Here is a 144,179-nt window from a genome sequence, read left to right as displayed (position 1 = left end):
CTAGCAGGGCAGAAATTTGACGAACTGACTTGTTGGAAAGGTGGCATCCTCTGACGGTGCCACGTTGAAAGTCACTGAGCTCTTCAGTAAGGGCCATTCTACCACCACTGTTTGTCTATGGAGATTGCATGGCTGTGCGCTCAATTTTATTTACCTGTCAGCCATGGGTGTGGTTGAAATAGCCGAATCTACTAATTTGAATGGGTGTCCACATACTTTGTATATATAGTGTATCTGTACACAAGATGATGTGACAGCAAACATTACTGATCTACACAGCAACACAACCAGCGTGACAACTAGTGTAACAATCAGAGTGATAACCGGTGTGATAAGTGGTGTGATAACCGGTGTGATAAGTGGTGTGATAACCGGTGTGACAAGCGGTGTGATAAGTGGTGTGATAACCGGTGTGATAACCGGTGTGACAAGTGGTGTGACAAGCGGTGTGACAAGTGGTGTGATAACCGGTGTGACAAGCGGTGTGATAACCGGTGTGAAAAGTGGTGTGATAACCGGTGTGACAAGTGGTGTGATAACCGGTGTGACAAGTGGTGTGACAAGCGGTGTGACAAGTGGTGTGACAAGCGGTGTGACAACCGGTGTGACAAGTGGTGTGATAACCGGTGTGATAACCGGTGTGATAACCGGTGTGACAAGTGGTGTGATAACCGGTGTGACAAGTGGTGTGATAACCGGTGTGATAACCGGTGTGATAACCGGTGTGATAAGTGGTGTGATAACCGGTGTGACAAGTGGTGTGATAACCGGTGTGATAACCGGTGTGATAAGTGGTGTGATAACTGGTGTGATAACCGGAGTGACAAGTGGTGTGACAACCGGTGTGACAAGTGGTGTGATAACCGGTGTGACAAGCGGTGTGATAACCGGTGTGACAAGTGGTGTGATAACCGGTGTGATAACCGGTGTGACAAGCGGTGTGATAACCGGTGTGACAAGCGGTGTGATAACCGGTGTGACAAGTGGTGTGATAACCGGTGTGATAACCGGTGTGACAAGCGGTGTGATAACCGGTGTGATAACCGGTGTGATAACCGGTGTGATAACCGGTGTGACAAGCGGTGTGATAACCCTAACATACCCTGTTAAACAACCAGACTGGCTTTAATTAATCTGAAATGCAACAACCTTCTGGGCACAGATGTCAGTTCATCATCTAGCTTTGATTTACATTTGGTTGAGTTGTCAACTAACGTGAATTCAACAACAAAGGTCACTGTGTTGTTGGATTGAGGTTAAAAGTTGGGTGAGAAAAAGGCAACATTCCCTTGTGTTGATGACTTGTTGCAAATCCAACCAGTTTTCCACGTTGATTCAACGTCATCACATTACTTTTTTTATTTTTTATTACGTAGAAACAACGTTGATTTAACCAGTTTTTGGACAGTGGGAAGTGAAGGGAGGATTACACTAACTCCCTCACAGAGACCCATTGGAAGGATTACACTAACTCCCTCACAGAGACCCATTGGAAGGATTACACTAACTCCCTCACAGAGACCCATTGGAAGGGAGGATTACACTAACTCCCTCACAGAGACCCATTGGAAGGATTACACTAACTCCCTCACAGAGACCCATTGGAGGGAGGATTACACTAACTCCCTCACAGAGACCCATTGGAGGGAGGATAACTCCCTCACAGAGACCCATTGGAGGGGGATTATTTGTCTGTGACTCCATCAATAGTGAGATTCTTTCCCGATTACAATAACTCCCTCACAGAGACCCATTGGAAGGGAGGATTACACTAACTCCCTCACAGAGACCCATTGGAGAGAAGATTACACTAACTCCCACAGAGACCCATTGGATGGGAAGATTACACTAACTCCCTCACAGAGACCCATTGGAAGGGAGGATTACACTAACTCCCTCAGAGAGACCCATTGGAAGGGAGGATTACACTAACTCCCTCACAGAGACCCATTGGAAAGGAGGATTAAAATTAAAAGTATTATTCGTGAGTCTGTTGATCTAGATTTTACTGTAAAATTTGTGAGTTTGTTGATCTAGATTTTACTGTAAAATGTGTGTCTGGTGATCAAGGTTTTTGTTGATGCTCGTTTGAACCCTTTAATGTGCATCTGTGTGGTGCTTCCTAGGGAGACAGCCAGTTGGGTTCTGTCCCTACTCTCTAACACATCCTCTCAGTCCCAAAGGCTGAATCCTAACCCTAAAACTCATTAGCTGGAGTCACCAGATAAACACACTGAGTCCTGTCCACTATCCACTCACTAACTCACCCCTGGCCTGTCTGCTGCCAGGTACTGCTGTCCTGTTCTGGAGCATCCTGTTCTTCTGGGTGGGTGTATTTGAGGTGACGAGAGATTTATGTGAACAGGGGCCTCTCCCCTTGTGTTCTTGTCTCTCTGCATACACACATCCTGACAGATGAAAACCTCATTAGGCACACTCACGCTACTCAGCCAGTGCTTTTTGCTCAACCACTTCCAGACAGAATTTGATCTATTCTGGACCAGCCACTCTTAAATAGTACCCGGGCCAGTACAGGTGAAACACCTTCACACTGTCGAGATGGCAACCTGCACAGGTGTAACACATACTGACTAACGAGGTGACGCAGACCGGTGCACCCTACGTGCTAACGAGCTATTCAAAACATAAATGGAAAAACCAAAACCTGTAACATTATTGATGTGTATATGAATGTGTATGGTGCATATTGATGTATAGTGATGCGTATATTGATGTGTATATATTGATGTGTATATAGTGATGTATATAGTGATGTGTATATAGTGATGTGTATAGTGATGTATATAGTGATGTATATAGTGATGTGTATATAGTGATGTGTATATAGTGATGTGTATATAGTGATGTGTATAGTGATGTGTATATAGTGATGTGTATATAGTGATGTATATAGTGATGTGTATATAGTGATGTGTATAGTGATGTGTATATAGTGATGTGTATATAGTGATGTGTATATAGTGATGTGTATATAGTGATGAATATAGTGATGTATATAGTGATGTGTATATAGTGATGTGTATATAGTGATGTATATAGTGATGTATATAGTGATGTGTATATAGTGATGTGTATATAGTGATGTGTATATAGTGATGTGTATATAGTGATGTGTATATAGTGATGTGTATATAGTGATGTGTATATAGTGATGTGTATAGTGATGTGTATATAGTGATGTATATAGTGATGTGTATATAGTGATGTGTATATAGTGATGTGTATATAGTGATGTGTATATAGTGATGAATATAGTGATGTATATAGTGATGTGTATATAGTGATGTGTATATAGTGATGTATATAGTGATGTGTATATAGTGATGAATATAGTGATGAATATAGTGATGTGTATATAGTGATGTGTATATAGTGATGAATATAGTGATGAATATAGTGATGTGTATATAGTGATGTGTATATAGTGATGTGTATATAGTGATGTATATAGTGATGTGTATATAGTGATGTATATATAGTGATGTATATAGTGATGTGTGTATAGTGATGTGTATATAGTGATGTGTATATAGTGATGTGTATATAGTGATGTGTATATAGTGCTGTATATAGTGATGAATATAGTGATGTGTATATAGTGATGTGTATATAGTGATGTGTATATAGTGATGAATATAGTGATGTGTATATGTATAGTGAGTGATGTGATATAGTGATGAATATAGTGATGTGTATATAGTGATGTATATAGTGATGTGTATATAGTGATGTATATAGTGATGTATATAGTGATGAGTATATAGTGATGTATATAGTGATGTATATAGTGATGTATATAGTGATGTGTATATAGTGATGTATATAGTGATGTGTATATAGTGATGTGTATATAGTGATGTATATAGTGATGTATATAGTGATGTATATAGTGATGAATATAGTGATGAATATAGTGATGTATATAGTGATGTATATAGTGATGTGTATATAGTGATGTGTATATAGTGATGTGTATATAGTGATGTGTATATAGTGATGTGTATATAGTGATGTGTATATAGTGATGAATATAGTGATGAATATAGTGATGAATTTAGTGATGTATATAGTGATGTATATAGTGATGTGTATATAGTGATGTGTATATAGTGATGAATATAGTGATGTATATAGTGATGTATATAGTGATGAATATAGTGATGTGTATATAGTGATGTGTATATAGTGATGAATATAGTGATGTGTATATAGTGATGTATATATAGTGATGTATATAGTGATGAATATAGTGATGTATATAGTGATGTATATAGTGATGTATATAGTGATGTGTATATAGTGATGTGTATATAGTGATGTGTATATAGTGATGTGTATATAGTGATGTATATAGTGATGAATATAGTGATGTGTATATAGTGATGTGTATATAGTGATGAATATAGTGATGTGTATATAGTGATGTGTATATAGTGATGTGTATAGTGATGAATATAGTGATGTATATAGTGATGTATATAGTGATGTGTATATAGTGATGAATATAGTGATGTATATAGTGATGTATATAGTGATGAATATAGTGATGAATATAATAATAAATAATATATGCCATTTAGCAGACGCTTTTATCCAAAGCGACTTACAGTCATGTGTGCATACATTCTACGTATGGGTGGTCCCGGGGATCGAACCCACTACCCTGGCGTTATAAGCGCCATGCTCTACCAACTGAGCTACAGTGATGTGTATATAGTGATGTGTATATAGTGATGTGTATATAGTGATGTGTATATAGTGATGTATATAGTGATGTATATAGTGATGAATATAGTGATGTGTATATAGTGATGTGTATATAGTGATGAATATAGTGATGTGTATATAGTGATGTGTATATAGTGATGTGTATAGTGATGAATATAGTGATGTATATAGTGATGTATATAGTGATGTGTATATAGTGATGAATATAGTGATGTATATAGTGATGTATATAGTGATGAATATAGTGATGTGTATATAGTGATGTATATAGTGATGTGTATATAGTGATGTGTATATAGTGATGTGTATATAGTGATGTGTATATAGTGATGTGTATAGTGATGTGTATATAGTGATGTGTATATAGTGATGTATATAGTGATGTGTATATAGTGATGTGTATAGTGATGTGTATATAGTGATGTATATAGTGATGTGTATATAGTGATGTGTATATAGTGATGTGTATATAGTGATGTGTATATAGTGATGAATATAGTGATGTATATAGTGATGTGTATATAGTGATGTGTACATAGTGATGTATATAGTGATGTGTATATAGTGATGAATATAGTGATGAATATAGTGATGTGTATATAGTGATGTGTATATAGTGATGAATATAGTGATGAATATAGTGATGTGTATATAGTGATGTGTATATAGTGATGTGTATATAGTGATGTATATAGTGATGTGTATATAGTGATGTATATATAGTGATGTATATAGTGATGTGTATATAGTGATGTGTATATAGTGATGTGTATATAGTGATGAATATAGTGATGTATATAGTGATGTGTATATAGTGATGTGTATATAGTGATGTATATAGTGATGTGTATATAGTGATGAATATAGTGATGAATATAGTGATGAATATAGTGATGTGTATATAGTGATGTGTATATAGTGATGAATATAGTGATGAATATAGTGATGTGTATATAGTGATGTGTATATAGTGATGTGTATATAGTGATGTATATAGTGATGTGTATATAGTGATGTATATATAGTGATGTATATAGTGATGTGTGTATAGTGATGTGTATATAGTGATGTGTATATAGTGATGTGTATATAGTGATGTGTATATAGTGCTGTATATAGTGATGAATATAGTGATGTGTATATAGTGATGAATATAGTGATGTATATAGTGATGTGTATATAGTGATGTATATAGTGATGTGTATATAGTGATGTGTATATAGTGATGTGTATATAGTGATGTATATAGTGATGTGTATATAGTGATGTGTATATAGTGATGTGTATATAGTGATGTGTATATAGTGCTGTATATAGTGATGAATATAGTGATGTGTATATAGTGATGAATATAGTGATGTATATATAGTGATGTATATAGTGATGTGTATATAGTGATGTGTATATAGTGATGTATATAGTGATGTGTATATAGTGATGTGTATATAGTGATGTGTATATAGTGATGAATATAGTGATGTGTATATAGTGATGTATATAGTGATGAATATAGTGATGTGTATATAGTGATGTATATAGTGATGTGTATATAGTGATGTATATAGTGATGTATATAGTGATGAGTATATAGTGATGTATATAGTGATGTATATAGTGATGTATATAGTGATGTGTATATAGTGATGTATATAGTGATGTGTATATAGTGATGTGTATATAGTGATGTATATAGTGATGTATATAGTGATGAATATAGTGATGAATATAGTGATGTATATAGTGATGTATATAGTGATGTGTATATAGTGATGTGTATATAGTGATGTGTATATAGTGATGTGTATATAGTGATGTGTATATAGTGATGTTTATAATAATATAATAATAATATGCCATTTAGCAGACGCTTTTATCCAAAGCGACTTACAGTCATGTGTGCATACATTCTACGTATAGTGATGAATATAGTGATGAATATAGTGATGTATATAGTGATGTATATAGTGATGTGTATATAGTGATGTGTATATAGTGATGAATATAGTGATGTATATAGTGATGTATATAGTGATGAATATAGTGATGTGTATATAGTGATGTGTATATAGTGATGTGTATATAGTGATGTATATAGTGATGTGTATATAGTAATGTATATAGTGATGTGTATATAGTGATGTGTATATAGTGATGTATATAGTGATGTGTATATAGTGATGTATATATAGTGATGTATATAGTGATGTATATAGTGATGTGTATATAGTGATGTATATAGTGATGTGTATATAGTGATGTGTATATAGTGATGTGTATATAGTGATGTATATAGTGATGTGTATATAGTGATGTGTATATAGTGATGAATATAGTGATGTATATATAGTGATGTGTATATAGTGATGTGTATATAGTGATGTATATAGTGATGTATATAGTGATGAATATAGTGATGTGTATATAGTGATGTGTATATAGTGATGAATATAGTGATGTGTATATAGTGATGTGTATATAGTGATGTGTATAGTGATGAATATAGTGATGTATATAGTGATGTATATAGTGATGTGTATATAGTGATGAATATAGTGATGTATATAGTGATGTATATAGTGATGAATATAGTGATGAATATAGTGATGTGTATATAGTGATGTGTATATAGTGATGTGTATATAGTGATGTGTATAGTGATGAATATAGTGATGAATATAGTGATGTGTATATAGTGATGTGTATAGTGATGTGTATATAGTGATGTATATAGTGATGTGTATAGTGATGTGTATATAGTGATGTGTATAGTGATGAATATAGTGATGAATATAGTGATGTGTATATAGTGATGTGTATAGTGATGTGTATAGTGATGTGTATAGTGATGTGTATATAGTGATGTATATAGTGATGTATATAGTGATGTATATAGTGATGTGTATATAGTGATGTATATAGTGATGTATATAGTGATGTGTATATAGTGGTGTGTATATAGTGATGAATATAGTGATGTATATAGTGATGTGTATAGTGATGTGTATATAGTGATGTATATAGTGATGTGTATATAGTGATGTATATAGTGATGTATATAGTGATGTGTATAGTGATGAATATAGTGATGAATATAGTGATGTGTATATAGTGATGTATATAGTGATGTGTATATAGTGATGTATATAGTGATGTATATAGTGATGTATATAGTGATGTATATAGTGATGAATATAGTGATGTGTATATAGTGATGTATATATAGTGATGTATATAGTGATGTATATAGTGATGTATATAGTGATGAATATAGTGATGTGTATATAGTGATGTGTATATAGTGATGTATATAGTGATGTGTATATAGTGATGAATATAGTGATGTGTATATAGTGATGTGTATATAGTGATGAATATAGTGATGTATATAGTGATGTGTATATAGTGATGTATATAGTGATGTATATAGTGATGAATATAGTGATGAATATAGTGATGTGTATATAGTGATGTGTATATAGTGATGTGTATATAGTGATGTGTATATATGTGTATATAGTGATGTATATAGTGATGTGTATATAGTGATGTGTATATAGTGATGTATATAGTGATGTGTATATAGTAATGTATATAGTGATGTGTATATAGTGATGTGTATATAGTGATGTATATATAGTGATGTATATATAGTGATGTATATAGTGATGTATATAGTGATGTGTATATAGTGATGTATATAGTGATGTGTATATAGTGATGTGTATATAGTGATGTATATAGTGATGTGTATATAGTGATGTGTATATAGTGATGAATATAGTGATGTATATATAGTGATGTGTATATAGTGATGTGTATATAGTGATGTGTATAGTGATGAATATAGTGATGTATATAGTGATGTGTATATAGTGATGTGTATATAGTGATGTGTATATAGTGATGTATATAGTGATGTATATAGTGATGAATATAGTGATGTGTATATAGTGATGTGTATATAGTGATGTATATAGTGATGTGTATATAGTGATGTATATAGTGATGTATATAGTGATGTGTATATAGTGATGTGTATATAGTGATGTATATAGTGATGTGTATATAGTGATGTGTATATAGTGATGTGTATATAGTGATGTGTATATAGTGATGTGTATATAGTGATGTATATAGTGATGTATATATAGTGATGTGTATATAGTGATGTGTATATAGTGATGTATATAGTGATGTGTATATAGTGATGTATATAGTGATGTATATAGTGATGTATATAGTGATGTATATAGTGATGTGTATATAGTGATGTATATAGTGATGTGTATATAGTGATGTATATAGTGATGTGTATATAGTGATGTGTATATAGTGATGTATATAGTGATGTGTATATAGTGATGTGTATATAGTGATGTATATAGTGATGTATATATAGTGATGTATATAGTGATGTATATAGTGATGTGTATATAGTGATGTATATAGTGATGTGTATATAGTGATGTGTATATAGTGATGTGTATATAGTGATGTATATAGTGATGTGTATATAGTGATGTGTATATAGTGATGTATATAGTGATGTATATAGTGATGAATATAGTGATGAATATAGTGATGTGTATATAGTGATGTGTATATAGTGATGTATATAGTGATGTGTATATAGTGATGTGTATATAGTGATGTGTATATAGTGATGTATATAGTGATGTATATAGTGATGTATATAGTGATGTATATAGTGATGAATATAGTGATGTGTATAGTGATGTATATAGTGATGTATATAGTGATGAATATAGTGATGTGTATATAGTGATGTATATAGTGATGTATATAGTGATGTATATAGTGATGTATATAGTGATGAATATAGTGATGTGTATATAGTGATGTATATAGTGATGTATATAGTGATGTATATAGTGATGTGTATATAGTGATGTATATAGTGATGTATATAGTGATGTGTATATAGTGATGTATATAGTGATGTATATAGTGATGTGTATATAGTGATGTGTATATAGTGATGTGTATATAGTGATGTGTATATAGTGATGTATATAGTGATGTATATAGTGATGAATATAGTGATGTGTATATAGTGATGTATATAGTGATGTATATAGTGATGTGTATATAGTGATGTGTATATAGTGATGAATATAGTGATGTGTATATAGTGATGTATATAGTGATGTGTATATAGTGATGTGTATATAGTGATGTGTATATAGTGATGTATATAGTGATGTATATAGTGATGTGTATAGTGATGTATATAGTGATGTATATAGTGATGAATATAGTGATGTGTATATAGTGATGTGTATATAGTGATGTATATAGTGATGTGTATATAGTGATGTATATAGTGATGTATATAGTGATGTGTATATGGTGATGTGTATATAGTGATGTGTATAGTGATGTATATAGTGATGTGTATATAGTGATGTGTATATAGTGATGTGTATATATTGATGTGTATATAGTGATGTGTATATAGTGATGTGTATATAGTGATGTGTATATAGTGATGTATATAGTGATGTGTATATAGTGATGTGTATATAGTGATGTGTATATAGTGATGTATATAGTGATGTATATAGTGATGTATATAGTGATGTGTATATAGTGATGTGTATATAGTGATGTGTATATAGTGATGTATATAGTGATGTGTATATATTGATGTGTATATATTGATGTGTATATAGTGATGTATATAGTGATGTGTATATAGTGATGTGTATATAGTGATGTGTATATAGTGATGTATATAGTGATGTATATAGTGATGTATATAGTGATGTGTATATAGTGATGTGTATATAGTGATGTGTATATAGTGATGTGTATATAGTGATGTGTATAGTGATGTATATAGTGATGTATATAGTGATGTATATAGTGATGTGTATATAGTGATGTGTATATAGTGATTAGAGGTCGACCGATTAATCGGAATGGCCGATTAATTAGGGCCAATTTCAAGTTTTCATAACAATCGGAAATCGGTATTTTTGGGCGCCGATTTGACGATTTTTAAAATGTTACACCTTTATTTAACTAGGCAAGTCAGTTAAGAACACATTCTTATTTTCAATAACGGCCTAGAAACGGTGGGTTAACTACCTTGTTCAGGGGCAGAACGACATGTTTCACCTTGTCAGCTCAGGGGATCCAATCTTGCAACCTTACTCTTGACTCTCTGTCTAAATAAAGAGACCCTGGTCTCAGCATTGACTCTCTGTCTAAATAAAGAGACCCTGGTCTCAGCATTGACTCTCTGTCTAAATAAAGAGACCCTGGTCTCAGCATTGACTCCCTGTCTAAATAAAGAGACCCTGGTCTCAGCATTGACTCTCTGTCTAAATAAAGAGACCCTGGTCTCAGCATTGACTCCCTGTCTAAATAAAGAGACCCTGGTCTCAGCATTGACTCTCTGTCTAAATAAAGAGACCCTGGTCTCAGCATTGACTATCTGTCTAAATAAAGAGACCCTGGTCTCAGCATTGACTCTCTGTCTAAATAAAGAGACCCTGGTCTCAGCATTGACTCTCTGTCTAAATAAAGAGACCCTGGTCTCAGCATTGACTCTCTGTCTAAATAAAGAGACCCTGGTCTCAGCATTGACTCTCTGTCTAAATAAAGAGACCCTGGTCTCAGCATTGACTCCCTGTTATAAAAATGGTTCAATAAAATAGGTGTTGATTGTCGCCCCGGTGCTTTCATCACGCAGGGCAGGACATGGGGTGAAAGGTTAGAGGGGATGCTAAGTGCTGACACTGGGCCACGGGGAGCAAGGGTAAGGGGTAGAGGGGTGGGGTGGTAGACAAGAATGGGACAACGAGTGAGAAGGGAGGAGTTTAACAATAGCGCCCTCATGATGACATCACAGGGGTCGTGAGTGTGTACTTAGACATGACACATCACACCCTGGCAGGAAATGCATCGGGGAAAGAGGTCAGGACTCTGGTTTTTGTCAGGGTTCAAAGGGTAGACTTCAGATACATTCTCTCTGTGTTTCCCATGTCGGGCTGGGTGGGCTCCTTTCATGCCTTATGACATAGGTAGGCTTATGCCTCTACGAGTTATTGGTAACAATGTATACCATTAGAAGGTTGATGGACCATGGGGAAGGTGATGTCATCATTCACCATGAGATAGACTGCCTGGTCTATGTGCTGATGAGATCAACAGGGCTGGACTTAAGATAGGAGGCTCCTCCTTGTGCGTTAAACAACAGACATTTAGAAGTGTGTAACGTGGAAATGTAGTAAACTTGTTTTAAATGGTCCTTTCCCAAGGACAGGCAGTCCAGCTGCATCCTGCAATTGAGCTATCCCAGCCCAAGCAGAGCTCAGCAGTCTAGCTATCCCAGCCCAGAGCAGAACTCATCAGTCTAGCTATCCCAGCCCAAGCAGAGCTCAGCAGTCTAGCTATCCCAGCCCAGAGCTCAGCGGTCTAGCTATCCCAGCCCAGAGCAGAGCTCAGCAGCCGAGCTATCCCAGCCCAGAGCTCAGCAGTCTAGCTATCCCAGCCCAGAGCAGAACTCAGCAGTCTAGCTATCCCAGCCCAGAGCTCAGCAGTCGAGCTATCCCAGCCCAGAGCAGAGCTCAGCAGTCGAGCTATCCCAGCCCAGCCCAGAGCTCAGCAGTCGAGCTATCCCAGCCCAGAGCAGAGCTCAGCAGTCGAGCTATCCCAGCCCAGAGCAGAGCTCAGCAGCCGAGCTATCCCAGCCCAGAGCTCAGCAGTCTAGCTATCCCAGCCCAGAGCAGAACTCAGCAGTCTAGCTATCCCAGCCCAGAGCTCAGCAGTCGAGCTATCCTAGCCCAGAGCTCAGCAGTCGAGCTATCCCAGTCCAGAGCTCAGCAGTCGAGCTATCCCAACCCAGAGCTCAACAGTCGAGCTATCCCAGCCCAGAGCTCAGCAGTCGTGCTATCCCAGCCCAGAGCTCAGCAGTCGAGCTATCCCAGCCCAGAGCTCAGCAGTCGAGCTATCCCAGCCCAAGCAGAGCTCAGCAGCCGAGCTATCCCAGCCCAGAGCTCAGCCGTCCAGCTATCTCAGCCCAGAGCTCAGGAGTCGAGCTATCCCAGCCCAGTGCTCAGCCGTCCAGCTATCCCAGCCCAGAGCTCAGCCGTCCAGCAATCTCAGCCCAGAGCTCAGCCATCCAGCTATCCCAGCCCAGAGCAGACCTCAGCCGTCCAGCTATCCCAGCCCAGAGCAGAGCTCAGCCGTCCAGCTATCCAAGCCCAAGCAGAGCTCAGCCGTCCAGCTATCCCAGCCCAAGCAGAGCTCAGCCGTCCAGCTATCCCAGCCCAGAGCTCAGCCGTTCAGCTATCCCAGCCCAGCCCAGAGCTCAGCCGTCTAGCTATCCCAGCCCAGAGCAGAGCTCAGCAGTCTAGCTATCCAGCCCAAGCAGAGCTCAGCCGTTCAGCTATCCCAGCCCAGAGCTCAGCCATCCAGCTATCCAAGCCCAAGCAGAGCTCAGCCGTTCAGCTATCCCAGCCGTCCAGCTATCCCAGCCCAGAGCAGAGCTCAGCCGTCCAGCTATCCCAGCCCAGAGCAGAGCTCAGCAGTCCAGCTATCCAAGCCCAAGCAGAGCTCAGCCGTCCAGCTATCCCAGCCCAGAGCTCAGCAGTCTAGCTATCCCAGCCCAGAGCTCAACCGTCCAGCTATCCCAGCCCAGTCCAGAGCTCAGCCGTTCAGCTTTCCCAGCCCAAGCAGAGCTCAGAATGCCTATTGTGTCTGGTTGTGTCCCATTGCTGCTACTGCTATTACTTACTACTAGGCTATAACACATATCCTGCTGCATAAAGTACTGTAAACCATATGCTAGCGTCTCACCCTTTACGAGCGAAATAACCCATTATTGTTTGTTTTTAATTTGCAGCAGGAGAGGACCGCTGTAAACACAATACAAAACCTACGCGACATAAAAAGTGCTCACTGCTCGTAAAGATGTAACAAAGACGCTCCCGGTTCATGCAGTCACTTTGAAATGAAACAACGTTTCGGAGCTGCTACAATGCCTCAAAATACTTTGTTTAGACTTTTATCTTACCTTTACGAAGAAAGAATCCATTTAAAAATAAATTATCCTCCACAAAACTCTTCTAATCTTAGATTCCAGGTACCACAGTAGCGCTGAGGCGGAATATGTAATTCCAGATGACTTCCACTCCCGAGCTGACGTCAAGATGAGATAAGTTCCATCCGCACTCTTTCTTCTCAAAACGGGAATCCAGACCAGGTAAACCACGAATTCCTATTAACGTCCCAGTAAAAAAAGCAGTTGTTAACTGGATTTAAAAGACGTCAAAACAAACCAACAGCCCGTCCGTCTGGGATAGGGCGCAGCCGCGTCCCGTGTAAACCGTGTCTGTGTATTCTAACCGGTATGAATGAGGACGGCGTATTGAGCTCTGTCATTGGAGGCGGAGCTTGAAGCGGTAGACCCCATGGAGCACGCCCTTATTGGAACAATGTAACAGCACTATCTGCTGATGATGAATTTGTTATCATCATTTTAATTTATATTATTAGTAGTTTAGTAGGTTGTAGTTATATACAGTAGTAGCTCTTATGTTAGCAATCACATCACACTGAGATACATGTAAAAAAAAAACATTTTTAAAAAGGGTCCTGATTGCTGAAGCATATGTTGTTCAAGAGTCAGGGATATCCAGGGTCAGGGTTATCCAGGGTCAGGGTTATCCAGGGTCAGGGTTATTCAGGGTCAGGGTTATTCAGGGTCAGGGATATCCAGGGTCAGGGATATCCAGGGCCAGGGTTATCCAGGGTCAGGGTTATCCTGAGGGTTATCCAGGGTCAGGGTTATCCAGGGTCGGGAATATCGAGGGTCAGGGTTATCCAGGGTCAGGGTTATTCAGGGTCAGGGTTATCCAGGGTCAGGGTTATCCAGGGTCAGGGTTATTCAGGGTCAGGGTTATCCAGGGTCAGGGATATCCAGGGTCAGGGATATCCAGGGTCAGGGTTATCCAGGGTCAGGGTTATCCTGAGGGTTATCCAGGGTCAGGGTTATCCAGGGTCGGGAATATCGAGGGTCAGGGTTATTCAATCAGGGTTATCCAGGGTCAGAGTTATTCAGGGTCAGAGTTATTCAGGGTCAGAGTTAACCAGGGTCAGAGTTATTCAGGGTCAGAGTTATCCAGGGTCAGAGTTATTCAATCAGGGTTATTCAGGGTCAGAGTTATCCAGGGTCAAGGTTATTCAATCAGGGTTATCCAGGGTCAGAGTTATTCAGGGTCAGGGTTATCCAGGGTCAGGGTTATCCAGGGTCAGGGTTATCCAGGGTCAGAGTTATCCAGGGTCAGGTTTATCCAGGGTCAGGGTTATTCAACCAGGGTTATCCAGGGTCAGGGTTATCCAGGGTCAGGGTTATCCAGGGTCAGGGTTATCCAGGGTCAGAGTTATCCAGGGTCCGGGTTATTCAGGGTCAGAGTTATCCAGGGTCAGGGTTATTCAATCAGGGTTATCCAGGGTCAGGGTTATCCAGGGTCAGGGTTATCCAGGGTCAGGGTTATCCAGGATCAGGGTTATCCGGGGTCAGGGTTATCCAGGGTCAAGGTTATCCAAGGTCAGGGTTATTCAACCAGAGTTATCCAGGGTCAGGGTTATCCAGGGTCAGGGTTATTCAATCAGGGTTATCCAGGGTCAGGGTTATCCAAGGTCAGGGTTATCCAGGGTCAGGGATATCCAGAGTCAGGGTTATCCAGGGTCAGGGTTATCCAGGGTCAGGGTTATCCAGGGTCAGGGATATCGAGGGTCAGGGTTATTCAGGGTCAGAGTTAACCAGGGTCAGAGTTATCCAGGGTCAGAGTTATTCAATCAGGTTTATTCAACCAGGGTTATCCAGGGTCAGAGTTATCCAGGGTCAAGGTTATTCAATCAGGGTTATCCAGGGTCAGAGTTATTCAGGGTCAGGGTTATCCAGGGTCAGGGTTATCCAGGGTCAGGGTTATTCAACCAGGGTTATCCAGGGTCAGGGTTATCCAGGGTCAGAGTTATCCAGGGTCAGGGTTATTCAGGGTCAGAGTTATCCAGGGTCAGGGTTATTCAATCAGGGTTATCCAGGGGCAGGGTTATCCAGGGTCAGGGTTATCCAGGGTCAGGGTTATCCAGGGTCAGGTTTATCCAGGGTCAGTTATCAGGGGTCAGGGTTATCCAGGGTCAGAGTTATCCAGGGTCAGGGTTATCCAGGGTCAAGGCTATTCAGTCAGGGTTATCCACGGTCAAGGTTATTCAGACAGGGTTATCCAGGGTCAGGTTAATCCAGGGTCAGTTATCAGGGGTCAGGGTTATCCAGGGTCAGAGTTATCCAGGGTCAAGGTTATTCAGACAGGGTTATCCAGGGTCAGGTTCACCCAGGGTCAGTTATCAGGGGTCAGGGTTATCCAGGGTCAGGGTTATCCAGGGTCAAGGCTATTCAGTCAGGGTTATCCAGGGTCAAGGTTATTCAGACAGGGTTATCCAGGGTCAGGTTAATCCAGGGTCAGTTATCAGGGGTCAGGGTTATCCAGGGTCAGAGTTATCCAGGGTCAGGGATATCCAGGGTCAACGTTATTCAGTCAGGGTTATCCAGGGTCAAGGTTATTCAGTCAAGGTGTGATAATCTCCCCTTTCCACAGTGGGGTCACATTAGTTTGTACCCCAAATGGTTTGGATAATACAGGTGTCATACAGGTGTCACATCTACGGTACTGATTTCAGACGAGTCTCAAGGAGCTTGTGGGGGTCGTAGGTCAAAACGAAGACCACCATCGTGTTCGTGAGAGTCTCCCCTTTTAATTTAATCAGCCACCACCTGAGGTGCTGCCACTAGTCCCGGGTGGCTTGTGGGGGTCGTAGGTCAAAACGAAGACCACCATCGTGTTCGTGAGAGTCTCCCCTTTTAATTTAATCAGCCACCACCTGAGGTGCTGCCACTAGTCCCGGGTGGCTTGTGGGGGTCGTAGGTCAAAACGAAGACCACCATCGTGTTCGTGAGAGTCTCCCCTTTTAATAGTTTGTAGGCCAAACCGTTCGAACGCTACAGACAATTTTGTGGGAAGACCGATTTTCAGGATGTCTCATGGTCTGACAAACAACGCTGTAGCTCGGCCACCTTCCACCGCAGATGCAGAAGTGCGACAGGGGTGGATGCAGTGGACTGATATCTCTAGCTTTAACTAACGAATGGTAATGTGGATGGTTTATTATTATGTTACTTAGATAGACTCTTAAGGATTAATTGCGTAGGCCAAGTTCCTCACTGCAGCCTCCCCTTCACAAAGTGTTTAAAATGCATAGAACAAATTCCCCATCATGTCTGTGCTTATCCACACCTAGATCAGACTCTGGAGGCTCCAGCACATTACTTCAGTAATCTGTATGGATCCACGGGCATCGTACTAATGTCTCTATCTCTGTGACCCAGACTCCTGGGTCTCTGTGGGCCTAGTCTTACCATTACGCTGCAGCTCACACACCACGGTTGGTTCATTGGGAACAATCAGTAGCGATAACGATAAAAGGAAAATGAAACTATGATATCTTGGTGGTCAGCGCAGTACTGGTGGTTTTGATATTACTTTTGGATAAGCAATATAAACAAAAAGGAAATAATGAATATCAGGAAAAGGCTTAGTGTAGTTTCAGTCAAGTCTGAGCAGCAGCAGTTTGATCAAGTTGTTACCAGACGCCAAGACGTTATCCAGGTTTAATCTGTTATCCTCACGTTAACCAGGTTTAATCTGTTATCCTCACGTTAACCAGGTTTAATCTGCTATCCTCACGTTAACCAGGTTTAATCTGCTATCCTCACGTTAACCAGGTTTAATCTGCTATCCTCACGTTAACCAGGTTTAATCTGTTATCCTCACGTTAACCAGGCTTAATCTGCTATCCTCACGTTAACCAGGTTTAATCTGTTATCCTCACGTTAACCAGGTTTAATCTGCTATCCTCACGTTAACCAGGTTTAATCTGTTATCCTCACGTTAACCAGGTTTAATCTGCTATCCTCACGTTAACCAGGTTTAATCTGTTATCCTCACGTTACCCCGGTTTAATCTGCTATCCTCACGTTAACCAGGCTTAATCTGCTATCCTCACGTTAACCAGGTTTAATCTGCTATCCTCACGTTACCCAGGTTTAATCTGCTATCCTCACGTTAACCAGGTTTAATCTGCTATCCTCACGTTAACCAGGCTTAATCTGCTATCCTCACGTTAACCAGGTTTAATCTGCTATCCTCACGTTACCCAGGTTTAATCTGCTATCCTCACGTTAACCAGGCTTAATGTGCTATCCTCACGTTAACCAGGTTTAATCTGCTATCCTCACGTTACCCAGGTTTAATCTGCTATCCTCACGTTAACCAGGTTTAATCTGCTATCCTCACGTTAACCAGGTTTAATCTGCTATCCTCACGTTAACCAGGTTTAATCTGCTATCCTCACGTTTACCAGGCTTAATCTGCTATCCTCACGTTAACCAGGTTTAATCTGCTATCCTCACGTTAACCAGGTTTAATCTGCTATCCTCACGTTAACCAGGTTGAATCTGCTATCCTCACGTTAACCAGGTTGAATCTGCTATCCTCACGTTAACCAGGTTTAATCTGCTATCCTCACGTTAACCAGGCTTAATCTGCTATCCTCACGTTAACCAGGCTTAATCTGCTATCCTCACGTTAACCAGGTTGAATCTGCTATCCTCACGTTAACCAGGTTTAATCTGCTATCCTCACGTTAACCAGGCTTAATCTGCTATCCTCACGTTAACCAGGCTTAATCTGCTATCCTCACATTAACCAGGTTTAATCTGTTATCCTCACGTTAACCAGGTTTAATCTGCTATCCTCACGTTAACCAGGTTTAATCTGTTATCCTCACGTTACCAGGCTTAATCTGCTATCCTCACGTTAACCAGGCTTAATCTGCTATCCTCACGTTAACCAGGCTTAATCTGCTATCCTCACGTTAACCAGGCTTAATCTGCTATCCTCACGTTAACCAGGCTTAATCTGTTATCCTCACGTTAACCAGGTTTAATCTGCTATCCTCACGTTAACCAGGCTTAATCTGCTATCCTCACGTTAACCAGGTTTAATCTGCTATCCTCACGTTAACCAGGTTTAATCTGTTATCCTCACGTTAACCAGGTTTAATCTGCTATCCTCACGTTAACCAGGTTTAATCTGCTATCCTCACGTTAACCAGGTTTAATCTGCTATCCTCACGTTAACCAGGTTTAATCTGCTATCCTCACGTTAACCAGGTTTAATCTGCTATCCTCACGTTAACCAGGTTTAATCTGCTATCCTCACGTTAACCAGGTTTAATCTGCTATCCTCACGTTAACCAGGTTTAATCTGCTATCCTCACGTTAACCAGGTTTAATCTGCTATCCTCACGTTAACCAGGTTTAATCTGCTATCCTCACGTTAACCAGGTTTAATCTGCTATCCTCACGTTAACCAGGTTTAATCTGCTATCCTCACGTTAACCAGGTTTAATCTGCTATCCTCACGTTAACCAGGTTTAATCTGCTATCCTCACGTTAACCAGGTTTAATCTGCTATCCTCACGTTAACCAGGTTTAATCTGCTATTCTCACGTTAACCAGGTTTAATCTGCTATCCTCACGTTACCCAGGTTTAATCTGCTATCCTCACGTTAACCAGGTTTAATCTGCTATCCTCACGTTACCCAGGTTTAATCTGCTATCCTCACGTTAACCAGGCTTAATCTGCTATCCTCACGTTAACCAGGTTTAATCTGCTATCCTCACGTTACCCAGGTTTAATCTGCTATCCTCACGTTAACCAGGCTTAATCTGCTATCCTCACGTTAACCAGGTTTAATCTGCTATCCTCACGTTACCCAGGTTTAATCTGCTATCCTCACGTTAACCAGGTTTAATCTGCTATCCTCACGTTAACCAGGCTTAATCTGCTATCCTCACGTTAACCAGGTTTAATCTGCTATCCTCACGTTAACCAGGTTTAATCTGCTATCCTCACGTTAACCACGCGTAATCTGCTATCCTCACGTTAACCAGGTTTAATCTGCTATCCTCACGTTACCCAGGTTTAATCTGCTATCCTCACGTTAACCAGGTTTAATCTGCTATCCTCACGTTAACCAGGTTTAATCTGCTATCCTCACGTTAACCAGGCTTAATCTGCTATCCTCACGTTAACCAGGCTTAATCTGCTATCCTCACGTTAACCAGGCTTAATCTGCTATCCTCACGTTAACCAGGTTTAATCTGTTATCCTCACGTTAACCAGGTTTAATCTGCTATCCTCACGTTAACCAGGTTTAATCTGTTATCCTCACGTTAACCAGGCTTAATCTGCTATCCTCACGTTAACCAGGCTTAATCTGCTATCCTCACGTTAACCAGGTTTAATCTGTTATCCTCACGTTAACCAGGCTTAATCTGTTATCCTCACGTTAACCAGGTGTAATCTGCTATCCTCACGTTAACCAGGTTTAATCTGCTATCCTCACGTTAACCGGGTTGAATCTGTTATCCTCACGTTAACCAGGTTTAATCTGTTATCCTCACGTTAACCAGGTTTAATCTGTTATCCTCACGTTAACCAGGTTTAATCTGCTATCCTCACGTTAACCAGGTTTAATCTGCTATCCTCATGTTAACCAGGTTTAATCTGCTATCCTCACGTTAACCAGGTTTAATCTGCTATCCTCACATTACCCAGGTTTAATCTGTTATCCTCACATTACCCAGGTTTAATCTGCTATCCTCAGGGTAGTACATTGGTGGTTTGAAGATATCCCTCTAGTGGTGTGTGGGGCAGTGCTTTGGCAAAGTGGGTGGGGTTATATCGTTCCTGTTTGGCACTGTCCGGGGGTATCATCTGATGGGGCCACAGTGTCTCCTGACCCCTCCTGTCTCAGACTCCAGTATTTATGCTGCAGTAGTTTGTGTCAGGGGGCTAGGGTCAGTTTGTTATATCTGGAGTATTTCTCCTGTCTTATCCGGTGTCCTGTGTGAATTTAAGTATGCTCCCTTTAATTCTCTCCCTCTCCCTCTCCCTCTCCCTCTCCCTCTCCCTCCCCTTCTGAAGGACCTGAAACCTAGGACCATGCCTCAGGACTACCTGGCCTGATGACTCCTTGCTGTCCCCAGTCCACCTGGTTCTGCTGCTGCTCCAGTTTCAACTGTTTTGCCTGTGGCTATGGAATCCTGACCTGTTCACCGGACGTGCTACCCTGTCCCAGTCCTGCAGTTTTCGACTCTCTCTCTACCGCATCTGCTGTTTCTAACTCTGAATGATCGGCTATGAAAAGCCAACTGACATTTACTCCTGAGGTGCTGACCTTTGCATCCTCTAAAACCACTGTGATTATTATTATTTGACCCTGCTGGTCATCTATGAACGTTTGAACATCTTGGCAAGGTACTGTTATAATGTCAACCCGGCACAGCCAGAAGAGGACTGGCCACCCCTCAGTGTCACGATCGTTTGTAGAAACGGACCAAGGAGCAGCGTACATAGATTTCAGCATGTTTAATCAAATTAAATCACAAAAACAATAACCGATACCTGACGCTCAAGCAGTGCTCACAGGCACCTAAACACAGAATACAATATCCCATAAACACAGCTGGGAACAAACACTACTTAAATATAATCCACAATTAGAGACAACGAATACCAACTGCCTCTAATTGGGAATCATACAAATCACCAACATAGAAACATGAAAACTAGAACACCCACATAGAAATGATAAACTAGAATAACCCCCCAGTCACACCCTGACCGACTCCGCCGTAGAAAGTAAGGACTCTCTATGGTCAGGACGTGACACTCAGAGCCTGGTTCCTCTCTAGGTTTCTTCCTAGATTTTGGCCTTTCTAGGGGGTTTTCCTAGCCACCGTGCTTCTACACCTGCATTTCTTGCTGTTTGGGGTTTTAGGTTGGGTTTCTGTATAGCACTTTGTGACATTGGCTGATGTAAACAGGGCTTTATAAATACATTTGATTGATTGAGTGACGTTAATCAGGTGTCATGACGTTGGCCTGTTGGGGGAGGTTTATGATACCTTTCCCCTTTTCTCTCTCTCTACTCTATAGAGTTGTAAAGCCTTTTGTAACATAGAGAGTTTAACATCGAAAGGTGGGAAATGGAGCCATACTTCGGTACTTAATGAATATGATCTCAGATCAGCTGGTGTCTGAGACATTACTACTAATGTGCATTGGTACTTAATGAATATGATCTCAGATCAGCTGGTGTCTGAGACATTACTACTAATGACAGGATGACATAAACTGTATCTTGGAAAGGCGACACTGTAACGGCAGATTTCCTCCTCTTCGTCTGAAGAGGAGTAAGGATCGGACCAAGATGCGGCGTGGTAAGTGTTCATGGCGAATTTTAATAAGAGAAGCCTGAACACTATGAAATACAAAACAATAAACGATAACATGAAATAAACCAAACCGAAACAGTACCATGTGGTGACAAGCACAGACACTGAAACAAACACCCACAAACCAACAGTGCTACCTCTCTCTCTCTCTAAGTATGATTCTCAATCAGAGACTACTAACGACACCTGCCTCTGATTGAGAACCGTACCAGGCCGAAACAGAAACCAAACATAGAAACACAAAACATAGACTGCCCACCCCAACTCACGCCCTGACCATACTAAATAAAGACAAAACAAAGGAAAATAAAAGGTCAGAATGTGACAGACACATTCTGTGGGGACTGTGGTGTGGGGGCTGTGCTTTGGCAAAGTGGGTGGGGTTATATCCTTCCTGTTTGGCCCTGCCCGGGGGTGTCATCGGATGGGGCCACAGTGTCTCCTGACCCCTCCTGTCTCAGCCTCCAGTATTTATGCTGCAGTAGTTTGTGTTGGGGGGCTATGGTCAGTTTGTTATATCTGGAGTACTTCTCCTGTCATATTTGGTGTTCTGTGTGAATCTAAGTGCTCTCTCTCTCTCTCTCTCTCTCTCTCTCTCTCTCTCTCTCTCTCTCTCTCTCTCTCTCTCTCTCTCTCTCTCTCTCTCTCTCTCTCTCTCTCTCTCTCTCTCTCTCTCTCTCTCTCTCTCTCTCTCTCTCTCTCTCTCTCTCTCTCTCTCTCTCTCTCTCTCTCTCTCTCTCTCTCTCTCTCTCTCTCTCTCCGACCTGAGCCCTAGGACCATGCCTCAGGACTACCTGACATGATGACTCCTTGTTGTCTCCAGTCCACCTGGCCGTGCTGCTGCTCCAGTTTCAACTGTTCTGCCTTATTATTATTCGACCATGCTGGTCATTTATGAACATTTGAATATCTTGGCCATGTTCTGTTATAATCTCTACCCGGCACAGCCAGAAGAGGACTGGCCACCCCACATAGCCCGGTTCCTCTCTAGGTTTCTTCCTAGGTTTTGGCCTTTCTAGGGAGTTTTTCCTAGCCACCGTGCTTCTACCCCTGCATTGCTTGCTGTTTGGGGTTTTAGGCTGGGTTTCTGTACAGCACTTTGAGATATCAGCTGATGTACGAAGGGCTATATAAATACATTTGATTTGATTTGATTCTAGTTATCAGATTCACATGGAATTGTTGTGCAATTTAAATGTTTAAATATGAAACCATTTGTAATAATATTAAATGTAATTTTAGCTTTTAAATGAGAGAACAGTTTGTCATAGAGAAATAATTCATATTAATTACAGATAAAGTATTTTATAGAATAGCATGTCATATTACTTATTCCGGCAGAGCCAAAAACACAGGTTTAATCTGTTATTCTCACGTTAACCAGGTTTAATATGTTGCTTCCCAAAAGCCTTTGAGTTCATTTCCTCCTGAATCCAAGAAGATACGGGACACAAGTGTTTTAATCCTCTGAATCATTATGATACAGCAGTCAGTCTCACTGACCTGTCCTTCCCCTGGGATCAGAAATAGAGATAAATCCTCATAAAATAAATCAAATAATAACTTGAATGACTTCCAGGTGGCTCTGACAGATTGTGCCACGTGAGCAATGTGAATAAATGTCCTCTATTTGGAACACAATGATAGGTGGATGTTTTCCTTTTGACGACCTGTGTGTCTACAGGGAGGATGAAGACGACCTGTGTGTCTACAGGGAGGATGAAGACGACCTGTGTGTCTACAGGGAGGATGAAGACGACCTGTGTGTCTACAGGGGGGATGAAGACGACCTGTGTGTCTACAGGGGGGATGAAGACGACCTGTGTGTCTACAGGGAGGATGAAGACGACCTGTGTGTCTACAGGGGGGATGAAGACGACCTGTGTGTCTACAGGGGGGATGAAGACGACCTGTGTGTCTACAGGGGGGATGAAGACGACCTGTGTGTCTACAGGGAGGATGAAGACGACCTGTGTGTCTACAGGGAGGATGAAGACGACCTGTGTGTCTACAGGGAGGATGAAGACGACCTGTGTGTCTACAGGGAGGATGAAGACGACCTGTGTGTCTACAGGGGGGATGAAGACGACCTGTGTGTCTACAGGGAGGATGAAGACGACCTGTGTGTCTACAGGGAGGATGAAGACGACCTGTGTGTCTACAGGGAGGATGAAGACGACCTGTGTGTCTACAGTGGGGATGAAGACGACCTGTGTGTCTACAGGGGGGATGAAGACGACCTGTGTGTCTACAGTGAGGATGAAGACGACCTGTGTGTCTACAGGGGGGATGAAGACGACCTGTGTGTCTACAGTGGGGATGAAGACGACCTGTGTGTCTACAGGGAGGATGAAGACGACCTGTGTGTCTACAGTGGGGATGAAGACGACCTGTGTGTCTACAGTGGGGATGTTGTTAGCTGTATCAGAACACGAAGTCGTAGGATAAGCTGCTTTTCTGTTATAAAATAATCAAGATGGAGTCAGAGAGAAGCCTCTTTCTCATTTGACAACCTGAGTTGACCTGCGCTATGAATTCAACCTCTTTATCTCCCTGCGTTCTTTTTCACGAAACAGTTTGTCTTGAATTTAGCAGAATACAATTAATCTGATAAAACCAGATGCCACCAGATCAGAAGTAAATATAAAGACATATACTCCTCCTACTTGACCCGTTTCACATCCGATGGTCAAAGTCTGAGAAATAGACTGTGATTTCAAATCAAATCAAATTTTATTAGTCACAGACGCCGAATACAACAGGGGTAGCTTACAGTGAAATGCTTACTTGAGAGCACCTAACCAACAGGTGTAGAGCTTACAGTGAAATGCTTACTTGAGAGCACCTAACCAACAGGTGTAGAGCTTACAGTGAAATGCTTACTTGAGAGCACCTAACCAACAGGTGTAGAGCTTACAGTGAAATGCTTACTTGAGAGCACCTAACCAACAGGTGTAGAGCTTACAGTGAAATGCTTACTTGAGAGCACCTAACCAACAGGTGTAGAGCTTACAGTGAAATGCTTACTTGAGAGCACCTAACCAACAGGTGTAGAGCTTACAGTGAAATGCTTACTTGAGAGCACCTAACCAACAGGTGTAGAGCTTACAGTGAAATGCTTACTTACAAGCCCCTAACCAACAGGTGTAGAGCTTACAGTGAAATGCTTACTTGAGAGCACCTAACCAACAGGTGTAGCTTACAGTGAAATGCTTACTTGAGAGCACCTAACCAACAGGTGTAGAGCTTACAGTGAAATGCTTACTTGAGAGCACCTAACCAACAGGTGTAGAGCTTACAGTGAAATGCTTACTTACAAGCCCCTAACCAACAGGTGTAGAGCTTACAGTGAAATGCTTACTTGAGAGCACCTAACCAACAGTGCAATTAAAAAAAGAGATAAAAGTAACAAGTAATTAAAGAGCAGCAGTAAAATAACAATAGCTAGACTATATACAGGGAGATACCGGTACAGAGTCACTGTGCGGGGGGCACTGGTTAGTTGAGGTAGTATGTACATGTAGGTAGAGTTATTAAAGTGACTATGCATAGATGACAACAGAGAGTACACTACAAACAGAGAGGGCACTACAAACAGAGAGGGCACTACAAACAGAGAGGGCACTACAAACAGAGAGGGCACTACAAACAGAGAGGGCACTACAAACAGAGAGGGCACTACAAATAGTCTGGGTCGCCATTTGACTAGATGTTCAGGAGTCTTATGGATTGGGGGTAGAAGGTGTTTAGAAGCCTCTTGGACCTAGACTTGGCGCTCCGGTACCACTTGCCGTGCGGTAGCAGAGAGAACAGTCTATGACTAGGGTGGCTGGAGTCTTTGACAATTTTTAGGGCCTTCCTCTGACACTGCCTGGTATAGAGGTTCTGAATGGCAGGAAGCTTGGCCCTAGTGATGTACTGGGCCGTTCGCACTACCCTCTGTAGTGCCTTGCGGTCGGAGGCCGAGCATTTGCCATACCAGGCAGTGATGCAACCAGTCAGGATGCTCTCGATGGTGCAGCTGTAGAACCTTTTGAGGATCTGAGGACCCATGCCAAATCTTTTCAGTCTCCTGAGGAGGATTAGGTTTTTTTGTGCCCTCTTCACGACTGTCTTGGTGTGCTTGGACCATGTTAGTTTGTTGGTGATGTGGACACCAAGGAACTTGAAGCTCTCAACCTGCTCCACTGTAGCCCTGTCGATGAGAATGGGGGCGTGCTCGGTCCTCTTTTTCCTGTATTCCACAATTATCTCCTTTGTCTTGATCACATTGAGGGAGAGGTTGTTGTCCTAGCCCAACATGGCCGAGCTGTAGTCAATGAATTACATTCTCACATAGGTGTTCTTTTTGTCCAGGTGAGAAAGCGCAGTATGGAGTGCAATAGAGATTGCATCATCTGTTGGGTCGGTACGCAAATAGGAGTGGGTCTAGGGTTTCTGGGATGATGGTGTTTATGTGAGACATGACCAGCCTTTCAAAGCACTTCATGGCTACAGACGAGGGTTACGGGTCGGTAGTCGTTTAGGCAGGCTAGTGTTCTTGGGAACAGGCACTATGGTGGTCTGCTTGAAACATGTTGTTATTAAAGACTCGGACAGGGAGAGGTTGAACATGTCAGTGAAGACACTTACCAGTTGGTCAGCGCATGCACGCAGTACACGTCCTGGTAATCCGTCTGGCCCTGCAGCCTTGTGAATGTTGATCTGTATAAAGGTCTTACTCACATCGGCTGTGGAGAGCGTAATCACACAGTCTTCCAGAACAGCTGGTGCTCTCATGCATGCTTCAGTGTTACTTGCCTCAAAGAGAGCATAGAAGTAGTTTAGCTCGTCTGGTAGGCTTGTGTCACTGTGCAGCTCTCGACTGTGCTTCCCTTTGTAGTCTGTAATGGTTTTCAAGCCCTGCCACATCCGATGAGCATCTGAGCCGGTGTAGTACGATTCGATCTTAGTCCTGAATTGATTGAATTCATTTTTAAAACATTTATCTTACAAAGGAGTTGTTTAATCTAACTGCTTAACTATTTATCTGTACATGGAATTGTTTTTTTCCCTTTTTAAAAATCTTTACAAGAAAATACCACGGGAACTATCTGATGTGTGGAAGCATTTCACTGCAGCTAATGTAGAAGGACAATCTGTGTACACATTTGCAAATACTGTTCCAAATCATGTGAGGAATGCAACAAAGATGCAGAGTCATCTGGCCAAGTGCATAAAGTTCCCTCAGCGCTCACAACAAGCAACCCCTGACAAAAGTCCCTCTACTTATATTCAAGGTGAAAATGATGACTCCGACACCTTATTGATAGCAACGGCTCATGGTCCTCCTGGAATCAATTTTTTTTTGACTCCATGGAGGAATCAGAAAAATGCTGATGAATGTCTTGCTCGAGCTGTGTGTACAACTGGTCACCTCTGATGCTCACAGGCAATGTGCATTGGAAGAGATTTTTGATGTGTTCTTCACCCAGCATACACCCCCTCCAACCAGACATGCTTTATCTACTCATTTGCTGGATGCAGAGTTCAGAGTTCAAATGATGGTCAAGCAAATCATAGAGAAAGCAGACTGTATTGCAATCATCTCTGATGGGTGGTCGAATGTTTGTGGGCAAGGAATAATTAACTACATCATCTCCACCCCTCAACCAGTATTCTACAAGAGCACAGACCCCAGGGACAATAGACACACCAGGTTCTACATTGCAGATGAGCTGAAGGCAGTCATGAATGACCTTGGACCACAGAAGGTATTTGCACTTGTGACAGACAATGCTGTGAACATGAAGGCTGCTTGGTCTAAAGTGGAGGAGTCCTACCCTCACGTCACACCATTTGGCTGTGCTGCTCAAGCATTGAATCTGCTCCACAAGGACATCATGGCACTGATACAATGGATACACTCTACAAGAGAGCCAAGGAAATGGTTAGGTATGTTAAGGGTCATCAAGTTATAGCAGCAATCTACCTCACCAAGCAAAGTGAGAAGATTAAGAGCACCACATTGAAGCTGCCCAGCAACACCCGTTGGGGTGGTGTTGTCATCATGTTTGACAGTCTCCTGGAGGGGAAGGAGTCTCTCTGAGAAATGGCCATATCACAGTCTGCCGATATGGACAGCCCCATCAAGAGGATCCTCCTGGATGTTGTATTTTGGGAGAGAGTGGTAAGCAGCCTGAAACTCCTGAAACCTATAGCAGTAGCCATTGCACGGATTGAGGGAGATAATGCCATCCTGTCTGATGTTCAGACTCTGCTTGCAGATGTAAGAGAAGAAATCCGTACTGCCCTGCCCACTTCACTGTTGAGCCAAGCAGAGGAAACTGCAGTTCTGCAATACATCAAAAAGTGTGAAGACTTCTGCCTGAAGCCCATACACGCCGCAGCGTACATGTTGGACCCCCAGTATACTGGCAAGAGCATCCTGTCTGGTGCTGAGATCAACAAGGCCTATGGTGTCATCACTACCGTGTCTCGCCACCTTGGCCTGGAAGAGGGCAAGGTTCTTGGCAGTCTGGCGAAGTACACTTCCAAGCAAGGGCTTTGGGATGGAGACGCAATATCTCAGCCAACATATCCCATCAGCCACCTGGTGGAAGGGACTGTGTGGATCTGATGCTCTCACCTGTTGCCTCCATCATCCACCAAATCCCACCATCAGCCACCTCAGAGCGCAACTTGTTTGGGAGCACACACACCAAAGCCCGCAACAGGCTGACCAATACAAGGCTTGAAAAATGGGTGGCCATCCAGGCAAATTTCAGGCTTTTTGAGCCTGACAACGAGCCATCCTCAACAGTGAAGACGAGGCCTTTTTGAGCCTGACAACGAGCCATCCTCAACAGTGAAGATGAGGCCTCAGAGTCTGGTGTTCAAGAGGTGGACATTGAGGAGGTCCAGGGAAAAGACATGGAAGACAACATGAGTTTTTATAGCCTACTGTTATTTTACACAAAGACAAACCCAGTTGGTCAGATCATCAGTTCTCTCTGGATATTGCTAAGCACACATTCAATCTTCGCATTGAACACATTTAAAGATGCTTTCTGGAACCCATAGTTCTAAAGGTGGCGCTTCAAAGACTAAATCTGTCCTTCACAGTTGCACATTGTTCTCTCACTGTCTGTGCTTTGCCCCCTTCCCTGTAGCAAAGGGCTGGTAACAACACCTAACTCCATACTTCAGGCCACTGCCACAGATCCACAAAGATCGTCTTTCTGCTTTACACAACCCATACGTTTACCGCGGAAACACTGAGTCAACCTTGTTGCTTTAACTGAGAATTTCCCTCCTTTTTCTTTATTTCCTATTATGCAGAATCAAAATAACACCTCCCCCTAGTGGCTAAGACATAAACAGCAAGGCTCCATGAGATCACCACGTGGGATTAATAAAAAAGATGTAATATGAATTATAATAACTACAGTCGGTACATCAAACCTCCATCCAAAGTACATTAAACCTCCAAAAATATATTTTCCAGTATCAGTATTTCCTTTTTCCTGAGGTAATAGACTCAACTGTTCAACACTTACAGCCAAATGTTTAATAGCCCAGGTATTCCCAGAGCACATTCTGAAAAGTCTCTAGTCACAGTGGTCACTTTATTAGGTACAACCATCTATGCATCTGGAGCAGCGTGAATTCAGAACAACTGATGAAGCTGGGAAAGGAGATGGACTGTTTAAGTCCAGTTGGAGTTACAGTTAGTAAAAGATGAGGGTTGGAATTATAAAAAATGTAAAAACAGATATGAAACTTTTCTGAGTTACCAAACACCATCACACCATCAAAGTTCAAACAAACAGAATACCTGAATACTTCTCTGCATGCTTTTAGTGTCCAGCAAGCCAAGACCACGGGACTTGATGTATGTAGGAGCAGTTTAGTATCGCGAATAGGGTGGTGAACCTAATAAAGTGACAACTGAGTGTAGATATCACAAACAACTCCTTGTGAGCAGTGTCTGTCTGTTATACGTTTGATCAATGGGTATAATGGTCAATCTGATCCCCAAGGTCCTCAGACTCACTTGGAAAAATGAGTTGGAGATAAATGAGAAAATATGGAACCAGGACATTAAAACACTGGCAGAATTCTTTCATCCATTCACATAAAATGTATTTTAAAGTATAAATACCCTTCTAAGACCACTGTCTTTCTAGATGTTTTAGAAGGTTTGCAAATAGTTATTTCTACAAGGAATGTGAATTGAAAGGGATTTGGTAATACCTATGCAGGTGACCTAGTTTCTCCACTGGTATAATGTGTGGTAGTTGCACACCTCCCTGCTGAAATATGTAGAGCTGATTTGGGCCAGTTGACTTTTTTATTTTTAAATGATCTTTTGTGGAAAAACCACATTTTCAAGTAGGCTTTGTGCTAGCAGAGAGAGCAAATAGCATACGGACAGCCTGGTTGAAGTCCTAGTTTTTAATGGTTAGTGCCAGTAGATTGCAGAGGGGTTCACATACAGTTCAGAGGTAAATTATAATGTATACATCTAGGCCAAAAACAAAACATGTACCTTCCATTAAATGAGTGCTTTTTTTGTTATCCACCCTCTGGTATCTTTCACGACTAATATATATATATATATATATATATATATATATATATATATATATATATATAACACACAGAGTAAATACTATGTTATGGTTCACTCTTTTCCTTATCTCCACTCTGCATTTGTGGAATGTCCTTGTTGATCCTCTTGGTTATCTTGATCCATCCAACTGTCTTCCTTGTTCGTCAGTCCTGACCCCTTCATCACGTTGTTTTTCCTCTAATTTCATGACTGAAGAAGCAGACTTTTCTGCCAGGTCCCTTCTAGTAGGGTGCAACAGACTCGTTAAAACTTCGACCACACGCCCTCTAGACGGACTACATGCCCTCTATCGAATCAAAACGAAAGTTATAAAAGAATGCTAGACATTTTATAGAATATATCATACCTAGTTTGTGACAAACTGTGAATGAGTTATTAATTTTTACTTTTTAAATGGCTTTTGGATATCTGAATGTGTGAATATAAAGTCAATTTACCCTCGGTCGTTATCTCTGGGTGGAGGGCGGCTGCAACGCAGCTTCCAGCGTTTCTACGTGAATATAATACATCAGTGTCTCGTATATTAAAAGTTACTGACAAACAAGTTTCACTTTCTCTTAAATACTTACCGTGATCCAGTCGTGGTGGTTTCGCAAGCCAATTTAACCGTTTTCGATGTTACTGCTATACGATGTAAAACATTTAAAAATAAAGCGAAAGAGAACATGTATATTTTTTAAAACGTTCTCTGTCGCCGTCGGAGCATGTGCGCATGTGCCAGTGTATGAGCTTTCCCCAGTGATTGCCCTGATGCGCTCGACTATTTGGGAGAGCTCCGACGTGCCCCCCTCCCGGTGCCTTAATGCTGCGGTTATGTAGGGCCATTCGTTTCCTTTGAGGTTTAAGGTCTTTCTCACAGCAGCCACAGTTCTGTATTGCTGCCTCACCTCGTTCACTGCAGCTCCCACGCTACCTGTTGTGGTTTTGGAATGTCTGATGAATGGCTGTTGAATGTGTGAATGTAAAACCAACTTTACCTCGGTGGGATAAAGTGCGTGATGCTCCCAAATCAGCAGGTACCAGGAGTGAAGGGGAATGTTTGACCACAGGTATCGAGGGTCCATCCACATTTGTGTCCATGTCCTGTGTTGACCGCCTAAGTCCTGCAAACCCAGAACGAGTTGAACACATCGGTTGGGCAGATTGTGACTGAACTCGGAAGAATACGCAGGGCTTTGATTCATTTACATAATGCAATTGTTGAACGTTTGAGTAGTGGGTAGACCCTGGCCACATTGAGTAGTTGCATACGGGCATCGCAGATCTGAAAATTCAATGAATGGAAATCCTTCATGTTAACGTCCACATGTACATCTACATGCGGTGAGCGTAAGGCAATATGCGTGCAGGCAACAGCACCGATGACCCATGGGAAATTAAATGAGCGGACAAACTCGACTTTGACGCGCGCCTGTTCGTCGGCTGTAAATGGGAAACTAGTGTATGTAATGTATCTCATGGACAATATGTGTAGAATCGCCTCGATCACTTGTGGCAGGATGCGGCTGAATGATGGCTGTGATATACCCGACCTGTCACTAATTTCCCCCTGGAATGTCCCAGTAGCGAGGAATCCCAGAGTGGACAGTAGGGACAGAGTGGACAGTACTTGGACAGATACGGGTATGGTATGATTACAGGTGTCTTCCTTTCCAGATTAGGGGCTTAATCCGAACATTTCTTGGGAGTCTATAGCGATTTATAAACCATGGATCATAATGCGCAAATAAAGTGATTCCGGTCCCTGAAAACTCTCTTCCTTCTAAAAGCACGGTTTTCAATGTCTTCCACTAAAACAAGAACAGCCATGGTTATGTTTTCTAATTTGACACACTATTTATAGAACACCGCATCCTCTTTTTAATTCAACACACCTTGTGTCTGGCAATTAATTTCTCCCACTGATAATTCCTAACAAATTGTTCATGAGGCTAATACAAAGTTCACCACAGGCTTGGATGCATATGCTCCCAAACTGCAATACCCCTTACATAACCAGCAGGAAAATCACTTCAAGTCCAGACTTTGCTTAGAGATAAGATCATCCTTCTCACACCCCCCCCCCTTAAAAGATTTAGATGCACTATTGTAAAGTGGCTGTTCCACTGGATGTCATAAGGTGAATGCACCAATTTGTAAGTCGCTCTGGATAAGAGCGTCTGCTAAATGACTTAAATGTAAATGTAATTGTAATTTCCATGTCAAAGTAAGGTTTTATAAATGACTACTTATACAGTGGTTTTCTGCACAAGTCCGTTTTATAAATGAGGCCCCTGAAGTGCTGGTACTGCCTGATCTGTGGCAGTGGCCTGAAGTATGGAGTCAGGTGTTGGTACCAACCATAGCTTTCCACCAGCACCATACCATCCTCCAATCCAACCAGCTGTGAGATGTTGACCCTTGTCACAGTGCTGTCCTTCACAACACCGGCAATCTCAGACAAAGTGTTGACTCTGGTCTTTCTGAAGCGCTGCTTGATGAGGCCCGAAGCACCAGTCGGGGATAAACTTGGTGTGGCCTGTGATCAGGAATTTGATTGTATTTGTATTTATTTAACCTTTATTTAACTAGGAAAGTCAGTTAAGAACAAATTATTATTTACAATGACGGCCTACCAAAAGGCAAAAGGCCTCCTGCGGGGACGGGGGACTAAAAATAATCAAATCAAAATGTAGGACAAAACACATGGACAAGAGAGACAGCACTACATGAAGAGAAACCTAAGACAAAACATAGCATGGTAGCAACACCACATAACAACATGGTAGCAACACAACACGGCAACAGCACAAACATGGTACAAACCACGTGGTCTTAGACTGCCGATACCGACAGAATAAGAACAAGTCTTTGATATTAATTACTAGTCTGCAGCTAGGAATTCGGTATCATTGAACGCGAAGAATGACAACCGCCGAAACATCCATTCTATAACAAATGTCACTCTGAACTAACCCCTGTAACCACGACAGAGAGAGAGGGAGAGAGACGGACAATTCTACAAAAGAAATGAACTTTTCACCAGCGATCAAGACGACACACTGAGCGTAAACATATATATTGATTGCAATTGTTCCCGAATGAGAGTTCATTTCAGTTGTTATAATTATCACTTTGTCGTGACTTCTTAGTCGACCCCCATTTCCCATTTTGTCAAAAACAAGCCGCCATGCTGGTTTAGCCCTCTAGGGCACAATCTCATTTCATGTAACCACATTTACCTTGTTTGTTTTTTCTTTGTTTATGCATTTCTGTGAATTACTTAGTTAGTAATAAATAAATGATTTAAGACAATTGATGTATGGATGACTCATAGTGAAGACTGGGTTCGGGCAGATAACCAACAATTTACGACATTTGGAATGAGACTAACTTGAAGTAAAGTAAATAGTTCATTAATTCGAAGACTAATTGATCAGATAAAATATCTGAAAAGTTATTTTAGGAAATGATAACTTTATATTTTTCCTTGGTGCCCCGACGTCCTAGTAATTACGGTGACATGATTAATCAGTCTAATCGTGTAATAACTAATTACAGGGAATCTTTGATAAAAACTACTTTCCATGCCTCTTGTTGTCCCATCTAGTGGTGGTTCTGTCTCTTGTTGTCCCATCTAGTGGTGGTTCTGTCTCTTGTTGTCCCATCTAGTGGTGGTTCTCTCTTGTTGTCCCATCTAGTGGTGGTTCTGTCTCTTGTTGTCCCATCTAGTGGTGGTTCTGTCTCTTGTTGTCCCATCTAGTGGTGGTTCTGTCTCTTGTTGTCCCATCTAGTGGTGGTTCTGTCTCTTGTTGTCCCATCTAGTGGTGGTTCTGTCTCTTGTTGTCCCATCTAGTGGTGGTTCTGTCTCTTGTTGTCCCATCTAGTGGTGGTTCTGTCTCTTGTTGTCCCATCTAGTGGTGGTTCTGTCTCTTGTTGTCCCATCTAGTGGTGGTTCTGTCTCTTGTTGTCCCATCTAGTGGTGGTTCTGTCTCTTGTTGTCCCATCTAGTGGTGGTTCTGACTCTTGTTGTCCCATCTAGTGGTGGTTCTGTCTCTTGTTGTCCCATCTAGTGGTGGTTCTGTCTCTTGTTGTCCCATCTAGTGGTGGTTCTGTCTCTTGTTGTCCCATCTAGTGGTGGTTCTGTCTCTTGTTGTCCCATCTAGTGGTGGTTCTGTCTCTTGTTGTCCCATCTAGTGGTGGTTCTGTCTCTTGTTGTCCCATCTAGTGGTGGTTCTGTCTCTTGTTGTCCCATCTAGTGGTGGTTCTGTCTCTTGTCCCATCTAGTGGTGGTTCTGACTCTTGTTGTCCCATCTAGTGGTGGTTCTGTCTCTTGTTGTCCCATCTAGTGGTGGTTCTCTCTTGTTGTCCCATCTAGTGGTGGTTCTGTCCCATCTAGTGGTGGTTCTGTCTCTTGTTGTCCCATCTAGTGGTGGTTCTGTCTCTTGTTGTCCCATCTAGTGGTGGTTCTGTCTCTTGTTGTCCCATCTAGTGGTGGTTCTGTCTCTTGTTGTCCCATCTAGTGGTGGTTCTGTCTCTTGTTGTCCCATCTAGTGGTGGTTCTGTCTCTTGTTGTCCCATCTAGTGGTGGTTCTGTCTCTTGTTGTCCCATCTAGTGGTGGTTCTGTCTCTTGTTGTCCCATCTAGTGGTGGTTCTGTCTCTTGTTGTCCCATCTAGTGGTGGTTCTGTCTCTTGTTGTCCCATCTAGTGGTGGTTCTGACTCTTGTTGTCCCATCTAGTGGTGGTTCTGTCTCTTGTTGTCCCATCTAGTGGTGGTTCTGTCTCTTGTTGTCCCATCTAGTGGTGGTTCTGTCTCTTGTTGTCCCATCTAGTGGTGGTTCTGTCTCTTGTTGTCCCATCTAGTGGTGGTTCTGTCTCTTGTTGTCCCATCTAGTGGTGGTTCTGTCTCTTGTTGTCCCATCTAGTGGTGGTTCTGTCTCTTGTTGTCCCATCTAGTGGTGGTTCTGTCTCTTGTCCCATCTAGTGGTGGTAGGGGACGTGGCCTGAGCATGACCGCCAGACAGGAGAACCACAAATACATGCTAATCATCATCAGGATGACCTCCAGACAGGAAAACCACAAATACATGCTAATCATCATTAGCATGACCTCCAGACAGGAAAACCACAAATACATGCTAATCATCATTAGCATGACCGCCAGACAGGAAAACCACAAATACATGCTAATCATCATCAGGATGACCGCCAGACAGGAAAACCACAAATACATGCTAATCATCATTAGCATGACCGCCAGACAGGAAAACCACAAATACATGCTAATCATCATCAGCATGACCGCCAGACAGGAAAACCACAAATACATGCTAATCATCATTAGCATGACCGCCAGACAGGAAAACCACAAATACATGCTAATCATCATCAGCATGACCGCCAGACAGGAAAACCACAAATACATGCTAATCATCAGCATGACCGCCAGACAGGAAAACCACAAATACATGCTAATCAAATCAAATAAAATCAAATCAAATTTATTTATATAGCCCTTCGTACATCAGCTGATATCTCAAAGTGCTGTACAGAAACCCAGCCAGGAAAACCCCAAACAGCAAACAATGCAGGTGTAAAAGACGGTGGCTAGGAAAAACTCCCTAGAAAGGCCAAAACCTAGGAAGAAACCTCAGAGTGTGAACCTGGCTATGTGGGGTGGCCAGTCCTCTTCTGGCTGTGCCCTGGGTAGAGATTATAACAGAACATGACCAAGATGTTCAAATGTTCATAAATGACCAGCATGGTCAAATAGATAGGGTGTGCAGAACAGTTGAAACTGGAGCAGCAGCACAGTCAGGTGGACTGGGGACAGCAAGGAGCCATCATGTCAGGTAGTCCTGGGGCACGGTCCTAGGGCTCAGGTCCTCCGAGAGAGAGAAAGAAAGAAAGAGAGAATTAGAGAGAGCATATGTGGGGTGGCCAGTCCTCTTCTGGCTGTGCCGGGTGGAGATTATAACAGAACGTGGCCAAGATGTTCAAATGTTCATAAATGACCAGCATGGTTGAATAATAGTAAGGCAGAACAGTTGAAACTGGAGCAGGAGCATGGCCAGGTGGACTGGGGACAGTTTCAAGGAGTCCTCATGTCAGGTAGTCCTGAGACATGGTCCTATGTTTCCCAGGCCCAGTTTCAACTCTCCCAGCAGCATGGCCAGGTGGACTGGGGACAGCAAGGAGTCATCATGTCAGGTAGTCCTGGGGCATGGTCCTAGGGCTCAGGTCCTCCGAGAGAGAGAAAGAAAGAGAGAAGGATTCAATTATAGAACGCACACTTAGATTCACACAGGACACCTGAATAGGACAGGAGAAGTACTCCAGATAAACAAACTGACCCCAGCCCCCGACACATAAACTACTGCAGTATAAATACTGGAGGCTGAGACAGGAGGGGTCAGGAGACACTGTGGCCCCATCCGAGGAACCCCCGGACAGGGCCAAACAGGAATAACCCCACCCACTTTGCCAAAGCACAGCCCCCACACCACTAGAGGGAAATCTTCAACCACCAACTTACCATCCTGAGACAAGGCCGAGTATAGCCCACAAAGATCTCCAGACACGGTACAACCCAAGGGGGGGACCCACAGGCCGACCACAACAGTGAATCAACCCACCCAGGTGAAGTTTACCCCCAGGGACTTTTCACGAGAGAGCCCCAGCAAGCCAGTGACTCAGCCCCTAGTAACAGGGTTAGAGGCAAAGAATCCCAGTGAAAGAGGGGAACCGGCCAGGCAGAGACAGCAAGGGCATTCGTTGCTCCATCCCAGCCTTTCCGTTCACCTTCCCACTCCTGGGCCAGACTACACTCAATCATATGATCCACTGAAGAGATGAGTCTTCAGTAAAGACTCTAAAGGTTGAGACCGAGTTTGCGTCTCTGACATGGGTAGGCAGACCGTTCCATAAAAAAAATGGAGCTCTATAGGAGAAAGCCCTGCCTCCAGCTGTTTGCTTAGAAATTCTATACAATTAGGAGGCCTCGTCTTGTGACCGTTTCATGTTTCGTGTAGGTATGTACGGCAGGACCAAATCAGAGAGGTAGGTAGGAGCAAGCCCATGTTTATGCTTTGTAGGTTAATCAGTAAAACCTTGAAATCAGCCCTTGCTTTGACAGGAAGCCAGTGTATAGAGGCTAGCACTGGAGTAATATGATCAAATTTTTTTTCTAGTCAGGATTCTAGCCCAGCCGTTTTAGCACTAACTGAAGTTTATTTAGTGCTTTATCCGGGTAGTTATCCAAAATAGAGCATCAGCAGCATGACCGCCAGACAGGAAAACCACAAATACATAACAGGGGAAACAGATCAGGGTGTGACTCCTGGAGGGTGGTGGAGACAAGCACAAAGACAGGGGAAACAGATCAGGGTGTGACACCTGGAGGGGGGTGGAGACAAGCACAAAGACAGGGGAAACAGATCAGGGTGTGACACCTGGAGGGGTGGAGACAAGCACAAAGACAAGGGAAACAGATCAGGGTGTGACACCTGGAGGGGGTGGAGACAAGCACAAAGACAGGGGATAATGAGGAAGATGGGCCACACCTGGAGGGGGGTGGAGACAAGCACAAAGACAGGGGAAACAGATCAGGGTGTGACAATTTTAGTAATAAATGTTGTTTTCACAGATGGTTATTGAACATGTTTCATATATATTCTCTCCCATGTTTCATATATATCCTCTCCCATGTTTAATATATATTCTCTCCCATGTTTCACATTTACTCAGCAAACTGGATGCAGTTTATCACAGTGCCATCCGTTTTGTCACTAAAGCACCTTATACCACCCACCACTGCGACCTGTATGCTCTAGTCGGCTGGCCCTCGCTACATATTAGTCACCAGACCCACTGGCGCCAGGTCATCTACAAGTCCATGCTAGGTAAAGCTCCGCCTTATCTCAGTTCACTGGTCACGATGGCAACACCCACCCGTAGCACGCGCTCCAGCAGGTGTATCTCACTGATCATCCCTAAAGCCAACACCTCATTTGGCCGCCTTTCATTACAGTTCTCTGCTGCCTGTGACTGGAACGAATTGCAAAAATCGCTGAAGTTGGAGACTTTTATCTCCCTCACCAACTTCAAACATCTGCTATCTGAGCAGCTAACCGATCGCTGCAGCTGTACATAGTCTATCGGTAAATAGCCCACCCATTTTTACCTACCTCATCCCCATACTGTTTTTATTTATTTACTTTTCTGCTCTTTTGCACACCAATATCTCCACCTGTACATGACCATCTGATCATTTATCACTCCAGTGTTAATCTGAAAAAATGTAATTATTCGCCTACCTCCTCATGCCTTTTGCACACAATGTATATAGACTCCCTTTTTTTCTACTGTGTTATTGACTTGTTAATTGTTTACTCCATGTTTAACTCTGTGTTGTCTGTTCACACTGCTATGCTTTATCTTGGCCAGGTCGCAGTTCCAAATGAGAACTTGTTCTCAACTAGCCTACCTGGCTAAATAAAGGTGAAATAAAAAAATAAAAAAATATTCTCTCCCATGTTTCATATATATCCTCTCCCATGTTTCATATATATCCTCTCTCATTTAAAATGATTTAAAAAAATAAAATAAAAAAACCCATGTTTCAATATATACATTCTCTCCCATGTTTCATATATTCTCTCCCATGTTTCATATATAAAACTCTCCCATGTTTCATATATATTCTATCCCATGTTTCATATATATTCTCTCCCATGTTTCATATATATCCTCTCCCATGTTTCATATATATTTCTCCCATGTTTCATATATATTCTCTCCCATGTTTCATATATATTCCATATATCATTCTCTCCCATGTTTCATATATATTCTCTCCCATGTTTCATATATATCCTCTCCCATGTTTCATATATATTCTCTCCCATGTTTCATATATATTCTCTCCCATGTTTCATATATATTCTCTCCCATGTTTCATATATATTCTCTCCCATGTTTCATATATATTCTCTCCCATGTTTCATATATATTCTCTCCCATGTTTCATATATATTCTCTCCCATGTTTCATCCTTGGCAAAAGCCAGGGATGTTTTGGTACAGAGATTGTAGTTCAGCAGCTCCAATGTACAGTACATGTTTTAGTCTGCCAGTTACTAGTCTGCAATAAACAAACTGCTTCTTTAAACATCTTTGTCCTGTCATCAATACTTGTTTTTAAATTAAGATGAGAATATTAATGTCCTGTTATATTCCTTGATATGAGTACTGTGGTAATAAGTTCAGTTATTTAGGTGCTGAGCATGGTGTGCAATGGTACAAGAAATACAGTATATACCAGTAATTACTTTACATTATATTTTCAATCATTCTGAAATTCTGTAACATATATATTTTGTACTCGAGAGTCACTACTATGGATGCGTTATATCTACTCATTGGACAACATTAACATTCTCCTGTGTATTGCTTCCCCATACAGTACATGACAGCATGTGCAGTAGCATGCACAACAAGCTTGTTACTCTCAGGGAGTTGCTGTGCTTCCGATCCAGCCAACCAAGGCCTGCAATACCTTGCGTATAGGTGTTACAATGTTTCCACACATTGTGATAAAGATTAGCACAGTAATCATTAAATACAAGTAATCTAACTAATCAATATATCCAAAAAAATACATCGAGAGTACAACTGATCTTTAAAAACGATAAATCTAAAAAATAAAATAAAAAAAAACATCAGCATGTGACAGAGGGAGTGCTAATCAATATATCCCACATAAGGATATATGAATGAGTGATGGTACAGAGCAGGATACCATCTACTGTATGCTGCTCTGTACCATCACTCATTCAAATATCCAACTGATCATTTAAAAACGTTTAATATTCTAAATCCCCTTACACTATAAACAAAAAAACTTTATCAGCATAATGACAATGTAATCAATATATCCCATTACTTTATCACTGCATTGTCGGAACTAGAAGCACAACTGATCATTTAAAAACGACACTTTAACATCTGCTAACCATGTGTATGTGACAAATACCATTTGATTTGATTTGATGCTTTGATTCCATCATCATTTTCACCATTATGCTTTTTCTCTGAAATGATTGTAGAAATGGAAGAACAATCCAAAGGAATGAAACCTTTATCAGCATAATGACAGAGGGAGTGCTAATCAATATATCCCAATTTAAAAATACATCGTAGAGTACAACTGATCATTTAAAAACGATTTAAATCTAAAAAATAAAATAAAAAACCTTTATCAGCATAATGACAGAGGGAGTGCTAATCAATATATCCCAATTTAAAAATACATCGTAGAGTACAACTGATCATTTAAAAACGATTTAAATCTAAAAAATAAAATAAAAAAACTTTATCAGCATAATGACAGAGGGAGTGCTAATCAATATATCCCAATTTAAAAATACATCGTAGAGTACAACTGATCATTTAAAAACGATTTAAATCTAAAAAATAAAATAAAAAACCTTTATCAGCATAATGACAGAGGGAGTGCTAATCAATATATCCCAATTTAAAAATACATCGTAGAGTACAACTGATCATTTAAAAAACGATTTAAATCTAAAAAATAAAATAAAAAACCTTTATCAGCATAATGACAGAGGGAGTGCTAATCAATATATCCCAATTTAAAAATACATCGTAGAGTACAACTGATCATTTAAAAACGATTTAAATCTAAAAAATAAAATAAAAAAACTTTATCAGCATAATGACAGAGGGAGTGCTAATCAATATATCCCAATTTAAAAATACATCGTAGAGTACAACTGATCATTTAAAAACGATTTAAATCTAAAAAATAAAATAAAAAAAATAAAATAAAAAAACTTTATCAGCATAATGACAGAGGGAGTGCTAATCAATATATCCCAATTTAAAAATACATCGTAGAGTACAACTGATCATTTAAAAACGATTTAAATCTAAAAAATAAAATAAAAAAACTTTATCAGCATAATGACAGAGGGAGTGCTAATCAATATATCCCAATTTAAAAATACATCGTAGAGTACAACTGATCATTTAAAAACGATTTAAATCTAAAAAATAAAATAAAAAAACTTTATCAGCATAATGACAGAGGGAGTGCTAATCAATATATCCCAATTTAAAAATACATCGTAGAGTACAACTGATCATTTAAAAACGATTTAAATCTAAAAAAAAAAACTAAAATAAAAAACTTTATCAGCATAATGACAGCTAATCAATATATCAGCATAATGACAGAGGGAGTGCTAATCAATATATCCCAATTTAAAAATACATCGTAGAGTACAACTGATCATTTAAAAACCGTTTTAAATCTAAAAAATAAAATAAAATAAAAACTTTATCAGCATAATGACAGAGGGAGTGCTAATCAATATATCCCAATTTAAAAATACATCGCATAGAGTACAACTGATCATTTAAAAAACGATTTAAATCTAAAAAAAAAATAAAATAAAAAACTTTATCAGCATAATGACAGAGGGAGTGCTAATCAATATATCCCAATTTAAAAATACATCGTAGAGTACAACTGATCATTTAAAAACGATTTAAATCTAAAAAATAAAATAAAAAACTTTATCAGCATAATGACAGAGGGAGTGCTAATCAATATATCCCAATTTAAAAATACATCGTAGAGTACAACTGATCATTTAAAAACGATTTAAATCTAAAAAATAAAATAAAAAAACTTTATCAGCATAATGACAGAGGGAGTGCTAATCAATATATCCCAATTTAAAAATACATCGTAGAGTACAACTGATCATTTAAAAAACGTTTTAAATCTAAAAAATAAAATAAAAAACTTTATCAGCATAATGACAGAGGGAGTGCTAATCAATATATCCCAATTTAAAAATACATCGTAGAGTACAACTGATCATTTAAAAACGATTTAAATCTAAAAAATAAAATAAAAAAACTTTATCAGCATAATGACAGAGGGAGTGCTAATCAATATATCCCAATTTAAAAATACATCGTAGAGTACAACTGATCATTTAAAAACGATTTAAATCTAAAAAATAAAATAAAAAAAAATAAAATAAAAAAACTTTATCAGCATAATGACAGAGGGAGTGCTAATCAATATATCCCAATTTAAAAATACATCGTAGAGTACAACTGATCATTTAAAAACGATTTAAATCTAAAAAATAAAATAAAAAATATCTTTATCAGCATAATGACAGAGGGAGTGCTAATCAATATATCCCAATTTAAAAATACATCGTAGAGTACAACATTTAAAAAACGATTTAAATCTAAAAAAAATAAAATAAAAACCTTTATCAGCATAATGGAGGGATCATTTAAAAACGTTTTAAATCTAAAAATAAAATAAAAAAAAACTTTATCAGCATAATGACAGAGGGAGTGCTAATCAATATATCCCAATTTAAAAATACATCGTAGAGTACAACTGATCATTTAAAAACGATTTAAATCTAAAAATAAAATAAAAAACCTTTATCAGCATAATGACAGAGGGAGTGCTAATCAATATATCCCAATTTAAAAATACATCGTAGAGTACAACTGATCATTTAAAAACGATTTAAATCTAAAAAATAAAATAAAAAAACTTTATCAGCATAATGACAGAGGGAGTGCTAATCAATATATCCCAATTTAAAAATACATCGTAGAGTACAACTGATCATTTAAAAACGATTTAAATCTAAAAAACATAAAATAAAAAAACTTTATCAGCATAATGACAGAGGGAGTGCTAATCAATATATCCCAATTTAAAAATACATCGTAGAGTACAACTGATCATTTAAAAACAAAATCTGATCATTTAAAAACGATTTAAATCTAAAAATCTAAAATAAAAAAAAAAACTTTATCAGCAAAATAAAAAAACTTTATCAGCATAATGACAGAGGGAGTGCTAATCAATATATCCCAATTTAAAAATACATCGTAGAGTACAACTGATCATTTAAAAACGATTTAAATCTAAAAAATAAAATAAAAAAACTTTATCAGCATAATGACAGAGGGAGTGCTAATCAATATATCCCAATTTAAAAATACATCGTAGAGTACAACTGATCATTTAAAAACGATTTAAATCTAAAAAATAAAAATAAAAAACTTTATCAGCATAATGACAGAGGGAGTGCTAATCAATATATCCCAATTTAAAAATACATCGTAGAGTACAACTGATCATTTAAAAACGATTTAAATCTAAAAATAAAATAAAAAAACTTTATCAGCATAATGACAGAGGGAGTGCTAATCAATATATCCCAATTTAAAAATACATCATCGTAGAGTACAACTGATCATTTAAAAACGATTTAAATCTAAAAAATAAAAATAAAAAACTTTATCAGCATAATGACAGAGGGAGTGCTAATCAATATATCCCAATTTAAAAATACATCGTAGAGTACAACTGATCATTTAAAAACGATTTAAATCTAAAAAATAAAAATAAAAAACTTTATCAGCATAATGACAGAGGGAGTGCTAATCAATATATCCCAATTTAAAAATACATCGTAGAGTACAACTGATCATTTAAAAACGATTTAAATCTAAAAAATAAAATAAAAAACCTTTATCAGCATAATGACAGAGGGAGTGCTAATCAATATATCCCAATTTAAAAATACATCGTAGAGTACAACTGATCATTTAAAAACGATTTAAATCCAAAAAAAAAAAAATTAAAAAAAAAAAACTTAAGGCCTGAAACTGAAAGACTACAAAATCTTAAATTGTCCACCATGGCAGGTGTTCATTCAATTGAACTATAGGCCTACACAGAGCAGTGTTTGGGCCTAGTCTACATAATCCACCAGGACCTCTCAACTACTACCATAAACATGTCAGTGCTTTACCATGCGTGTGGGCGTGTTCCTCTGTAAAAGAGAGTCGCCCGTGACTGGCCTGCGAGATGTCAGTAAGGGCTAGGGGCAAACAGCTCCATCCCTTCTCCTGTGCCTTCATCAATAGAGCCGGTCTAACCAGGGGTTATTCATTTATGTATTGAATGGTCCAGATGATCCAACATCCAGCCAGGTGTGAACATTAATGCCAGCCATCTCCAGACAACATCCATCAGAGGAATACTTTCTGGGGGACACGTTTTGCAGTCAAACCCATATGTTTGTGATTGAAGTAATTTACCTTTTATTTCCCTCTGCTCCTCTCATGGGAGTCAGTGTCATAATGTGACGCATGTTATTCATCCAGGACTGATTGTTTTAGTAGCCTACCGTACCTGCCACGTTTCACTATAGCCCAGGCGTAGCAGTGGAGGGGGTTACAGTTCAGTATACCCCTCCAAGCGCTACTGATCCAACCCCATGGTTAACCTTCCACATGGTCCTGATGCCACCGTTATACCTGCCTGCTTGCCATGATGTGGAAGCGCTGATGCTCCGGTCTAACAAACATCTCCAAACAATTGTTTTTATATTTCAGTCAGATTGTATTTAGAGGCGGCGCTTGTTGGCTCTAGAGTGGCGTCGTAACGACACTTTTCAATCCCAGTAAAAAGAGTTTGACCAGAGCACATTTCGAGCTGGGGGTTGACTGCATCTGGGGGGGTGATTGCTTTTTTCTGCCAGATTTTTCTATTTTATTTTGTATTTTCTTATTTAAAAAAAATACTTTACAGTTGAATTTCATTTCCTTGTGATTTGATTCCATATCAAAGATTTGCCTTAAGATCATGAACAAACTATATGTGGGGAATTTGAGTCCTTTGGTCACTGTCGAAGATTTGAAGGAGCTCTTTGGCGAGAAGAAGCTTCCTGGGGCCGAGCAGGTTCTGCTCAAATCCGGCTATGCTTTTGTGGACTTCCCCGACCAAAACGGGGCCATAAAAGCTATTGAGACACTCTCCGGTAAGTGTCTATCTGCAGGGGCTGGTGCAGGAATATCTCCGCGACTGGGCTGAAACGCTCAAAACAACTAGTGGGAAAATAAACGATGAATAATTATTATTACCGAACCCGTTTTTGCTCGGGACTGTATTGGATACGCGCTGTTACATCAGTGCCAGAGTTGACTCACACTCATTCCGTCATGGTCAAACAAATATATCGCAAATTACAGATCATATACACTCACCAATGTCATCCCTGTATGCGTAACTAAAACAGGACTCATTGTAACGTAATTATCGCATAATAGTTATATTTGGTAAATTACAAAGGAGCGCTACTTTGTAATCAACCATTGGAATGTACGGGATGTTCTGATGTTCGGGAAGGCATTATTTTTTTCAGTATATTTTTCTTGATTTTATTGAAAAGAACCGACCAAAGTAACCGTAGAGAATGTGTCAAAGCCATGTTCCTATGATGCCTGGGTATGTTTTTACGAGGTGTCTTAAAGGTAGGTGATGGGGGTCTGGAGATAAGAGCGAATAAACAGGTAGCTGGGGGACGAGGTGAGAGGCTTATTCTGAGCTGCGCCAGGCCACTAAGACAACGCTGCTAGAAGAGGGAAACATGTCGGAGTTTAGTAGTTCTACACAGAAACAACAGATTTATGGACATAAAGAACACATAGGAAAGAGAGCAAGGCAAAGCAATTCCTCTCTCTCTCTCTCTCTCTCTCTCTCTCTCTCTCTCTCTCTCTCTCTCTCTCTCTCTCTCTCTCTCTCTCTCTCTCTCTCTCTCTCTCTCTCTCTCTCTCTCTCACCTCTAATCTTACATTCTTTACAAAGAAAAGCAGATCCGTATTGCCTACATTATCAGTCTTGTCAATGGCAACATGCGACAGTAGCCATATGCAAGATTACATTGTTAACAATGCCATATTCGTCTCATCCTTACAGGTAAAGTTGAATTACATGGGAAGGTGCTTGAGGTAGACTACTCTGTTCCTAAAAAGCTACGGTAATTATTTATTAATTAATGTTTCTTTATATCGGATCACCTCGTCTTATCTGTCTGTTGTCCCTGTCTGTTTTATTTGTTATTTTGTATTGAAACGTTATTTAACAAGTCAGTTCAGAACAAATTCTTATTTACAATGACGCCTACACAGGCCAAACCCTAACCAGGACGACTCTGGGACAACTGTCCTCAAACCTGTAGCATAGCAACGGTGTCACATGTTGTTTTGGTTGCTTTGTGTTGTTTCTAATGCAAATATGATCAAAGTATTTGTATCAGTCCAGAAGTTGTTTTAAATCTAAATGCAATGGAATAACACTTTATACATTTATTATATATAAAATGGGTGAAGTGTAGCACTTCCTGTTTCAATGGCCTCAGTGAATTATGTAATCCATGTTCAGAGCCTACTCCTGGTTTTAGGCCCATACAACTACTAGATAATAAACACATATGCATACATTTGTCAACACTTTGTAGTTCATTTTGTGTGCTGTTTTTTTGTAGTTGGCTTTGATTTATTGGCTCAGAAACACTTGATTGATTCATTGGCTCAGGATCACTGATTGATTAATCACATTTGAAGCAACAATTCCCTTCCTCATGCACCACCTCAGGGATTTCCAAAAGACTGCATTGTTTGACATGAAGGTAAATATTCAAACCCCTTGTTTGGGAAGTGACCTCTGCTTTATGTGTTTCCTCCCCCACCTCCCCCTCTCACCGATGCTGGTAGCCTCTCCTGCATGCAGAATACCCCTCTGACATGGCCAGGGCAGGGCCGTGCACAGACCTTTTAGGGAGCAGGTTAAAAATAAATAAAAGTAAAAAATAATTAAAGAGCAGCAGTAAAATAACAATAGTGAGGCTATATACAGGGGGTACCGGTACAGAGTCAATGTGGAGACTATATACAGGGTGTACCGGTGCAGAGTCAATGTGGAGGCTATATACAGGGTGTTACGGTACAGAGTCAATGTGGAGGCTATATACAGGGGGTACCGGTACAGAGTCAATGTGGAGTCTATATACAGGGGGTACCAGTACAGAGTCAATGTGGAGGCTATATACAGGGTATTACGGTACAGAGTCAATGTGGAGGCTATATACAGGGGGTACCAGTACAGAGTCAATGTGGAGGCTATATACAGGGGGTACTGGTACAGAGTCAATGTGGAGGCTATATACAGGGGGTACCAGTACAGAGTCAATGTGGAGGCTATATACAGGGGGTACTGGTACAGAGTCAATGTGGAGGCTATATACAGGGTGTTACGGTACAGAGTCAATGTGGAGGCTATATACAGGGGGTACTGGTACAGAGTCAATGTGGAGGCTATATACAGGGTGTTACGGTACAGAGTCAATGTGGAGGCTATATACAGGGGGTACCGGTACAGAGTCAATGTGCTGGGGAACTGGTTAGTTGAGGTAATTGAGGTAATATGTACATGTAGGTAGAGTTAAAGTGAATATGCATAGATAATAAGAGAGTAGCAGCAGAGGGGTCTGGGTAGCCATTTGATTAGCTGTTCATGTCAGAGTCTTATGGCTTGGGGGTAGAAGCTGTTGAGAAGCCGTTTGGACCAAGACTTGGCACTCTGGTACCGCTTGTCGTGTGGTAGCAGAGAGAACAGTCTATGACTAGGGTGTCTGGAGTCTTTGACCATTTCTAGGGAATTCCTCTGACACCGCCTGGTATAGAGGTCCTGGATGGCAGGAAGCTTGGCCCCAGTGATGTACTGGGCCGTATGCACTACCCTCTGGTATAGAGGTCCTGCATGACAGGAAGCTTGGCCCAGTGATGTACTGGGCCGTACGTACCACCCTCTATAGGGCCTTCCTCTGACACTGGTATAGAGGTCCTGCATGACAGGAAGCTTGGCCCCAGTGATGTACTGGGCCGTACGTACCACCCTCTATAGGGCCTTCCTCTGACACTGGTATAGAGGTCCTGCATGACAGGAAGCTTGGCCCCAGTGATGTACTGGGCCGTACGTACCACCCTCTATAGGTCCTTCCTCTGACACCGCCTGGTATAGAGGTCCTGCATGACAGGAAGCTTGGTCCCGGTGATGTACTGGCCGTATGCACTACCCTTTGTAGTGCCTTGTGGTCGGGGGCCGAGCAGTTGCCATACCAGGCAGTGATGCATCCAGTCAGGATGCTCTTGATAGTGCAGCTGTATAACTTTTTGAGGATCTGAGGTCAATAGTTTGGACACACCTACTCATTCAAGGGATTTTCTTTATTTGTACTATTTTCTACATTATAGAATAATAGTGAAGATGTCAACTATGAAATAACACATATGGAATCATGTAGTAACCCAAAACGTAGTAACTCTGCAGTCCAACTCATCCCAAACCATCTCAATTGGGTTGAGGTCGGGTGATTGTGGAGGCCAGGTCATCTGATGCAGCACTCCATCACTCTGTGGTCCAACTCATCCCAAACCATCTCAATTGGGTTGAGGTCGGGTGATTGTGGAGGCCAGGTCATCTGATGCAGCACTCCATCACTCTGTGGTCCAACTCATCCCAAACCATCTCAATTGGGTTGAGGTCGGGTGATTGTGGAGGCCAGGTCATCTGATGCAGCACTCCATCACTCTGTGGTCCAACTCATCCCAAACCATCTCAATTGGGTTGAGGTCGGGTGATTGTGGAGGTCAGGTGGTCTGATGCAGCACTACATCACTCTGTGGTCCAACTCATCCCAAACCATCTCAATTGGGTTGAGGTCGGGTGATTGTGGAGGCCAGGTCATCTGATGCAGCACTCCATCACTCTGTGGTCCAACTCATCCCAAACCATCTCAATTGGGTTGAGGTCGGGTGATTGTGGAGGTCAGGTGGTCTGATGCAGCACTACATCACTCTCCTTCCTGGTCAAATATGTTCCTTATATAGAAGTATATTTTGATTTGTTTAACACTTTTTTGTTTACTACATGATTCCATTATGTGTTATTTCATAGTTATTCTACAATGTAGAAAATAGTAAAAATAAAGAAAAACCCTTGAATGAGTAGGTGTGTCCAAACTTTTGACTGGTACTGTATATATATATATATCTTGTGTAGCCCTTTCAAAATCCTTCCTTTTGCACCAGTGCTTAGAGGACTGTCTCTATATGATTGGACGCATCAATGCTGCCTATGTTCTCTTCTATGCCTGGAATAAGCACATGGTATGGAACGCCAGACCATCTTCACATGTATTCACATCTATTTCTGTCTCACTGCTTTCACTCAGACTTGATCAAAATGTTAGAGAAAAGTGAGCGTCTGATTTTCAACTTTGATTTGGTAAAATAGGAAAACATTTGTATATTTTTGTATGTATTTTCAATACTGTTATGACAGTAATTATGGTGGATTTGTAGGGAACCTTTATTTCACCACATGCCGTTTCAATCCCTGCTTGTTGTAAAGAAAGGATTGTTACTTTCTCTGCCCATGTGAAGTGGGGAGGACAGAGTTAGTGCGATTCTCCACAATATGGGGAGGACAGAGTTAGTGGGATTCTCCACAATATGGGGAGGACAGAGTTAGTGGGATTCTCCACAATATGGGGAGGACAGAGTTAGTGGGATTCTCCACAATATGGGGAGGACAGAGTTAGTGGGATTCTCCACAATATGGGGAGGACAGAGTTAGTGGGATTCTCCACAATATGGGGAGGACAGAGTTAGTGGGATTCTCCACAATATGGGGAGGACAGAGTTAGTGGGATTCTCCACAATATGGGGAGGACAGAGTTAGTGGGATTCTTCCACAATATGGGGAGTACAGAGTTAGTGGGATTCTCCACAATATGGGGAGGACAGAGTTAGTGGGATTCTCCACATTATGGGGAGGACAGAGTTAGTGGGATTCTCCACAATATGGGGAGGACAGAGTTAGTGGGATTCTCCACAATATGGGGAGGACAGAGTTAGTGGGATTCTCCACAATATGGGGAGGACAGAGTTAGTGGGATTCTCCACAATATGGGGAGGACAGAGTTAGTGGGATTCTCCACAATATGGGGAGGACAGAGTTAGTGGGATTCTCCACAATATGGGGAGGACAGAGTTAGTGGGATTCTCCACAATATGGGGAGGACAGAGTTAGTGGGATTCTCCACAATATGGGGAGGACAGAGTTAGTGGGATTCTCCACAATATGGGGAAGACACCAACAATAGCGTATTCTCTATCCCTGTGCTGTACATTTGAATGAGGATGGCATCTTTGGCAATTGAATGATATTGTATTTCATTGTAATAAATATATGACTTCACATGCAATGCCTTTCTACATGTTAGTAAAGGACGGGGTTACTAACAAGTGGAGTTTTGAAACATTTCCCATAGTAAAGGACGGGGTTACTAACAAGTGGAGTTTTGAAACATTTCCCATAGTAAAGGACGGGGTTACTAACAAGTGGAGTTTTGAAACACTTCCCATAGTAAAGGACGGGGTTATTAACAAGTGGAGTTTTGAAACACTTCCCATAGTAAAGGACGGGGTTACTAACAAGTGGAGTTTTGAAACACTTCCCATAGTAAAGGACGGGGTTACTAACAAGTGGAGTTTTGAAACACTTCCCATAGTAAAGGACGGGGTTACTAACAAGTGGAGTTTTGAAACACTTCCCATAGTAAAGGACGGGGTTACTAACAAGTGGAGTTTTGAAACACTTCCCATAGTAAAGGACGGGGTTACTAACAAGTGGAGTTTTGAAACACTTCCCATAGTAAAGGACGGGGTTACTAACAAGTGGAGTTTTGAAACACTTCCCATAGTAAAGGACGGGGTTACTAACAAGTGGAGTTTTGAAACACTTCCCATAGTAAAGGACGGGGTTACTAACAAGTGGAGTTTTGAAACACTTCCCATAGTAAAGGACGGGGTTACTAACAAGTGGAGTTTTGAAACACTTCCCATAGTAAAGGACGGGGTTACTAACAAGTGGAGTTTTGAAACACTTCCCATAGTAAAGGACGGGGTTACTAACAAGTGGAGTTTTGAAACACTTCCCATAGTAAAGGACGGGGTTACTAACAAGTGGAGTTTTGAAACACTTCCCATATTAAATAGTTATTATTTAATGTTGCATTTATTCTTATTGTGAATTATGAACATTGACATTTGGATGGAAACTTACTTCTTCATGTGGAAAGATGAAAATGTATCTGAACAATCATTTTGTGTTTTCACTTAGACTTTTATACTAATTTGATATATTGTCATATTCTAACTTAAAGCATATTAAACATATTTAAACAGAGTACAGGGCAGTTTCTGAAAAGTATTAGTAGATATCTTAATATCCGTATAAATTAACATCCATTAATTTGCGACATTATATGTATAATTAGAAGGAAAAAAAAAGCAGATCATTTACATGTTCATAATTTTCTAATGGTATATATTTTCATATTAACTCATGTTAATTAACTAGATTTAAAGGGTATTGCAATAAAGTACTGTAGTGGGGTGGGGGGTGGGTGCTGAGGAGTATTTCTGTCTGTAACAAAGCCCTTGTGCGGGGAAAAACTCATTCTGATTGGCTGGGCCTGGCTCCCAAGTGGTTAGGCCAATGCCCTCCCAGGCTCAGCCATTGCTGTGCCACTGCCCAGTCATGTGAAATCCATAGATTAGGACCTAATGAATGAATTTAAATTGACTGATGTGTAGAGTCCTGTCGTTAGTGTGTAGAGTCCTGTCGTTAGTGTGTAGAGTCCTGTCGTCAGTGTGTAGAGTCCTGTCGTTAGTGTGTAGAGTCCTGTCAGTGTGTAGAGTCATGTTGTCAGTGTGTAGAGTCCTGTTGTCAGTGTGTAGAGACCTGTCAGTGTGTAGAGTCCTGTCAGTGTGTAGAGTCATGTTGTCAGTGTGTAGAGTCCTGTTGTCAGTGTGTAGAGTCCTGTTGTCAGTGTGTAGAGTCCTGTCAGTGTGTAGAGTCATGTTGTCAGTGTGTAGAGTCATGTTGTCAGTGTGTAGAGTCCTGTTGTCAGTGTGTAGAGTCCTGTTGTCAGTGTGTAGAGTCCTGTCATCAGTGTGTAGAGTCCTGTCAGTGTGTAGAGTCATGTCAGTTTGTAGAGTCCTGTCAGTTTGTAGAGTCCTGTCAGCGTGTAGAGTCCTGTTAGTGTGTAGAGTCATGTCAGTTTGTACAGTCATGTCAGTTTGTAGAGTCCTGTCAGTTTGTAGAGTCCTGTTGTCAGTGTGTAGAGTCCTGTCAGCATGTAGAGTCCTGTCATCAGTGTGTAGAGTCCTGTCAGTGTGTAGAGTCCTGTTGTCAGTGTGTAGAGTCCTATCAGTGTGTAGAGTCCTGTTGTCAGTGTGTAGAGTCCTGTCAGTGTGTAGAGTCCTGTCAGTTTGTAGAGTCCTGTCAGCATGTAGAGTCCTGTCAGCGTGTAGAGTCCTGTCAGCATGTAGAGTCCTGATAGTGTGTAGAGTCCTGTTGTCAGCGTGTAGAGTCCTGATAGTGTGTAGAGTCCTGTCAATGTGTAGAGTCCTGTTGTCAGCGTGTAGAGTCCTGTCAATGTGTAGAGTCCTGTCAGTTTGTAGAGTCCTGTCAGCGTGTAGAGTCCTGTTAGTGTGTAGAGTCATGTCAGTTTGTACAGTCATGTCAGTTTGTAGAGTCCTGTCAGTTTGTAGAGTCCTGTTGTCAGTGTGTAGAGTCCTGTCAGCATGTAGAGTCCTGTCATCAGTGTGTAGAGTCCTGTCAGTGTGTAGAGTCCTGTTGTCAGTGTGTAGAGTCCTGTCAGTGTGTAGAGTCCTGTCAGTTTGTAGAGTCCTGTCAGCATGTAGAGTCCTGTCAGCGTGTAGAGTCCTGTCAGCGTGTAGAGTCCTGTTGTCAGCGTGTAGAGTCCTGATAGTGTGTAGAGTCCTGTCAGTTTGTAGAGTCCCGTTGTCAGCGTGTAGAGTCCTGTCAATGTGTAGAGTCATGTTGTCAGTGTGTAGAGTCCTGTTGTCAGTGTGTAGAGTCCTGTTGTCAGTGTGTAGAGTCCTGTTGTCAGTGTGTAGAGTCCTGTCGTTAGTGTGTAGAGTCCTGTCGTTAGTGTGTAGAGTCCTGTCAGTGTGTAGAGTCATGTTGTCAGTGTGTAGAGTCCTGTTGTCAGTGTGTAGAGTCCTGTCAGTGTGTAGAGTCATGTCAGTTTGTAGAGTCCTGTCAGTTTGTAGAGTCCTGTCAGCGTGTAGAGTCCTGTTAGTGTGTAGAGTCATGTCAGTTTGTACAGTCATGTCAGTTTGTAGAGTCCTGTCAGTTTGTAGAGTCCTGTTGTCAGTGTGTAGAGTCCTGTCAGCATGTAGAGTCCTGTCATCAGTGTGTAGAGTCCTGTCAGTGTGTAGAGTCCTGTTGTCAGTGTGTAGAGTCCTGTGTGTAGAGTCCTGTTGTCAGTGTGTAGAGTCCTGTCAGTGTGTAGAGTCCTGTCAGTTTGTAGAGTCCTGTCAGCATGTAGAGTCCTGTCAGCGTGTAGAGTCCTGTCAGCGTGTAGAGTCCTGATAGTGTGTAGAGTCCTGTTGTCAGCGTTTAGAGTCCTGATAGTGTGTAGAGTCCTGTCAATGTGTAGAGTCCTGTTGTCAGTCCTGTTGTCAGTGTGTAGAGTCCTGTGTAGAGTCCTGTCAGTGTGTAGAGTCATGTTGTCAGTGTGTAGAGTCCTGTTGTGTCAGTGTGTAGAGTCCTGTCAATTGTCAGTGTGTAGAGTCATGTTGTCAGTGTGTAGAGTCATGTTGTCAGTGTGTAGAGTCCTGTTGTCAGTGTGTAGAGTCCTGTTGTCAGTGTGTAGAGTCCTGTCATCAGTGTGTAGAGTCCTGTCATCAGTGTGTAGAGTCCTTTTGTCAGTGTGTAGAGTCCTGTTGTCAGTGTGTAGAGTCCTGTTGTCAGTGTGTAGAGTCCTGTTGTCAGTGTGTAGAGTCCTGTCAGTGTGTAGAGTCCTGTCAGTGTGTAGAGTCCTGTTGTCAGTGTGTAGAGTCCTGTCAGTGTGTAGAGTCCTGTCAGTGTGTAGAGTCCTGTCAGTGTGTAGAGTCCTGTCAGTGAGTAGAGTCCTGTCAGTGTGTAGAGTCCTGTCAGTGTGTAGAGTCTTGTCAGTGTGTAGAGTCCTGTTGTCAGTGTGTAGAGTCCTGTCAGTGTGTAGAGTCCTGTCAGTGTGTAGAGTCCTGTCAGTGTGTAGAGTCCTGTCAGTGTGTAGAGTCCTGTCAGTGAGTAGAGTCTTGTCAGTGTGTAGAGTCCTGTTGTCAGTGTGCAGAGTCCTGTCAGTGTACATAGAGAAAATAAAAGGTCAATAACGATACAGGGTTAACTCAGAGAGTCCGTGTTGCTGTATTGTAGCTATTTATCAGTCTTATTGCTTAAGGGTAGAAGCTGTTCAAGAGCTTGTGGGGTGCCAGACTTGATGCACCGGTACCGCTTGCTGTGCAGAAGCAGAGAGAACAGTCTGTGGCTTGGTTGGCTGGAGCCTTTAACCATTTTCCTGGCCTTCCTTCCACACCGCCTGATATAGAGGTCCTGGATGGCAGGGAGCTTGGCCCCAGTGATGTACTGGGCTTAACTACATATTTTAGAGTGGCTTTATTTTTGGTCCCCAGCAGAAGGTGCACGTTTCTATTGATCATGCTGTTTAATCAGCGTGTTGAGCCAGGCAGCGAACAGTGCTGAGCTGTTCCCCAGTCACAGGCCAGGGAATTGGATGGACTAGGTACTGAGGTGCCGTTCCCCTCAGCTGGTGGTCTTGTAGCGGATGCGAGCTGCCTGGAGGAGCGGGGTGACGTGAGAGAACTTGGGAAGGTTGAACACTAGACGGGCTGCGGCGTTCTGGATGAGTTGTAGGGGTTTAATGGCACCTGTCAGGTGGATGGATTATCTTGGGAACCTAGGAGAAGTGCCACTAACTGGGATGTAAACTAAGTTTGTTGCCAGGATCACGCCAAATCTGAGGAGGACACAATGGAGTTGTCAACCGTGATGCTCATGGAACATTTCCCCGTGGAAGATCTTTGCCGATTTCAGCTCATGAAACACTGGTCTGCCAGACATGCAAAACATGGGACCAATGTCATGGACCTGTCAACATGAAACATGGTCAATAACGAAACATGGGAACTCAATGAAACATGGGACCAGTCTTATTGAAACATGGGACTTGTGAAACTTGATGGGACCAATGAAACATGGGACCAGTCTGAAACATGGGACCAATGAAACATAGGACCACCTGAAACATGGATGGCAGGGAGCTTGAAACATGGGACCAATAAACATTATTTTTGGTCCCCAGCAGATGAAATCATGCTGACCAATGAAACCTGTCATGGATGGACCAACAATTTACATGTCGTGTTTATATTTTTGTTCAGTATAGTATACTTACTTACTGTGTTCTTCATATTTCTTCTTATTTCTCATGTGTTTTTTCTAGTTTTACATTGTTATTGATTATCGCATTGTTGGGTTTTGAGTTTGAAAGAAAGGCACTTCACTGTCCTTAGGATGTCCCCGGAACATCACACATTTCCCGTATGTTTGTTTATACAGCACTGTAAATATTATCCAACATGTCCTCACCTGGGATTTGAACTCACAACCTCTTGGTTCACAGCGTTACAATCCTCCTGTTAAGCCACCATGTCTTTGTCAGTGAGTGATTTCACCTGTATTAAATGATTTCACTATGGACTTCAAAGTCAATCCCAGACGGGGTCATATTGAAGGGACAGTACTATCCCAGACGGGGTCATATTGAAGGGACAGTACTATCCCAGACGGGGTCATATTAAAGGGACAGTACTATCCCAGACGGGGTCATATTGAAGGGACAGTACTATCCCAGACGGGGTCATATTAAAGGGACAGTACTATCCCAGACGGGGTCATATTGAAGGGACAGTACTATCCCAGACGGGGTCATATTGAAGGGACAGTACTATCCCAGACAGGGTCATATTGAAGGGTTTGAAGGGTTGTTTATTGGAGGATTGTTTAACCGATGTTGTGGGCTAATTCAACCATCGCAGAGGAAACCATGAATTCACATTACTACTGCTGCTGCCATCACCACCAAACATGTAATGAATCGTCATGTCACAAATCAATTGCTGGTCAGACTCCCTCTAGTCATTTGTGTGTCTTAATTATTTAATCAAACCGTGTGCGTAAAGAATCAGACAAGCTCAGTGAATATAGTTGATTTCATTAAAACACATAGGATGTGTCAATATATGGAAAAATACATGTCTAAAAATGTCAACCAATCGATTGGAACAGAAAACTCTTGTCAACCAATCGATTGGAACAGAAAACTCTTGTCAACCAATCGATTGGAACAGAAAACTCTTGTCAACCAATCGATTGGAACAGAAAACTCTTGTCAACCAATCGATTGGAACAGAAAACTCTTGTCAACCAATCGATTGGAACAGAAAACTCTTGGTCGACCAAGATTTGTTTTAGTCTTGGACAGCCCTGTTATATTTACCACCTCGATCCTATTTCAGTAATAGTGAAATCAGACCTTGCTGAGTATCTGATAGTCTACCATTTATGTAGGAGTGGTTAAAACACGCTAATAATGGTCCTCTGAGTACATCGAAAAAGGTCTGATATTCCTCCACTGGTGTGCCATCCAGCCCTGGAGTTTGGCAAACCTCCACTGGTATGCCATCCAGCCCTGGAGTTTGGCAAACCTCCACTGGTATTCTATCCAGCCCTGGAGTTTGGTATACTTCCACTGGTATGCCCTCCAGCCCTGGAGTTTGGTATACTTCCACTGGTATGCCCTCCAGCCCTGGAGTTTGGTATACTTCCACTGGTATGCCATCCAGCCCTGGAGTTTGGTAAACCTCCACTGGTATGCCATCCAGCCCTGGAGTTTGATAAACCTCCACTGGTATTCTATCCAGCCCTGGAGTTTGGTATACTTCCACTGGTATGCCATCCAGCCCTGGAGTTTGGTAAACCTCCCCTGGTATGCCATCCAGCCCTGGAGTTTGGTAAACCTCCACTGGTATGCCATCCAGCCCTGGAGTTTGGTAAACCTCCACTGGTATGCTATCCAGCCCTGGAGTTTGGTAAACCTCCACTGGTATGCTATCCAGCCCTGGAGTTTGGTAAACCTCCACTGGTATTCCATCCAGCCCTGGAGTTTGGTAAACCTCGACTGGTATGCCCTCCAGCCCTGGAGTTTTCCCAGACTTAAAGGCTTTAATTGTATCAAGAAGTTCCTCCTCTGTAATTCACCTTCACATGAGTTTTTCTGTATGGCTGTTAATGTTACATTATTAATAGAAACACATTCTGGCAGTTAACTTCAGTTAGTGGAAATGAAGGAGACTGAAATGAAAACATATGCTTAAAGTACTTTGCTTCCTCTTTCTAAATATTGTTTGGTCAATCATGGGTGACTCTGTCATTTGTAACAAGTTTCTGTTAGTTATATTTGGTAGCATTTAAAATAAAAACATTTTAAAGGTTTTGCTGTGGGATCCTCTCACAGAAGCCTGGACTCTGACACTGATTCCTAGCTGACAACACAGGGAGCCACAGATGTGAGTCGGTCTTGTGGAATTGGCTTTTTCACCACGGGAATGATGGAGCGTCAGAGAGAGACTTGTTATTTCACATGATTCCGTCCTGAGCTACATGGTTGTTGCCCCATTGGTTCCATCTCACGTAGACCAAGTCAGTTAGTAGTTATGTGTGTCATGTTTTTCTGGGAAAAGTTATTTAACCGCCAGAAATAAATTCATAATAAGTGTGAGATTGTTTCCCAGATTTGTCAAATCCTCATTGTGTTGCTGTATGGTAGTTACTGTATGGTAGTTACTGTTGTGTTGCTGTATGGTAGTTACTGTTGTGTTGCTGTATGGTAGTTACTGTTGTGTTGCTGTATGGTAGTTACTGTATGGTAGTTACTGTATGGTAGTTACTGTTGTGTTGCTGTATGGTAGTTACTGTTGTGTTGCTGTATGGTAGTTACTGTATGGTAGTTACTGTATGGTAGTTACTGTTGTGTTGCTGTATGGTAGTTACTGTATGGTAGTTACTGTATAGTAGTTACTGTATGGTAGTTACTGTATGGTAGTTACTGTTGTGTTGCTGTATGGTAGTTACTGTATGGTAGTTACTGTATAGTAGTTACTGTATGGTAGTTACTGTATAGTAGTTACTGTATAGTAGTTACTGTATGGTAGTTACTGTATGGTAGTTACTGTTGTGTTGCTGTATGGTAGTTACTGTATGGTAGTTACTGTTGTGTTGCTGTATGGTAGTTACTGTATGGTAGTTACTGTATGGTAGTTACTGTATGGTAGTTACTGTTGTGTTGCTGTATGGTAGTTACTGTATGGTAGTTACTGTATGGTAGTTACTGTACGGTAGTTACTGTACGGTAGTTACTGTATGGTAGTTACTGTATGGTAGTTACTGTATGGTAGTTACTGTATGGTAGTTACTGTATGGTAGTTACTGTTGTGTTGCTGTATGGTAGTTACTGTATGGTAGTTACTGTATGGTAGTTACTGTATGGTAGTTACTGTATGGTAGTTACTGTTGTGTTGCTGTATGGTAGTTACTGTATGGTAGTTACTGTATGGTAGTTACTGTATGGTAGTTACTGTATGGTAGTTACTGTTGTGTTGCTGTATGGTAGTTACTGTGTGGTAGTTACTGTATGGTAGTTACTGTATGGTAGTTACTGTTGTGCTGCTGTATGGTAGTTACTGTATGGTAGTTACTGTATGGTAGTTACTGTTGTGTTGCTGTATGGTAGTTACTGTATGGTAGTTACTGTTGTGTTGCTGTTTTTGGTAGTTACTGTATGGTAGTTACTGTATGGTAGTTACTGTTGTGTTGCTGTTTTTGGTAGTTACTGTATGGTAGTTACTGTTGTGTTGCTGTTTTTGGTAGTTACTGTATGGTAGTTACTGTATGGTAGTTACTGTATGGTAGTTACTGTTACTGTTGCTGTATGCTGTATGGTAGTTACTGTAGTTACTGTATGGTAGTTACTGTTGTGTTGCTGTTTTTGGTAGTTACTGTATGGTAGTTACTGTATGGTAGTTACTGTTGTGTTGCTGTTTTTGGTAGTTACTGTATGGTAGTTACTGTATGGTAGTTACTGTATGGTAGTTACTGTTGTGTTGCTGTTTTTGGTAGTTAATGTTGTGCTGCTGTTTTTGGTAGTTACTGTTGTGTTGCTGTTTTTGGTAGTTACTGTATGGTAGTTACTGTATGGTAGTTACTGTTGTGTTGCTGTTTTGGTAGTTACTGTTGTGTTGCTGTTTTTGGTAGTTACTGTATGGTAGTTACTGTATGGTAGTTACTGTTGTGTTGCTGTTTTGGTAGTTACTGTATGGTAGTTACTGTTGTGTTGCTGTATGGTAGTTACTGTTGTGTTACTGTATGGTAGTTACTCTTGTGTTGCTGTTTTGGTAGTTACTGTATGGTAGTTACTGTTGTGTTACTGTATGGTAGTTACTGTTGTGTTGCTGTTTTTGGTAGTTACTGTATGGTAGTTACTGTATGGTAGTTACTGTTGTGTTGCTGTTTTTGGTAGTTACTGTTGTGTTACTGTATGGTAGTTACTGTATGGTAGTTACTGTATGGTAGTTACTGTATGGTAGTTACTGTTGTGTTGCTGTTTTTGGTAGTTACTGTTGTGTTGCTGTATGGTAGTTACTGTATGGTAGTTACTGTATGGTAGTTACTGTTGTGTTGCTGTTTTTGGTAGTTACTGTTGTGTTGCTGTTTTTGGTAGTTACTGTTGTGTTGCTGTTTTTGGTAGTTACTGTTGTGTTGCTGTTTTTGGTAGTTACTGTATGGTAGTTACTGTATGGTAGTTACTGTATGGTAGTTACTGTATGGTAGTTACTGTTGTGTTGCTGTATGGTAGTTACTGTCGTGTTGCTGTTTTTGGTAGTTACTGTATGGTAGTTACTGTATGGTAGTTACTGTTGTGTTGCTGTATGGTAGTTACTGTTGTGTTGCTGTTTTTGGTAGTTACTGTTGTGCTGCTGTATGGTAGTTACTGTATGGTAGTTACTGTATGGTAGTTACTGTATGGTAGTTACTGTATGGTAGTTACTGTTGTGCTGCTGTTTTTGGTAGTTACTGTTGTGTTGCTGTTTTGGTAGTTACTGTATGGTAGTTACTGTTGTGTTGCTGTTTTTGGTAGTTACTGTATGGTAGTTACTGTATGGTAGTTACTGTTGTGTTGCTGTTTTGGCAGTTACTGTATGGTAGTTACTGTTGTGTTGCTGTTTTGATAGTTACTGTATGGTAGTTACTGTTGTGTTGCTGTATGGTAGTTACTGTTGTGTTACTGTATGGTAGTTACTGTTGTGTTGCTGTATGGTAGTTACTGTTGTGTTGCTGTATGGTAGTTACTGTTGTGTTGCTGTATGGTAGTTACTGTTGTGTTACTGTATGGTAGTTACTGTATGGTAGTTACTGTTGTGCTGCTGTTTTGATAGTTACTGTCAGTCTGAGCAGCAGTCCTGTGTGCAGCCATCTATCCAGGTAGAATTCACTGAGTACATCACTCTCCAGCCATCCATCCATCTATCCAGGTAGAATTAACTGAGTACATCACTCTCCAGCCATCCATCCAGCCAGGTGGAATTCACTGAGTACATCACTCTCCAGCCATCTATCCAGGTATAATTCACTGAGGACATCCCCTCTCCAACCATCCATCCAGCCAGGTAAAATTAACTGAGTACATCACTCTCCATCCATCCAGGTAGAATTCACTGAGTACATCACTCTCCATCCATCCAGGTAGAATTCACTGAGTACATCACTCTCCAGCCATCCAGGTAGAATTCACTGAGTACATCACTCTCCAGCCATCCAGGTAGAATTCACTGAGTACATCACTCTCCATCCATCCAGGTAGAATTTACTGAGTATATCACTCTCCAGCCATCCAGGTAGAATTCACTGAGTACATCACTCTCCATCCATCCAGGTAGAATTAACTGAGTACATCACTCTCCAGCCATCCATCCATCCAGGTAGAATTCACTGAGTACCTCACTCTCCAGCCATCCAGGTAGAATTCACTGAGTACATCACTCTCCAGCCATCCAGGTAGAATTCACTGAGTACATCACTCTCCATCCATCCAGGTAGAATTTACTGAGTATATCACTCTCCAGCCATCCAGGTAGAATTCACTGAGTACATCACTCTCCATCCATCCAGGTAGAATTCACTGAGTACATCACTCTCCATCCATCCAGGTAGAATTCACTGAGTACATCACTCTCCAGCCATCCAGGTAGAATTCACTGAGTACATCACTCTCCAGTGCATTCGGAAAGTGTTTAGACCCCTTGACCTTTTCCACACTTTGTTGTGTGGATGCAATAACCAACAATAAGAACCAATGCAATAAGAACCAATAAGAACCAATAAGAATAGAGACAACCTTGTCCTCTTTCAATTACAAATCTAATGACATGGCTAGGAGATATACTGTAGTAAAGTATCTAGGGGGATTTTTATTTAGCTGAGCCTGCTAGCTAAATTTGATATAGCTAGCTAATGCTACTAACGTGCAACTGACTTGGTATCCCCTTTCCCTAACAACTGAATGCATTCAACCGAAATATGTTTTCTGCATTTAACCAAACCTTTCTGAATCATCAGCACCCAGGGAGGTGGGGGTGAACTGCTTTGCTCAAGGGCAGAACGGAACATTAGTCCACCTTGCCAGCTCGGGGATTCAAACAAGTGACGTTTGGTTAATACCTCAACTCTTTAACAGGCTGCCTACCACCTCTAATGCTAGCTAGCTAGCAGGTGTTATGAAAGTATCTTAAATAACGCTTAAGGTAGACATGTAATCTTGCTGAACACTTCACTAATTTACATTTCCAGAAATAAAGGTTAATTTACCCATTGTTCGCTGGACAGTGGCATCACTACCAAACAATAGTGCACATTTGAATTAAAGGAAAAATACACATTTCTTACATTTTTCCCAGACCACAAAAATGGTCCCTTGGTGTAGGGACAGAGGTTGTGGTTGAGCTGTTAACCCTTCTCTCCTGATTGACCCTGTGGTTCAGCTGTTAACCCTTCTCTCCTGATTGACCCTGTGGTTGAGCTGTTAACCCTTCTCTCCTGATTGACCCTGTGGTTCAGCTGTTAACCCTTCTCTCCTGATTGACCCTGTGGTTCAGCTGTTAACCCCTTCTCTCCTGATTGACCCTGTGGTTCAGCTGTTAACCCCTTCTCTCCTGATTGACCCTGTGGTTCAGCTGTTAACCCTTCTCTCCTGATTGACCCTGTGGTTCAGCTGTTAACCCCTTCTCTCCTGATTGACCCTGTGGTTCAGCTGTTAACCCCTTCTCTCCTGATTGACCCTGTGGTTTAGCTGTTCAAATCAAATCAAATCAAATCAAATGTATTTATATAGCCCTTCGTACATCAGCTGATATCTCAAAGTGCTGTACAGAAACCCAGCCTAAAACCCCAAACAGCAAACAATGCAGGTGTAAAAGCACGGTGGCTAGGAAAAACTCCCTAGAAAGGCCAAAACCTAGGAAGAAACCTAGAGAGGAACCGGGCTATGTGGGTGGCCAGTCCTCTTCTGGCTGTGCCGGGTAGAGATTATAACAGAACATGACCAAGATGTTCAAATGTTCATAAATGACCAGCATGGTCAAATAATAATAAGGCAGAACAGTTGAAACTGGAGCAGCAGCACAGTCAGGTGGACTGGGGACAGCAAGGAGCCATCATGTCAGGTAGTCCTGGGGCACGGTCCTAGGGCTCAGGTCCTCCGAGAGAGAGAAAGAAAGAGAGAATTAGAGAGAGCATATGTGGGGTGGCCAGTCCTCTTCTGGCTGTGCCGGGTGGAGATTATAACAGAACGTGGCCAAGATGTTCAAATGTTCATAAATGTTAACCCCTTCTCTCCTGATTGACCCTGTGGTTCAGCTATTAACTCATTTTTATCCTTCTCCTCCGCCTCTGTAATCTCTGCAGGAGTCGCAAGATCCAGATCAGGAACATTCCCCCTCATCTACAGTGGGAGGTGAGTCAGTCAGTCAGTCAGGCTGTGCCTGGTGTTATAGTCTTTGGGGGTTTGCTCGATTTCATTTTGGATTTCAAGTTTGAGGTTGGTTCTGTTTAGGTGTGGCTTGCCCTGATTGTAATCATTCTCATTGGCCAGGATGTGTAGGACCTGTCGCCTCGTTAGTTAGTATTTTGTTTCAGCTGTGCTGGCCCAGAGCGGCTGGCCATGAGAGTTTCAGCTGTGCTGGCACAGAGCGGTTGGCCCTGAGCTCCAGGGGCCATGAGAAGAGATGTTAGTTTTGTGGGATCCCTGTTTAGCTTGTCCTCTGTGTGTGATTAAAAACAAAGTGTGGTGAGGGCTTGGACAGTGTCCCTGTGTGGTGAGGGCTTGGACAGTGTCCCTGTGTGGTGAGGGCTTGGACAGTGTTCCTGTGTGGTGAGGGCTAGGACATTGTCCCTGTGTGGTGGTGTGGTGAGGGCTAGGACAGTGTTCCTGTGTGGTGGTGTGGTGAGGGCTAGGACAGTGTTCCTGTGTGGTGAGGGCTAGGACAGTGTTCCTGTGTGGTGGTGTGGTGAGGGCTAGGACAGTGTCCCTGTGCCCATGTTTACAGATTTAGGGTTGTACCTGGTTGGTTCCTTGATAATTTGTGTAAGATTGAAGGCATCTAGCTGTCTCTGACATCATGACATCAGCCTAACAGTAACACTAACCCAGCAGTCAAGGGCTCTTAACACACTAATCCAGATGAGCAGAGAGCCACCCAGGGCTAACAGTAACTCAGCCTTAACCCAGGGCTGACAGTAACTCAGCCTTAACCCAGGGCTGACAGTAACTCAGCCTTGAACCCAGGGCTGACAGTAACTCAGCCTTAACCCAGGGCTGACAGTAACTCAGCCTTAACCCAGGGCTGACAGTAACTCAGCCTTAACCCAGGGCTGACAGTAACTCAGCCGTATCCCAGGGCTGACAGTAACTCAGCCGTATCCCAGGGCTGACAGTAACTCAGCCGTATCCCAGGGCTGACAGTAACTCAGCCTTAACCCAGGGCTAACAGTAACTCAGCCTTAACCCAGGGCTGACAGTAACTCAGCCTTAACCCAGGGCTGACAGTAACTCAGCCTTAACCCAGGGCTGACAGTAACTCAGCCTTAACCCAGGGCTGACAGTAACTCAGCCGTATCCCAGGGCTGACAGTAACTCAGCCGTATCCCAGGGCTGACAGTAACTCAGCCGTATCCCAGGGCGGACAGTAACTCAGCCGAATCCCAGGGCTGACAGTAACTCAGCCGAATCCCAGGGCTGACAGTAACTCAGCCGTATCCCAGGGCTGACAGTAACTCAGCCGTATCCCAGGGCTGACAGTAACTCAGCCGAATCCCAGGGCTGACAGTAACTCAGCCGTGTCCCAGGGCTGACAGGAACTCAGCCGTAACCCAGGGCTGACAGTAACTCAGCCGTGCCCCAGGGCTGACAGTAACTCAGCCGTGCCCCAGGGCTGACAGTAACTCAGCCGTATCCCAGGGCTGACAGTAACTCAGCCGTATCCCAGGGCTGACAGTAACTCAGCCGTAACCCAGGGCTGACAGTAACTCAGCCGTATCCCAGGGCTGACAGTAACTCAGCCGTGTCCCAGGGCTGACAGTAACTCAGCCGTGTCCCAGGGCTGACAGTAACTCAGCCGTGTCCCAGGGCTGACAGTAACTCAGCCGTGTCCCAGGACTGACAGTAACTCAGCCGTAACCCAGGGCTAACAGTAACTCAGCCGTAACCCAGGGCTAACAGTAACTCAGCCCTGTCCCAGGGCTGACAGTAACTCAGCCGTGTCCCAGGGCTGACAGTAACTCAGCCGTGTCCCAGGGCTGACAGTAACTCAGCCGTAACCCAGGGCTAACAGTAACTCAGCCGTAACCCAGGGCTAACAGTAACTCAGCCCTAACCCAGGGCTGACAGTAACTCAGCCGTGTCCCAGGGCTGTCAGTAACTCAGCCGTGTCCCAGGGCTAACAGTAACTCAGCCCTAACCCAGGGCTGACAGTAACTCAGCCGTAACCCAGGGCTGACAGTAACTGTGTGTGTAATTGATTGTGTTCCGTCTTTCCCTCAGGTTTTGGACGGCCTTCTAGCTCAGTATGGTACTGTAGACAACGTGGAACAAGGTGAGACATTACAATACATTATCTTTTATATCATTAGAATCTTTTCAACTGTTTTTTTTCCTTAAATATTATCGATATGATTTTTAAATACACGAAAGTAAGTCGACACCCCTTCACATTAGTGGATCCGGTTATTTCAGCCACACCCTTTGCTGACAGGTGTCAAATCCGTTTCTATGGCCAAGCAGCCGCACGCAGCCGGCTGGAGGGGTGTAAAGCTCGTCGCCGTGGGCTCTAGAGCAGTGGAAATGCGTTCTCTGGAGTGATGAATCACGCTTCACCATCTGGCAGTCCGACGGATGAATCTGGTTTTGGCAGATGCCAGGAGAATGCTACCTGCCCGAATGCATAGTGCCAACATTAAAGTTTGGTGGATGAGGAATAATGGTCTAGGGCTGTTTTTCATGGTTGGGACTTTGCCCCTTAGTTCCAGTGAAGGGAAATTGAAAACGCTACAGAATATAATGACATTCTAGACTATTCTGTGCTTCCAACTTTGTGGCAAAAGTTTGGGGAAGGCCTGTTTCAGCAATGCCTCTGTGCAGAAAGCGAAGTCCCTACAGAAATGGTTTGTCGAGATCTACCTCTATCACTACCTCATACTCCACCACTACCTCTGCCACTAAATCTACCTCTGCCACTAAATCTACCTCTGCCACTAAATCTACCTCTGCCACTAAATCTACCTCTGCCACTAAATCTACCTCTGCCACTAAATCTACCTCTGCCAATACCTCTACCTATACCAGTACCACTAAATCTACCTCTACCACTAAATCTACTTCTACCACTAAATCTACTTCTACCTCTACCACTAAATCTACCTCTACCACTAAATCTACTTCTACCTCTACCACTAAATCTACCTCTACCACTAAATCTACTTCTACCACTAAATCTACTTCTACCTCTACCACTAAATTTACCTCTACCTCTACCACTAAATCTACCTCTACCACTAAATCTACCTCTACCACCACTAAATCTACCTCTAACCCCTAAATCTACCTCTACCACTAAATCTACCTCTACCACTACCACTAAATCTACCACTACCTCTGCCTATACCACTAAATCTATGTCTACCTCTCTCACTAAATCTACCTCTACCTCTACCTCTACCACTACCACAACTGTGTAGCTCAGTTGGTAGAGCGTGGCGCTTGTAACGCCAGGGTAGTGGGTTCGATCCCCGGGACCACCCATACGTAGAATGTATGCACACATAACTGTAAGTCGCTTTGGATAAAAGCGTCTGCTAAATGGCATATATTATTATTATATTATTATTAAATCTGCATCTACCTCTACCACTACCACTAAATCTACCTCTACCACTAAATCTACCTCTACCACTAAATCTACCACTACCACTAAATCTACCTCTACCACTAAATCTACCCCTACCTCTACCACTAAATCTACCTCTACCACTACCTCTGCCTATACCATCCACAGTTACCATGGACACAGAAACAGAGGTGGTGTTTCTAACCCTATAAGCCTATCTTTCTCTCTCTCTCATTCTCCATCCACAGTTACCATGGACACAGAAACAGAGGTGGTGTTTCTAACCCTATAACCCTTTCTCTCTCTCTCTCTCTCTCTCTCTCTCATTCTCCATCCACAGTTACCATGGACACAGAAACAGAGGTGGTGTTTCTAACCCTATAACCCTTTCTCTCTCTCTCTCATTCTCCATCCACAGTTACCATGGACACAGAAACAGCGGTGGTGTTTCTAACCCTATAACCCTTTCTCTCTCTCTCTCTCTCATTCTCCATCCACAGTTACCATGGACACAGAAACAGAGGTGGTGTTTCTAACCCTATAACCCTTTCTCTCTCATTCTCCATCCACAGTTACCATGGACACAGAAACAGAGGTGGTGTTTCTAACCCTATAACCCTTTCTCTCTCTCTCTCTCATTCTCCATCCACAGTTACCATGGACACAGAAACAGAGGTGGTGTTTCTAACCCTATGACCCTTTCTCTCTCTCTCTCATTCTCCATCCACAGTTACCATGGACACAGAAACAGAGGTGGTGTTTCTAACCCTATAACCCTTTCTCTCTCTCTCTCTCATTCTCCATCCACAGTTACCATGGACACAGAAACAGAGGTGGTGTTTCTAACCCTATAACCCTTTCTCTCTCTCTCTCATTCTCCATCCACAGTTACCATGGACACAGAAACAGCGGTGGTGTTTCTAACCCTATAACCCTTTCTCTCTCTCTCTCTCATTCTCCATCCACAGTTACCATGGACACAGAAACAGAGGTGGTGTTTCTAACCCTATAACCCTTTCTCTCTCATTCTCCATCCACAGTTACCATGGACACAGAAACAGCGATGGTGTTTCTAGCCCTATAACCCTTTCTCTCTCATTCTCCATCCACAGTTACCACGGATACAGAAACAGCTGTGGTGAATGCCACATACTCAACCAAGGAGGAGGCCAAAGTGTGAGTAGAGTCATCTGTCGTTGGTATTACTGTGTTTAAATGATGTCCCACCTGTCACTATCAGTATGGCAGAAACGTTAGAATATTTTTTCAACGAGGGGATAATTAGTCTAAGACTAGTCAGATATGCTCAGACAGTGTTTTGGCACTGAAGAAGAGTATCAGAGCCACCCTAACCCTTTCTATATATTTTTTTACCTTTATTTAACTCGGCAACTCAGAGCCCTTGCCCTCTCCTTTTCTAACTCTTCCTCTCGTTAACCCTAACCCTCTCCTCTCACAGAGCCATAGAGAAGTTGACTCTTCTGTTCTCTCTCAGAGCCATAGAGAAGTTGACTCTCCTCTCCCCTCACAGAGCCATAGAGAAGTTGACTCTCCTCTCCCCTCACAGAGCCATAGAGAAGTTGACTCTTCTGTTCTCTCTCAGAGCCATAGAGAAGTTGACTCTCCTCTCCCTCTCAGAGCCATAGAGAAGTTGGCTCTCCTCTCCCCTCACAGAGCCATAGAGAAGTTGACTCTCCTCTCCTCTCACAGAGCCATAGAGAAGTTGACTCTCCTCTCCTCTCACAGAGCCATAGAGAAGTTGGCTCTCCTCTCCCCTCGCAGAGCCATAGAGAAGTTGACTCTTCTGTTCTCTCTCAGAGCCATAGAGAAGTTGACTCTCCTCTCCCTCTCAGAGCCATAGAGAAGTTGGCTCTCCTCTCCCTCTCAGAGCCATAGAGAAGTTGGCTCTCCTCTCCCCTCACAGAGCCATAGAGAAGTTGACTCTTCTGTTCTCTCTCAGAGCCATAGAGAAGTTGACTCTCCTCTCCCCTCACAGAGCCATAGAGAAGTTGACTCTCCTCTCCCTCTCAGAGCCATAGAGAAGTTGGCTCTCCTCTCCCCTCACAGAGCCATAGAGAAGTTGACTCTCCTCTCCTCTCACAGAGCCATAGAGAAGTTGACTCTCCTCTCCCCTCACAGAGCCATAGAGAAGTTGACTCTTCTGTTCTCTCTCAGAGCCATAGATAAGTTGACTCTCCTCTCCCTCTCAGAGCCATAGAGAAGTTGGCTCTCCTCTCCCCTCACAGAGCCATAGAGAAGTTGACTCTCCTCTCCTCTCACAGAGCCATAGAGAAGTTGACTCTCCTCTCCCCTCACAGAGCCATAGAGAAGTTGACTCTTTTGTTCTCTCACAGAGCCATAGAGAAGTTGGCTCTCCTCTCCCCTCACAGAGCCATAGAGAAGTTGACTCTCCTCTCCCCTCACAGAGCCATAGAGAAGTTGACTCTCCTCTCCCCTCACAGAGCCATAGAGATGTTGACTCTCCTCTCCCCTCTCAGAGCCATAGAGAAGTTGACTCTCCTCTCCCCTCTCAGAGCCATAGAGAAGTTGGCTCTCCTCTCCCCTCACAGAGCCATTGAGAAGTTGACTCTCCTCTCCCCTCTCAGAGCCATAGAGAAGTTGACTCTCCTCTCCCCTCACAGAGCCATAGAGAAGTTGACTATCCTCTCCTCTCACAGAGCCATAGAGAAATTGACTCCCCCTCTCAGAGCCATAGAGAAATTGAGTCTCCTCTCACAGAGCCATAGAGAAATTGACTCTCCCCTCTCAGAGCCATAGAGAAATTGACTCTCCTCTCCCTCACAGAGCCATAGAGAAATGGACTCTTCCCTCTCAGAGCCATAGAGAAATTGACTCTCCTCTCCCTCTCAGAGCCATAGAGAAGTTGACTCTCCTCTCCCCTCTCAGAGCCATAGAGAAGTTGACTCTCCTCTCCCCTCTCAGAGCCATAGAGAAGTTGACTCTCCTCTCCCCCACAGAGCCATAGAGAAGTTGACTCTCCTCTCCCCTTTCAGAGCCATAGAGAAGTTGACTCTCCTCTCCCTCTCAGAGCCATAGAGAAGTTGACTCTCCTCTCCCCTTTCAGAGCCATAGAGAAGTTGACTCTCCTCTCCCCCCACAGAGCCATAGAGAAGTTGACTCTCCTCTCCCCTCACAGAGCCATAGAGAAGTTGACTCTCCTCTCCCCTCACAGAGCCATAGAGAAGTTGACTCTCCTCTCCCCTCTCAGAGCCATAGAGAAGTTGACTCTCCCCTCTCAGAGCCATAGAGAAGTTGACTCTCCTCTCCCCTCACAGAGCCATAGAGAAATTGACTCTCCTCTCCCCCCACAGAGCCATAGAGAAGTTGACTCTCCTCTCCCCTCACAAAGCCATAGAGAAGTTGACTCTCCTCTCCCCTCACAGAGCCATAGAGAAGTTGACTCTCCTCTCCCCTCACAGAGCCATAGAGAAGTTGACTCTCCTCTCCCCTCTCAGAGCCATAGAGATGTTGACTCTCCTCTCCCTCTCAGAGCCATAGAGAAGCTGACTCTCCTCTCCCCTTTCAGAGCCATAGAGAAGTTGACTCTCCTCTCCCCCCACAGAGCCATAGAGAAGTTGACTCTCCTCTCCCCTCACAGAGCCATAGAGAAGTTGACTCTCCTCTCCCCTCACAGAGCCATAGAGAAGTTGACTCTCCTCTCCCCTCACAGAGCCATAGAGAAGTTGACTCTCCTCTCCCCTCTCAGAGCCATAGAGAAGTTGACTCTCCCCTCTCAGAGCCATAGAGAAGTTGACTCTCCTCTCCCCTCACAGAGCCATAGAGAAATTGACTCTCCTCTCCCCTCCCCTCTCAGAGCCATAGAGAGGTTGACTCTCCTCTCCCCTCACAGAGCCATAGAGAAGTTGACTCTCCTCTCCCCTCACAGAGCCATAGAGAAGTTGACTCTCCTCTCCCCCCACAGAGCCATAGAGAAGTTGACGGGTCAGCAGTTTGAGGGCTACTTCTTCAGGGTGTCGTACATCCTGGATATGGATGCAGCTCCGCCCCTACAGGCCCCACGGATGCGTCGGGGATGTCGGTCGTCCAGGGACCAGGACGAGCCCCAGCCAGGGCCCTCGGGGGGCTTCGGAGGGCCCCGACACAAACAGCATGACTTCCCCCTCCGCATGCTGGTCCCCACACAGTTCGTAGGAGCCATCATCGGCAAGGAGGGCCTAACCATCAAGAACGTCACTAAACAGACACAGGCCAAGTACGTTGTTGGATCAGAATGAGTCTATCTGCAATAGACACAGTCCTATGTTGGTCAAATATCCAATATGAAGTATGGGGTTAATTACATTTCAGTTAAATCAGTTGCTGAATTAACATGGCATTGACCCCAAACTTAAATATAATTATGTATGCAGTCTCATCCTTTCAGTGACCTGTCTGTCTCTCTCCCTCAGGGTGGACAGCCTTTCAGTGACCTGTCTGTCTGTCTCCCTCAGGGTGGACAGCCTTTCAGTGACCTGTCTGTCTGTCTCCCTCTGGGTGGACATCCTTTCAGTGACCTGTCTGTCTGTCTCCATCAGGGTGGACAGCCTTTCAGTGACCTGTCTGTCTCCCTCTGGGTGGACATCCTTTCAGTGACCTGTCTGTCTCCCTCAGGGTGGACATCCTTTCAGTGACCTGTCTGTCTCCCTCTGGGTGGACATCCTTTCAGTGACCTGTCTGTCTCCCTCTGGGTGGACATCCTTTCAGTGACCTGTTTGTCTCCCTCTGGGTGGACATCCTTTCAGTGACCTGTCTGTCTGTCTCCCTCTGGGTGGACATCCTTTCAGTGACCTGTCTGTCTGTCTCCCTCTGGGTGGACATCCTTTCAGTGACCTGTCTGTCTGTCTCCCTCTGGGTGGACATCCTTTCAGTGACCTGTCTGTCTCCCTCTGGGTGGACATCCTTTCAGTGACCTGTCTGTCTGTCTCCCTCTGGGTGGACATCCTTTCAGTGACCTGTCTGTCTGTCCATCAGGGTGGACATCCTTTCAGTGACCTGTCTGTCTGTCTCCCTCTGGGTGGACATCCTTTCAGTGACCTGTCTGTCTCCCTCTGGGTAGACATCCTTTCAGTGACCTGTCTGTCTCCCTCTGGGTGGACATCCTTTCAGTGACCTGTCTGTCTGTCTCCCTCTGGGTGGACATCCTTTCAGTGACCTGTCTGTCTCCCTCAGAGTGGACATCCTTTCAGTGACCTGTCTGTCTCCCTCTGGGTGGACAGCCTTTCAGTGACCTGTCTGTCTCCCTCTGGGTGGACATCCTTTCAGTGACATGTCTGTCTGTCTCCCTCTGGGTGGACATCCTTTCAGTGACCTGTCTGTCTCCCTCTGGGTGGACATCCTTTCAGTGACCTGTCTGTCTGTCTCCCTCTGGGTGGACATCCTTTCAGTGACCTGTCTCTCTCCATCAGGGTGGACAGCCTTTCAGTGACCTGTCTGTCTCCCTCTGGGTGGACATCCTTTGAGTGACCTGTCTGTCTGTCTCCCTCTGGGTGGACATCCTTTGAGTGACCTGTCTGTCTGTCTCCCTCTGGGTGGACATCCTTTCAGTGACCTGTCTGTCTCCCTCTGGGTGGACATCCTTTCAGTGACCTGTCTGTCTGTCTCCCTCTGGGTGGACATCCTTTCAGTGACCTGTCTGTCTCCCTCAGAGTGGACATCCTTTCAGTGACCTGTCTGTCTCCCTCTGGGTGGACAGCCTTTCAGTGACCTGTCTCTCTCCATCAGGGTGGACATCCTTTCAGTGACCTGTCTGTCTCTCTCCATCAGGGTGGACAGACTTTCAGTGACCTGTCTGTCTCTCTCCCTCAGGGTGGACATCCTTTCAGTGACCTGTCTGTCTCTCCCTCAGGGTGGACATCCTTTCAGTGACCTGTCTGTCTGTCTCCCTCTGGGTGGACATCCTTTCAGTGACCTGTCTGTCTCCCTCTGGGTGGACATCCTTTCAGTGACCTGTCTGTCTGTCTCCCTCTGGGTGGACATCCTTTCTGTGACCTGTCTCTCTCCATCAGGGTGGACAGCCTTTCAGTGACCTGTCTGTCTCCCTCTGGGTGGACATCCTTTCAGTGACCTGTCTGTCTGTCTCCTCTGGGTGGACATCCTTTCAGTGACCTGTCTGTCTGCCTCTGGGTGGACATCCTTTCAGTGACCTGTCTGTCTGTCTCCCTCTGGGTGGACATCCTTTCAGTGACCTGTCTGTCTGTCTCCCTCTGGGTGGACATCCTTTCAGTGACCTGTCTGTCTCCCTCAGAGTGGACATCCTTTCAGTGACCTGTCTGTCTCCCTCTGGGTGGACAGCCTTTCAGTGACCTGTCTCTCTCCATCAGGGTGGACATCCTTTCAGTGACCTGTCTGTCTCTCTCCATCAGGGTGGACAGCCTTTCAGTGACCTGTCTGTCTCTCTCCCTCAGGGTGGACATCCTTTCAGTGACCTGTCTCTCTCCCTCAGGGTGGACATCCTTTCAGTGACCTGTCTCTCTCCCTCAGGGTGGACATCCTTTCAGTGACCTGTCTCTCTCCCTCAGGGTGGACATCCTTTCAGTGACCTGTCTCTCTCCCTCAGGGTGGACATCCTTTCAGTGACCTGTCTCTCTCCCTCAGGGTGGAAATCCTTTCAGTGACCTGTCTGTCTCCCTCAGGGTGGACATCCTTTCAGTGACCTGTCTCTCTCCCTCAGGGTGGACATCCTTTCAGTGACCTGTCTCTCTCCCTCAGGGTGGACATCCTTTCAGTGACCTGTCTCTCTCCCTCAGGGTGGACAGCCTTTCAGTGACCTGTCTGTCTCCCTCAGGGTGGACATCCATCGTAAGGAGAATGTGGGAGCAGCAGGGAAGCCCATCACCATCCACGCCACCCCAGAGGGCTGCTCCTCTGCCTGCCGCATGGTCCTGGACATCATGCAGAAAGAGGCCAGCGGGACCAAGGAGTGAGTCAACTATAGCATCCCTACTATAACTTTACTACACCCCTACTATACCATTACTACACCCTCACTACAACACCCCTACTATACCTTTACTACACCCCTACTATACCCTCACTACTACACCCCTACTATACCATTACTACACCCTCACTACTACACCCCTACTATACCTTTACTACACCCCAACACCCTCACTACTACACCCCTACTATACCATTACTACACCCTCACTACTACACCCCTACTATACCATTAGTTCCCCCCTTACTACTACACCCCTATTATACCATTACTACACCCTCACTACAGCACCCCTACTATACCTTTACTACACCCCAACACCCTCACTACTACACCCCTACTATACCATTACTACACCCTCACTACTACACCCCTACTATACCATTAGTTCCCCCCTTACTACTACACCCCTATTATACCATTACTACACCCTCACTACAGCACCCCTACTATACCTTTACTACACCCCAACACCCTCACTACTACACCCCTACTATACCATTACTACACCCTCACTACAACACCCCTACTATACCATTACTACACCCTCACTACAACACCCCTACTATACCATTACTACACCCTCACTACAACACCCCTACTATACCTTTACTACACCCCAACACCCTCACTACTACACCCCTACTATACCATTACTACACCCTCACTACTACACCCCTACTATACCATTACTACACCCCTACTATACCCTCACTACTACACCCCTACTATACCCGCACTACTACACCCCTACTACTCCCAACACCCTCACTACTACACCCCTGCTATACCTTCACTACACCAACACCCTCACTACTACACCCCTACTACCCCCAACACCCCACTACTATACCCTCACTACTACACCCCTACTATACCTTTACTATACCCCTACTATACCCTCACTACTACACCCCTACTACCCCCAACACCCTCACTACTACACCCCTACTACCCCAACACCCCACTACTATACCCCTACTACCCCCAACACCCCACTACTATACCCCTACTATACCCTCACTACTACACCCCTACTACCCCCAACACCCTCACTACTACACCCCTACTATACCCCTACTATACCCTCACTACTACAACCCTACTACCCCCAACACCCTCACTACTACACCCCTAGTACCCCCAACACCCTCACTACTACACCCCAACTATACCTTTACTATACCCCTACTATACCCTCACTACTACACCCCTACTACCCCCAACACCCTCACTACTACACCCCTACTATACCATTACTACACCCCTACTACCCCCAACACCCCCACTACTACACCCCTACTACCCCCAACACCCTCACTACTACACCCCTACTACCCCCAACACCCTCACTACTACACCCCTACTATACCATTACTACACCCCTACTACCCCAACACCCTCACTACTACACCCCAACTATACCATTACTACACCCCTACTATACCATTACTACACCCCTACTACCCCCAACACCCTCACTACTACACCCCTACTATACCATTACTACACCCTCACTACTACACCCCTACTATACCATTACTACACCCCTACAACACCCCAACACTCCACCATTTGGGAGGCCTACATCACGTCATCAGAGCTCAAAGTATGTTGAACACTGAACGAGAGACCGCGGTTCGTAGTGTTGAACACTGAACGAGAGACCTCGGTTCGTTGTTTTTGTAAAGTTGTGACAGTTTGTTTTGTTTGATTTGTGTTGCTGTTTATATTCAGAACCACATTCCTGTAAAGCTTAGAGAGGATCTCTTGTTAAATACTGTTGAAGTAATATGGCTACAGGTTCATCTGCCTCACCTAAAGCCCATTCTGGTGGGAAGCTGCTATAGACAGTCAGTATCTGGATAATGTTAAATACTGTTGAAGTAATCTGGCTACAGGTTAATCTGCCTCACCTAAAGCCCATTCTGGTGGGAAGCTGCTATAGACAGTCAGTATCTGGATAATGTTAAATACTGTTGAAGTAATATGGCTACAGGTTCATCTGCCTCACCTAAAACCCATTCTGGTGGGAAGCTGCTATAGACCACCAAGTGCTAACAGTCAGCATCTGGATGACATGTGTGAAATGGTTGATAATATATGTGATATCAACAGAGGTATATTTTCTGGGTGATTTAAATATTGACTGGTAATCATCTGTCCACTCAGGAAAAAGCTTCTAACTGTAACCAGTGCCTGCAACCTGGTTCAGGATATCAGTCAACCTACCAGGGTAGTTACAAACAGCACAGGAATGACATCAGCAACATGTATTGATCACACCTTTACTAATGCTGCAGACATCTGCTATAAAGCAGTATCCAGATCCATCGGATGTAGTGATCATCATATAGTAGCCATATCTAGGAAAACCACAGTTCCAAAGGCTGGGCCTAAAGTGTATAAGAGGTCATACAAGAAGTTTTGTAGTGATTCATATGTTTGTTGGTCCGTGGTGTAGGAGCAAACAGACGCACGCTGAACTTGACACATTATTCCATGAAGAAAATGACTGTAAAAACTTCAATCCTGTTCAATTGATGTGGAATTGAAAAATGTTATGGTTGAGAGGAATACGGCATTTACATGTTATATTATAGTCATTTAGCTCTTATCCAGAGCAACTTATAGTAGTGAGTGCATGCATTTCCATACTGGTCCCCCTTTGGAATCGAACCGACAACCCTGGAGTTGCAAGTGCTAGCCACTTTAATGATAAAAAATTGGATGTAATAAATGTATCACTAGTCACATTAAACAATGCCACTTTATATAATGTTTAGATACCCTACATTACTCATCTCATATGTACAGTGGGGAGAACAAGTATTTGATACACTGCCGATTTTGCAGGTATTCCTACTTACAAAGCATGTAGAGGTCTGCAGTTAATACAGGTAATGAGTGGAGAACAGGAGGGCTTCTTAAAGAAAAACTAACAGGTCTGTGAGAGCCAGAATTCTTACTAGTTGGTAGGTGATCAAATACTTATGTCATGCAATAAAATGCAAACTAATTACTTAAAAATCATACAATGTGATTTTCTGGATTTTTGTTTTAGATTCCGTCTCTCACAGTGGAAGTGTACATATGATAAAAATTACAGACCTCTACATGCTTTGTAAGTAGGAAAACCTGCAAAATCGTCAGTGTGTCAAATACTTGTTCTCCCCACTTTATGTACTGTACTCTATACCATCTACTATGTAAATATATATTATGGCACTGTAGGGGCCCCCAGAGACAGGTGGCCGTGAGGGGACCGGTGGACCAAGCACTGTATATACTGTACTCTATACCATCTACTATGTAAATATATATTATGGCTCTGTATATACTGTACTCTATACCATCTACTATGTAAATATATATTATGGCTCTGTATATACTGTACTCTATACCATCTGCTGCCAACACACTGACTCAACTCCAGCCACTTTAATAATGGGAATTGATGGGAAATAATGTAAAATATATCACTAGCCACTTTAAACAATGCTACCTAATATAATGTTACATACCCTACATTATTCATCTCATATGCATACGTATATACTGTACTCTATATCATCTACTGCATCTTTATGTAATACATGTATCACTAGCCACTTTAACTATGCCACTTTGTTTACATACCCTACATTATTCATCTCATATGCATACGTATATACTGTACTCTATATCATCTACTGCATCTTTATGTAATACATGTATCACTAGCCACTTTAACTATGCCACTTTGTTTACATACTCATCTCATATGTATATACTGTACTCGATACCATCTACTGTATCTTGCCTATGCTGCTCTGTACCATCACTCATTCATATATCTTTATGTACATATTCTTTATCCCTTTACACTTGTGTGTATAAGGTAGTAGTTGTGGAATTGTTAGCTAGATTACTCGTTGGTTATTACTGCATTGTCGGAACTAGAAGCACAAGCATTTCGCTACATTTAAGACATTTACATTACATTTAAGTCATTTAGCAGACGCTCTTATCCAGAGCGACTTACAAATTGGTGCATTCGCCTTATGACATCCAGTGGGACAGTCACTTTACAATAGTGCATCTAAATCTTTTAAGGGGGGGGTGAGAAGGATTACTTTATCCTATCCTAGGTATTCCTTAAAGAGGTGGGGTTTCAGGTGTCTCCGGAAGGTGGTGATTGACTCCGCTGTCCTGGCGTCGGAGCAGCGAACAGTTTTGACTGGGCGGAGCGGGAACTGTACTTCCTCAGTGGTAGGGAGGCGAGCAGGCCAGAGGTGGATGAACGCAGTGCCCTTGTTTGGGTGTAGGGCCTGATCAGAGCCTGGAGGTACTGAGGTGCCGTTCCCCTCACAGCTCCGTAGGCAAGCACCATGGTCTTGTAGCGGATGCGAGCTTCAACTGGAAGCCAGTGGAGAGAGCGGAGGAGCGGGGTGACGTGAGAGAACTTGGGAAGGTTGAACACCAGACGGGCTGCGGCGTTCTGGATGAGTTGTAGTGGTTTAATGGCACAGGCAGGGAGCCCAGCAAACAGCGAGTTGCAGTAATCCAGACGGGAGATGACAAGTGCCTGGATTAGGACCTGCGCCGCTTCCTGTGTGAGGCAGGGTCGTACTCTGCGGATGTTGTAGAGCATGAACCTACAGGAACGGGCCACCGCCTTGATGTTAGTAGAGAACGACAGGGTGTTGTCCAGGATCACGCCAAGGTTCTTAGCGCTCTGGGAGGAGGACACAATGGTTATGTCAACCGTGATGGCGAGATCATGGAACGGGCAGTCCTTCCCCGGGAGGAAGAGCAGCTCCGTCTTGCCGAGGTTCAGCTTGAGGTGGTGATCCGTCATCCACACTGATATGTCTGCCAGACATGCAGTGATGCGATTCGCCACCTGGTCATCAGAAGGGGGAAAGGAGAAGATTAATTGTGTGTCGTCTGCATAGCAATGATAGGAGAGACCATGTGAGGTTATGACGCATTAACATTTACATTACATTTACACACATTAACATCTGCTAACCATGTGACCATTAACATCTGCTAACCATGTGACCAATAACATCTGCTAACCATGTGACCAATAACATCTGCTAACCATGTGACCATTAACATCTGCTAACCATGTGACCATTAACATCTGCTAACCATGTGACCAATAACATCTGCTAACCATGTGACCATTAACATCTGCTAACCATGTGACCATTAACATCTGCTAACCATGTGACCAATAACATCTGCTAACCATGTGACCATTAACATCTGCTAACCATGTGACCATTAACATCTGCTAACCATGTGACCATTAACATCTGCTAACCAATAACATCTGCTAACCATGTGACCATTAACATCTGCTAACCATGTGACCATTAACATCTGCTAACCATGTGACCATTAACATCTGCTAACCATGTGACCATTAACATCTGCTAACCATGTGACCATTAACATCTGCTAACCATGTGACCAATAACATCTGCTAACCATGTGACCATTAACATCTGCTAACCATGTGACCAATAACATCTGCTAACCATGTGACCATTAACATCTGCTAACCATGTGACCAATAACATCTGCTAACCATGTGACCATTAACATCTGCTAACCATGTGACCATTAACATCTGCTAACCATGTGACCATTAACATCTGCTAACCATGTGACCAATAACATCTGCTAACCATGTGACCAATAACATCTGCTAACCATGTGACCATTAACATCTGCTAACCATGTGACCAATAACATCTGCTAACCATGTGACCATTAACATCTGCTAACCATGTGACCATTAACATCTGCTAACCATGTGACCAATAACATCTGCTAACCATGTGACCATTAACATCTGCTAACCATGTGACCATTAACATCTGCTAACCATGTGACCAATAACATCTGCTAACCATGTGACCAATAACATCTGCTAACCATGTGACCATTAACATCTGCTAACCATGTGACCATTAACATCTGCTAACCATGTGACCAATAACATCTGCTAACCATGTGACCATTAACATCTGCTAACCATGTGACCATTAACATCTGCTAACCATGTGACCAATAACATCTGCTAACCATGTGACCATTAACATCTGCTAACCATGTGACCAATAACATCTGCTAACCATGTGACCATTAACATCTGCTAACCATGTGACCAATAACATCTGCTAACCATGTGACCATTAACATCTGCTAACCATGTGACCAATAACATCTGCTAACCATGTGACCATTAACATCTGCTAACCATGTGTATGTGACCATTAACATCTGCTAACCATGTGTATGTGACCGTTAACATCTGCTAACCATGTGTATGTGACCAATAACATCTGCTAACCATGTGACCATTAACATCTGCTAACCATGTGACCATTAACATCTGCTAACCATGTGACCATTAACATCTGCTAACCATGTGACCATTAACATCTGCTAACCATGTGACCATTAACATCTGCTAACCATGTGACCATTAACATCTGCTAACCATGTGTATGTGACCATTAACATCTGCTAACCATGTGTACGCGACCATTAACAACTGCTAACCATGTGTATGTGACCATTAACATCTGCTAACCATGTGATCAATAACATCTGCCAACCATGTGACCATTAACATCTGCTAACCATGTGACCATTAACATCTGCTAACCATGTGACCATTAACATCTGCTAACCATGTGACCATTAACATCTGCTAACCATGTGTATGCGACCATTGACATCTGCTAACCATGTGACCATTACCATCTGCTAACCATGTGTATGTGACCATTAACATCTGCTAACCATGTGACCATTAACATCTGCTAACCATGTGTATGTGACCATTAACAACTGCTAACCATGTGACCATTAACATCTGCTAACCATGTGTATGTGACCATTAACATCTGCTAACCATGTGACCAATAACATCTGCTAACCATGTGACCATTAACATCTGCTAACCATGTGACCATTAACATCTGCTAACCATGTGACCAATAACATCTGCTAACCATGTGACCATTAACATCTGCTAACCGTGTGTATGTGACCAATAACATCAGCTAACCATGTGTATGTGACCAATAACATCTGCTAACCATGTGACCAATAACATCTGCTAACCATGTGACCAATAACATCTGCTAACCATGTGTATGTGACCATTAACATCTGCTAACCATGTGACCAATAACATCTGCTAACCATGTGACCAATAACATCTGCTAACCATGTGTATGTGACCATTAACATCTGCTAACCATGTGTATGTGACCATTAACATCTGCTAACCATGTGACAATTATCTGCTAACCATGTGTTTGTGACCATTAACATCTGCTAACCATGTGACCATTAACATCTGCTAACCATGTGACCAATAACATCTGCTAACCATGTGACCAATAACATCTGCTAACCATGTGCATGTGACAATAACATTTGATTTGGTTTGATATCCTATGCTCTACCAACTGAGCCACATGGGTATGGAAAACGTACTGCAAATTGAGAAATAATGTGATTTAAACTGAATAAAAAGAAGAAACTATATTATGAAACAAAGATAAATTATATAAAGAATGATAGTAAAAAGCTTTGTAGCACCTTAAATTATATTTTTAAAAACTAACACTACACATCCAAGTATATCTGACCACATTATGAAAGACAAACACTAACACTACACATCCAAGTATATCTGACCACATTATGAAAGACAAACACTAACACTACACATCCAAGTATAACTGACCACATTATGAAAGACAAACACTAACACTACACATCCAAGTATAACTGACCACATTATGAAAGACAAACACTAACACTACACATCCAAGTATAACTGACCACATTATGAATTCCGTAAAGTCAGTGTGGAAGAGGTGAAACCACTATTGTTGTCTATCACCAATGACAAGCCACTGGGGTCTGAAGACTTGGAAAATGACTGAGGATAATAGAGTACGGTATTGCACATCTTCAATTGAAGCCTAATCGAGTGTGTGGCCCTCAGGCCTGGAGGGAAGCGCAAGTCATTCCGCTACCTAAGAATAGTAAAGCCCCCTTTACTGGCTCAAATAGCCAACCAATCAGCCTGTTACCAACCCTGAGTAAACTTCTGGAAAAAATGTTTGATCAGATACAATGCTGTTTCACAGTAAACAAATTGACAACAGACTTTAAGCACACATGTAGGGAAGGACATTCAACAAGCACAGCACTTACACAAATGACTGATGATTGGCTGAGAGAAATGGGTTATAAAAATGATTGTGGGGGCTGTTTTGCTAGACTTCAGTGTGGCTTTTGACATTATCATAGCCTGCTGCTGGAAAAACATGACATAATACAGAACATTAAATAGACAAGAACAGCTTACGGACAGAACCTGATGAATACAAAGGCACACGTAGTCTCCTCAACATGTTCAACAGCCTCACCACACCATTCATTACCAGGTTCAGCTGAGGTCTCGAACTTAGGGAAGGATTTTTACCAAATGCTCTCACTTTAAGAGATGTTCAGGGCCAGTTTATTACTAGACACCCATTCCAAAACAGACTGCAACTCTTTGTTATTTCACACATATTATTTAGATACTGACCGTTAGCAACACCCCAAAAGAAAAGGCTTTAGATGTACCAGGTGACCTGCCACCACAACACTTCAATAACACTTAAGATCTTCTCTAAGCATATTATACGGCTCTGAATATATACAGCAACACCTCCCCTATAAACATTACAGGGATATGGCTCTGAATATATACAGTAACACCTCCCCTATAAACATTACAGGGATATGACTCTGAATATATACAGTAACAACACCTCCCCTATAAACATTACAGGGATATGGCTCTGAATATATACAGTAACACCTCCCCTATAAACATTACAGGGATATGACTCTGAATATATACAACACACCTCCCCTATAAACATTACAGGGATATGGCTCTGAATATATACAACACCTCCCCTATAAACATTACAAGGATATGACTGAATATATACAACACCTCCCCTATAAACATTACAGGGATATGGCTCTGAATATATACAGCAACACCTCCCCTATAAACATTACAGGGATATGGCTCTGAATATATACAGCAACACCTCCCCTATAAACATTACAGGGATATGACTGAATATATACAACACCTCCCCTATAAACATTACAGGGATATGGCTCTGAATATATACAGCAACACCTCCCCTATAAACATTACAGGGATATGACTTTGAATATATACAGTAACACCTCCCCTATAAACATTACAGGGATATGGCTCTGAATATATACAGCAACACCTCCCCCATAAACATTACAGGGATATGGCTCTGAATATATACAGCAACACCTCCCCCATAAACATTACAGGGATATGGCTCTGAATATATACAGCAACACCTCCCCTATAAACATTACAGGGATATGGCTCTGAATATATACAGCAACACCTCCCCCATAAACATTACAGGGATATGGCTCTGAATATATACAACACCTCCCCTATAAACATTACAGGGATATGGAATATATACAACAACACCTCCCCTATAAACATTACAGGGATATGGCTCTGAATATATACAACACCTCCCCTATAAACATTACAGGGATATGGCTCTGAATATATACAGTAACACCTCCCCTATAAACATTACAGGGATATGACTGAATATATACAGTAACACCTCCCCTATAAACATTACAGGGATATGGCTCTGAATATATACAGTAACACCTCCCCTATAAACATTACAGGGATATGGCTCTGAATATATACAACACCTCCCCCATAAACATTACAGGGATATGGCTCTGAATATATACAGTAACACCTCCCCTATAAACATTACAGGGATATGACTGAATATATACAACACCTCCCCTATAAACATTACAGGGATACGGCTCTGAATATATACAGCAACACCTCCCCTATAAACATTACAGGGATATGGCTCTGAATATATACAGTAACACCTCCCCTATAAACATTACAGGGATATGGCTCTGAATATATACAACACCTCCCCTATAAACATTACAGGGATATGACTGAATATATACAACACCTCCCCTATAAACATTACAGGGATATGGCTCTGAATATATACAGCAACACCTCCCCTATAAACATTACAGGGATATGACTGAATATATACAACACCTCCCCTATAAACATTACAGGGATATGACTGAATATATACAACACCTCCCCTATAAACATTACAGGGATATGGCTCTGAATATATACAGCAACACCTCCCCTATAAACATTACAGGGATATGGCTCTGAATATATACAGCAACACCTCCCCCATAAACATTACAGGGATATGGCTCTGAATATATACAGTAACACCTCCCCTATAAACATTACAGGGATATGACTGAATATATACAACACCTCCCCCATAAACATTACAGGGATATGGCTCTGAATATATACAGTAACACCTCCCCTATAAACATTACAGGGATATGACTGAATATATACAACACCTCCCCTATCCCCTATAAACATTACAGGGATATGGCTCTGAATATATACAGCAACACCTCCCCTATAAACATTACAGGGATATGGCTCTGAATATATACAGCAACACCTCCCCTATAAACATTACAGGGATATGGCTCTGAATATATACAGCAACACCTCCCCTATAAACATTACAGGGATATGGCTCTGAATATATACAGCAACACCTCCCCTATAAACATTACAGGGATATGGCTCTGAATATATACAGCAACACCTCCCATTACAGGGATATAAACATTACAGGGATATGGCTCTGAATATATACAGTAACACCTCCCCTATAAACATACAAGGATATGACTGAATATATACAACACCTCCCCTATAAACATTACAGGGATATGGCTCTGAATATATACAGTAACACCTCCAGTATAAACATTACAGGGATATGGCTCTGAATATATACAGTAACACCTCCAGTATAAACATTACAGGGATATGGCTCTGAATATATACAACACCTCCCCTATAAACATTACAGGGATATGCCTCTGAATATATACAGTAACACCTCCCCTATAAACATTACAGGGATATGGCTCTGAATATATACAGTAACACCTCCCCTATAAACATACAAGGATATGACTGAATATATACAACACCTCCCCTATAAACATTACAGGGATATGGCTCTGAATATATACAGTAACACCTCCAGTATAAACATTACAGGGATATGGCTCTGAATATATACAACACCTCCCCTATAAACATTACAGGGATATGGCTCTGAATATATACAGCAACACCTCCCCTATAAACATTACAGGGATATGGCTCTGAATATATACAGCAACACCTCCCCTATAAACATTACAGGGATATGGCTCTGAATATATACAGCAACACCTCCCCTATAAACATTACAGGGATATGACTGAATATATACAACACCTCCCCCATAAACATTACAGGGATATGGCTCTGAATATATACAACACCTCCCCTATAAACATTACAGGGATATGGCTCTGAATATATACAGCAACACCTCCCCTATAAACATTACAGGGATATGGCTCTGAATATATACAGCAACACCTCCCCTATAAACATTACAGGGATATGGCTCTGAATATATACAGCAACACCTCCCCTATAAACATTACAGGGATATGGCTCTGAATATATACAGCAACACCTCCCCTATAAACATTACAGGGATATGGCTCTGAATATATACAGCAACACCTCCCCTATAAACATTACAGGGATATGACTGAATATATACAACACCTCCCCTATAAACATTACAGGGATATGGCTCTGAATATATACAGTAACACCTCCCCTATAAACATTACAGGGATATGGCTCTGAATATATACAGTAACACCTCCCCTATAAACATTACAGGGATATGACTGAATATATACAACACCTCCCCTATAAACATTACAGGGATATGGCTCTGAATATATACAGCAACACCTCCCCTATAAACATTACAGGGATATGGCTCTGAATATATACAACACCTCCCCCATAAACATTACAGGGATATGGCTCTGAATATATACAACACCTCCCGTATAAACATTACAGGGATATGACTCTGAATATATACAACACCTCCCCTATAAACATTACAGGGATATAACTGAATATATACAGCAACACCTCCCCTATAAACATTACAGGGATATGACTCTGAATATATACAACACCTCCCCTATAAACATTACAGGGATATAACTGAATATATACAGCAACACCTCCCCTATAAACATTACAGGGATATGGCTCTGAATATATACAACACCTCCCCTATAAACATTACAGGGATATGGCTCTGAATATATACAACACCTCGCCTATAAACATTACAGGGATATGGCTCTGAATATATACAGCAACACCTCCCCTATAAACATTACAGGGATATGGCTCTGAATATATACAACACCTCCCCTATAAACATTACAGGGATATGGCTCTGAATATACAGCAACACCTCCCCTATAAACATGACAGGGATATGGCTCTGAATATATACAACACCTCCCCTATAAACATGTCTGTCTCTTCTATAGATTTTATATCCTTGTATTGCTACTACAGTATCATCAAATTAATTATCTTAGTGAGTCTCAGAAATGGCTAATATATGAATGTTATCTAATGTTAGCAAGTTATTGATTTCATGAACCTTATTTCTAGTGCTACATCTTTACATCCCCTGCTATATTGTGGATAAAGAGTTACCTTTGTAACTCTCCAAAAATGACCCAGGCAGAATCAGGAAATCCCCTAAATTCTAATCAGTGTTTCACTTCCAGTTGCCAGTTCATTCTGACACACACAAGCATCCGTGCACGTACACCCATGCCAACTCATCCCACCCCAACATAACATTCCTCATGCCACATCAATGGTCTGGAGCCGTGGCCTTTTATTCAATGCAGCTGTTATTGATTCACTAACCCTCTCTTCCTACAGGGAGGAGGAGATTCCTCTGAAGATCCTGGCCCACAACAGTTTGGTGGGACGACTGATCGGTAAGGAGGGAAGAAACCTGAAGAAGATAGAAGAAGAGACAGGGACCAAGATTACTATCTCCTCGTAAGAGCCAGCTACCTCTCTCTCTGTGTTTGGTTTCACTGTGCTGTTCTTCCCACAGTGTTGCATGTAAAGTAATGCTCAATTAATTTCAGCCATTTATACATCCTAAATCAACTTACACACACACACACACACACACACGCAAACACACACACACACACGCATGCACGCAAACACACGCACGCACGCACGCAAACACGCACGCAAGCAAACACACACACGCACGCAGGCACGCATACACACACGCACGCATGCACGCATGCAAACACACACACACGCAAGCATGCACGCACGCAAACACGCACGCACGCACGCAAACACGCACGCACGCACGCAAACACACACACACACGCACGCAAACACGCACGCACGCACGCAAACGCACACACACACGCACGCACGCAAACACACACACGCACGCATGCACGCACGCACGCAAACACACACACACGCGCACGCAAACACACGCACCAAAACACACGCACGCACGCAAACACACACACACGCACCGACGCAAACACACACACACGCACGCAAACACACACACACACGCACGCACACACGCACGCACACGCACGCACATACACACACCAGTCACTATAGCAAGTCACAACTACCGACTGTACAGAGTCAGTCACCAACTACCTCTATCAAATGAATTTTTATAGCCCTTCTTTCATCAGCTGATGTCACAAAGTGCTGTACAGAAACCCAGCCTAAAACCCCAAACAGCAAGCAATGCAGGTGTAGAAGCACGGTGGATAGGAAAAAGTCCCTAGAAAGGCCAAAACCTAGGAAGAAACCTAGAGAGGAACCAGGCTCTGAGGGGGGGCCAGTCCTCTTCTGGCTGTGCCGGGTGGAGATTATAACAGAACATGGCCAAGATGTTCAAATGTTCATAAATGACCAGCATGGTCAAATAATAATAATCACAGTAGTTGTAGAGGTTGCAACAGGTCAGCACCTCAGGAGTAAATGTCAGTTGGCTTGTCATAGCCGATCATTCAGAGTATCTCTACCGCTCCTGCTGTCTTTAGAGAGTTGAAAACTAGGGTTCCATAGCCGCAGGCAGAACAGTTGAAACTGGAGCTGCAGCACGACAAGAGAAAGCAAGAGAAAGAAAGAAAGAAAGAAAGAAAGAGAAAAAGAGAGAACATACTTAAATTCTCAGTTCTCCCTGTTTATAGACTCGTTGTTTTATTGATTAACCTGTACCCCCACACGTTGACTCGGTTCTCCCTGTTTATAGACTCGTTGTTTTATTGACTAACCTGTACCCCCACACGTTGACTTAACTGTATTCTGGTAATCTGACCAATTGAACATATGTGGTGGTACTTAATGAGTATGATGTCAGTTCGGTTGTCATCTGAGACATTCTCATCAATGATAGGATGACATAAACTCTACAGTGGAAAATCTGCACATTGTAGTTATCGGATTCACATGGAATTGTTGTTCAATTTAAATGTTTGAATATAAAATAATTGGTGAAGAGATGAAATGTAATTTTAGCTTCCAAATGTGAGAATTGGGTTTTCATAAGGTTAGGGCTCTGCTCAATCAGTAGCCCCTGTGAAGAGACATGGGTTATAAAACTTTTCAGACACACCCTTCTCTCGCTCCACTATATAAATACTTGACGAAAATGTAACCTCCTGTTCCAAGTACGTGAGGTCTGCAGCCTCTGCGTTAAAAGGACTAACATGCCAACTACAGAACTAAGCCAACCTCAGCATGAGCTTTGGTTGCAAATGGTATGAACTTTGAACTCTTATTCACTACAGAAGTGATACCTCCTAGCCGTTGAGTTAGCAACAGCAGCTGCAAACGTGGGCTTGGAAAGAACAGACAGAGTATTCCGTCTACCACACAACAACGTTACTACAACGTATCCAATTTACCACCAGAGACATTCTTCAAAGGACTCGGTTGGGCAACACGGCCTTCCATCTACCACCAACCTACCAAAGTGCAGCTCAGAGTAAATATTTATTGCATTTTCCAAATGGGCGGTAATTTAGAATGCATAAGATACTGTATTTACGATAGAGACATCGCTTCTCCCTTTGTTCCTCAGTCTTCCCGCTCTTTCACTCAAACCAATCCCCCTTTTCATTGTGTAACCAGCTATCATATCTGTTCAGCCCGCTAGGGATGTTTTCCTTTATGGCGTCATTAGTTATCAAGGTATGATTCATTCTGTGTATATGTAAATCTGTGTGATTAGTTAGGTATTTAGTAAATAAATAATTAAACCAACTTTTGTATTGCTGATTCAACTTGTTAGCCAGGGTTCGTGAAGATAACCACGAATTTACAACTTTCAGATGAGACTGAATTAAGGTGACGATTAATATTGACTGCTATTGATGTAAAATATTTCTAGGTCTTTAAGAGTTTATTCAGAAGATAACAGCTCTATAAATAATATTTCGTGGTGCCCCGACTCTCTAGTTAATTACATTTACAAGATTAGCTCAATCAGGTAATATTAATTAGGGAGACAGGTATCATTGTGTTGGGGGGGTAATGAATGGCTGTGTATCATTGTGTTGGGGGGTAATGAATGGCTCTGTATCATTGTGTTGGGGGGGGTAATGAATGGCTCTGTATCATTGTGTTGGGGGGGGTAATGAATGGCACTGAATCATTGTGTTGGGGGGGTAATGAATGGCTCTGTATCATCGTGTTGGAGGGAGGGGGTAATGAATGGGAGGGTGTGTGACAGAGAGGGTGTGTGACAGAGAGGGTGTGAGCGTGACTGAGTGTTCTGAGAAGGGTTTCTATTCTCCATCATTTCCTCCTGTAGTGATGTCACAATCCAGATGTGTCCAGGACCATCTGTAACCCAGAGAGCACCATCTATAAGGGAATCCAGATGTGTCTGGACCATCTGTAACCCAGAGAACACCATCTATAACGGAATCCAGATGTGTCTGGACCATCTGTAACCCAGAGAGCACCATCTATAAGGGAATCCAGATGTGTCTGGACCATCTGTAACCCAGGGAAGCGTTAGGGTTACTTGCTGACTTGATGTATGTGTTCCAGGTTACAGGACATAACCATCTGTAACCCAGAGAGGACCATCACAGTGAAGGGCAGTATGGAGGCGTGCTGTAAGGCTGAGGGGGCGATCATGAGGAAACTGAGGGACGCCTACGAGAACGACATTGCTGCTGTTAACGTAAGGCTTCATGTAAACACTGTCTGTCTGTCTGTCTGTCTGTCTGTCTGTCTGTCTGTCTGTCTGTCTGTCTGTCTGTCTGTCTGTCTGTCTGTCTGTCTGTCTGTCTGTCTGTCTGTCTGTCTGTCTGTCTGTCTGTCTGTCTGTCTGTCTGTCTGTCTGTCTGTCTGTCTGTCTGTCTGTCTGTCTGTCTGTCTGTCTGTCTGGCTGTCTGTCTGTCTGTCTGTCTGGCTGGCTGGCTGGCTGGCTGGCTGGCTGGCTGGCTGGCTGTCTGTCTGGCTGTGTCAGTTGGTTAGCTTGGCCTCTGACCCATTCTTATAGCAGCACAAACTCTAACACTTCACTTCCCACCCCACACATCCGATACCACAGCCCTGTCTCACCCAGCTCCACACACATGATCTGATACCTCATCCCTGTCTCACCCAGCTCCACACACACATGATCTGATACCTCATCCCTGTCTCACCCAGCTCCACACACACATGATCTGATACCTCATCCCTGTCTCACCCAGCTCCAACACATGATCTGATACCTCATCCCTGTCTCACCCAGCTCCACACACATGATCTGATACCTCATCCCTGTCTCACCCAGCTCCACACACACATGATCTGATACCTCATCCCTGTCTCACCCAGCTCCAACACATGATCTGATACCTCATCCCTGTCTCACCCAGCTCCACACACATGATCTGATACCTCATCCCTGTCTCACCCAGCTCCACACACACATGATGTGATACCTCATCCCTGTCTCACCCAGCTCCACACACACTCAGTCATGACAGTGTGCACCTGTGAGATTTCAACCACACAGAGACATAACTGGTGACTTGACTATGTTATGCGACATTGAGAATAATTCATTCTGAAAACAGTATTTCATAAATATAGCTGTGAGCAGCAATGACTCAGTTGGGTAACAAAGCACTCTATTATGTAGTCTCTCTCTCTCTCTTTCTCTCTGCTGATTGCCCAAGTGATAGTAGGACTTCCAGTTTCAGATTTTCCACAATAGAATATACATTTTTCACTACGTTAAGACTGTTTTTCAGCAACAATATTATGTGATATGTATATATAGATAACACAATATTTCACATTGATCATCTGCATAATTAAAATCTAACATAAATTTGCATAAGACAAAGTCCAATTGATCAACAGTTATTGTTCTAGTATCCCATTGTGCCACTGGTGGCAATGACCTCTACAGTGCCACTAGCTGGTCTGGTGCCAATGACCTCTACAGTGCCACTAGCTGGTCTGGTGCCAATGACCTCTACAGTGCCACTAGCTGGTCTGGTGCCAATGACCTCTACAGTGCCACTAGCTGGTCTGGTGCCAATGACCTCTACAGTGCCACTAGCTGGTCTGGTGCCAATGACCTCTACAGTGCCACTAGCTGGTCTGGTGCCAATGACCTCTACAGTGCCACTAGCTGGTCTGGTGCCAATGACCTCTACAGTGCCACTAGCTGGTCTGGTGCCAATGACCTCTACAGTGCCACTAGCTGGTCTGGTGCCAATGACCTCTACAGTGCCACTAGCTGGTCTGGTGCCAATGACCTCTACAGTGCCACTAGCTGTTCTGGTGCCAATGACCTCTACAGTGCCACTAGCTGGTCTGGTGCCAATGACCTCTACAGTGCCACTAGCTGTTCTGGTGCCAATGACCTCTACAGTGCCACTAGCTGTTCTGGTGCCAATGACCTCTACAGTGCCACTAGCTGGTCTGGTGCCAATGACCTCTACAGTGCCACTAGCTGGTCTGGTGCCAATGACTAGCTGGTCTACAGTGCCACTAGCTGGTCTGGTGCCAATGACCTCTACAGTGCCACTAGCTGGTCTGGTGCCAATGACCTCTACAGTGCCACTAGCTGTTCTGGTGCCAATGACCTCTACAGTGCCACTAGCTGGTCTGGTGCCAATGACCTCTACAGTGTCACTAGCTGGTCTGGTGCCAATGACCTCTACAGTGCCACTAGCTGGTCTGGTGCCAATGACCTCTACAGTGCCACTAGCTGGTCTGGTGCCAATGACCTCTACAGTGCCACTAGCTGTTCTGGTGCCAATGACCTCTACAGTGCCACTAGCTGGTCTGGTGCCAATGACCTCTACAGTGCCACTAGCTGGTCTGGTGCAGCGATCTAACTCGTTTTTCAAGTCGGTTAGGACATCTACATGACACAAGTCATTTTTCCAACAAATGTTTGCAGACAGATTATTTCACTTATAATTCACTGTATCACAATTCCAGTACGTCAGAAGTTTACATACACCAAGTTGAATGTGACTTTAAACAGCTTGGAAAATTCCAGAAAATGTTGTCATGGCTTTAAAAGCTTCTGATAGGCTAAATGACATAATTTGAGTTAATTGGAGGTGTACCTGTGGATGTATTTCAAGGTCTACCTTCAAACTCAGTGCCTCTTTGCTTGACATCATGGGAAAATCTAAAGAAATCAACCAAGACCCCAGAAAAAAAATTCTAGACCTCCACAAGTCTGGTTCATCCTTGGGAGCAATTTCCAAACGCCTGAAGGTACCACATTCATCTGTACAAACAATAGTACGCAAGTATAAACACCATGAGACCATGCAGCCGTCATACCGCTCAGGAAGGAGACGCGTTAAATCTCCTAGAGATGAACGTACTTTGGTGTGAAAAGTTCAAATCAATCCCAGAACAACAGCAACGGACCTTGTGAAGATGCTGGAGGAAACGGGTACAAAGCCACTGCTCCAAAACCACCATAAAAACAGACTATGGTTTGCAATGTCCATACTATATTTCTGATCAATTTGAATGGACATTTGTTTTGCTTTTCTTTCATAAACAAGGAAATTCCTATGTGACCCCAAACTTTTGAAAGGTAGTGGACATGTACTGTAGGTATAGTTAAAGTGACTATGCATAGATAATAAACAGAGAGTAGCAGCAGTGTAAAAGAGGGGGGGGGGAATGAAAATAGTCTGGGTAGCCATTTGATTATCTGTTCAGCAGTCTTATGGCTTGGGGGTAGAAGCTGTTAAGAACCCTTTTGGACCTAGACTAGGTAGTGATGCTCTCGATGGTGCAGCTGTAGACCCTTTTGAGGATCTGAGGACCCATGACAAATATTTTCAGTCTCCTGAGGAGGAATAAGCTTTGTCGTGCCCTCTTCACAACTGTCTTCGTATGTTTGGACCATGATAGTTTGTTGGGGATGTGGACACCAAGGATCTTGAAGCTCTCAACCTGCTCCACTACAGCCCCTTCGATGAGAATGGGGGAGTGCTCGGTCCTCCTTTTCCTGTAGTCCACAATCATTTCCTTTGTCTTGATCACAGTGAGGGAGAGGTTGTTGTACTGGCACGACACGGACAGGTCTCTGACCTCCTCCCTATAGGCTGTCTCGTCGTTGTCAGTGATTAGGCCTACCACTGGCAAACTTAATGATGGTGTAGGAGTTGTGCCTGGCCGTGCAGTCATGAATGAACAGGGAGTACGGGAGAGGGCTGAGCACGCACCTCTGAGGGGCCCCCGTGTTGAGGATCAGTGTGGCTGATGTGTTGTTACCTACTCTTACCACCTGGGGGCGGCCTGTCAGGAAGTCCAGGATCCAGTTGCAGAGGGAGGTGTTTAGTCCCCGGGTCCTTAGCTTATTGATGAGCTTTGAGGGTACTATGGTGTTGAACACTGAGCTGTAGTCAATGAATAGCATTCTCACATAGGTTTTCCTTTTGTCCAGGTGGGAAAGGGCAGTGTGAAGTGCAAAAGAGATTGCGTCATCTGTGGATATGTTTGTTGGGTCGGTGTGCAAATTGGAGTGGGTTTAGGGTTTCTGGGATAATGGTGTTGATGTGAGCCATGACCAGCCTTTGGGACTACTTACCAAAGTTGGTGTTATTTGGACTTAAGGTTCATGAGTATATATTTTTTTAAAGATTTTCTAAAATTTCAAAGATCGAGGAAAACCTATCCTGATGGACCTCATGGGTCCTTGAGGCAAATGTGTTCAGCATGAGGAAAAACACCTTCATACAAAGTGTAAAGGTCAAACAGGGCGAAGGATATGAGGGTTTAAGGAAGACTGCGTACAGCAGCGCCACCTATAGTCTGATTGGTGCCATTATTTTTGACCAAGTTACTCGTGGCCTCTGGTCACTTTTTTTTCTTCTAATTTGGCACACAAAAACAAATCTATGCTTGTTAAATTCTAAAGAATAACAGTAGGTTTCACAGTGACCTCTAATGATACATTTCCTGGCACAAGATGCATTTTGTAATTAAGATGTCATAAAATATAATCTTCAGTCATATTTATGCCAGATCTATGACATTTACATAAAGATGTTATAATGATAAAACATTACTGCTCAGTGTGTTTGCTAAATGATATCAAGCTTTCTAAAGCATGCAGTAGACTGTTCAGGTGAACCAGAAAGGGGTAGTGTGGCTGTCAGACGGACGGACACCTGGCCAGACACCAGGGTTACTACACAATATGGCTTTATGAAGATGGTCTCAAGTTTCCAGCATTTCAGGTACAGTGAAATGCTTAACTCTCTGGGAGATTAGATAAAAAAGGGATCTGTCACACACACACACACACACACACACACACACACACACACACACACACACACACACACACACACACACACACACACACACACACACACACACACACACACACACACACACGCACACGCACACGCACACGCACACGCACACCTGTGTGCCTCTGTTCATCTCTTCTAGCAACAAACCAACCTTATCCCGGGGCTGAACCTGAATGCTCTGGGAATCTTCTCCACTGGTCTGTCTGTACTACCGCCAGCAACAGGCCCCCGAGGAGCACACCCCGGACCCTTCCTAGTGAGTACACTACACACTACATCCCCTTCCTGGTGAGTACACTACACACTACATCCCCTTCCTGGTGAGTACACTACACACTACAGCCCCTTCCTGGTGAGTACACTACACACTACATCCCCTTCCTGGTGAGTACACTACACACTACATCCCCTTCCTGGTGAGTACACTACACACTACATCCCCTTCCTGGTGAGTACACTACACACTACAGCCCCTTCCTAGTGAGTACACTACACACTACATCCCCTTCCTAGTGAGTACACTACACACTACATCCCCTTCCTGGTGAGTACACTACACACTACATCCCCTTCCTGGTGAGTACACTACACACTACATCCCCTTCCTGGTGAGTACACTACACACTACATCCCCTTCCTGGTGAGTACACCCCTTCCTAGTGAGTACACTACACACTACATCCCCTTCCTGGTGAGTACACTACACACTACATCCCCTTCCTGGTGAGTACACTACACACTACATCCCCTTCCTGGTGAGTACACTACACACTACAGCCCCTTCCTAGTGAGTACACTACACACTACATCCCCTTCCTAGAGAGTACACTACACACTACATCCCCTTCCTGGTGAGTACACTACACACTACATCCCCTTCCTGGTGAGTACACTACACACTACAGCCCCTTCCTAGTGAGTACACTACACACTACATCCCCTTCCTAGAGAGTACACTACACACTACAGCCCCTTCCTAGTGAGTACACTACACACTACAGCCCCTTCCTAATGAGTACACTATTACACTACAGCCCCTTCCTAGTGAGTACACTACACACTACAGCCCCTTCCTAGTGAGTACACTACACACTACAGCCCCTTCCTAATGAGTACACTATTACACTACAGCCCCTTCCTAATGAGTACACTGTACACTACTGCCCCTTCCTAATGAGTACACTACACATTACAGCCCCTTCCTAGTGAGTACACTACACATTACAGCCCCTTCCTAGTGAGTACACTACACATTACAGCCCCTTCCTAGTGAGTACACTATTACAGCCCCTTCCTAGTGAGTACACTACACATTACAGCCCCTTCCTAGTGAGTACACATTACAGCCCCTTCCTAGTGAGTACACTACACATTACAGCCCCTTCCTAGTGAGTACACTACACATTACAGCCCCTTCCTAGTGAGTACACTACACATTACAGCCCCTTCCTAGTGAGTACACACTACTGCAAATCATGTACACACTACTGCAAATCATGTTATTTTTGCAGAGAAATGAATCAATCTTGAAGCAGGTAAATTGGTGTGAGTGAGATCTGTGCATATATGTGATTTAATAAATGACTCACAGTGCTTATACACAAGGAGGGGAAGAGATTCTCTGTACAGCCCATCTCACCCCAGTCTGTCTCCACAGTGTCCCTCTTCACATCTTGGTGGTTTGTATGGGGTTCTACCAGCCAGTGCCATACAGTGCCAGCACTCAGTAAGTCCTCATTTCACACACATTTTAGGTCCTCACTTTATTTCTGAACAGTGACTCCAAGATAATTAGCCTTTGTTTCAACAAGGTTATTATTGTTTTGTGATTGAATATTCCTTTTTATTTGTTTTTTTATTTTTAGTCATTTATTTTTATTTTTATAGTCATTCTATTGGAAGTTCAGTTTCAGTTCGTTTTCAGACTGGATGGACTAGTTTTATTAAAAACCTTTCTATTTAGTTATCAGTTTTAGAAAGTAGCCTATGGGAGGCTAGGAACCATTTACTGTATGTGTTGTAGGCCTATAGTTAGTTTTTGGGGGGGATGTCACTTCCTGCCACTGGGTAGACATAACATCTTTGTATCGGTGTCAGGATGGTGTCTGTGAGAGGGGAATGAGGGACCAGCTGGGTAGACATAACATCTTTGTATCGGTGCCAGGATGGTGTCTGTGAGACAGGAATGAGGGACCAGCTGGGTAGACATAACATCTTTGTATCGGTGTCATGGTGGTGTCTGTGAGAGGGGAATGAGGGACCAGCTGGGTAGACATAACATCTTTGTATCGGTGTCAGGATGGTGTCTGTGAGAGGGGAATGAGGGACCAGCTGGGTAGACATAACATCTTTGTATCGGTGTCATGGTGGTGTCTGTGAGAGGGGAATGAGGGACCAGCTGGGTAGACATAACATCTTTGTATCGGTGTCAGGATGGTGTCTGTGAGAGGGGAATGAGGGACCAGCTGGGTAGACATAACATCTTTGTATCGGTGTCAGGATGGTGTCTGTGAGAGGGGAATGAGGGACCAGCTGGGTAGACATAACATCTTTTTATCGGTGTCATGGTGGTGTCTGTGAGACGGGAATGAGGGACCAGCTGGGTAGACATAACATCTTACATTTACATTTACATTTAAGTCATTTAGCAGACGCTCTTATCCAGAGCGACTTACAAATTGGTGCATTCACCTTATGACATCCAGTAGAACAGTCACTTTACAATAGTGCATCTAAATCTTAAAGGGGGGGGTGAGAAGGATTACTTATCCTATCCTAGGTATTCCTTAAAGAGGTGGGGTTTCAGGTGTCTCCGGAAGGTGGTGATTGACTCCGCTGTCCTGGCGTCGTGAGGGAGTTTGTTCCACCATTGGGGGGCCAGAGCAGCGAACAGTTTTGACTGGGCTGAGCGGGAACTGTACTTCCTCAGTGGTAGGGAGGCGAGCAGGCCAGAGGTGGATGAACGCAGTGCCCTTGTTTGGGTGTAGGGCCTGATCAGAGCCTGGAGGTACTGAGGTGCCGTTCCCCTCACAGCTCCGTAGGCAAGCACCATGGTCTTGTAGCGGATGCGAGCTTCAACTGGAAGCCAGTGGAGAGAGCGGAGGAGCGGGGTGACGTGAGAGAACTTGGGAAGGTTGAACACCAGACGGGCTGCGGCGTTCTGGATGAGTTGTAGGGGTTTAATGGCACAGGCAGGGAGCCCAGCCAACAGCGAGTTGCAGTAATCCAGACGGGAGATGACAAGTGCCTGGATTAGGACCTGCGCCGCTTCCTGTGTGAGGCAGGGTCGTACTCTGCGGATGTTGTAGAGCATGAACCTAGTATCGGTGTCATGGTGGTGTCTGTGAGATGGGAATGAGGGACCAGCTGGGTAGACATAACATCTTTGTATCGGTGTCATGATGGTGTCTGTGAGACGGGAATGAGGGACCAGCCAATGAAGTTGGAAGTTTCGCCCAGTTGACTAAATCAAAATGACTCGTATCCAATGGCTCTGCCCATGCTAAACACAGACTTCTGGCCACTAGAGGACTCCATACAACTCCGAATGATAAATACATCCTAATGTGACTTTGATTTTAAAGGATAAGCACCTAGACTGGTACAATAAATATGGAAGTAAACTCTTTCCCTTGTTTACACCAATCGAATGCTTTAACTTCAGTAGCAGATGTAAGAAGAATCAAGTACCTTTAATCTTATTTTTTAATTTTACCTTTATTTAACCAGGCAAGTCAGTTAAGAACATATTCTTATTTTCAATGACGGCCTAGGAACAGTGGGTTAACTGCCTGTTCAGGGGCAGAACGACAGATTTGTACCTTGTCAGCTCGGGGGTTTGAACTCGCAACCTTCCGGTTACTAGTCCAACGCTTTAACCACTAGGCTACGCTGCCGCCCCTCGGTAGCAACACTGACAACTGAGTTCCAAACTGCCTCTGGAAGCAATGTTAGCACAAGAACTTCCATGTCCGAGCAGAACACACACTTAGATCGCTTGGCATTGCGCATGGTGTCGGCTGGAGTGGTGTAAAGCTCGCCACCATTGGACTCTGGAGCAGTGGAAACGCGTTCTGTGATGAATCACGCTTCACCATCTGGCAGTCCAACGGATGAATCTGGGTTTGGCGGATGCCAGGAGAACGCTACTTGCCCGAATGCATAGTGTCAACTGTAAAGTTTGGTGGAGGAGGAATAATGGTCTATGGCTGTTTTTCATGGTTCGGACTAGGTCCCTTTGTTTCAGTGAAGGGAAATCTTAATGCTAGAGCATCATTTTAGACAATTATGTGCTTCCAACTGTGTGGCAACAGTTTTGGGAAGGCCCTTTCCTGTTTCAGCATGACAATAACCCCGTGCACAATGCGAGGTCCATACAGAAATGGTTTGTTAAGATCTTGACTGGTCTGCACAGAGCCCCTACCTCAACCCCATAGAACACCTTTGGGATGAATTGGAACGCCGACAAAGAGCCTTAATCGCCCAACATCACTAATGCTATTGTGGCTGAATGGAAGCAAGTCCCCGTAGCAATGTTCCAACATCTCGTGGAAAGCCTTCCCTGTTATAGCAGCAAAGGGTGGAACCAACTCCACATTAATGCCCACAATTTTGGAATGGGATGTTCAACGAGCAGGTGTCCACAAACATACTTTTGGTCATGTAGTGTAGTGTAATATTAAAACGTACATCACTGAGGGTTAATAAAAACAGCTGCAAGGTATTTCCACAGCTCACACAGGCACTTAATGCCCTGCCAGGTTGACCATCCGGCTAGACAGTGGTCTCAGACACAATCTTTGATGCGAGGAAACTATATTTCTGAAGCACTGTGGTTGAGATGCTTGCTGAATTCATTGTGCTGGCATCTTCCTGGGGTCCTGCTGCTCCACTGCTGTACCTTCTGATTTGCTGAAGTACAAAAGACGGCTTCCCTTAGTGACTCCATCTCTGTTGAGTGACGTGCCAGAGACACTTGGATCCATCAGGCATACTGCTGTAGGGGTTGGATCGAAGTTGACTGCCAGAGGATTCAGTATGCATGCGAAGCCCTCATTCAGTGACTTCAGGAAGACCTGTGCCAATGGTTTTGCAACAGTAGTTGACTGCAAGTCTGCCTCAAGATTGAGAAGGCACTGCATCACGTCAGACAGCTGCTGGCTTTCAGTTGGAAGTTGGTCGGTGTGTTCTAACTTGGCCCATTCACTGGTCAGCAGGCTGTTCTGGCTTGGCCCGTTCACTGGTCAGCAAGCTGTTCTAGCTTGGCCCGTTCACTGGTCAACAAGCTGTTCTAGCTTGGCCCGTTCACTGGTCAACAAGCTGTTCTAGCTTGGCCCGTTCACTGGTCAACAAGCTGTTCTAGCTTGGCCCGTTCACTGGTCAACAAGCTGTTCTAGCTTGGCCCGTTCACTGGTCAACAAGCTGTTCTAGCTTGGCCCGTTCACTGGTCAGCAAGCTGTTCCAGCTTGGCCCGTTCACTGGTCAACAAGCTGTTCCAGCTTGGCCCGTTCACTGGTCAGCAAGCTGTTCTAGCTTGGCCCGTTCACTGGTCAGCAAGCTGTTCTACCTTGGCCCGTTCACTGGTCAGCAAGCTGTTCTAGCTTGGCCCGTGTACTGGTCAACAAGCTGTTCTAGCTTGGCCCGTTCACTGGTCAACAAGCTGTTCTAGCTTGGCCCGTGTACTGGTCAACAAGCTGTTCTAGCTTGGCCCGTTCACTGGTCAACAAGCTGTTCTAGCTTGGCCCGTTCACTGGTCAGCAAGCTGTTCTAGCTTGGCCCGTTCACTGGTCAACAAGCTGTTCCAGCTTGGCCCGTTCACTGGTCAACAAGCTGTTCTAGCTTGGCCTGTTCACTGGTCAGCAAGCTGTTCTACCTTGGCCCGTTCACTGGTCAGCAAGCTGTTCTAGCTTGGCCCGTGTACCTCTGGCTAATGTACAGTCACTAGATAATAAGATGGACCTCTGTCAACAAGCTGTTCTAGCTAATGGCCCGTTCACTGGTCAACAAGCTGTTCTAGCTTGGCCCGTTCACTGGTCAGCAAGCTGTTCCAGCTACTGGCCCGTTCACTGGTCAACAAGCTGTTCCAGCTTGGCCCGTTCACTGGTCAGCAAGCTGTTCTAGCTGGCCCGTTCACTGGTCAGCAAGCTGTTCTACCTTGGCCCGTGTACTGGTCAACAAGCTGTTCTAGCTACTGGCCCGATAATACTGGTCAACAAGCTGTTCTAGATAATAAGGGACCCGTTCACTGGTCAACAAGCTGTTCTAGCTACTGGCCCAGTCACTGGTCAACAAGCTGTTCTAGCTTAGATAATAAGCCCGTTCACTGGTCAACAAGCTGTTCTAGCTTGATCATCCCGTTCACTGGTCAGCAAGCTGTTCTAGCTTGGCCCGTTCACTGGTCAACAAGCTGTTCCAGCTTGGCCCGTTCACTGGTCAACAAGCTGTTCTAGCTTGGCCTGTTCACTGGTCAGCAAGCTGTTCTACCTTGCCCCGTTCTAATGTACAGTCACTAGATAATAAGATGGAGGATCTCTGATCATCCCTCCACTGGTCAGCAAGCTGTTCTAGCTTGGCCCGTGTCTACTGGTCAACAAGCTGTTCTAGCTTGGCCTGTTCACTGGTCAACAAGCTGTTCTAGCTTGGCCCGTTCACTGGTCAGCAAGCTGTTCTAGCTTGGCCCGTTCACTGGTCAGCAATGCATTTTATGCAGGATTCAGTATGCATGCGAAGCCCTCATTCAGTGACTTCAGGAAGACCTGTGCCAATGGTTTTGCAACAGTAGTTGACTGCACGTCTGCCTCAAGATTGAGAAGGCACTGCATCACTTCAGACAGCTGCTGGCTTTCATTTGGAAGTTGGTCGGTGTGTTCTAACTTGGCCCATTCACTGGTCAGCAAGCTGTTCTAGCTTGGCCCGTTCACTGGTCAACAAGCTGTTCTAGCCTGGCCCGTTCACTGGTCAACAAGCTGTTCAGTGTCACGCTCTGTGTTCTCCCTCAGATTTCTTCCCTGTTAGCTACTGATAGCTAGTGATGCACAAGCTAGGTCTATTTGAAACATCAGCATCTACTGTCAGCATTTACCCGCCAGATTCAGAAGCTTGAAGATAAAATGGCGCCATACTGGATGGCCTCCGTTTTGCAGGCTCCGACCCAACTTTGCTATTTTTTCAGCCACCTCTCCCCCCATTCTACTGGCTAATGTACAGTCACTAGATAATAAGATGGACCTCTGACCGTCCCTCCATTCTACTGGCTAATGTACAGTCACTAGATAATAAGATGGACCTCTGATCATCCCTCCATTCTACTGGCTAATGTACAGTCACTAGATAATAAGATGGACCTCTGATCATCCCTCCTTTCTACTGGCTAATGTACAGTCACTAGATAATAAGATGGACCTCTGATCATCCCTCCTTTCTACTGGCTAATGTACAGTCACTAGATAATAAGATAGAGGACCTCTGATCATCCCTCCATTCTACTGGCTAATGTACAGTCACTAGATAATAAGATGGAGGACCTCTGATCGTCCCTCCATTCTACTGGCTAATGTACAGTCACTAGATAATAAGATGGAGGACCTCTGATTGTCCCTCCATTCTACTGGCTAATGTACAGTCACTAGATAATAAGATGGACCTCTGATCATCCCTCCATTCTACTGGCTAATGTACAGTCACTAGATAATAAGATGGAGGACCTCTGATCATCCCTCCATTCTACTGGCTAATGTACAGTCACTAGATAATAAGATGGAGGACCTCTGATCATCCCTCCATTCTACTGGCTAATGTACAGTCACTAGATAATAAGATGGACCTCTGATCATCCCTCCATTCTACTGACTAATGTACAGTCACTAGATAATAAGATGGACCTCTGATCATCCCTCCTTTCTACTGGCTAATGTACAGTCACTAGATAATAAGATGGATCTCTGATCATCCCTCCATTCTACTGGCTAATGTACAGTCACTAGATAATAAGATGGACCTCTGATCATCCCTCCATTCTACTGGTTAATGTACAGTCACTAGATAATAAGATGGACCTCTGATCATCCCTCCATTCTACTGGTTAATGTACAGTCACTAGATAATAAGATGGACCTCTGATCATCCCTCCATTCTACTGGCTAATGTACAGTCACTAGATAATAAGATGGACCTCTGATCATCCCTCCATTCTACTGGCTAATGTACAGTCACTAGATAATAAGATGGACCTCTGATCATCCCTCCATTCTACTGGTTAATGTACAGTCACTAGATAATAAGATGGACCTCTGATCATCCCTCCATTCTACTGGCTAATATACAGTCACTAGATAATAAGATGGAGGACCTCTGATCATCCCTCCATTCTACTGGCTAATGTACAGTCACTAGATAATAAGATGGACCTCTGATCATCCCTCCATTCTACTGGCTAATGTACAGTCACTAGATAATAAGATGGAGGACCACTGATCATCCCTCCATTCTACTGGCTAATGTACAGTCACTAGATAATAAGATGGAGGACCTCTGATCATCCCTCCATTCTACTGGCTAATGTACAGTCACTAGATAATAAGATGGAGGACCTCTGATCATCCCTCCATTCTACTGGCTAATGTACAGTCACTAGATAATAAGATGGACCTCTGATCGTCCCTCCATTCTACTGGCTAATGTACAGTCACTAGATAATAAGATGGACCTCTGATCATCCCTCCATTCTACTGGCTAATGTACAGTCACTAGATAATAAGATGGACCTCTGATCATCCCTCCATTCTACTGGCTAATGTACAGTCACTAGATAATAAGATGGAGGACCTCTGATCATCCCTCCATTCTACTGGCTAATGTACAGTCACTAGATAATAAGATGGAGGACCTCTGATCATCCTTCCATTCTACTGGCTAATGTACAGTCACTAGATAATAAGATGGAGGACCTCTGATCATCCCTCCATTCTACTGGCTAATGTACAGTCACTAGATAATAAGATGGACCTCTGATCGTCCCTCCATTCTACTGGCTAATGTACAGTCACTAGATAATAAGATGGAGGACTAGATAATAAGATGGAGGACCTCTGATCATCCCTCCATTCTACTGGCTAATGTACAGTCACTAGATAATAAGATGGACCTCTGATCATCCCTCCATTCTACTGGCTAATGTACAGTCACTAGATAATAAGATGGAGGACCTCTGATCATCCCTCCATTCTACTGGCTAATGTACAGTCACTAGATAATAAGATGGACCTCTGATCATCCCTCCATTCTACTGGCTAATGTACAGTCACTAGATAATAAGATGGAGGATCTCTGATCATCCCTCCATTCTACTGGCTAATGTACAGTCACTAGATAATAAGATGGACCTCTGATCATCCCTCCATTCTACTGGCTAATGTACAGTCACTAGATAATAAGATGGAGGACCTCTGATCATCCCTCCATTCTACTGGCTAATGTACAGTCACTAGATAATAAGATGGACCTCTGATCATCCCTCCATTCTACTGGCTAATGTACAGTCACTAGATAATAAGATGGAGGACCTCTGATCATCCCTCCATTCTACTGGCTAATGTACAGTCACTAGATAATAAGATGGACCTCTGATCATCCCTCCATTCTACTGGCTAATGTACAGTCACTAGATAATAAGATGGACCTCTGATCATCCCTCCATTCTACTGGCTAATGTACAGTCACTAGATAATAAGATAGAGGATCTCTGATCATCCCTCCATTCTACTGGCTAATGTACAGTCACTAGATAATAAGATGGACCTCTGATCATCCCTCCATTCTACTGGCTAATATACAGTCACTAGATAATAAGATGGACCTCTGATCATCCCTCCATTCTACTGGCTAATGTACAGTCACTAGATAATAAGATGGACCTCTGATCATCCCTCCATTCTACTGGCTAATGTACAGTCACTAGATAATAAGATGGACCTCTGACCGTCCCTCCATTCTACTGGCTAATGTACAGTCACTAGATAATAAGATGGAGGACCTCTGATCATCCCTCCATTCTACTGGCTAATGTACAGTCACTAGATAATAAGATGGAGGACCTCTGATCATCCCTCCATTCTACTGGCTAATGTACAGTCACTAGATAATAAGATGGAGGACCTCTGATCATCCCTCCATTCTACTGGCTAATGTACAGTCACTAGATAATAAGATAGAGGACCTCTGATCATCCCTCCATTCTACTGGCTAATGTACAGTCACTAGATAATAAGATGGAGGATCTCTGATCATCCCTCCTTTCTACTGGCTAATGTACAGTCACTAGATAATAAGATGGACCTCTGATCATCCCTCCATTCTACTGGCTAATGTACAGTCACTAGATAATAAGATGGACCTCTGATCATCCCTCCATTCTACTGGCTAATGTACAGTCACTAGATAATAAGATGGACCTCTGATCATCCCTCCTTTCTACTGGCTAATGTACAGTCACTAGATAATAAGATGGAGGACCTCTGATCATCCCTCCATTCTACTGGCTAATGTACAGTCACTAGATAATAAGATGGACCTCTGATCATCCCTCCATTCTACTGGCTAATGTACAGTCACTAGATAATAAGATGGACCTCTGATCATCCCTCCATTCTACTGGCTAATGTACAGTCACTAGATAATAAGATGGACCTCTGATCATCCCTCCATTCTACTGGCTAATGTACAGTCACTAGATAATAAGATGGACCTCTGATCATCCCTCCATTCTACTGGCTAATGTACAGTCACTAGATAATAAGATGGACCTCTGATCATCCCTCCATTCTACTGGCTAATGTACAGTCACTAGATAATAAGATGGACCTCTGACCGTCCCTCCATTCTACTGGCTAATGTACAGTCACTAGATAATAAGATGGAGGACCTCTGATCATCCCTCCATTCTACTGGCTAATGTACAGTCACTAGATAATAAGATAGAGGACCTCTGATCATCCCTCCATTCTACTGGCTAATGTACAGTCACTAGATAATAAGATGGAGGACCTCTGATCGTCCCTCCATTCTACTGGCTAATGTACAGTCACTAGATAATAAGATGGACCTCTGATCATCCCTCCATTCTACTGACTAATGTACAGTCACTAGATAATAAGATGGACCTCTGATCGTCCCTCCATTCTACTGGCTAATGTACAGTCACTAGATAATAAGATGGACCTCTGATCATCCCTCCATTCTACTGGCTAATATACAGTCACTAGATAATAAGATGGAGGACCTCTGATCATCCCTCCATTCTACTGGCTAATGTACAGTCACTAGATAATAAGATGGACCTCTGATCATCCCTCCATTCTACTGGCTAATGTACAGTCACTAGATAATAAGATGGAGGACCTCTGATCATCCCTCCATTCTACTGGCTAATGTACAGTCACTAGATAATAAGATGGACCTCTGATCATCCCTCCATTCTACTGGCTAATGTACAGTCACTAGATAATAAGATGGACCTCTGATCATCCCTCCATTCTACTGGCTAATGTACAGTCACTAGATAATAAGATAGAGGACCTCTGATCATCCCTCCATTCTACTGGCTAATGTACAGTCACTAGATAATAAGATGGAGGACCTCTGATCATCCCTCCATTCTACTGGCTAATGTACAGTCACTAGATAATAAGATGGAGGACCTCTGATCATCCCTCCATTCTACTGGCTAATGTACAGTCACTAGATAATAAGATAGAGGACCTCTGATCATCCCTCCATTCTACTGGCTAATGTACAGTCACTAGATAATAAGATAGAGGACCTCTGATCATCCCTCCATTCTACTGGCTAATGTACAGTCACTAGATAATAAGATGGAGGACCTCTGACCGTCCCTCCATTCTACTGGCTAATGTACAGTCACTAGATAATAAGATGGACCTCTGATCATCCCTCCATTCTACTGGCTAATGTACAGTCACTAGATAATAAGATGGACCTCTGATCATCCCTCCATTCTACTGGCTAATGTACAGTCACTAGATAATAAGATGGACGTCTGATCATCCCTCCATTCTACTGGCTAATGTACAGTCACTAGATAATAAGATGGAGGACCTCTGATCATCCCTCCATTCTACTGGCTAATGTACAGTCACTAGATAATAAGATGGAGGACCTCTGATCACAGATTTGCTACCAATGGGACTATTGAAACTGCAATAATATCTGCTTTTCTGAAACAAGATACCGACATGGCTATCGAACTCTATGGCTACTCCATTCACCGGGTGGTCAGGACAGTAGAGTCAGGGAAATCAAGTGGGGAGGGGTTTACCTCTTCATCAACTGGTGTTCTAACTCCAGTGCGGTGGAAGTGTCGACCAATTGTTCACCCGTCTTGGAATACCTGATGGTCAAATACCGACCCTTCTACCTCCCGAGGGAGTTTTCAGCTGTTATTGTGACTGTTGTAGACATTCCACTTCAGGACAAGAAAAATAACAAGCTGACACTTAAACTGTACAAACCTATAAACAAGCAAGAAAACCTTCATCCAGAGTCTGCTTTTGATTCCGTGTCACTAATACACATGGGGAGATAAAGTTCTAGTATTATTCTACCAACACGCAATTATACAAGGCCCTCCCTTTTCCATCATTCGGCAAATCAGATCATGACTCCGTACTCCTGCTTCCTGTTTACAAGCAGAAACTCCCAACAGGATGTACCCATGACTCGCTCTGTTGAGAATTGGTCAGCAGAATCAGAGATTATGCTACAGGACTGCTTTGTAGCGCTGATTGGCATATGTTTTTTCGAGACTCCGTCAATAACATTGACGCGCTAACCACCTCCGTCACTGGCTTCATTACAAAATGTATCAGCGACGTCACCCCACGGTGAGGGTTTGACCAATCAGAAGCCCTGGATTAACAGAGGTTGGTGCTAAACTAAAGGCTACTGCACACAGAGCTATTGTAGACAACCCTGAGGATACGACCGAAGACAGGAATAAGTAAAAGTCCAGCTATGTTCTCCGCAGAGTCAATGATGCCTCTCTACCAGACGAACTCAATGCATTTTATGCACACTTTGGCAACATCGTGCCGGGCCTTCACCGACCCAGAAGATTGGCTTATGGCACACATGAACTCCACCATCCCAGACACCCTAGACCCACTACAATCTGCATACCACCCCAATAGATCCATAGATGGTGCAATTGATCTCCACACTGCCCTCACCCACCTAGATAAGAATGCTGTTCATTGATTACAGCTCAGCGTTCAACACCATTGTCCACTCCAATCTTGTCACCAAGCTTAGGACCCTGGGTCTGAACACCTCCCTCTGAAACTGTATCCCGGACTTCCTGATGGACCACCCCAAGGTGGTTAGGGTAGGTAACATCACATCCACCATGCTGATCCTCAACACAGGGGCCCCTCAGGGGTGTGTGCTCAGTCCCCCTCCCCGTACTCCCTGTTCACTCATGACTGCGTGGCCAGGCACGACTCCAACACCATCATTAAGTTTACCGATTACACAACAGTGGTAGGCCTGGTCACTGACAACGATGAAACAGCCAGGACAACAACCTTTCCCTCAACGTGATCAAGACAAATGAGATCATTGTGGACTACAGGAAAAGGAGGACCGAGCACGCCCCCATTCTCATCGATGGGGCTGTAGTGGAGCAGGTTGAGAGCTTCAAGTTCCTTGGTGTCCACATCACCAAAAAACTAACAAGGTCCAAGCACACCAAAATAGTCGTGAAGAGGGCATGACAAAACCTATTCCCCCTCAGGAGATTGAAAACATTTGTCATGGGTCCTCAGATCATCAAAAGGTTTTACAGCTGCACCATTGAGAGCATCCTGACTGGTTGCATCACTGCATGGTATGGCAACAGTTCGGCCTCCGATCGTAAGGCACTACAGAGGGTAGTGCGTACGGCCCAGTACATCACTGGGGCCAAGCATCCTGTCATCTAGGACCTCTACCAGGCGGTGTCAGAGGAAGGCCCCAAATATTGTCAAAGACTCCAGCCAACCTAGTCATAAACTGTTCTCTCTGCTACCACACGGCAAGCGGTATCGGAGCGCCAAGTCTAGGTTCAAGAGTTTTCTTAACAGCTTCTACCCCCAAGCCATAAGACTCCTGAACAGCTAATCAAATGGCTACCCAGACTATTTTCATTGCCTCCCCCCTATCTACACTGCTGCTACGCTCTGTTATTATCTATGCATAGTCACTTTAATAACTCTACCTACATATTATGTACATATTACCTCAATTACCTCGACACCGGTGCCCCCGCACATTGACTCTGTACCGGTGCCCCCTGTATATAGCCTCCACATTGACTCTGTACCGGTACCTCCTGTATATAGCCTCCACATTGACTCTGTATCGGTACCCCCTGTATATAGCCTCCACATTGACTCTGTACCGGTACCTCCTGTATATAGCCTCCACATTGACTCTGTACCGGTACCCCCTGTATATAGCCTCCACATTGACTCTGTACCGGTACCCCCTGTATATAGCCTCCACATTGACTCTGTACCGGTACCCCCTGTATATAGCCTCCACATTGACTCTGTACCGGTACCCCCTGTATATAGCCTCCACATTGACTCTGTACTGCTGCTCTTTAATTATTTCTTATCTCTTACTTTTTGGGGGGTATTTTCTTAAAACTGCATTGTTGGTTAAGGGCTTGTAAGAAAGTTGTATTCAGCGCTTCTGACAAATACAATTTGATTTGACATTATCAATATGGTCCTGGAACTGACCCTGAATATAGGATGTTTACTTACTATGTTCTTCATATTTCTTGTGTTTTTTTCTAGTAGTACATTGTTATTGATTATTACATTGTTGGGTTTCGAGTTTGAAAGAAAGGCTTGTGTATGTGACATTGAAACTTGAAAACCCGATTCGGAAAAAAAGCTTAACCCCATTTGGATTTTTGCCCAAAGTTTAGAAGACAAAAACTAAACATAATGTATGATTTTTAAAATTTTAGTTCATTTTCAGTTTACTCTAATAACCTTTAATTTTGTATAATTATAGAAGCAAGAGGTGATCTTTAAATGTGAAAATGATAGACACGTTCTGTGTGTTGTCTCTCAGCCGTCTCCAGAGCAGGAGGTGGTGTATCTCTTAATCCCAACCCAGGCGGTAGGGGCTCTGATCGGGAAGAAGGGGCAGCACATCAAACAGCTAGCACGCTTCGCTGGGGCCTCCATCAAGGTAGGAGAACATCTCCTTTTTTAACAACGCTTCGCTGGGGCCTCCATCAAGGTAGGAGGACATCTCCTTTTTTAACAACGCTTCGCTGGGGCCTCCATCAAGCATGGGGCCTCCATCAAGGTAGGAGGACATCTCCTTTTTTAACAACGCTTCGCTGGGGCCTCCATCAAGGTAGGAGGACATCTCCTTTTTTAACAACGCTTCGCTGGGGCCTCCATCAAGGTAGGAGGACATCTCCTTTTTTAACAACGCTTCGCTGGGGCCTCCATCAAGGTAGGAGGACATCTCCTTTTTTAACAACGCTTCGCTGGGGCCTCCATCAAGGTAGGAGGACATCTCCTTTTTTAACAACGCTTCGCTGGGGCCTCCATCAAGGTAGGAGGACATCTCCTTTTTTAACAACATAGAAATATTTATTTTCTTCTTACAGCAAATCATAAACTATTTACATTAGAAAATGTTACTGCGACTAAGGAAAGGGTTAGGGTTATGGGTTAGGGGTTAGGGTTAGGGGTAGGGTCTATTTACATTAGAAAATGTTACTGCGACTAAGGAAAGGTTTAGGGTTATGGGTTGGGGTCAGGGGTTAGGGGTCAGGGGTTAGGGGTTATTGACATTATAAAATGTTACTGCGACTAAGGAAAGCAAAGGGCCTTGAAAGCATCCCTGGATCATCCAACTCTTGAATCTCACTGCTCTGTGGTCAGGGTTGGTTGAGTCACAGTTCTGTGGTCAGGGTTGGATGAGTCACAGGGGTTTCTGGACTCCTGCTGAGGATCTTAAGACTCCTGTATCTCTACAAACGGTCTCTGTTGACAGCTGACTAACAGACCAGGCATCCTAAAGATCCTCTCTAACCGTAACAGACCAGGCATCCTAAAGATCCTCTCTAACCGTAACAGACCAGGCATCCTAAAGATCCTCTCTAACCGTAACAGACCAGGCATCCTAAAGATCCTCTCTAACCGTAACAGACCAGGCATCCTAAAGATCCTCTCTAACCGTAACAGACCAGGCATCCTAAAGATCCTCTCTAACCGTAACAGACCAGGCATCCTAAAGATCCTCTCTAACCGTAACAGACCAGGCATCCTAAAGATCCTTTCTAACCGTAACAGACCAGGCATCCTAAAGATCCTTTCTAACCGTAACAGACCAGGCATCCTAAAGATCCTCTCTAAACGTAACAGACCAGGCATCCTAAAGATCCTCTCTAACCATAACAGACCAGGCATCCTAAAGATCCTCTCTAACCGTAACAGACCAGGCATCCTAAAGATCCTCTCTAACCGTAACAGACCAGGCATCCTAAAGAGGAAGGCATGTTCTCTCAACAGCTTTGGCTCAGGTCTGGCTGTGAATATTGCAATGTGGTCGACTTGGGCCGTAACACTGCATGACTCAGAGTTTCTTCGAGGCATGATTGAGGTGGTGACCCTCTAACCTCTCCCTGTCCCCAAGATCGCCCCAGCAGAGAACCCTGGCGTCACTGAGAGGATGGTCATGATCACCGGACCTCCAGCAGCTCAGTTTAAGGTAAACACACGTCTATGTCAACATCTTCAGCCATCAGCATTCAGCAGTACTGGCCTGTAGCCATGTCAGACTCCGTTCCATTCCAGGTCAGCAGCCTGGTAGACCCTTAACATCTGCTCACCTGTACCAGCCTGTAGTTTCCATATGTCTTCTCCTGTGTTGTTTCTTCCAGGCACAGGGCAGGATATTTGGGAAGCTGAAAGAGGAGAACTTCTTCACAGCGAAGGACGAAGTGAAGCTAGAGACACATATCAAAGTTCCCTCGAATGCAGCCGGACGCGTCATCGGCAAGGGAGGCAAAACTGTGAGTAACAACAACTGTACATGCAGTCGGAGTCACAGCGCCATGCCGGGTGCTCTTTGAAATGCGCTCAGTGTCTTTCCAGTCAGGGGTCATGATCTCTGTGTCCTCTCTAGGTCAATGAGCTGCAGAACCTGACCAGTGCGGAGGTCATCGTGCCACGAGACCAAACGCCAGACGAGAACGATGAGGTCTTCGTAAAGATCAGCGGGCATTTCTTCGCCAGTCAGGTGATATCATGTATTTTCTGCTCTAGTCATATATAATATATCATAATATGCCATTTAGCAAACACCTTTTTTCCAATGCAACTTACAGGTGTCTGTGCATACATTTACAGGACCAGTGTAATGTTTAAGTCAAAACACTTTGACATGATTCAATCCTAAAATACAGTATGTTTCTTCCAGTCTGCTCAGAGGAAGATCCGTGAGATCATCCAGCAGGTGAAACAGCAGGGACAGAAACACCAGCAGCAGGGAGCTCCCAGCATGCACCACTCTAAGTGACCAGCAGGTAGAGCGGTGTGGCTCCATCCCTCTCTCCCTCTCCAGCGGGCTCAAGCCAATGAATGTAGCCCTCCCACCTGGACGGACGACCAGACCAGCCAATGGGACAAGGCAAAGCAGAACAGCAGAACCGGGAACAAAACCAAAGAACTGAATTGATCGGGGGGGGGGGGAGTCAAAGGCTTGGGGCATTATGTGCACTGCCAGCCCAGAGCGGAGAGAGAGGACGGGAGAGGAAACGGAAATGTCAAAATACAAAACATATGTAAAAAACAAGATGAAGTAGGATGGAAGTAGGCTAACTAACATACAGTAGGCTAACTAACATACAGTAGGCTAACTAACATACAGTAGGCTAACTAACATACAGTAGGCCTAACAGACAGACAACATCAAAACATGACGAAGGTAGTTCTGTAGTTTAGTAGAATGATGAGTATGATGGTGTGATTCAGGGAGAAGGACTGTCTGAGACGCTTGTGGTTCACATTAATAATAAAAGTCAGTATCCTTAACAGTACTAAGACAGTACTAAGACAGAGTAGAACACATGGTGCCTTCCAAGTGGCACCCTATTCACTACATAGTGCACTACTGTTGACCAGAGCCCTATGGAATCCTATTCACTACATAGTGCACTAATGTTGACCAGAGCCCTATGGAACCCTATTCACTACATAGTGCACTACTGTTGACCAGAGCCCTATGGAACCCTATTCACTACATAGTGCACTACTGTTGACCAGAGCCCCGTAGACATACAATAGTATATACTAAACTATGGCCTGGTATTCGGTTACACAGCAGATGGAATGACAGCGCATGTTGTGGCTTAATATCTAACAAAACTGGATATTTCCTAGATTGAAATGGGCTTTCAGTAGAACAGGGAACTTTAGACCGGGGCCCTATAGGCCGTGTGAACAGTAGAGTGAACAGTAGTGTGAACAGTAGAGTGAACAGTAGTGTGAACAGCAGTGTGAACAGTAGAGTGAACAGTAGAGTGAACAGTAGAGTGAACAGTAGAGTGAACAGTAGAGTGAACAGTAGAGTGAACAGCAGTGTGAACAGTAGAGTGAACAGTAGAGTGAACAGTAGAGTGAACAGTAGAGTGAACAGTAGTGTGAACAGTAGAGTGAACAGTAGAGTGAACAGTAGTGTGAACAGTAGAGTGAACAGTAGTGTGAACAGTAGAGTGAACAGTAGTGTGAACAGTAGAGTGAACAGCAGAGTGAACAGTAGAGTGAACAGTAGTGTGAACAGTAGAGTGAACAGTAGAGTGAACAGTAGAGTGAACAGTAGTGTGAACAGTAGAGTGAACAGTAGAGTGAACAGTAGAGTGAACAGCAGAGTGAACAGTAGAGTGAACAGTAGAGTGAACAGTAGAGTGAACAGTAGAGTGAACAGCAGTGTGAACAGTAGAGTGAACAGTAGAGTGAACAGTAGAGTGAACAGTAGAGTGAACAGTAGTGTGAACAGTAGAGTGAACAGCAGTGTGAACAGCAGTGTCAACGGTCGGTAGTGATGCCTCTTCGACTCAGATCCTTTAGTTGTTTGCATTTTAAGATCAGAGAAAAATCCAACAAAGAAGACAAGCAAGAAAACACATTGTTCTGAATCTTTGGAGGTGGGCTAAGGACATCCCCTCCGACCAGGGTCTAAGGACATCCCCTCCGACCAGGGGCTAAGGACATCCCCTCCGACCAGGGGCTAAGGACATCCCCTCCGACCAGGGGCTAAGGACATCCCCTCCGACCAGGGGCTAAGGACATCCCCTCCGACCAGGGGCTAAGGGCATCCCCTCCGACCAGGGGCTACATCCCCTCCGAGGGGCTAAGGGCATCCCCTCCGACCAGGGGCTAAGGGCATCCCCTCCGACCAGGGGCTAAGGGCATCCCCTCCGACCAGGGGCTAAGGGCATCCCCTCCGACCAGGGGCTAAGGACATCCCCTCCGACCAGGGGCTAAGGGCATCCCCTCCGACCAGGGGCTAAGGACATCCCCTCCGACCAGGGGCTAAGGACATCCCCTCCGACCAGGGGCATCCCCTCCGAAGGGCATCCCCTCCGACCAGGGGCTAAGGGCATCCCCTCCGACCAGGGGCTAAGGACATCCCCTCCGCCAGGGGCTAAGGGCATCCCCTCCGACCAGGGGCTAAGGACATCCCCTCCGACCAGGGGCTAAGGACATCCCCTCCGACCAGGGGCTAAGGACATCCCCTCCGACCAGGGGCTAAGGACATCCCCTCCGACCAGGGGCTAAGGACATCCCCTCCGGGGCTACCAGGGGGGCTAAGGACATCCCCTCCGACCGGGGCTACCAGGGGCTAAGGACATCCCCTCCGACCAGGGGCTAAGGACATCCCCTCCGACCAGGGGCTAAGGACATCCCCTCCGACCAGGGGCTAAGGGCATCCCCTCCGACCAGGGGCTAAGGACATCCCCTCCGACCAGGGGCTAAGGACATCCCCTCCGACCAGGGGCTAAGGGCATCCCCTCCGACCAGGGGCTAAGGGCATCCCCTCCGACCAGGGGCTAAGGACATCCCCTCCGACCAGGGGCCGGGCATCCCCTCCGACCAGGGGCTAAGGGCATCCCCTCCGACCAGGGGCTCCGCCAGGGCATCCATCCCCTCCGACCAGGGGCTAAGGGCATCCCCTCCGACCAGGGGCTAAGGGCATCCCCTCCGACCAGGGGCTAAGGGCATCCCCTCCGACCAGGGGCTAAGGGCATCCCCTCCGACCAGGGGCTAAGGGCATCCCCTCCGACCAGGGGCTAAGGGCATCCCCTCCGACCAGGGGCTAAGGGCATCCCCTCCGCCAGGGGCTAAGGGCATCCCCTCCGCCAGGGGCTAAGGGCATCCCCTCCGCCAGGGGCTAAGGGCATCCCCTCCGCCGCCCATTTCTTACTGTTCATATCTGATTTGACTTTCTGATTTTCCTTCCTGCATCTCCTTCCTTCATTTTCACATCTCTCTCATCTGTTTTTTATTTTTTTTTTTTTTACATTATAATGATTTTTTGCAGCCTTTTATTCCATATACAGGGCCCATAGGGCCACGGTCTAAAGTAGTGCACTATATATAGGGAATAGGGTGCCATAGGGCTGCGGTCTAAAGTAGTGCACTATATATAGGGAATAGGGTGCCATAGTAGTGCACTATATATAGGGAATAGGGTGCCATAGGGCTGCGGTCTAAAGTAGTGCACTATATATAGGGAATAGGGTGCCATAGGGCTGCGGTCTAAAGTAGTGCACTATATATATAGGGAATAGGGTGCCATAGGGCTGCGGTCTAAAGTAGTGCACTATATATAGGGAATAGGGTAACATAGGGCTGCGGTCTAAAGTAGTGCACTATATATAGGGAATAGGGTGCCATAGGGCTGCGATCTAAAGTAGTGTACTATATATAGGGAATAGGGTGCCATAGGGCCACGGTCTAAAGTAGTGCACTATATATAGGGAATAGGGTGCCATAGGGTTGCGGTCTAAAGTAGTGCACTATATATAGGGAATAGGGTGCCATAGGGAATAGGGTGCCATAGGGCTGCAGTCTAAAATAGTGCACTATATATAGGGAATAGGGTGTCATAGGGCCCCTATCTAAAGTAGTGCACTATATATAGGGAATAGTTGCTGGGACTGCTTGTCTCTTTCCAGTGATCCTGCCGACCAAGGATGGGTCTGAGGAGCTATTTGGCGTCTCAGCTAGCCTAGCTGCTAGCCTCCTAGCTGCCAGCCTCCTAGCTGCCAGCCTCCTAGCTGCCAGCCTCCTAGCTGCCAGCCTCCTAGCTGCCAGCCTCCTAGCTGCCAGCCTCCTAGCTGCCAGCCTCCTAGCTGCCAGCCTCCTAGCTGCTAGCCTCCTAGCTGCTAGCCTCCTAGCTGCTAGCCTAGCTGCATATCAAGTTAGCGGGGTGTTTTTGAACGCTGTCCGCGACGTGGTTAGCCATTGTGGCTGGGACCGCTGATTGACTTTGTTTGTGGCTGTCTCGATCCCTGCTGTTTGTTGTTTTCAACCTTCCCTGTGACCTGCCCTGTCTGGAACTGAGAGAAGTAACAGCACGTTGCTAGCTACCATGACAAAGACCAAAGCTGGCAGGAGTACCGTTGAGGACAGTGATGTCTCTCTATCACACGTGAAGGATCTTTTCAAATGAAAAAATACCTTCAAGCAGTTGTTACAACAAGAAAATAGCTTCAAGTGTTTTGTCCAAATACTGGTGGATTCTACTAATAAAAGAATGGCCGACCTGACCAGAGAGATCCAGGACCTGAAGAACAGTTTGCAGTTCTCCCGGGGTCAGCTCAATGAGTGGAAACAGGAGAACAGCAAGATGACAGCAATCTGTAAGTCATTGAGAGACGACATCAGTTCTGTATGTGAATCCATGATAATCAGAGTTTTACATCATTCTTATCTCGAGGGATAATCAAGGCAGAACATGGTTGTGGGCGGAATTGCAGAATCTCAACATGAGACCTGGACGGAGTCTGAGAGCAAAGTGAGGGAAATGATCTGAGAAATTGAAGATGGACCACAGGAAGATTGCAGGTGACAGGCCCAGGTGACAGGCCCAGGTGACAGACCCAGGTGACAGGCCCAGGTGACAGGCCCAGGTGACAGGCCCAGGTGACAGGCCCAGGTGACAGGCCCAGACCGATAGTGGTCTAGTTCCTGAGGTTCAAGGACAAGGTAGCTGTTCTGGAAAGAGCCAAGAACTTGAGAGGAACGTATATCTTCCTCAACGAGGACTATCCTGAAGCTGTTCACCAGAAGAGGAAAGAACTGATCCCAGCCATGAAACTGCCAGAGTGCGTGAGGACATTGCTTATATCCACTATGACAGCCTCATTGTCCACCCTCCCTCCCAGAAGCCTGGAAGGGATGAGAGAGCCGAGCCTATGGGCTCGTAGCTTCAACCCTGCAGCACACAAACACACCAACTGATTAATGGACTGCTGAATGTATGTCTTTCTCTTGCTTTGTCTGCTCTTTTCAGTATTATGTCTATCTCTGATAAGCTACCCAGGAAAGGGCTGAAAATAGCTCATATTAATATATGCAGCTTTAGAAATATTCATTCATTCATATATTAGCCATTTGAGACTCACTTAGATCATTAATTTGATGATACATCAGTAGCAATACAAGGATATAACATTTACAAAAGAGACAGGCATGTTTATGGGGGAGGGGTTGCTGTATATATTCAGAGCCATATCCCTGTAATGTTTATAGGGGAGGTGTTACTGTATATATTCAGAGCCATATCCCTGTAATGTTTATAGGGGAGGTGTTGTATATATTCAGAGCCATATCCCTGTAATGTTTATAGGGGAGGTGTTGTATATATTCAGTCATATCCCTGTAATGTTTATAGGGGAGGTGTTGTTGTATATATTCAGAGCCATATCCCTGTAATGTTTATAGGGGAGGTGTTGTATATATTCAGTCATATCCCTGTAATGTTTATAGGGGAGGTGTTACTGTATATATTCAGAGCCATATCCCTGTAATGTTTATAGGGGAGGTGTTGCTGTATATATTCAGTTATATCCCTGTAATGCATATGGGGGGGGGCTTTCTTTCAGGGTGTCGCTACAGGCCACCAAGTGCTAACAGTCGGTATCTAAATAATGTGTGAAATGCTTGAGAGTGTATGTGATGTAAACACAGAGGTCTACTTTCTTAGGGACCTGAATTTTGACTGGTTTTCATCAAGCTGTCCACTCAACAGGAAGATTCTCACTGTAACCAGCGTCTGTAATCTGGTTCAGGTTATTAATCAACCCAGTCAAGAGGAAGCTTCTCACTGTAACCAGCGTCTGTAATCTGGTTCAGGTTATTAATCAACCCAGTCAAGAGGAAGCTTCTCACTGTAACCAGCGTCTGTAATCTGGTTCAGGTTATGAATGAACCTACCAGGGTGTTTACAAACACTAAAGGAACAAGATCATCCACATGTATCGATCAAATATTTACTAATACTGTAGAACTTTATTCTAAACCTATGTCCATACCCATTGGATGCAGTGATCACAATATAGTGGGTATATACAGGAAAGCCAAAGTTCCATCAGCTGGTCCTAAAATAGTGTATAAGAGATCATACAAAAGATTTAGCTGTGACTCTTATGTGGATGATGTTAAAAATATTTGTTGGTCTGATGTGATTAATGAGGATCATCCAGACACTGCACTTGATGAATTTATGAAATTGCTTCTTCCAATTATTGATAAACATGCACCTGTTAAGAAGCTGACTGTTAGAACTGTTGAGGCTTCATGGATTGATGAGGAATTGAAAAACTGTATGGTTGAAAGAGATGGGGCAAAAGGAGTGGCTCATAAGTCTGGCTGCACATCTGACTGGCTGACTTACCTCAAATTGAGAAATTATGTGACAAAATTCAACAACAAGAAGAAGAAACTTCATTATGAAGCTAAGATGAATGATATAAAGAATTATGTAGAAAACAAACTTGGAGTACTTTAAATGAAATAATGGACAGAAAGACAAAATTAAACTCCATCTTTCATCAAATCAGATGACTTATTCATCACAAAACCATTTGTTGCCAATTATTTTAATGATTATTTAATTTGCACAATGGGCAAACTTAGGCAGGAAATGCCCACGACAAACAGTGAGCAATTATATTCATGCATTAAAAAAAGAATAATGACAAACCTCCTGGCATTGACAACTTAGATGGAAAGCTACTAAGGATGGTGGCTGACTCTATAGCCACTCCTATCTGTCATATTTTTAATCTGAGCCTAGAGGAAAGACTTTGTCCTCAGGCCTGAAGGGAAGCCAAAGTCATTCCGCTACCTAAGAGTGGTAAAGCAGCCTTTACTGGTTCTAACAGCAGACCAATCAGCTTCCTGCCAGCTCTTAGAAAAATTGTGTATGACCAAATACAATGCTATTTCTCTGTAAAGGTTCTTTTTTTACACCCCAATTTCATAGTATCCAATTGGTAGTTACAGTCTTGTCTCATCACTGCAACTCCCATACAGCCTTGGGAGAGGTGAAGGTCAAGAGCCATGCTTCCCCCGAAACACAACCCAACTAAGCCGCACTGCTTCTTGACACAATGCACAACCAACCCAGAAGCCAGCCACAACAATGTGTCAGAGGAAACACCTGGTCAACGTGCACTGCGCCCGGCCCAACACAGGAGTGCGCGATGAGACCAGGATATCCCTGCCGACCAAGCCCTCCCTAACCCGGACGACGCTGTGCCAGTTGTGCGCCGCCCCGTGGTCTCTTACCCAGAATCTCTAGTGGCACAGCTAGCACTGTGATGCAGTGCCTTAGACCACTGCGCCACCCGGGAGGCCCCTCTGTAAACAAATTAACAGACTTTTTGCATGCTTATAGACAATGACCTGCCACTGTCATGAAACAAAGCATGTGTGTCCATGTATGCTGATGATTAAACCATATACACATCAGCAACAACAGCTAATTAACTCACTGAAACCCTTAACAAAGAGTTGCGGTCTGTTTTGGAATGCGTGGACAATAATAAACTGGTCCTGAACATCTATTAAACTAAGAGCATTGTATTTGGTACAAATCATTCCCTAAGTTCTAGACCTCAACTGAATCTGGTAATGAATGGTATGGCTGTTGAACAAGTTGAGGAGACTAAATTACTTGGTGTTACCTAAGATTGTAAACTGTCATGGTCAAAACATATAGATTCAGTGGTTGTAGAGATGGGGAGAGGTCTGTCCGTAATAAAGAGATGCTCTGCTTTTTTGACACCACACTCCACAAAGCAAGTCCTTCAGGCTCTAGTTTGGTCTAATCTTGATTATTGTCCAGTCATATGGGCCAGTGCTGCAAGGAAAGACCTAGTTAAATTGCAGGTGTTCCAGAACAGAGCGGCACGTCTTGCTCTTCATTGTAATCAGAGGACTGATATAAATACTATGCTGCCAGTCTCTCCTGGATAAGAGTTGTGGAGAGACTGACTGTAATCAGAGGACTGATATAAATACTATGCTGTCAGTCTCTCCTGGATAAGAGTTGAGGAGAGACTGACTGTAATCAGAGGACTGATATAAATACTATGCTGCCAGTCTCTCCTGGATAAGAGTTGTGGAGAGACTGACTGTAATCAGAGGACTGATATAAATACTATGCTGCCAGTCTCTCCTGGATAAGAGTTGAGGAGAGACTGACTGTAATCAGAGGACTGATATAAATACTATGCTGCCAGTCTCTCCTGGATAAGAGTTGAGGAGAGACTGACTGCATCACTTCTTTTTTACAAGAAACAGTGTTGAAAATCCCAAATTGTTTAGTCAACTTACATACAGCTCTGACACACACACACTTACCCCACCAGACAGGCCACCAGGGGTCTTTTCACAGTCCCTAAATCCAGAACTAATTCAAGAAAGGGTACAGTATTATATAGAGCCTTATTGCATGGACTTTACTTCCATCTCACATTGCTCAAATAAACAGCAAACCTGGTTTCAAAAAACAGATAAAGCAACACCTCATGGCACAACGCCTCTCCCCTATTTGACCTACATAGTTTGTCCATTGATATTTAGGCTACGTGTGCCTTTTTAAAAATGTATGTAGTTCTGTCCTTGAGCTGTTGTTATCTATTAATGTTCTAGATTATGTTTCTTGTTCTGTGTGGAACCCCTTGAAGAATAGCTGCTATGGGGATCCTAATAAAATACCAAATACGGCCCTGGTCAAAAGTAGTGCACTATATAGGGTATAGTGGTTGTTTTCAACACTCTTCTAGAAGATTATCTAAAGTGAGATATTAAGGTCTTAAAATGGTGCCTGTTGAGATGAAAAGGTAGCCATGTTTAATATGGGATGATGTGTACCTTATGAAGAGGTGAGGGGAGGTTTAAACAACAACGCCCTTTAAGGGCCTGTGTTGGGTCGGGTTGTAGTGTTGTGAGGGGGTGATGTCTTGTAGTGTTGCAGAGTGTTAGTGGGAGTTTGTGTGGGGGGGTTCGGACAACCGTGTTTGGCTTTACACCTGACTCTCAGTCAGAGAAATGTATAAAATGGCGTGCCAGCTGTGAATGTCCAAGATGCAACCTTTTAGAAATGTCAACCCTTACATGTCCAGAAGCCAATATGTGAAGACTGCCACATCGTTATAGATTTTCCTGTTTCATTGTGTTAAACAATCTGACCGACTGTTTCAACAGTTTTCTGGACATGCAGAATGTAGTACAACTCTAGTAGAAGGTAGTACAACTCTAGTAGAAGGTAGTACAACTCTCGTAGAAGGTAGTACAACTCTAGTAGAAGGTAGTACAACTCTAGTAGAAGGTAGTACAACTCTAGTAGAAGGTAGTACAACTCTAGTAGAAGGTAGTACAACTCTAGTAGAAGGTAGTACAACGAAGGTAGTACAACTCTAGTAGAAGGTAGTACAACTCTAGTAGAAGGTAGTACAACTCTAGTAGAAGGTAGTACAACTCTAGTAGAAGGTAGTACAACTCTCGTAGAACGTAGTACAACTCTCGTAGAACGTAGTACAACTCTAGTAGAAGGTAGTACAACTCTAGTAGAAGGTAGTACAACTCTAGTAGAAGGTAGTACAACTCTAGTAGAAGGTAGTGCAACTCTAGTAGAAGGTAGTGCAACTCTAGTAGAAGGTAGTGCAACTCTAGTAGAAGGTAGTGGTTGAGAACTCTAGGTAGTGCAACTCTAGTAGAAGGTGTCACTCTAGTAGAAGGTTAACTAACTAGAAGGTAGTGCAACTCTAGTAGAAGGTAGTACAAGAGGTAGTGCACAGTAGAAGGTAGTCAATTTTAGAAGGTAGTCAACTCTAGTAGAAGGTAGCACTTACCAGAAGGTAGTACAACTCTAGTAGAAGGTAGTACAACTCTAGTAGAAGGTAGTACAACTCTAGTAGAAGGTAGTACAACTCTAGTCTGGTAGTGCAACTCTAGTAGAAGGTAGTCAACTCTCTGAAGGTACCCAACACTTAGTAGAAGGTAGTACAACTCTAGTAGGACAAATCTAGTAGAAGGTAGTACAACTCTAGTAGAAGGTAGTACAACTCTAGTAGAAGGTAGTACAACTCTAGTAGAAGGTAGTGCAACTCTAGTAGAAGGTAGTACAACTCTAGTAGAAGGTAGTACAACTCTAGTAGAAGGTAGTACAACTCTAGTAGAAGGTGATAGTAGAGGGTAGTACAACTCTAGTAGAAGGTAGTGCAACTCTAGTAGAAGGTAGTACAACTTTAGACTAGTGGTTGAACTGTCACTGTACAGGTTAATAACTGTAGATCTGTAGAACATGTACAAGAGTCACAATGCATCAATTTTATCGTCTCTCCGTAACCCAGCACTTACCAGTCTGTTGAACACAGTGGTCAGATCGTCTCTCCGTAACCCAGCACTTACCAGTCTGTAGGACACAGTGGTCAGATCGTCTCTGTAACCCAACACTTACCAGTCTGTAGGACACAGTGGGGCTGATGGACTGAATACAGACATCTGGGGCTGATGGACTGAATATAGACATCTGGGGTTGGACTGAATACAGACATCTGGGGCTGATGGACTGAATACAGACATCTGGGGCTGATGGTCTGAATACAGACATCTGGGGCTGATGGTCTGAATACAGACATCTGATGGTCTGAATACAGACATCTGGGGCTGATGGACTGAATACAGACATCTGGGGCTGATGGTCTGAATACAGACATCTGGGGCTGATGGTCTGAATACAGACATCTGGGGCTGATGGACTGAATACAGACATCTGGGGCTGATGGACTGAATACAGACATCTGGGGCTGATGGACTGAATACAGACATCTGGGGCTGATGGACTGAATACAGACATCTGGGGCTGATGGACTGAATACAGACATCTGGGGCTGATGGACTAGTATCTGGTCACATAAACATGCAGCAACATAATGCTTATCTACAACCATTACTACACCTGACGGCCGTGTCAGGTGTTCACAGCAGGACAAACCTTCTGCCTGTACCCCTCAGGGCTCAGCACTTCTAAGATTCACAGTACTACCACTACATTACACAACAGGACAAACCTTCTGCCTGTACCCCTCAGGGCTCAGCACTTCTAAGATTCACAGTACTACCACTACATTACACAACAGGACAAACCTTCTGCCTGTACCCCTCAGGGCTCAGCACTTCTAAGATTCACAGTACTACCACTACATTACACAACAGGACAAACCTTCTGCCTGTACCCCTCAGGGCTCAGCACTTCTAAGATTCACCACTACACCACTACACTACTACACTACTACACTACTACACTACTACACTACTACACTACTACACTACTACACTACTACACTACTACACTACTACACTACTACAGGACAAACCTTCTGCCTGTACCCCTCAGGGCTCAGCACTTCTAAGATTCACAGTAACCACTCTGGACTATTAAACTTAGTGATTAGTGATATCTTTATTTAACTAGGCAAGTCAGTTAAGAACTAATTCTTATTTTCAATGACAGCCTAGGAACAGTGGGTTAACTGCCTGTTCAGGGGCAGAACGACAGATTTGTACCTTGTCAGCTCGAGGGCTTGAACTTGCAACCTTCTGGTTCCTAGTCCAATGCTCTAACCACTAGGCTACCCTGCCGCCCCATCATCTTCACCTTCTTAGTCATGTGTTGTTATAATGGCTTACAAAGTAACACAGAATTCCTCACTTCCACCTCTTTACTGCAGAGTAACAGAGATTCTGAGTGGGGTAATCCTACATGAGGACAGTCTGTAGACCTGTGGACAGACAGGACTGTCTCCAGGAGGACAGTCTGTAGACCTGTGGACAGACAGGACTGTCTCCAGGAGGACAGTCTGTAGACCACTGGACAGACAGGACTGTCTCCAGGAGAACAGTCTGTAGACCTCTGGACAGACAGGACTGTCTCCAGGAGGACAGTCTGTAGACCTCTGGACAGACAGGACTGTCTCCAGGAGGACAGTCTTTAGACCTCTGGACAGACAGGACAGTCTCCAGGAGGACAGTCTGTAGACCTCTGGACAGACAGGACAGTCTCCAGGAGGACAGTCTGTAGACCTCTGGACAGACAGGACTGTCTCCAGGAGGACAGTCTGTAGACCTCTGGACAGACAGGACTGTCTCCAGGAGGACAGTCTGTAGACCTCTGGACAGACAGGACTGTCTCCAGGAGGACAGTCTGTAGACCTCTGGACAGACAGGACTGTCTCCAGGAGGACAGTCTGTAGACCTCTGGACAGACAGGACTGTCTCCAGGAGGACAGTCTGTAGACCTCTGGACAGACAGGACTGTCTCCAGGAGGACAGTCTGTAGACCAGACAGGACTGTCTGGACAGACAGGACTGTCTCCAGGAGGACAGTCTGTAGACGTCTGGACAGACAGGACTGTCTCCAGGAGGACAGTCTGTAGACGTCTGGACAGACAGGACTGTCTCCAGGAGGACAGTCTGTAGACCTCTGGACAGACAGGACTGTCTCCAGGAGGACAGTCTGTAGATGTCTGGACAGACAGGACTGTCTCCAGGAGGACAGTCTGTAGACCTCTGGACAGACAGGACTGTCTCCAGGAGGACAGTCTGTAGACCTCTGGACAGACAGGACTGTCTCTTCATGTCTAATGTCTCCATAGTGTAAGTGCTGTTTTAGCAGCTTGATGGAGAACGAATGAATAGCTGATATCATCTCACCTGAAATGTAGGCCTTAAAGGAAACAAGTCAGAAAAATGTTTTGTAATATGAAAATAACAGAGGCTTTCAAATACCTTGAATGGCACACTGTTCCCTATAGAGTGCACTACATGGCCCTGGTCTAAAGTAGTGCACTATATAGGGAATAGGGCTCTGGTCTATAGTAGTGCACTATATAAGGAATAGGGTCCTGGTCTAAAGTAGTGCACTATATAGGGAATAGGGCTCTGGTCTAAAGTAGTGCACTACATAGGGAATAGAGTGCCATAGGGTCCTGGTCTAAAGTCGTGCTCTATATAGGGAATAGGGTTCCGGTCTAAAGTAGTAGACACCATCTTAGGTTAGTGGCGTGGCTCAGCTGAGAATTCTAGAGTCGGCTGTAAACAAAGCCATGTTAAGTTGTTTCTGCTTTATTACTGAGTGAGAAAATGATACGAAGAAAGCATGGAATAAGAACTATGGTCATAGACTAGCGTCTGTACTGCAGTTCAGTCCTAGTTGAGGAGGATCCATTCTTAGACAGCGTTTCACAATGGGAGATTCTGTAATACAGCTCACTCACAACCTAACCACAACCCTTACGTCACCCTGTTTACATTTCAACGTCAATGAGATAAAATCAGAGTTGGGATGTCCCAAGGATCCCGGATTGCACCGACCGTTGCTAACCAGCCTGGATCAGAGCAATAAAGAACGTTTTTCAAAAATGTATTATTCTGGATTCTCTGTGTTCTAAGAGTTTCTTATTCTGGGGTTTCTGTGTTCTAAGAGTTTCTTATTCTCGATTCTCTGTGTTCTAAGAGTTTCTTATTCTGGGGTTTCTGTGTTCTAAGAGTTTCTTATTCTGGGGTTTCTGTGTTCTAAGAGTTTCTTATTCTGGGGTTTCTGTGTTCTAAGAGTTTCTTATTCTGGGGTTTCTGTGTTCTAAGAGTTTCTTATTCTGGGTTCTCTGTGTTCTAAGAGTTTCTTACTCTGGGGTTTCTGTGTTCTAAGAGTTTCTTATTCTGGGGTTTCTGTGTTCTAAGAGTTTCTTACTCTGGGGTTTCTGTGTTCTAAGAGTTTCTTATTCTGGGGTTTCTGTGTTCTAAGAGTTTCTTATTCTGGGGTTTCTGTGTTCTAATAGTTTCTTATTCTGGATTCTCTGTGTTCTAAGAGTTTCTTACTCTGGGGTTTCTGTGTTCTAAGAGGTTCTTATTCTCGATTCTCTGTGTTCTAAGAGTTTCTTATTCTGGGGTTTCTGTGTTCTAAGAGTTTCTTATTCTCGATTCTCTGTGTTCTAAGAGTTTCTTATTCTGGGGTTTCTGTGTTCTAAGAGTTTCTTATTCTGGGGTTTCTGTGTTCTAAGAGTTTCTTATTCTGGGGTTTCTGTGTTCTAAGAGTTTCTTATTCTGGGGTTTCTGTGTTCTAAGAGTTTCTTATTCTGGATTCTCTGTGTTCTAAGAGTTTCTTACTCTGGGGTTTCTGTGTTCTAAGAGTTTCTTATTCTGGGGTTTCTGTGTTCTAAGAGTTTCTTACTCTGGGGTTTCTGTGTTCTAAGAGTTTCTTATTCTGGGGTTTCTGTGTTCTAAGAGTTTCTTATTCTGGGGTTTCTGTGTTCTAATAGTTTCTTATTCTGGATTCTCTGTGTTCTAAGAGTTTCTTACTCTGGGGTTTCTGTGTTCTAAGAGGTTCTTATTCTGGGGTTTCTGTGTTCTAAGAGTTTCTTATTCTGGGGTTTCTGTGTTCTAATAGTTTCTTATTCTGGATTCTCTGTGTTCTAAGAGTTTCTTACTCTGGGGTTTCTGTGTTCTAAGAGTTTCTTATTTTTGGGCCATGTGGGCCGATAACAACGCTCTAGAACGCAGAAACCCCAGAATGAGGCTCTTAGAGGCCAGAACAGCCAAGGAATAAGAAACTCTTAAATCAGATAGAAAACTGAGCCCAGAAACCCCGGAATAGGAACTCTTAGAACTGAAACCCCAGGAGAACTCTTAAATTTTGCCCCAGGTAAGAAACTCTTAAGAACACAGAAACCCCCGAACTCTTAAGAACACAGAAACGGAAGTAGAAACTCTTAAACACAGAGAAATCAGAATAAGCTCTTAGAGGCTACAGAAGCCCGGGATAAAGAGCTCTTAGAACACAGAAACCCCAGAATAAGAACTCTTAGAGCACAGAGAACCCCGAGAATATAAGAAACTCTTAAGAACAGAAACAGAATAAGAACTCTTAGAACACAGGAATCGAGAATAGAAAACTCTTAGAAATTTTAAGAAGCAGAATGGAAATCGAGAATAAGAGCCTCTTAGAGGCTTAGGTAAGAAACTCTTAGAGGCACCGGAGAATCAGAATAGAAACTGTTAAAAATTTACAGAAACCCCAGAATAGAAACTCTTGAACAGAAACTAAGAAACTCTTAGAACACAGAAACCCCCGGAAGTGAAAATCTTAGAGCACAGAAACCCCAGAACATAGAAACTCTTCGTACAGAGCCCCAGAGTAGAAACTCTTAGAACAGAGAGTCCCAGAATAAGAAACTCTTGGAACACAGAAACCCGGAGATAAGAATCTTAGAACACAAAATTTAGATAGAAACTCTTAGAACACAGAAACAGAATAGGAAACTCTTAGAATACAGAAACCCCCCCTAAGAAACTCTTAGAACACAGAGGAGTAGAAAACTCTTAGAACACAGAAACCCCAAAATAGAAATCTTAGAACACAGAGAATCAGAATACATTTTGAAAAACGTTCTTTATTGCTCTGATCAGAACAGTGCCCAGCGTTAGCAGCGGTCGGTGCAATCCCGGGATCCACAGGGACATCCCAGCTCTGATTTTATCTCATTGGCGATTGAAATGTAAACAGGGTGGCGTGAAGGGTTGTGGTTAGGAATTTGTGAGTGAGCTGTGGCACAGAATCTCCCATTGTGACGCTGTCTAAGAATGGATCCTCCTCAACTAGGACAGAACTGCAGTACGAACTGCTAGTCTCTGTTACGCATGGTTCTTGTTCCATGCTTTCTTCGTATCGATTTTCTCACTCAGTGATAAAGCAGAAACAACTTAACGTGGCTTTGTTTGCAGCCGACTCTAGAATTCTCAGCTGAGCCACGCCACTAACCTAAGATGGTGTCTGCTACTTTGGGCCGAACCCTATTCCTATATAGTGCGACTTTAGACCAGGACCCTATGGCACCCTGTATTCCCCTAGCAGTGCGCTACTTTTAGACCCAGAGCCCTATTCCTATATAGTGCACTACTTTAGACCAGGACCCTATTCCTTATATAGTGCACTACTATGACCAGAGCCCTATTCCCTATATGAGCACTACTTTGGGCCAGGGCCATGTAATGTGCACTCTATAGCACAGTGTGCCATTCAAAGGTATTTGAAAACGCCTCTGATATTTTTCATATTACAAAACACGTTTCTGACTTGTTTCCTTTAAGGCCTGCATTTCAGGTGAGATGATATCAATGACTGTTCATTCGTTCTCCATCAAGCTAGCTAAAGCAGCACTTACTATGGGAGCGTGGGACGTGAGGAGACGGTTCTGTCTGTCCAGAGGTCTACAGACTGTCCTCCTGGAGACGGTCCTGTCTGTCCAGAGGTCTGAGACTGTCCTCCTGGAGACAGTCCTGTCTGTCCAGACATCTACAGACTGTCCTCCTGGAGACAGTCCTGTCTGTCCAGGAGTCTACAGACTGTCCTCCTGGAACAGTCCTGTCATCCCCGAGGTCTACAGACTGTCCTCCTGGAAACAGTCCTGTCTGTCCAGCGTCTACAGACTGGCTCCTGGAAGACAGTCCTGTCTGTCGGACGTCTGCAGACTGTCACTCCTGGGACAGTCCTGTCTGTCCAGACGTCTACAGACTGTCCTCCTGGAGACAGTCCTGTGCTGTCCGGAGTCACAGACTGTCCTCCTGGAGACAGTCCTGTCTGTCCAGGAATCTGGGCTGTCCTCCTGGAGACAGTCCTGTCTGTCAGAGGTCTACAGACTGTCCTCCTGGGGGCAGTCCTGTCTGTCCAGAGGTCTACAGACTGTCCTCCTGGAGACAGTCCTGTCTGTCAGGAGTCTACAGACTGTCCTCCTGGAGACAGTCCTGTCTGTCCGGAAAGTCTACAGACTGTCCTCCTGGAGACTGAGTCCTGTCTGTCCAGAGGTCTACAGACTGTCACTCCTGGAGACTGTCCTGTCTGGGAGTCTACGAGGAGCTGTCTGGAGGTTTTGTCCTCTCAGAGGTCTGCAAGGCTCCTGCAGGCAGTCCTGTCTGTCCAAATCTGGAGACGGTCCTGTCTGTCCGGGTACAGACTCTGGAGACCGGTCCTGTGCTGTCCAGGGAGTCCCGCAGACTGTCCTCACAGAGACAGAAGGTGTCTCTACTGTCCAGAATCTACAGACTGTCCTCCTGGAGACAGTCCTGTCTGTCCAGAGGTCTACAGACTGTTCTCCTGGAGACAGTCCTGTCTGTCCAGTGGTCTGCAGACTGTCGCACTGGAGACAGTCCTGTCTGTCCACAGGTCTGCAGACTGTCCTCCCTGGAGACAGTCCTGTCAGTCCACAGGTCTACAGACTGTCCTCATGTAGGATTACCCCACTCCAGAATCTCTGTTACTCTGCAGTAAAGAGGTGGAAGTGAGGAATTCTGTGTTGCACTGTAAGCCGTGTAACAACACATGACTAAGAAGGCGAAGATGATGGGCGGCAGGGGTAGCCCCGTGGTTGAGAGCATTGGACTAGGAGCCAGAAGGTTGCAGAGTTCAAGCTTCAGGCTGACAGGGTACAAAATCTGTCGTTCTGCCCAGTGAACAGGCAGGTGCCCCACTGTTCCCTAGGCTGTCGTTGAGAAGTAAGTTGGTCTTAACTGACTTGCCTAGTTAAATAAAGATATCACTAATCACTAAGTTTACTGTGAATCTTCGTTGAGTAGGCAGGCAGAGGCAACAGTGGCGGCGTGGCGAGTGTGTGTGTGAGTGTGTGAGTGGCACGTAGTGAGTGTGAGTAGTGAGGCGCATGAGTGTGAGTGAGTGTTATGTGTGAGTTGTGAGTGGTGTGAATTGAGATCTTGAGTGCTGAGCCCTGAAATTGCAGAGGAGACGGAGTCTGTTTGTGTAATGTAGTGAGTGAGTTGCCAATGAATATGCTGAGCCCTGAGGTTTGAGGCAGAGATTTGTCCCTGTTGTGCTAATGTAGTGAGTAGTACTGAATCTTAGAAGTGCTGGAGATTTGAGAGAGGTTTGTCTGTTATTATGTGTGTGTACTGTGAATCTTAAAATTACTGAGCCTGAAGTACGAGGCAGAGATTTGTCTATGTGAGTTTTTTTGAGGGTCTATGGTTGTAGATAAGCATTATGTTGCTGCATGTGACCAGATGCTGTCAGCCCCAGATGTGTATTCAGTCCATCAGCCCCAGATGTCTAATATTATTCAATCCATCAGCCCCAGATCTTGTATTCGATCCATCAGCCCAGATGTGAATCCATCGGCTTGAATGTCTGTATTCGTCCATCGGCCCAGATGTCTGTATTCCGTCCATCAGCCCCAGATATTCATGTTCAGTCAGCTCAGCCCCAGATCTTCAGAGTATCCATCAGCCCCAGATGTCTGTATTCAGGCCATCAGCCCTAGATGGCTCTCCCTCCATCAGCCCCAGATGTCTGTATGTTGAACCATCAGCCCCAGATGTCTGTATTCAGTCCATCAGCCCCGAGATCCCAAGTCATCATATTCAGTCCATCAGCCCAGATAATCTGTATTCAGACCATCAGCCCCAGATGTTTATTCAGACCCATCGGCCCCGGGGCGGGCCATCGGCCCGAGAGATGTCTGTATTCAGGCCATCAGCTAGTCTGTATTCAATCCATCGGCCCCAGATGTCGTGTATTCAGGTATCGGCCCCAGATGTGTATTCAGTCGGGGCCCCCAGATGTCTGTATTCACTCCATCAGCCCCCGCGTGAACTGGTAAAGTTGGGTTACGAGAGGGCGATCTGACCCTTTGTGTCTACGAACTGAGCAAATGTTAACTGAAAATGATCTGACCACTGTGTCACACACAGTTTGGTAGGGTGCTGAGCATGTTCAACAGACTGAGAAGCAGAGATGCTAGTTCTGGAGACGATATGATGCATTGTGACTCTTCTTTCTGAATCCCGTGTATGTACGTGACAGTTCAACCACTAGTCTAAAGTTAATGCTGCCTCTCACTGAAATTTACTACTATCTACTAGAAGTACTACCCTCTACTAGATTTGGCTCTTACCTTCTACTGTACTGCAGCTACTAGAGTGCTACAAATTGTGCTGCAGCATACTGGGATTACTTGCGGTTGCCTCACTTGCTAGGTTGCACTGCAACTCTACTGGAACTGCCTTCTATAGAGTTGCTACAGCAGGATTGCTACCTTCTACTAGGTATGCTACCTTCTACTAGAGTGTACTTTACCTTCTACTAGATTGCACTACCTTCTACTAGAGTTGCTACCTTCTGCAGGATTACTAGAGTGTACTACGATCTGCATGTCCCAGAAAACTGTTGAAACAATCGGTAGATGTTTAACACAATGAAACAGGAGAATCTAGCGATGTGGCAGTCTTCACATATTGGCTTCTGGACATGTAAGGGTTTGACATTTCTAAAGGTTTGCATGTAGACATTCACAACTGTACATACATTTTATAAATTTCTCTGACTGAATAAAAAGCCAAATGTATTTAACTTACACAAACTCCATAACCTCTGCAACACTACAAGACATCACCCCTCACAACACTACAGCCCGATAGCCTGGAGCCCTTAAAAGAAACGTTGTTGTTAAACCTCCTCACCTCTCATAAGGTACACATCGTCCCATAAACATGACTACTAGGCCTCAGCAGACTCCCCCCAAGACAGATCTCACTTAGATGTCTTCTAGAAGAGTGTTGAAAACAACCACTATATATATAGTGCTGCGCCAGGCGTATGGCGCACGTCCCTGATGACCTTGGGATCCCCATAGCGAAGCTATTCTTCAAAGAGTTTACAGAAATGAAACATAATCTAGAACATTAATAGATAGCAACAGCTCAAGGACAGAACTACATAAATTTTAAAAAGGCACCGTAGCTTAAATATATCAATGGACAAACTATGTAGGTCAAATAGGGAGAAAGCAATGCCATGAATGTTGCTTATCTGTTTTTGAAGAAACCGGAGTTTGCCCCGAGCAATGGATGAAGTAAGATCCATACGAAAAGGCTCTGCCCTTTCTTGAATTGAATTCTGGATTTGGGGACTGAAAGACCTGATGGCCTTAGCTCTGGTAGGGTAAAATGTAATATTATCAGAAGCATATTAGTTGACTAAACAATTTGGGATTTCAACACTTGTTTCTTGTAAAAAGAGTGATGCAGTCAGTCTCTCCTCAGCTCTTATCAGGAGACTGGCACAGCATAGCATGACCCATATCAGTCCTCAGTCTCTCCTCCAACTCTGTCCAGGAGGCTGGGCAGCGCCATGACTATCAGTCCTCTGATTACGATCAGTCCTCCACAACTCTTATCAGGAGACTGGCGCAGCCATATGCATGTCAGTCCTCTGATTACAATCGATCTCTCCTCAGCCTCCTTATCCAGGAGGCTGACAGCATAGTGTTTATATCAGTCCTCTGGTGGGTGAGAGTCTCTCCGCAGCTCACTGGCATCCAGAGAGACTGGCAGCATGTTTATAGCAATCCTCTGGTGTGAGGCCAGAGGCGTGCGCTGTTCTGTGATTCTGATGCTGGTCTTTCACTTACATACTAGTATGACTGGACAATAATCAAGATTAGACAAACTAGAGCGAAAGGATTTTGCTTTGTGGAGTAATCAAAAAGCAAATCTCTGAATGAACTCTCCCTATCTACAACCACTGAATATGTTTTGACCATGACAGTTTGGCAAATAGCGTAAATATGTCTCTCACCCGTCATTACAGATTCAGTTAGTCTAGAACAGGGTGATTTGTACTAATAGCTCTTAGTAATATATATCCGCGGCGGGCATAACTTTGTTAGGAATTTGATGAGGATAATTAGCTGTTGTTACTGTGTGTATATGGTCATCATCAGCATACATGGACACACATGCTTGTTTCATGAGCAGTGGTAGGTCGGTAATCTATATGCAAAAAAAATCTGTTAATTGTTTACAGAGGGCCTCGATGGCGCGGTGGTCTAAGGCACTGCATCACAGTGCTAGCTGTGCCATAAATTCTGGGTAGAGACCCTTGAGCGGCGCACAAGCGTGGATGTCCGTAGGAGGGCTTGGTCGGCAGGGAATCATCTCATGCCTCCTAGTGTTAGGCGTAATATCCGTCAAAATTCTGACACATTGTTGTGGCTGGCTTCTGGGTTTATTTGTACCATTGTGTCAAAAAATGATGGAAACTAGTGGAATTGAGAAAGCGACTTGCTCACCTGCTTTTTAAGGCTGTATAGGAAGTTGCAGTGATGAGACCAAGACTGCTCCAATTGAATACTAGGTGGGGTGTAAAAAAAGAACCTTTACAGAGAAATAGCATTGTATTTGATCATACACAATTTTCAAAACGTGATTATATTGAAAACCAGTAAAACCACTTTACACTCTTAGAGGCCTGTAGCTTCCACTCAGGCTTTGAGGACAAAGTCTTTCCTCCCAAATAGATTAAAAATATGACAGATAGGAAGTAATAACTTTCCTCTAAGTATCCGAGAGAATTTATCATTATTCTTTTTAATGCATAGATATAATTGCTTTAAATGGGCATTTCCTATAAAATTTTGCCCCATTATTGCAAGGTCATGTCATTAAAATAATTGGCAACAAATGGTACATGATGAATAAATCATCTGATTTGATGGAATGGGATCTTTCTGTCCATTATTTCATTTAAAAAAGAAATTACTCCAAGTTTGTTTTTCTACTATATCGATTCTCTGCTTCATAATGAACTGCTCTTTCTTGTTGTTGAATTTTGTCACGCATTTCTCAATTTGGAAAACAAGTCAGCCGGTCAACCAGGCACCCGTCAGCCGCTCCTTTTTGCCCCATCTTTCAGCCATACGGTTTTTCAATTCTCATCCCTGAAATCCTTGGACAACGGTCAGTATTGTGGAAAACAATTTCATAAATTCATCAAGTGCAGTATCTGGATGCTCCTCATTATTCACATCAGACCAACAAACTCTTTTAACATCATCCACATAAGAGTCACAGCTAAATCTTTGTATGATATATGCACTATTTGGACCAGCTGATGGGGCGGCTTTCTATATATAGCCACTATATTGTGATCACTGCATCAATGGGTATGGACATGATTTAGAATAAAGTTCTACGAGTAATTAGTAAACATATTGATTGATACATGTGGATGATCTTGTTTCACAATTGTTTGTAAACACCCTGAAACAAATTTCATTCTTAACCTGAACAATTACAGGCGCTGGTAGTGAGCTTCCTCTTGACTAGGTGATTAATATTACAGACAGATTACAACGCTGAATTGCAGTGAAACTCCTCTTGACCAGGTTGATAATAGCCTGGGCCAAGATTACAGGCGGCAATTTTGTGAAACTCACTCTTGACAAGGTTGATGCCAACCCCTGGGCCAGACCACAGGCGAGCTGTTGCAGTGAGCTTTCACTTGAGCACAGCAGGTTGGTGCTTAGCCTGAACCAGGTGCGCTGAGCCGAGAGAGTCCCTGTTGAGATGAGATGAAGAACTGATGAGAGGAGAGGAATCAATGTGTCCCTGAAATAGACCTCTGTGTTTACATCACATACACTCTCAAGCATTTCACACATTATTTAGATACCTGCTTGAGTGACCTGCTAACAAAAAGAAGAAACCCACCCCCATGCAGTACAGGGATATAACCTGGGTATAGCAGCAGCACCTCCTAAACATTGCAGGGATATGGTTCAGTGCCATGCAGTAACCTCCCCTATAAACATTACAGGAGATATGACAGAGATGCAGCACACTCCCTATAAACAGTAAGTGAATATATACAACAACTATAAACATTACAGGGAATTATGACTGAATATATACAACACCTCTAAACGTACAGGGATATAATACACGAATATATACAGCATACGGGGACTATAATACAGATTATACAGTAACACCTCCCTATAAATATTACAGGATATAATGCAACCCCTCCCCCATATTTATGCCTGTCTCTTTGTATTACTATCACTGTATTATACTGATCATCATCAAATTAACGAGTCTCCAAATAACCAATATATGAATGAATGAATATTTCTAAAGCTGCATATATTCCCTTTCTAGGTAACTTATCGAGATAGACAATACTGAAAAAGCCCGGGCAAGCGGAAGGAGTGAGCCATTCGGCAGTCAATTAATCAGTGTGTGATTTGTATTGCTGCGGAGTTGAAACTGCGAGCCCATGAGACCGACCTCTCCGAATTTCTGGGAGGAGGGTGTCATAGTGAATATAAGCAATGTCTCGCGACTCTGGCATTTCGTTCTTTTCTGAGGAACAACTTCAGGATGTCGTTGAGAAGATATGCGTTCCTCTCAGGATTCTTGGCTCTTTGAACAGCGCTGTCCTTGAACCTCAGGACTAGACCACTTGTGCGTGCCAGGCCTGTCACCCAGGCCCACTAGACTACTAGACTATCTCACTAGTCTGTCACCCACAGGCCTGATGCAAATCTCCTGTGAGTCCATCTTCCAGATCATTTCCTACACTTTGCTCTCGGAACTCGTGCCTGTTGAGATTCTGCAGTTCGCCCTGTGCATCTGGTCACCGAGACAAAATGATGTAAACTCTGATTATCATGGATTCACATACGAAGCTGATATTATCTGTGACTTACAGGTGCTGTCATCATGACCACTCATTGAGTGACCCGACAGGCATATTCTTCAGGTCCTGGATCTCTGGTCAGATTCATCCCATTCTTTGTAGTAGAATCCACCCTATTTGAGACCAAAACCGCTAGAAGCTATTTTTTTTCAACCTGTTGTAACAACTGCTTGAAAGTATTTTCATTTGAAAAGATCCTTCACGTCTGATAGAGAGACATCACTGTCCTCAACTTGGTACTCCTACTGTCTTTGTCATGGTAGCTAACCCGCGTGCTGTTGCCTTTCTCCCAGTTCAGACGAAGGCCGTCTGAGAATGTTGAGCAACAGGCAGCCGAGACAGCCACAAATGATCAGCGGTCCCCAGCCTGCAATGTGCGACAACGTTACCCGGCTGGCAATGTGCAGCTGGGCTGGCAGCTAGGAGGCTGGCAACTAGGAGGCAGCAGCTAGGAGGCTAGCAGCTAGGAGGCAGGAGAGCTAGCAGCTAGGAGGAAGCTAGGAGACTAACGAGCCAGGCTAGCAGCTAGGCCCAGCGAGGCTAACAGCTAGGCTAACACAGCGCAAATCTCCTCAGGCAATCATAGGCAGAGGTGTCGAAGAGACAGGAGTCCTGCAATATTCCTATATAGTGCACTACTTTAGATAGGGGGCCTGTAACACCTATTCCCTATATATAGTGCATATTTTTAGGCTGCAGCCCTGTAACCCTGTGGCACCCTGTCCTATATATAGTGCACTAAGTAGACACAACCTATGGCACCCTATTATATATAGTGCTACTTTGGGCCCGTGGCCTAACGCCCTATTCCTATATATAGTACACTAAATATTCCCATATATAGTGCACTACTGGGACCGCGGCACATATGTACCATTTCCCTATATATCAGTGCTAAGCTGAGCACTTCTCACCTATTCCTATTATATAGTGCTACTTTGAACCCGCAGCCCTGTAATATTCCCTATATATAGTGCTACTTTGGGACGCAATATATGGCACACCCTATTCCCTATATATATAGTGCACTACTATGTAGCCCTCTCCCCCATATATGGACATGCACCACCCTATTTCCTATATATATAGTGCGTGGCCCTATGGGTATATATGGAGATAAGGCTATAAAAAATCATTATAATGTAAAAAAAAAAAAAACAGATGAGAGAGATGTGAAAATGAAGGAAGGATGCAGGAAGGAAAATCAGAAGTCAAATCAGATATGAGAACAGTAAGAAAATGAGCGTGTGGTATAGCCTGGCGGAGACTGGGCGGAATCTCAGGCGAAATGCCCTTAGCCCCTGGTCGGAAAGTGCCCCTGGTCAGTACGCCTGGCGAGTGCATAGCCCCTGAGTCGGAGACACAGCCTGAGTCGGAGGGGGTCACCCACTGTCGGGCTCCCAGCCCTGGGGTCGGGGCGCCCTGAGTGGGAGTGTCCTTAGCCCCCTGGTCGAGGTAGCCCCTGGTCGGGAGGGACTGTCGCCCAGCCCCCTGGTCGGAGATGATCGCTAGCCCCTGGTGTGTGCGGATACAGGACCGGATGTCCTTAGTCGGAAGTGTCATAGCCCTGGTCGGAGAAATCTGGCCCTGGTGAGAAATCTAGCCCCTGGTCAACCACAGCCCCTGGCGGAGAATACCCCAGCCCCCTGGTCGGCCTGGCCGCCCCTGAGGCCAGCCCCCTGGTCGCCCTGGTCGGAGGGGATCTGTCATAGCCCCTGGTGAGATGCCCTTAGCCAGTGTCTGCCAGCCCTGGTCGGAAGTGCCCTTAGCCTGGTCGGAGGTGTAGCCCAGTGGAAATTAGCCCTGGTCGAGATGCTAGCCTGGTCGGGGGTGCCCACCCCCTGTCGGGGGGGATCTAGCCGGAGAGATGTCCTTAGCCCACAGTGCATCGCCCAGACCCGTCACTAGCCCCACCTCAGATTCAGAACAATGTGTTTTCTTGCTTGTCTTCTTTTTGTTTGGGTCTGATCTTAAAATGCAAGCAACTAGAAAGGATCGAGAGGCTACCGGCCCGTTGACACTGTATTCACACAACATTCACTCTACTATTCACACTACTATTCACTCTACTATTCCTTTACTGTTTACTCTGCTATTCACACTGCTCTTTCTACTGTTTATATATTTATTATACTGCTCTACTGTTCACTCTGCCTTCTATTCCTCTATATTCCTCTATATTCCTCTATGTTCACACTGCTATTCCTCATGTTCCTCTACTATTCACTCTACTATTCCACTGCCTCTACTATTCACTCTGCTACTGTTCACACTATATTCCTTCTACTATTCACACTATATTCACTCTACTGTTCACTCTTACTGTATTCACTCTACTGTTCACTCTACTGTTCACTCTATATTCACTCTATATTCCTGCTATTCACTCTACTGTTCACTCTACTATTCCTCTACTATTCACTCTACTGTTCATACTGTTCACACTGCTATTCACACTGCTCACACTATATTCCTTTCTACTATTCACACCTGTTCACTCTACTACACGACATAAGGCGGTCTAAGAAGTTCCTGTTCTGAAGCCCGATGATATCCAGTTTTGTTAGATGTAAACCACGAATAGCGCTCTCTGCTGTGTGGCCGAATACCAGGCCATGATTTAGTATATACTGTGTATGTCTGAGACTCTGGTCAACAGTAGTGCATATGTAGTGAATAAGGGTTCCATAGGGCTCTGGTCAGCAGTAGTGCTATGTAATGAATAGAATTCCATAGAGCTCTGGTCAACGACCAATTGCATATGTAGTGAATAGGATTCCATGGGAACTTCTGGTCAACAGTAATGCACTATGAAATGAATAAGTGCCACAGAAGGCTTTTCCTGTACTCTGTCTTAGTGTCTTAGTACTGTTAAGGATACAGGCATGAACCACAAGCGTCAATATGAGATCACCATCACATACTCATCATTCTACTAAACTACAGAATTTTGCCGTCATGATGTTGTCTGAAATGTATTGGAAGCTACTGCATGTTAGTTAGCCTATATGTTAGTTGGCTACTATATGTTAGTTAGCCTACTATATGTTAGTTAGCCTAAAAATCCATCCTACTTCATCTTATTTTTTACATATGTTTTGTATTTTGACATTTCCGTTCCTCTCCCGTCCTCTCTCCGCTGACTCTTCCCATTCCTCACCCGATCAATTCCAGTTCTTGAGATTTTGATGCACTGCCTGTCCCCATTGGCTGTGCAGTGGGTCATCCCCGTGGGAGAGCTACATTCAGTAGAGAGTACATAGAGGAGAGAGAGTACACGCTCCTGCTGTGGTGCTGGAAGCTCCCTGCTGCTGGGAGACCTGCTCTATATTTCACCCGCATATAGCGAGACAACAGAAGAAATACTGCTATTTTAAGTTGAGATCATGTCAAGTAACGGCAAACATTACACTGGTCCTAAAATGTGCGGAGCACCTGTAAGTTGCATTAAAAAGTGTTTGCTAATGGCATATTATGATATTCTTATAACCGGTAATATGATCGCGACGAAAAGAACTTTCGGCGTCTTCTCGAGACCTCATCGTTCTACTATTTTTGTTTTAGATGCCTGGTGATGCGGTGGGAGGATCTTTAGAGTGCCTGGTCTAGAAGGATCTTTAGGATGCCTGGTCTGTTATGGAGAGGATCTTTAAATGCCTGGTCTGTGCGGCCCGAGAGACTCTTTAGAATGCCTGGTCTCTATTGCGGTCATCTTAGGATACTGGTCTGTTACCCGGTCTTTAAGTGCACAGTCTGTTGCGGTAAGAAGGATCTTTAAGATGCCTGGTCTATTGCGGTGGGAGGATGCCTGGTGTGCGGTTAGAGAATCTTTAAATGCCTACAGTGCGAGAAAATTTAGAGATGTAATTCGTTGCGGTTAAGTCTGTACCTGGTCTAATGCGGTTAGAAAAGGATCTTAAATATTCGATTAGAAGGATCTTTAGGAATGCCTGGTCTTAGTCAGCGTCTTTGAACCGTTGTGGAGTCTTAAGATCCTCAGCGGGAGTCCAGAAACCTGTGATAATCCAGCCTGACTACGTAGCCAACCTGATTACGAGATTCAAGAGTTTAGTGTCAGGATACTTTTCAAGGCCTGCCCTCATAGGCTCGCAATGGCGAACTGTCAACAGCCCTAACTGACCACAGCCTGACTGGCCCATAGCCCCAACTTTTCCTTGAATAAAGTATTTTCTAAATAGACCCTACCTAGCCCCCAACCCTAACCCTAACCCCGCAAGCCTAGCCCTTCATAGTGCAATAACATTTTCTAGTGTAAATAGTTTATGATTTGCTGTAGAAAGAAGTAAATATTTCTATGTTTGTTAAAATTAAAATTTATTTAAAAAGGAGATGTCCTCGGTGTCCTCCTACCTTTGATGGAAGATTTGTGGCGTTGTTAAAAGAGTTTAAAAAAAATGATAGCGTTGTCTGATGGAAATTTGTAGCGTTGAGATGTTCTCTACCTTGATAGCGTGCTGCTGTGCTGCCCCTTCTTCCCGATCAGAGCCCCTACCGCCTGGTTGGGATTAAGAGATACACCACCTCCTGCTCTGGAGACGGCTGGTAGACAACACGCAGAGCGTGTCTATCATTTTCACATTTCAAGATCACCTCTTGTTTCTATAATTATACAAAATTAAAGGTTATTAGAGTAAACTGAAAATGAACTAAAATTTTAAAATCATACATTATGTTTAGTTTTTGTCTTTAAACTTTTGGCAAAAATCCAAATGGGGTTGCTTTTTTCGGTTCGAGTCTTGTTTCAATGTCACATACACAAGCCTTTCTTTCAAACTCTGAACCTAACAATGTAATAATCAATAACAATGTACTACTAGAAAACACAAGAACATGAAGAACATAGTAAGTAAAACATCCTATATTCAGGGTCAGTTCCAGGACCATATTGATAATGTCAAATCAAATTGTATTTGCTGAAGCGCTGAATACAACTTTCTTTACAAGCCCTTACTAACAATGGCTTTAAGAAAATACCTCCAAAAAAGTAAGAGATAAGAAATAATTAAAGAGCAGCAGTGCAGAGTCAATGTGGAGGCTATATATACAGGGGGTACGGTACAGAGTCAATGTGGAGAATATATACGATTTTTGTCTGAGAGTCTTAAGTACAAGGAAATTACAATACAAATCAATGTGGAGGCCCTGCCGGTGCATTGCAGAGTCAATGTGGAGGCTATATACAGGGGGGTGATTATACAGAGTCAATGTGGAGTGGTATACAGGAGGTACTGTGCAGAGTCAATGTGGAGGCTATATTCTGGGGGCTCTGGTACAGAGTCAATGTGCGGGAAGCATCTGGGTGTCTTGAGGTAATTGAGGTAATATGTACATAATATGTAGGTAGAGTTATTAAAGTGGACATGCATAGATAATAACAGAGCGTAGCTGTAGTGTAGATAGTGGGAGGCAATGAAAATAGTCTGGGTAGCCGTTCGATTAGCTGTTCAGGAGTCTTATGGGCTTGGGGTAGAAGCTGTTAAGAAAAAACTCTTGAACCCAGACTTGGCGCTCCGATACCGCTTGCCTGTGGTAGCAGAGAGAACTGTTTATGACTAGGTTGGCTGGAGTGTTTGACAATATTTGGGGCTCCTCTCCTCTGACACCCTGGTAGAGGTCCTAGATGACAGGATGCTTGGCCCCAGTGATGTACTGGGCCGTACGCACTACCCTCTGTAGTGCCTTGCGTATCGGAGGGCGAACTGTTGCCATACCGTGCGGTGTCTGGCCAGTCAGGATGCTCTCAATGAGTGCAGCTCTCAGACCTTTGATGATCTGAGGACCCATGACAAATGTTTTCCGGCTCCTGAGGGGGGAATAGGTTCTGTCATGCCCTCTTCCGCGACTGTTTTGGTGTGCTTGGACCTTGTTAGTTTTTTGGTGATGTGGGACACCAAGGAACTTGAAGCTCTCAACCTGCTCCACTATGCCCCATCGATGAGAATGGGGGCGTGCTTCGGTCCTCCTTTTCCTGTAGTCCACAATGATCTCATTTGTCGCGGATCACGTTGAGGGAAAGGCTGTTGTCCTGGCTGTTTCATCGTTGTCAGTGACCAGGCCTACCACTGCCAGTAGCTGCAAACTCGATGATGGTGTTGGAGTCGTGCCTGGCCACGCAGTCATGAGTGAACAGGGAGGTCGGCGAGGGGGACTGAGCACACACCCTGAGGCCCCTGTGTTGAGGATCAGCGTGGTGGATGTGATGTTGCTCTACCCTAACCGCCTTGGGGTGGTCCCATCAGGAAGTCAGCGGAATTACAGTTTCAGAGGGAGGTGTTCAGGACCCAAGGGTCCTAAGCTTGGTGACAAGATTGGAGTGGACAATGGTGATGAGCGCTGAGCTGTAATCAATGAACAGCATTCTTTATCTAGGTGGGTGAGGGCAGTGTGGAGATCAATTGCACCATCTATGGATCTATTGGGGTGGTATGCAGGATTGTAGTGGGTCTAGGGTGTCTGGGATGGGAGTTCATGTGTGCCATAAGCCAATCTTCTGGGTCGGTGAAGGCCCGGCACATGTTGCCAAAGTGTGCATAAATGCATTGAGTCCGCCTGGTAGAGAGGCATCATTGACTCTGCGGGAGAACATAGCTGGACTTTACTTATTCCTGTCTTCGGTCGTATCCTCAGGGCTGTTCTACAATAGCTCTAGTGTGCAGTAGCCTTTAGTTTAGCACCAACCTCTGTTAATCCAGGGCTTGATTGGTCAAACCCTCACCGTGGGGTGACGTCGCTGATACATTTTGTAATGAAGCAGTGACGGAGGTGGTTACAAGCGCGCAATGTTATTGACGGAGTCTCGAAAAACATATGCCAATCAGCGCTACATGCAGTCCTGTAGCATAATCTCTGATTCTGCTGACCAATTCTCAACAGAGCGAGTCATGGGTACATCCTGTTGGGAGTTTTCTGCTTGTAAACAGGAAGCAGGAGTACTGGAGTCATGATCTGATTTGCCGAATGATGGAAAAGGGAGGGCCTTGTATAATTGCGTGTTGGTAGAATAATACTAGAACTTTATCTCCCCATGTGTATTAGTGACACGGAATCAAAAGCAGACTTCTGGATGAAGGTTTTCTTGCTTGTTTATAGGTTTGTACAGTTTAAGTGTCAGCTTGTTATTTTTCTTGTCCTGAAGTGGAATGTCTACAACAGTCACAATAATAGCTGAAACTCCCGCGGAGGCAGTAAGGGTCGATATTTGACCATCAGGTATTCCAAGACGGGTGAACAATTGGTCGACACTTCCACCGCACTGGAGTTAGAACACCAGTGTGATGAAGAGGTAAACCCTCCCCACTTGATTTCCCTGGACTCTACTGTCCTGACCACCCGGTGAATGGAGTAGCCATAGAGTTCGATAGCCATGTCGGTATCTTGTTTCAGAAAAGCAGATATTATTGCAGTTTCAATAGTCCCATTGGTAGCAAATCTGTGATCAGAGGTCCTCCATCTTATTATCTAGTGACTGTACATTAGCCAGTAGAATGGAGGGATGATCAGAGGTCCTCCATCTTATTATCTAGTGACTGTACATTAGCCAGTAGAATGGAGGATGATCAGACGTCCATCTTATTATCTAGTGATTGTACATTAGCCAGTAGAATGGAGGGATGATCAGAGGTCCATCTTATTATCTAGTGACTGTACATTAGCCAGTAGAATGGAGGGATGATCAGATTATCTAGTCCATAAATGGAGGATGAGAGATCTCTATTATCTAGTGACTGTACATTAGCCAGTAGAATGAGGGATGGTCAGAGGTCTCCATCTTATTATCTAGTGACTGTACATTAGCCAGTAGAATGGAGGGATGATCAGATCAGAGGTCCTCTATCTTATTATCTAGTGACTGTACATTAGCCAGTAGAATGAAGGGATGATCAGAGGCCCTCCATCTTATTATCTAGTGACTGTACATTAGCCAGTAGAATGGAGGGATGATCAGAGGTCCTCTATCTTATTATCTAGTGACTGTACATTAGCCAGTAGAGGGATGATCAGAGGTCCCCTCCATCTTATTATCTTAG

At 43.7% G+C, this 144,179-nt stretch overlaps 2 protein-coding genes and 2 long non-coding RNA genes across 4 annotated transcripts in view; 3 read left to right on the top strand and 1 right to left on the bottom strand.

Annotated features, from left to right (window-relative positions):
• Positions 1–30,809: 30,809 nt before the first annotated feature.
• On the bottom strand, positions 30,810–31,612 carry LOC124043046. The gene is made up of 3 exons (XR_006840255.1): positions 31,328–31,612; positions 31,196–31,248; positions 30,810–30,979 (listed from the first exon to the last, which is right to left on the bottom strand). It is a non-coding gene; the product is annotated as an uncharacterized LOC124043046 (long non-coding RNA).
• A 13,677-nt stretch (positions 31,613–45,289) lies between these two features.
• igf2bp2a (insulin-like growth factor 2 mRNA binding protein 2a) lies at positions 45,290–112,754 on the top strand. The gene is made up of 16 exons (XM_046363959.1): positions 45,290–45,631; positions 46,570–46,630; positions 63,607–63,655; positions 65,741–65,792; positions 68,195–68,258; positions 71,026–71,316; positions 73,888–74,022; positions 87,059–87,181; positions 90,236–90,371; positions 95,126–95,242; positions 96,644–96,712; positions 110,122–110,241; positions 111,703–111,777; positions 111,950–112,081; positions 112,195–112,308; positions 112,489–112,754. Exons 1-16 carry the CDS (start codon positions 45,457–45,459, stop codon positions 112,585–112,587), a joined length of 1,812 nt encoding a protein of 603 aa, XP_046219915.1. The 5' UTR covers positions 45,290–45,456; the 3' UTR covers positions 112,588–112,754.
• A 9,294-nt stretch (positions 112,755–122,048) lies between these two features.
• Positions 122,049–123,109, top strand: LOC124044304. Its single transcript, XR_006840469.1, has 4 exons — positions 122,049–122,264; positions 122,444–122,485; positions 122,621–122,767; positions 122,802–123,109. It is a non-coding gene; the product is annotated as an uncharacterized LOC124044304 (long non-coding RNA).
• Positions 123,110–137,419: 14,310 nt separating this feature from the next.
• LOC124044485 (ATP-binding cassette sub-family B member 6-like) overlaps positions 137,420–144,179 on the top strand; it is a 43,791-nt gene continuing 37,031 nt past the window's right edge. The window contains exon 1 of the mRNA XM_046364114.1: positions 137,420–137,542. Coding sequence (XP_046220070.1) covers positions 137,420–137,542 — 123 coding nt within the window. The remainder of the gene's footprint in view (positions 137,543–144,179) is intronic.

The sequence above is a fragment of the Oncorhynchus gorbuscha genome, linkage group LG09 (genome assembly GCF_021184085.1).
Source record: "Oncorhynchus gorbuscha isolate QuinsamMale2020 ecotype Even-year linkage group LG09, OgorEven_v1.0, whole genome shotgun sequence".
Taxonomy (NCBI): Eukaryota; Metazoa; Chordata; class Actinopteri; order Salmoniformes; family Salmonidae; genus Oncorhynchus; species Oncorhynchus gorbuscha.
The sequence above is the reverse complement of the archived record's forward strand: the minus strand, read 5'-3'. Positions and strand labels throughout refer to the sequence as shown.

Bases quoted from the DNA above. Each gene is read 5' to 3' on its own strand.
- igf2bp2a (XM_046363959.1), top strand. From the start codon at position 45,457: ATGAACAAACTATATGTGGGGAATTTGAGTCCTTTGGTCACTGTCGAA. The intron at 46,631-63,606 runs GTAATTATTTAT...TAATCTCTGCAG, and splicing joins TCTGTTCCTAAAAAGCTACG to GAGTCGCAAGATCCAGATCA. The intron at 90,372-95,125 runs GTAAGGCTTCAT...CATCTCTTCTAG, and splicing joins ACGACATTGCTGCTGTTAAC to CAACAAACCAACCTTATCCC.